This window comes from Epinephelus lanceolatus, chromosome 21, assembly GCF_041903045.1.
Source record: "Epinephelus lanceolatus isolate andai-2023 chromosome 21, ASM4190304v1, whole genome shotgun sequence".
In the NCBI taxonomy this organism is placed as follows: Eukaryota; Metazoa; Chordata; class Actinopteri; order Perciformes; family Serranidae; genus Epinephelus; species Epinephelus lanceolatus.
This window is the reverse complement of record NC_135754.1, coordinates 252,957-397,135: the sequence shown is the minus strand read 5'-3', so window position 1 is coordinate 397,135 and position 144,179 is coordinate 252,957. Positions and strand designations below refer to the sequence as shown.

General features: G+C 42.9%; 1 protein-coding gene across 1 annotated transcript; it reads left to right on the top strand.

Annotated features, from left to right (window-relative positions):
• The first annotated feature begins 46,484 nt into the window (after positions 1 to 46,484).
• On the top strand, positions 46,485 to 117,650 carry glp2r (glucagon-like peptide 2 receptor). The gene is made up of 13 exons (XM_033611450.2): positions 46,485 to 47,130; positions 49,144 to 49,252; positions 51,641 to 51,745; positions 52,707 to 52,828; positions 52,955 to 53,061; positions 61,206 to 61,362; positions 61,532 to 61,691; positions 61,827 to 61,887; positions 71,066 to 71,132; positions 71,887 to 71,975; positions 105,766 to 105,904; positions 105,993 to 106,034; positions 106,733 to 117,650. The coding sequence occupies exons 1-13, from the start codon at positions 47,035 to 47,037 to the stop codon at positions 107,099 to 107,101; spliced, it is 1,623 nt and encodes a 540-aa protein (XP_033467341.1). The 5' UTR covers positions 46,485 to 47,034; the 3' UTR covers positions 107,102 to 117,650.
• The last annotated feature ends 26,529 nt before the right edge of the window (positions 117,651 to 144,179 follow it).

Genomic DNA, 144,179 nt, shown 5'->3' with positions numbered 1-144,179 from the left:
TATGATCAATATATCCTTATTAACAGGCTATGTACCACAGTCTTTTAAGGTAGCTGTAATTAAACCTCTCCTAAAAAAGCCCACCCTGGATCCAGAGGTGTTAGCCAACTATAGACCAATATCTAATCTTCCCTTTCTTTCAAAGATCCTTGAGAAAGTAGTCACAGACCAGCTGTGTGATTTTCTCCATGATAATAATTTATTTGAGGAATTTCAGTCAGGATTTAGAATGCATCATGGCACTGAGACAGCACTAGTTAAAATTACAAATGACCGTCTGATTGCTTCAGACAAAGGACTGGCCTCTGTACTCGTTTTATTAGATCTTAGTGCGGCATTTGGCACTACCAAATGCCACTCTATGTCAATATTATCTATTTTAACTTGAACTTGTGTGTTAATCTTATGATTTTCAAATAACATAAATTTTGTTTTGGTCAGATTTAAAGACAATTTATTTATATCAAGCCAGCTTTTTAATTTTCTTATTTCTGATGTGGTGACCTCCAAGAGCTGTTGCAGATTGTCCTGAACAAAGGATGTTGGTGTCATTGGCAAATAAGACAAACCTTAAAGGAGAACTGTTATGCTTTTCCTCTTTTCTGACCTATAAATGGTGTTACAATGTTGCATACTCGTGTTAAACGATGCCAACGCGTCAAATAATGAGGTTCGTGCATTTGGAAGTGAGCCCTGCGAGCTGTTTTGGATGGCTCTGCACGCTGTGTTTTACAGTCTCTTTTTTTTAAACAGTGTAGTCCGTGTGACATTAATGCATGCTGGACTTACTTATATGGGCATGCCCAGGCATGCTGGCAGCGCTTGGCAGCCCTTCGGAAGTCCTCGGGAGTGTGACCAATCACAGCGGAGTGGGCTTGGCGGGAGGCGAGGGCCGGGGGGTGGAGTAAATTACACAGACCATTTTCGCGGGATGAAGGAAATACAAGGAAGCAGTGCAGTGAGAGGCACAGCGTCCTGAAGATCTACAAAGCTTTGTGTGCAGGTAATCGTGTGTAGCTGCTCTATAGAAGTCCAGAAATCAAATACAAAGGCCTAAAAATGAGTATAATAGGTCCCTTTTAACCTTTCTGAAACATTACATATGTCACTTAGAGTGAACAAAACAGGGCCCAACACTGACCCCTGAGGGACACCACAGGTAATGTTTGAAAAGTTGGATCTTTGTTCACCAGTTTGAACAAACTGTTGCCTGTTCCCTATGTAAGTCTTTAACCAGTTCAACACCATTCCCCTAATACCATACCTTTCTAGTTTTTTATTAATATATTATGATCAATAGTGTCAAATGCTTTCTTTAAGTCCATGAAAATTCCTACCACGTTTTTTTTATCTATACAGTTAGTGATTTCCACAGTTAACTCCATCAATGCCATTGCCGTTGATCTATTTGCCCTAAAGCCATATTGACTGTCTATTAACAGATTATGTTTATCTATAAATTTATTCAGTCATGCTATAAACAGTTTTTCTATTATCTTAGAGAATTGACAAAGTAAGGATACTGGCCTGTAATTGGTGAAATGGTGTTTCTCTCCTGATTTAAATAATGGGATGACTTTGGCAATTTTCATTTTTTGAGGAAACAAACCAGTTATGAATGATATGTTGCAGATGTATGTTAATGTTTTTACAACACTGTTAATTACACTTTTGACCAATGTCATGTCAATTCCATTCCTGTCGGTTGATGTTTTATTGTTACACTTATTGACAATGTCTATAATTTCTTTTTCATCTACCGCTTGCAGGTACATTGAGTTGAGGTTTCTGGGAACATAGTTTTCAGCCTCTCCATTGTCTGTTGGATCTATATTGTTGATTCCTGCAGCCACATTTGGCCCTATATTAGCAAAGAAGTTACTGAACCCATTAACCACATCATTTATATTATTTAAAGTCATATTATCATCAATGAAGTACTCAGGATAACTTCCATGGGTTGAAGCCTTTCTAATAATAGTATTTGATATTTTCCATATGCCTTTAGTGTTGTTCTTGCTATAGTCTAATAGTTTTTTACATGTCCTTATAACATTAATTAGTTTATTTTTATTTATTTTATTTTTATTTTTATCTCTGGAAAATTCAAGGCAATATTTGAGAATACAGGATCAGGACCTAGCACAACATTAAAACTCCTATGTCCAACAGGGTGGACAGTCCGAGGGAAAGCCGTCAACTCAGTTCTCAATCAGTACGAAACTGTTCTGGATAGCTTAGAAGAGATGGCCTGGAGTGCTTGATGGAGTACTTGAATAAGTCCCTTCAGAAAACCAGTCAAACCATCGCAGGGATGCAGTCAGCTGTCCAACATGCCAACACCACACTCATGGCAAAGAGAACTGAAGAGCAGTTCCAACAACTGTATGATAAAGCAGAAGAAATGATAACCTCTCTTGACCTTACACAGGTCAAAGTGCCACATATAAGACAGCCCCCTAAGCGACGCACTGGGCCAGCAACTCCGCATGTTATCAGCAGTGCAGTGCAGCACTACAGGGTGCAGTTCTATGGGATATTAGATGATATTGATGCACAATTCAAAGAGTGTTTCAGCCAGAATGACATCCAAACTCTCATGAACCTTGAGAATGTTCTTCTCATGGGTGACATTACCAAAGTCACTGATGACTACCCAGAACTGTACAGAGAGAGTCTGGCAGTGCAACTGCCTATGTTCCGAAGTAACTACTACAACTAGTACAACTCCAGCAATGCCAAGATACTTTCTGGCATGCATGCTGAGGTTAGAGGCCTGTTTGAGCAAGTAGAGGTGCTTGTGAGGCTTCTCATGGTCATCCCTGTGCCCTCTGCAGAGGCAGAGAGGAGCTTCAGTGCTCTCAGAAGGCTGAAAACATGGCTCAGATCTGAGATGACACAATCACGCCTTAACCATGTTGCCATTTGCAATGTGCATAAGGAGAGATTAGATCATGTAGACATCAGGGCAATATGCCTGTGTCCTGTAGTGACAGGTGGCAACACGTCTTTGGGCATTTTGGTTAAGGGCAGGTCTTTTGTGGAAGTCTAAGGGGTCTGAGGGACCAGAGAATAGTGGGCTGCTTATTATTCTACTCTGTACATCTGTTTTATTGTTAACTAATCTGTAAACTACAAAAACTTGAGAATTAAAAGATATGATTGTGGAATAATGGTGTTGTAATGTGTGGATAACATTATAAAGCATAGAGCCGCCTACAGCTATTATACTATTATAAATCATCTGTAGGCCAAATGCATCAGTTCAGGAAGCTGATTAAAGAAACAGTCATCAAGACCATCCGATCTGTAGCTCAAAACAGTATGCACGCAATGGCCGCTCGCATGGTCCCTCCCAAAGCTCAAATCGAACCTACACCCCTGCTTACAGTGCAACTTAATAAACACTTTCACCTGCTGTTCACAGGTCAGTATAACCTGACAGTTACAGGTAAAATCCAAATGCTGTACCAACAGTAAAAAAACTGCAGTATATCTTAGACCTCTGACAGTAGAGTAGCACATGCGTAAATGTCACTGATCCCAGTTTCTCCCAGTACCATGCTGCAGCACAAATTGCCCACTCAGGGGCAATGAAGTTTAACTTGAACTTGAACTTGAACATAAAGGGAATGGATCCAAATGCAGATTACAAAGCAGGAAGCAGTAGGACAAATTTAAAGATTTATTTCAAACCAGAATTACCACTTCACAGTTCTTTGCCTCTGCACACCAGTTAGGTTTCTCTTACATTTTACATCTTGTCTGTAAAAACATGCATGCTTTACACACATCTTCCCCCCAACAGCAAAGAAGATCTATACAATCAGCACATTTTCAAGGTGGACGCCCAAGATGAATGTCACCTATTCAGGGCCGTGCCGCCCATAGGGCAGGTTAGGCAAATGCTATAGGCACCAGCATGCCAGAGGGCGCCAGGGAGTGAGGTGTTTTTTTTTTCTTTCTTCCCTATTCTATTCGAAAAATTAGACAAGAATACACTACAAAACAACAACAGTACATATAGCCATACGTCTTAAATAATAATGAAATAACATTTCGAATTTAAATTTCTGCCTGCCTGGAATCCTTCTGCCTCTCTGGCAGGCAGCATCAATTTCTCCATGGTCCCTAACCGCACCCCCCTCCCCCCGCTACCTGCCGTCTTCTGTAATGTGATGCTGCTGAGTGACAAATTGACAGTCGGTTGCCATCGTCATGAAGAGGCAAAAGCCCTCTGGGGCGCAGTACAAAAAAAAGAGAAAAGAAGAGGAGGAGAAACGTGAACGAGACCGAGGTAATGATGTGATGTGATGAAACACTTCATTTAAAATGGTAGAAACACAATGTAAGTTACAGTTACTTAAGCACTTGCAAGCTAACGTCAGCTCATTAGCCACTAATGATTAGCGGTTAGGCTACTACTACGTAACGTCAATGTTACTGCGACTTCATTAGCCACTTGTTTTAGGTATACTTTCAGCATTCAGCTAGAGTTAGTTAGAGTCAGTTAATTTTGCTCCCATCTTAGAGAAAGTTGGAAAGAAAGACTCAAAGGGCTCTATTTAGATGGTCTAAAACACAAAGCGCCAGGCGTGCGGCGCATGGGCGTGTCCCAGTCACTTGCTAGTTAGACAGCGTGTTTTCAGACTGTGCGCCATGGCGGAGAGTCTAAAAGGGTTGGACTTACTCTGTGAATTAGTCATGGGTGTGTTTCAATAAGCCAATCAGAGTGTCACTTCTCATTCCCTTTAAACAAGGCGCGATTGGAGCGCATGGCGGAGAGCTAGTTAGATGGCGGACCTACCAACTGGAAAGAGTGAGCGTTTTACAGCTGAGGACAGGGGTGAAAATCCCATTTCATAGTTGGAGGGGACAATAAACAGTAAAATTTTAGAGAATAATTCCAGGGGGGGACAAGGAAAAAAAGTTGTAGCCTGTCTTTTATACAGCATCTTTTACCACACTTTGACATTTTAATCTTCTCTCTGTCTCCCCGTGCGCAGTAGTGTGAATATTTATGCTATTAAGTAAACGGAGAAAACATGTCTGTCATTGTTTAATAGCAGCAAAGCAATAAGGCTTCATTCATCAAAGACAGAAACTCAATCTCTCTCCTTCTCTCCCTCTTTTTTCTCTGGCTCAGGTGTGTGGAATTGATCCTTCGTCTCTCAGTGGATATACAGTGAATGTCTATACTTATGAGAAATGGCTTAACAACTAAACATTTCCTGCAATTAAACTGGTAAACTGGTTTATAAACAGTTTGCTGTGAGATCTGCCGCTGCGCACCTCACAACCGTGCGCAATAGTCGCCTGTAATGACCGCTTCTCGTCGGTTAAACTGCACGTCTTTCATGTCTCACTGACAGGTGGAGAGCCAGACAGGTACCCATTAGCTATGAACCGCTCCGTCACAACCGGAACTCCTGTTTAACTCGATTTTGGCTGTCAGGTGTCATGGGGAACTGAATAAATTCACTGGCATGTCGGACTAGGCCTGATGTGACTGCATGTATGGCCGAACTTATGGCAGGTTGGGATATGCCTCCAATTGAGCTCAGCAGATGCTGAAATGACCCACTTGCAAAGAAATATAGTGCAGCAGTGACTTTTACAGCAACGGGGAGGGTATAGGGAGTGTTGGCATGCGTCTCCAGATCAGCTGACAGGAGATGACATATTTCCGTCACAGCCTGGCGACAGAGACGGAGTGCACAATAATAACCTTTCACATTGTAATCATATTTTTATTTGTTATCTTTTGCATATGTGTGGCTGCTCCGTGTGTGTCTGAGGAGAGTGCATGCGCGTTGTGCACCCACCTAGAGACGCATATTACTAACTTGTTTAACAGTGAAATACTGTGCCGTTGACTTTAGACCAGGTTTTTGTTGGTCACTGGCGCATTTGCTTTTTATGTCATCTAACTAGCAACGCACCATGACTGCGCCTGACCACTCCTCATTTTTAGACCAACAGACCCAGAGACGCGACATGGATTATGTGCCCTCCGCCGACTGCTTTAGACCATCTAAATAGGGCCCAAAGTGTTTGAGGGAATGAATAAGCAACATAATTTAATATATTGGCCTATCTTTTCTTTCAGTGTTTAGTGTGCTGCTGCACAAACCACTCACTGTTTACCAACCAGGCATATATTCATATACTGTATATTTATGTTTCAGATTTGTGCAATTTCATTTCATTCATTTAATTTAATTTATTTATTTGTTCCAACCTGGACAAAATACAACAACAGTGCAATCCTCAATTTACACCCTCCTTGGACAGAAAGGAGCAGGAAGAAGAAAACTTATTATATCAGCCCCCTACTCTAAGCTAATATAATCAAATAATGGATGATTTGCCTGTTTCCATTACACATGAATTCTGTAACAAGCTACAACATGAATTAAGACAGCACTGAAACAAATAGCACAGCAAATTACAGCTCTGTGAATGTGAGTGAAGACAACAACTCAGTGAATTTGCATTATGTCATGGTGATGATGTCACCAGTACTATAACACAATTAATTATAGCAAATAAAATAAATAATGAAAAGGTGGGAAACCTTTTAAAATGCGCAATTTACCCGACAGCTTCATACTGACTGATTATTCTGTCTTTATACATTTTTTTTAAAGTGAAAAATATTTAAACAACCCTTTAAATCATTTGGTAAAGAATTCCATAATTTAATGCCGATAACTGAGACACACATCTGTTTTAAGGTGGTCTGTGTCAATTGATGTTTAAAATTATATTTTCTTCTGTGATCCTGATCCATAGAACTAAAAACAAACAACTTTTGCAAGTTTTTGGCAGCACATTGTTTTTTGCTTTGAACAAAACTATTACTGTCTGTAATTCGACAAGATCTTTGAATTTGATTAATCCTAATTTGATAAACAGTTTATTTGTATGTTCTCTTGAGTGTACATTATGAATGATCCTAATTGTTCTTTACTGTAAAATAAACAAAGGTTTTATATTAATCATATATGTGTTGCCCCACACTTCCACACCATAATTAAAATAAGGCAAAATAATAGAACAGTACAAAATATGCATTGCTTTGAGGTCCAACACATACTTTGCTTTGTTCAAAACAGAAATATTCCTAGACAACTTTGTTTTAACATATGCTGTGAGATTTCCATGTCAACTTATCATTCATAATTACACCCAAAAAACTAAATTCAGAAACTCTTTCAATATTCACACCATCTATGGACAACACAATATTTTCATCTTTTTTTCTGTTAGCAGAAAACATAAACTTATTTTTTTTTCAAAATTAATTTTAACTTATTAGCATCAAACCATCTTTTCAGTCTGACCATTTCTTTAGCAATGCTATCTACCTGCTATCTACCTATTCAGTATCTGACCAAACGCCCCCCCTCTGTTCCTAAAATATTATGAGTGATGGCCAGAAAAGTGTTTAATGCAGAACATCATGATGTCACAGTGAAGTTGACCTCTGATCTTTTGGATATAAAATGTCATAACCTAATCATTTTATCCTGTTAAACATTTGTGTGAAATCTTGTCAATATGGTCATTCTTTATGTTAGTTATGGCCAAAAACATATTTTGTAAGGTCACACTGACCTTGACCTTTGACGTCCACAAAATTCTTATCAGCTGATTCTTCAGTCCAAGTGAATGTTTGAATCCAGTTTAAAGAAATTTCCCTCAGGTGTTCTTGAGATATCACATTCATGAGAATGAGACGGACAAGGTCACGGTGACCTTGACCTTTGACTTAAAGCCTTTGGAAACACAGCTTGAAATAGTAAAAATGCATATATTATATCAAAGTCGAGTGTCTCATTAATCATCCACAAAAGTCTGAATAAAAATAACCATTCATAACCATTAGAAAACCTGGTTTAAAAACAGATCATTTTGCTGTTTAGACCACTTGCCAGGACAGAGTGGGCGTGGCAGATAATGCTCTGATTGACAGCTCCCTCGTTTTGATTGACATCTCCCTGGCAGCAATGGCTGCCACAAATTTAATCCAGCCGTACATGTTTGAGCCCTCTGATGATTCAGAGGATGAGGCAGAAGCCCTGCCAGTTGAAAATGATTCCTTTCAGGTGGTCACTGAATGGTAAGTTTCAAAATGTTTTGTGATTCATATTAATGTTACTTCGTAGAATAGCTAGCATAACTTTTACATGCAATGTTAGCTGAGATGAATGACAACAGGAGGCTAGCGCTTTGCCTTTCTTCATTGGGATATGTTTTCATTGAAAACATAAATCTGCTCCGTTTTTCTGATAATAGCCTTTTTCATTCAAACACATCCAGTCTTAATAGATTAAATATGTCTTTACTCTGACACACACACACCGACCCTCAAAGCAGGAGAGACCGGTGCCGGCCGGCTGTCTCTCTGGCGTTGTGTAGAAGTATTTGCCTGCCTCGAATAATGTTCCCCTCCGGCTAAAATTGTGTTGTTTACCGCAGCATCACCGCCGTGATTGGGGATATGTTTAAGCGTAGCAAAGCTAACTGCTTGGGGTTGGGGTTAGGGGTGAGGAAGGGTGCACATTACGTCCCCTCCTTGCGAGCCGACACCGGCACCGGGTCCCGGGGGGCAAGCCCGGCCGCTCACAAGCCGCCTCTTCCTGCAGCTCCATGAGCTGCAAAGGCTCGGATTGTCCGGGCTCTGGAGCCGGTCAACCTGATTCGAGTGCTGCTGGGAGCCCGCCGGAGGAGATAGCTAGATAGCTAGCTAGCTAGCTAGCTAGATAGATAGATAGGCTATATAAAGTTAGTTGGGTAGCTAATCGCAAAAGGCTATGTAGAGACGAGTTGGCTCAGACTCAAAGAGGCAGAATTAGCTGGAGCAGAAAGGTTTTGTTGCGCTGCCACTGGGGTGCGGGATGAGACAACTGAGGGATGATTTATGATTGGTTTGGAATTTATTGCGTAATAAATCTCAGAGATAACCACGGCCAAATCAAACCCAATTTCAAGAATGTACAAAAACTTAAAAGACAGATATTTCGAATTTGGATGGAAACTGATTTCTAATTGTTTTTACATGTTTAATACATTGTACACAAGACCCTAAATTACATAGTTAGAAGGCTATTGTGGATTTGGGTTTCCAGAGGCTTTAAGACCATCAAAAATGCATCTGTTAATCATTGAGTCTAAGTGGACAATTGGTGCCAAACTCTCTACTCTCAACTTTCTTGAGATACTGTGTTCACAAGGATGGAAGTATGTATGGATGTATGTACAGACAGATGTACGGATGGATGGATAGACAGCCCGAAAACATAGTGCCTCCAGCCATGGCTATCACCTGCACGGAGGCATAAAGGCTTACAGGTTAGGGTCCTAAAATCAGGCAGGTGATAGCAGGCAGGCACAGGAAGAGATGCAACGGAGCTCCAAATAAATGATGAAGACAAACTGACAAAGGTCAGAGGAACTGGGCAGATCTATAAGCCCTTGTCATTATGCTAATTTATGCTTCCTTGCCCCATCTCTCCTCCTGTAACCTGGAAAGCGTTCCCCTTCCGCCATCATGAAGCATCTTCTAATTCCTTTAATGCACCTTGAGGAGATGTTGTATTGAATTGTAAGTACTATTTTCGCAAATAAGCATGCAAAAATTACAAAATATGTCAGAATGTGTTATGTTTCTGCATATGCATTATCTGTAAGTGCTGAGTTAGAATATGTATATGCTTGAAAATTGTGAATTAACAATGTAGCCGACATGAATATCTAGTTCTACGTTCTACTCTGACGATACGCGTGACGTCAGTGAACACGTCTGTTATGCTAATTTGCATGAAGTGGCATCCTAATTCATAGGTAAAATTCTCTACCCCTCAACACTACCCCTTCGTTGTTGAGGGGAATCTATCTGGCGAGTGCACTTGAAATCAAGGGGTAAGGTTAAGGGAAGAGAATTGGGATTGACCCTTAGTTTCATGAACGAGCAGAGATGCTGAATTGCCATCCTCCTTCCACATGTTTTATAAACCAAAACTCATCTTCAAATAATGTTTACATTCCCCACACCACAGCTCTGATTATTCATTTAAACAAATCTGTCATGCAGTTTGGTCCTGCACGAAAAGAAGGAGGAGGTGCACAGAGCTGCAGACGCTGCATGCGTCTGTTCTCTGGGATTCTTTAAGAATATTTAAAGTGTACTTAGAAGATAATTATAATAATTAGTGCATGACTATTTAAAAAAAAAAAAAGAAAGGAGGGGAAAATGGGGAGAGGAGTAGTACCAATTGAAAAGAGGAGAGCAAAAAATAGGAGAGTAAAGTAAGGAGAGGAGAACAAAATGAGAAGGACAGGAGAGCAGAAGACAAGTAGCCTGATTGTTGTAACTTAACATAGACCTACAGTACATTGTAGTTTGGAGAGTTGATAAGTTGCTTTATCATTTTTCACAGAACAGCATTTTTCAGTTTTGTTGAGCATTGTTCCCTTTCAGTCGATTCACTCAGTACAACACATATACTATGGGATATTCCGCCCCTCATGACCTACCTGAAGACACCTCTATTTATACCTTGTAAGGCAGATGACTTTTGGTGACGTACAGTACAGGCCAAAAGTTTGGACACACCTTCTCATTCAATGCGTTTTTTTTATTTTCATGACTATTTACATTGTAGATTCTCACTGAAGGCATCAAAACTATAAATGAACACATGTGGAGTTATGTACTTAACAAAAAAAGGTGAAATAACTGGAAACATGTTTTATATTCTAGTTTCTTCAAAATAGCCACCCTTTGCTCTGATTACTGCTTTGCACACTCTTGGCATTCTCTCCATGAGCTTCAAGAGGTAGTCACCTGAAATGGTTTTTCCAACAGTCTTGAAGGAGTTCCCAGAGGTGTTTAGCACTTGTTGGCCCCTTTGCCTTCACTCTGCGGTCCAGCTCACCCCAAACCATCTCGATTGGGTTCAGGTCCGGTGACTGTGGAGGCCAGGTCATCTGCCACAGCACTCTATCACTCTCCTTCTTGGTCAAATAGCCCTTACACAGCCTGGAGGTGTGTTTGGGGTCATTGTCCTGTTGAAAAATAAATGATGGTCCAACTAAACGCAAACCGGATGGGATGGCATGTCGCTGCAGGATGCTGTGGTAGCCATGCTGGTTCAGTGTGCCTTCAATTTTGAATAAATCCCCAACAGTGTCACCAGCAAAACACCCCCACACCATCACACCTCCTCCTCCATGCTTCACAGTGGGAACCAGGCATGTGGAATCCATCCGTTCACCTTTTCTGCTTCTCACAAAGACACGGCGGTTGGAGCCAAAGATCTCAAATTTGGACTCATCAGACCAAAGCACAGATTTCCACTGGTCTAATGTCCATTCCTTGTGTTTCTTGGCCCAAACAAATCTCTTCTGCTTGTTGCCTCTCCTTAGCAGTGGTTTCCTAGCAGCTATTTGACCATGAAGGCCTGATTGGCGCAGTCTCCTCTTAACAGTTGTTCTAGAGATGGGTCTGCTGCTAGAACTCTGTGTGGCATTCATCTGGTCTCTGATCTGAGCTGCTGTTAACTTGCCATTTCTGAGGCTGGTGACTCGGATGAACGTATCCTCAGAAGCAGAGGTGACTCTTGGTCTTCCTTTCCTGGGTCGGTCCTCATGTGTGCCAGTTTGGTTGTAGCGCTTGATGGTTTTTGCGACTCCACTTGGGGACACATTTAAAGTTTTTGCAATTTTCCGGACTGACTGACCTTCATTTCTTAAAGTAATGATGGCCACTGGTTTTTCTTTAGTTAGCTGATTGGTTCTTGCCATAATATGAATTTTAACAGTTGTCCAATAGGGCTGTCGGCTGTGTATTAACCTGACTTCTGCACAACACAACTGATGGTCCCAACCCCATTGATAAAGCAAGAAATTCCACTAATTAACCCTGATAAGGCACACCTGTGAAGTGGAAACCGTTTCAGGTGACTACCTCTTGAAGCTCATGGAGAGAATGCCAAGAGTGTGCAAAGCAGTAATCAGAGCAAAGGGTGGCTATTTTGAAGAAACTAGAATATAAAACATGTTTTCAGTTATTTCACCTTTTTTGTTAAGTACATAACTCCACATGTGTTCATTCATAGTTTTGATGCCTTCAGTGAGAATCTACAATGTAAATAGTCATGAAAATAAAGAAAACGCATTGAACGAGAAGGTGTGTCCAAACTTTTGGCCTGTACTGTATGTGAGGCCTCGCCTGCACATATGTATATTTACATCCCTCACCATGGCCATCCCTCAGTTCTTTCACTCTTCACCTCGCGAAGAACACCTCTATCGGGTCAGGGTAATTAGCTACATCTACTTAGCCTGTTAGCTTTGTTGGTCGGCACTAAGAAGACGTTAGAACACTAACGTTGGGTGATTTTCACCCACTTGATTGCAGTCACGTGATTTTCATTGTGTTGCTTTGTTTCTGCTCACTGACATCATCATAGGTAGGCATGTTTCCCTGCCCCTATCCCTGTTTTTTTCAGCAGGCACATGTTCGAGTGATTTTCACCCGACATTTGTGATTTAGAGTAAAATATTTTTCGGGGGATTTTACCCAACGTTAGTGTTTGTGTATTAAATCAGGCGAGCTGCAATCATATTACTTTTAAAGGGTAACAACGTTCAGGCCTGCCATATTTATTGCCCCATGTCATGCACAGCTATCATCCTGTCACAGGCTTTGTGACTCTGGCATGCCAACAAGTGAGTAAAACATAGCTAAGGTTCCTTTATGTTGTCTAGCTAGCTACAGGTGAAGTTGCAGCAGTCATAGAGAAAAAAAAAGAAAAAAACAGTGAAATACTTGTCCCAGAAGGAAATAGAAGAGCTTCTGTTTGAGGAAAGCAGTGATGAAGATGTTGATGATGTGGAAGCAGTGATGTATGTCAGTGACAGTGATAAAAACTACATACTGGAACCGAGTGATGATGATGATGATGATGATGATGATGATGATGATGATGATGAGGAGGAGGATGATAATGATGGCATTGAGCCTAGCACTTCAAGTCATCAGAGAAAAAAAGCACGACGTCATTATTCCGGTAGGCCTAACACCAGACAAATGGTCACCCCAGGACCTGTTGCCTCTGCTGTTGACCGGTGTGCCCTCGCCACTACTACCCTGCCTGTACCGACTGTGTGTAAGGCATAAAGTTAGAGTGGTCCTGGAATTTGTATGTAATTCTTATTCAGTGTAATGGTTATTAATAAATATCACTTAGTGGTAATTTCCAAGCGAATTCATATTCATATCAACTGTTTTGTTAGTGTTCTAGGGTTAATGGCTCTTGTTACCACCACTGATTGCTATCTGAGGAAGCCACCTGCAGCAATTTTGGGTTCGTTTTTCCACAATGTCTGTGTCTCGATATGTGCACCAGCCATGTCCTGTCTGTTTGGGATTATCACTGTCAGAAGAGCGTTGTCAGTCCTGTGTGTTTTGTTGCCGGCCCTGGTGCTCCACCCTGGAGGGGTAGGTTGCATTTGTGGATAAAACACTAGGAAAGACCGTCATATGGGACCCAGCTTCATCTGAGTCTGACAACGAGGAGCGTTTTGTCAAAGTCCCCACTGGTAACTGGTTGACTGACAGCAGTAACGTTACGTTGGGTAGCCACATACTATGGACAGTATAGGCACTATGGATGGAGCCCTCTGTGAGTGCTAGCTGCTCATGGAGATGGATGGCTGCTAGCCATGACTGCGTGGTAGACAGGGAAGAGAAGAGCTCTGGCAGCATCCGTTGCTGCCCGAGAGGTGTCTTCCTTGTTCTGTTCAGGGGTCCAGTTCCAAGAGGACTGCACTCCCCTAAACAGAATCATCTAAGCCCAAACTCCCATGCACACATATGCAGCCCTAGTGGGGGTATGCTAAGTATTTCTGAGGTGACCACAACACGTGTTCCCCATGGTTTGTCACTCACACCTTTACCAAATGTGTCAAGGCTGCATTAGCTCCCTGCAGAGAAGAGGCAGTTATGTTTTAACCTACCTGTACAATTTGGCTGTGGTAGCCCATCTCCAGAGTGCAGGCAGCAGTGCAGCTGTTGTTGGTTCTGTCACAAATTCAAGTATGGGGCATTCAGGTGAATCTGCAGAAGAGTTTGCTGACTCTGAATCAACAGAGGAACATGCTCCCCTTCTAGCCAAGCATGTCTGTCAGAGCAAAGAATGGTCACATTTCATGTTACCTCATTCAGTTTCATTAAGGATGCAAACTTTCCAGACAATTTTACAGGTAATAGTAATGTTGGCATCTATGATGGCTGTAGTAGAGAGAATGAAGACTGAAGGTATTTCAACACTGGATATGCTCTCACTGACTGTGTGCTCCACGTCACCACCAGAGGAGGCTTACAATAACCCCTGCTTGCATTTCGGCTCTCTATCTGTGAAAGGAACCTGGTTTAAAACACCGGGGTTCTCCTATATGGAGGGTGTTGTTTCGCAAGGTGGTGTCCATAGATGCTTCTCTGAGGGGGTGGGGGGCTCTGTGCAGTGGTGCAGCAGTGAGAGGGGTCTGGATTTATAGGTACATCCAGCAGACACACAGCACCACTAGCATTTTTACTAGCCTTGTTTCCATCCACCAAGTCTCATTTTCACTTTTTCAGTTTTGTTTTGGTTTTCATTAAACAGTATGGGACTCTTTTAAGACACTAAATGCTCTACTATGCTCACAAGCTAGTCGCTAATGTTGTATATCTGCTGTTTGGTGCTGAGCAGGTGTAGTGAATAGTGGATTTATTAGAGCTTAAACCAACTGCCTGCTGCAGCTGAAAACAATTGATGAGGGTGGCACATCCAAAACTGTAGAGCTGTGGGCTGTAAAACCAAAATAATGACCTAAAATATGCTAAAAAAAAACTGAGCTAAGGGAAACTGCAGATTTGGGTGCTGATTATCTGTTGGTTTGTCAAAAGTGACTGCTTTCGCCGTACATATTCATTCACGCAGTCTGTCTGTTATTATTATAAAAATATTGATTAGTGTACCTTTAAAGATGAACATTCAAATGTTTTGACCTCCAATTTGCCACTGAGCTGTAGGGTTTTATGTTGAAGCTCTGGTGAGTATAGCCTTATCGTTTCCAGAAGTAAACACTGGAATGTTAAGCTGCTGCTCAGGATCTTTAATTGAATTTGGCACTGTCATTGCCTCTTCTGTATTTGTTTTGGACTGAAAATTGTGTGTTTTGAACTAGGCTTGGGCGATTGGACGAATACATCGCCAATCGCCCATCGGCTGAGTCCATCACGGTTGGTTTCATTTTGGGCGATTTTTGGGTGATTTTTGTCATTTTATTTTGCTAAATTAATGGTCTGTCTCCACAGAATTCAACTCGGTACATATAGTTCATAATTACTATGTAGAGCACAATTCAAAGTGTGCGCGTATTGGAACTGGCAGCTTCACACTGTTTCATTCACAAAACACGCCAGTGATGGCGGAGCTGAAAGTAACGTTAATTCATAAACCATATTTGAGAACTACATCAAAAAAGATGTGCAGTTGTGCACCCTCATCGTTATAGTAGGACAGGTATGTTATCCCTATCTCCCACCTGTTTGCTCATTTAGAGGCTGTGAGCAAATGCGTCCGTCTGCAGCCATCAGACTCTTTTTAAAATGGTGTCGGACAGTCGTCTTTGGCCCATCTTTACAACTTATTACTCAGCGAAGATCTCGAGGTGATTTCTTTTTTGTTAAATGAATAAGAGTATAGCCTATAGGCTTTATGTTTCAGTAAAATTTCAGTTCATTAATTTTGATATTAAAGACCACAGTCAGAGGATAAGGCGCAGAATAAACAGTTGGTCGGTCCACAAAAGTTACACAGTAACAGTAGCCTATAATAAAAAATAATCACATAAAATAGTCCCTAAAAGCGTCCCTTTGCGCTGTCTATAACTTAAAAACACAATGTTTTACATGTTTTTGGAGAGGAAAACGAGCATGTTAACCTTATCTGGCTTAAGCAAAGTGCGCATATGGTTAACAATGTTACCAGCCATGCAAAACACCCTCTCTGACGGCGTGCTTGTTGCCGGTATGCACAGATATTTCCGTGCCATGTTGGACATGAGTGGGCTCACAAAGCACGCTGCATTTTTTTGCTGCATTCATGTGGTGTCGGAAGATCCGAGTTGCCAAGTTGTTTTTCTGACATGAGGTGGCGTTCATGTGAATTATCCCATTCTGAAAGTCACTTTTCGATTTTTTCCGACATCACTTGAATGCAACATCCCCCCTCTTTTTTTTTTTCTCCGCCACACACACAACTGCCAAATATATCAGCAACTGCCGGTTGATGGGCTGACAGTGGCCGGTTGGAAATTTTTAACATATCGCCCAACCCTATTTTGAACATAAAAATTTCCAATTTCATGACTGGCTGCTCCCTAGCCTTCCCTAACGGCTACTGTTGGCACATCATCAGCAACAATGTGGATTAATAGACTGCTTGTAAAAATTATGTTCATCTGGATTATCCTGTCTTATATATTCCATCCAGTAATACCCATAGTTCAATACACAGCAGTGAAACTTTTTCAGCCACATTTCCAGCTATTTGAGTTACCACCAGCATTACATCTTTTCCTGAATATTGCTTGGTATCTTTGTCAAAAATACATTCACAGTGGATCCTGACATAACAATATGATCCTTCTGAACTTCCACTCCTCATTCCTCAAGAAAGTGTGGGTGTACTGTTGGCCACAGCACGCTAGCTAACCTAGCCAGGATGGCTGGCAACAAACTTAACCAAAACAATCTCACGTTCAGGTTATATAACATCCACTCGCTAACCAACAAGGGACATCTACTGTATGATCTTCTGTCTGATAGTAAATTTTATTTTCTGTGTCTGACTGAGACGTGGCAGCAACCCGATGACTTTTCACAGCTTAACCAAACAATTCCTCCTGGGTTTGTTTACATCTGTCAACCCCATGCCCCTCGTAGGGAGTGGATTATAACTGTGCCTGCGTATGTTTCATTAAAGTTAATCAATCAATCAATCAATCAATTTTATTTATAAAGCCCAATATCACAAATCACAATTTGCTCACAGGGCTTTACAACATATGACATCCCTCTGTCCTTAGGACCCTCACAGCAGATAAGGAAAAACTCCCCCAAAAAACCCCTTTATCAGGGAAAAAAACGGTAGAAACCTCAGGAAGAGCAACTGAGGAGGGATCCCTCTTCCAGGACGGACAGAATGCACATATGGATACAAGATGATGCATCTGAAATGCATTCAGGCTGGCTACGTGGTGACTCAAGAGAGTCGGCGACCGAAGGTGGATACAAGAGGATGCATCTGAAATGCATTCAGGCTGGCTACGTGGTGACTCAAGAGAGTTGGCGACCGAAGGCGATTCCGGATATGTGTCCAACTTATTCTTAAGGTGCCTGTGTAAAGTCGACAAACTAATGATAACACCATCTATATGACTTAAGGACAAGAGTATCTCCCAGTATCCATCCATCCATCTTCTAACCGCTTCATCCTCTTGAGGGTCGCGGGGGTGCTGAAGCCTATCCCAGCTGACATTGGGCGAGAGGCAGGGTACACCCTGGACAGGTCGCCAGACTATCACAGGGCTGACACATAGAGACAGACAACCATTCACGCTCACATTCACACCTACGGACAATTTAGAGTTATCAATTAACCTAATCCCCAATCTGCATGTCTTTGGACTGTGGGAGGAAGCCGGAGTGCCCGGAGAGAACCCACGCTGACACGGGGAGAACATGCAGACTCCGCACAGAAGGGCTCCCACACCCAGGATCGAACCGGGAACCCTCTTGCTGTGAGGCGACAGTGCTAACCACCACACCACCGTGCCGCCCCTGTCTCCCAGTGTCTCAAACCCAAAACAAAGTAAAACTGGATTAAACTAAACAAGCGGGTCATGTTTGCTTCCATTATATTGAGGTCTCAAGAAAGGAATGAAAGCATCTGTTGTTCTACTGCTCTCTTAACTCAGAAAGAAATACTCAGAAAAACAGAAAAAATTACCCCGAAAAACAAAACAAAAAATACCAGGAAAAACAGAAACAAAATTACCACGAAAACAGAAAAAAAATTACCACAAAAAACAGAAAAATAAAATAAAATACTCCAAAAAACAGAAAAAATTACTCAATAAAACAGATTTTTTTTTTATTTGTCAAGTGAATGCAATACGCTTCCGTACTAACACTATCTCTCAGGGTTTTCCCATGGTTTTTTCGAGACCAAGGTGGTAAAGGCCTGTGGTGGGGGGCATCTTGATAGCTGTACTTTTAGATACGGCCCCCCCCTCTATTACATATGAAAGGAGGCCCCCACATGCTTGAGCTTTAAACTGCTGATTTGTATAATCATAACAGACATGTCCTGTGATTTTCAGCCTTCTATGATTATATTTACCCTTTATAGCAGGCACATCCTGACAGCTGAGAATATTACTGTCAGGTATTGTCCCCCCTGTATGAAATATGAAAGGAGGCTGAAAATCACAGGACATGTCTGTTCTAATTATACAGGTCAGTGGTCCTGAAATGTGTGTTTCTCTTCTATAATACACATTCTACATCTCGGAGGCGCCGTCTTTCCACATATGGGCTTCCTTCGCTTTTCAAACGGGGCAGAGCTCCGTGGGAAACAGTAGGAGAGACACAGCCCGAGGGGGAACCGGGATCTGACACAACACCGGAGGGAGAAGCAGGTCCGTGGAGCTGTGCGCTGGACGGAAAAACAAGCGTGTCACACCGAATGCGCGCCACTACGGCATCGCTTTGGGTTCTGACCGTCCATGATGTGCGTCTACATTGAAAGTAATGGGTTTGTGCGCACAAAAGATGCTACATCTGAACGCCCCCCATGCATACACACGTCAGGGTGTGTCTACAAAAAAAAAGTGGAGGCGGCCTAGGGACAGTGGTAGCAGCATACATGATACCCAGTGCCATGACTGAACACCAGCTCAATAAAAAAAAATAACTAAACACCGGCCCTCGCGGCCTAAACGTCAGACCGGCCCACTGGGAATTGCCCCGGTCCTTCCGATTAGCCACTCCGGGCCTGTTCCCTACCCTCTTTAATAACTGAGATTATACCTTCTTCCCTTATCTTTGGTCAAACTGCTGCAATAACTCAAATTTACCATTTCTCCCCATAATACCTGAAAGAGCAGTTGCAGCTCAGGTCCACACTCACCTGAGACAACAATCTATTTAAACAATACTAGTCTGCTTTTATGCTCCTTTGACAGTACAGAGTAAGCCTCTGTAAAAATCACTAATGATCAGCAGCTGACTCCGGGCTTTTAACCATACTCGTTCTACTAGATCTGAGTGCAGCCTTCAGAACCATCAATACCATAATATCCTCCTTTGGTATCACCAACACCTCTTTTGCCTGGTGTAAATCTAAAAACTTCAATTACTCCAATTACTAGTGGTGTTCATCAAGGTTCTGTCTTGAGCCCCCATTAATTTATTATTTAACTCCTTCCTCTTGTCCACCTTTCTAGGAAATCTGGCATTCAATCATACTGCTATGTGAATGACACCCAGCTTTATTTATCTACCAAGCCTACTTCCACTCTTCCACCCATTTCCTTTTATGACTACTTATTGGATATATTTAACCTTGGCCCTTGTACAACTTCCTCAAACTCAACAGTGATAAAACGGAGGTTATCCTCGTAGATACTAAATCTACTTCAGATGGTGACATCTTATAAGTAGCTGGGTGTTCATCCTAACAATAAACTGGACTGGACTAATCACATAACAGCACTATAGAGGAAAGGCTAAAGCAGACTCTACCTGCTGAGGCGGCTCAGGTCTATTGGAGTGCGGGGAGCGCTCCTGAGGACCTTCTTTGACACTGTGGTGGCATCAGGTCTGCTGGGGCAGCAGCATCTTGGCTGCAGATAGGAAGAGACTGGACAAGCTGATCAAGAAGGCCAGCTCTGTTGTGGGATGCTCTCTGGACTCTGTGCAGGTGGTGGAAAAAAGGAGGATGACAGCCAAGCTGTCATCTCTGAGGAATAATGACTCCCATCCTCTGCAGGAGGAGATAAAAGCTCTGGGGAGCTTCTTCAGTGATAGACTGATTCACCCAAAGTGTGTGAAGGAACGCTATCGCAGGTCCAAGGACCCTATTGAAACCACGCTGTTTATTATTAGGGCCTGAGCGACGACGAAGTCGTCCGAGGACCCTATTGAAATCGTGCTGTTTATTATTATTATTCTTGCCACATTTCGTGCCCCAATTTCGCCCCTTTCCCAAATTTGAAAATGCTTCTAACTATCCACATTTGTCCGGCCACATCCAAAATTCGATATTTTTGGGCGGTTGCACATGGTCGGCGCGAAATACAGAAATAGCGCCCCCTACAAATTTTCAAAATACCCTCCCCATTGGGGTTAGTTTGTCGTAGGTAAACAAAATTTGATACACACATGTATCATACCGAGATGCACAAAAAAGTCTCTTGACATCATGGTGAAATCCCAACAGGAAGACGGCCATTTTGTTTTGAATTTTTTCATTACGGCGATTTCCACAACTTACATTTGAACGAACTCCTCCTAGGGATTTCGTCCTATCGACCTCAAAGTTGGTACAGATCATCCTGAGAACATGCTGATCAAAAGTTATTAAAACCTCTTCTCTATGTCAAGGGGCGTGGCCGCTAGGACGTGACAAATTTTGGCAACTTTTTGTTTTCTTGCCATCGAATTTCGAACGGCTCTCCCGCCCACATACTTGATCTCAGCAGCTTCAAACTTGCTGGACATGATGATGGCTCCGCCCCGAACGCCCCAATATGTTAATATCCCACCTTACTCATAGCGCCCCCCGGCCTCAGATTTTTTACAGATCATCCAGAGACCATGCTGATCAAAAGTTATTAAAAGCTTTTCTCTATGTCAAGGGGCGTGGCCACAATGGCGCCTCCCTCGCCACCAAATACGTTTGGCTTTTTGATGGCTTCAGCGACTTCATATCCTCATGAAAATTGATACACAGGTCAAGAATGGCGAGCTCTTACATCTGATAGGGGCGTTGCCCATGGGGGGGACAAAATGCCTCTGTAGCGCCCCCTTGAAATTTTCAAAAACCCCTCCCCATAGGGTTTTTTTTGGAGTAGGAACATGAAAATTGGTACACATGTGTATGTTGTCCAGACGCACATAAAAGTGTCTGGCACCAATGCTCTACTCCAAACAAGAAGTCGGCCATTTTGATTTTGACTTGTCATTTTGGCATGATTTCCAAATGTTGTATTTTAACGAACTAGTCCTAGGGATTTCGTCCAATCGACTTCAAATTTTTTACAGATCATCCAGAGACCATGCTGATCAAAAGTTATTAAAAGCTTTTCTCTATGTCAAGGGGCGTGGCCACAATGGCGCCTCCCTCGCCACCAAATACGTTTGGCTTTTTGATGGCTTCAGCAACTTCATATCCTCATGAAAATTGATACACAGGTCAAGAATGGCGAGCTCTTGCATCTGATAGGGGCGTCACCCATGAGGGGGACAAAATGCGTCTATAGCGCCCCCTCAAAATTTTCAAAAACCCTCCCCATAGGATGTTTTTTTGGAGTAGGAACATGAAAATTGGTACACATGTGTATGTTGTCCAGACGCACATAAAAGTCTCTGGCACCAATGGTCTACTCCAAACAGGAAGTTGGCCATTTTGATTTTGACTTGTCATTTTGGCATGATTTCCACATGTTGTATTTTAACGAACTAGTCCTAGGGATTTCATCCAATCGACTTCAAATTTTTTACAGATCATCCAGACACCATGCTGATCAAAAGTTGTGCTCTGCATGTCTGTAGGTCAAAGGGCGTGGCTGCTATGGCGCTGCCATTTTTGATCCATCGCCATGCATATTCAAGCAGCTCTCTCTCCCACATAATTCATCCAAACTGCTTCAAAATTTCTGTACATGATAAGAGCCCCACCCTCAACCCCTCCATATGCTCGAAGGCAATCTTGCTCATGGCGCCCCCTTGTAGAAACAGGAAATGCCATCTTTTACACTGACAAACACCAACCTCAAGCTCCTGACCTGATCAACTCCATTTTGTGGCCACATGACGATCAAGTTGATGAATCTCCACAATAACACACGTGTCCTGTCATGTTCCAGGCCGGGGCAGTGGCGACTTTTCATCCTTCGCCACGGAACATCAGCTTGATATAAATCCTTCATGTGTTGTCCAATTTGCTCGAAATTTCACGTGTGATGAGGGTCCAACCCTGAACGCACCTGTCCACATCTGGTTACGCTCATGCCGCCCCCTTGTGGAAACAGGAAATGCCCTATTATACATTGACATTGTCAGATTTGCTCGAAACTTCACATGCGTGATGACGGTCCACCCCTGAACGCACCTGCCCACATCTGGTTACGTTCGTAGCGCCACCTGGTGGATGAAAGAAACATTGTGTTTTTTCGCTCCTGCCAGGTTTTTTATCCCTTCTGGCTTCGTGCCACAGCCCCCACGTGCCTCGGGCCCCCGCGGTTACATGGGGGAGCGAGGGCCCGATCACAGCTGCTTGCAGCTTTAATTATTATTATTCTTTACCTGACTTCGTTCCCCAATTTCGCCCCTTTCCCAAATTTCAAAATGCTTAGAACTTTCCACATTCGTCGGGCCGCATCCGAAATTCGATATTTTTGGGCGGTTGCACATGGTTGACGCGAAATTCCAAAATAGCGCCCCCTACAAATTTTCAAAAACACCTCCCCATTGGGGTTAGTTTGTTGTAGGCAAACGGAATTTGTTACGGACATGTATCATACCAAGACGCACAAAAAAGTCTCTTGACGTCATGGTAAAATCCCAACAGGAAGTCGGCCATTTTGATTTGAATTTTTTCGTTAAGGCAATTTCCACAACTTACATTTGAACGAACTTGTCTTAGGGATTTCGTCCGATTGACTTCAAATTGGCTACAGATCATCCTGAGAACATGCTGATGAAAAGTTATTAAAAGCTTTTCTCTATGTCAAGGGGCGTGGCCGCTAGGACGTGACAAATTTTGGTGACTTTTTGTTTTCTTGCCATCGAATTTCGAATGGCTCTCCCGCCCACATACTTGATCTCAGCAGCTTCAAACTTGCTGGACATGATGATGGCTCCGCCCCGAACGCCCCAATATGTCAATATCCCACCTTATTCATAGCGCCCCCCGGTGGTAACAGGAAGTGACCAGTTTTTACTTTAACATGTACTGATGCCACAAACTTGACCGCATCAACTTCATTCCACTTCTAATGCATGCAGAACAAGTTGGTGAAGCTACCTTATGAACGCTGTGAAGCTACGTCTAATGGTGTCCATGTGGCGGTGTGGCGACTATCGATCCCTCGCCACTAAATACGTTTGCCATTTTGATGGCTTCAACGACCTCATCTCCTCATGAAAATTGATACACCAGTCAAGAATAGCGAGCTCTTACATCTGAAAGGGGCGTCGCCCAAGGGGGGGACAAAATGATACGTTTGGCTTTTTGATGGCTTCAGCGACTTCATATCCTCATGAAAATTGATACACAGGTCAAGAATGGCGAGCTCTTGCATCTGATAGGGGCGTCGCCCATGAGGGGGACAAAATGCCTCTATAGCGCCCCCTCGAAATTTTCAAAAAACCCTCCCCATAGGGTTTTTTTTTGGAGTAAGAACGTGAAAATTGGTACACATGTGTATGTTGTCCAGACGCACATAAAAGTCTCTGGCACCAATGGTCTACTCCAAACAGGAAGTCGGCCATTTTGATTTTGACTTGTCATGTTGGCGTGATTTCCACATGTTGTATTTTAACAAACTAGTCCTAGGGATTTCATCCAATCGACTTCAAATTTTTTACAGATCATCCAGAGACCATGCTGATCAAAAGTTATTAAAAGCTCTTCTCTATGTCAAGGGACGTGGCCGCGATGGCCCCTCCCTCGCCAACAAATACGTTTGGCTTTTTGATGGCTTCAGCAACGTCATCTCCTCATGAAAATTGATACACAGGTCAAGAATAGCGAGCTCTTGCATCTGATAGGGGCGCCGCCCACGGGGGGGACAAAATGCTTCTATAGCGCCCCCTTGAAATTTTCAAAAACCCCTCGCCATAGCGTTTTTTTTGGAGTAGGAACATGAAAATTGGTACACATGTGTATGTTGTCCAGACGCACATAAAAGTCTTTGGGACCAATGGTCTACTCCAAACAAGAAGTTGGCCATTTTGATTTTGACTTGTCATTTTGGCGTGATTTCCACATGTTGTATTTTAACGAACTAGTCCTAGGGATTTCATCCAATCGACTTCAAATTTTTTACAGATCATCCAGAGACCATGCTGATCAAAAGTTATTAAAAGCTTTTCTCTATGTCAAGGGGTGTGGCCGCTATGGCGCCTCCCTCGCCACCAAATACGTTTGGCTTTTTGATGGCTTCAGCGACTTCATATCCTCATGAAAATTGATACACAGGTCAAGAATGGCGAGCTCTTGCAACTGATAGGGGCGTCACCCATGGGGGGGACAAAATGCCTCTATAGCGCCCCCTTGAAATTTTCAAAAAAACCCTCCTCATAGGGTTTTTTTTTGGAGTTGGAACATGAAAATTGGTACACATGTGTATGTTGTCCAGACGCACATAAAAGTCTCTGGCACCAATGGTCTACTCCAAACAGGAAGTCAGCCATTTTGATTTTGACTTGTCATGTTGGCGTGATTTTCACGCTGTATTTTAACGAACTAGTCCATGGGATTTCATCCAATCGACATCGACTTCTGGATGATCTGTAAAAGATCATCCAGAAGTCGATGTCGATTGGATTGAAGTTGTGAATTGAATTTGTTGAAGTTGTGAAGTTGAAGTTGTGAAGTTGAAGTTGAAGTTGTGCTCTGCATGTCTGTAGGTCAAAGGGCGTGGCTGCTATGGCGCTGCCATTTTTGATCCATCGCCATGCATATTCAAGCAGCTCTCTCTCCCACATAATTCATCCAAACTGCTTCAAAATTTCTGTACATGATAAGAGCCCCGCCCTCAACGCCTCCATATACTCGTACACAATCTTGCTCATGGCGCCCCCTTGTGGAAACAGGAAATGCCATCTTTTACACTGAGAAACACCAACCTCCATCTCCTGACCTGATCAACTACATTTTGAGGTCCCATGACGATCAAGTTGATGAATCTCCACAGTGACACACGTGTCCTGTCATGTTGCAGACTGCCGCGGTGGCGACTTTTCATCCTTCGCCACGGAACATCAACTTGGTATAAATCCTTCATGCATTGTCCGATTTGCTCGAAATGTCATATGTGTGATGAGGTCCACCCCTGAATGAACCTGGCCACATGTGGTTACGCTCGTAGCGCCACCTGGTGGATGAAAGAAACATTGCGTTTTTTCGCTCCTGCTAGGGTTTTTCCCCCCTTCTCGCTTCGTGCCACAGCCCCCGCGTGCCTCAGACCCCCGCGGTTGGGGGGAGCGAGGGCCCGATCACAGCTGCTTGCAGCTTTAATTTTATTTATTACAGCTGACAAGACATCTAGGTGCAGGCCCTCCGACGGCAGCATGCCCCGACGCACGTGGACTGCGAGGGCCCGTTCATCGCTGCTTGCAGCTTTAATTAGGGCTCGAGCAGGAGACCTGCGAGGTCCCTACTGTTTTTCTCCCGATTATTTATATATATATATATATATATATATATATATATATATATATATATTTTTTTTTTTTTTTCTTCCGCCCATATGATCGCATTTTTCACTGCCTGAACATACCCCACAACTCACCAAACTTGGAATATGAGTCACACCTGGCGAAAAATTTTATAATCTATTGTCGTCCTGAATTTCCACCACTAGGTGGCGCTATTATTAAGGAAAGTGCGTTTTGGCTCATAACTCCCATATACTTTGTCGCACATTCAAAAACCTTATATCCACGCGTTAATTGTACTGAATCTTGTGGTATAGGCCACGCCCATTTCCGCCTACCGTTTTTTTCTGCAAGTTCGCAAAATGTCGCAAACCTATTTTTTCGAACTCCTCCCAGGCAATTTCACCGATTGGCATGAAACTTTGCACACAGCATCTGTGGACCCTCCCAACAAAAGCTTATTAAAAGAATTTCGATATTCCAAACACTACTCAAGTTATTAAATAGCAACTTCCTGCAGATTTTGTTCTAAACAGGAAGTGCTGCATATCTCCACATTGGTGTATCCGAATGACATGAAACTCAGGTTACCATTTCCCCATGAGCCCCTGAGGGTCTGTGCAAAATTTCGGGTGATGACCACAAGGTGGCGCTCTTTAAATTGAAGTATTTTATATCACATCGTTTGGACGGATTAACACGAAACTTGTTATCATTATTGTCAATGCCCTCCTGAGGATATCTGATGAAGGACTTACCGATCCGCCACTAGGTGGTGCTCTGGTGGCCGTCTAATTTAATATTTGGCACTGTGCCAATACCATAACACTCATGGAAATAAAATTGATAGGGGTGGTATAGACTGGCCCCTGTAACTCACACACCAAAAATGATTAGCAGGTGGCGCTATTTTCAATGCAAAAGCGTTTTTGGCCCACAACTCCCACATAACATGTTGCATGTTTTGAAACCTTATATCACAGTGTTCCCTGAATTCAGCGGAATTGTGTGATGTAAGGCACGCCCACTTTTGCATTAAATTTCCATTCGCAAAATTGCGAACAATGAAAAACCTACTTTTTCTAACTCCTCCTAGGCGATTTGACTAATTTGCACCAAACTATGCATGAAGCATCTGTGGACCCTCCTGACAAAAAGTTATTAAAAGAATTTTGATTGTCCAAAAAACGGCCAAAATATAAAACAACAAATTCCTGCATATTGTTTTCAAAACAGACAGTCTTTCTTATATTGACCCAAAACAGTCTGATCACCACAACACTTTTGCTAATTGTGTTCTATGGCCTGATGACGGTTTGTGCAAAATTCGGTGCAAATTGTCCAATAGGTGGCGCTCTGGTGACAGTGTAATTAGTGTGAATGGAAGTAAATCTGACTGTCTGGGGTCTGTCTGTGAGGAATACAGAACCCAGCTGCAGAGGGAAGTTGTCAGTCCAGATGTCACATTTACATATCTGAATGTTGTCATTATATACTCAGATTCAATATTTAAGTCATTTACCATCACAGTAACAGCGTGATATACATTACTACCTGTAAACACTCATAAAAATATTGGAAAAATACATACGTGGGTTGGGTGCCTACCTGTACATTGGAAATGTAAGTAAGCGATAACGTTTATTTTTTTATTTATTACAGCTGACAAGACATCTAGGTGCACGCCCCCGACGGCAGCATGCCCCGACGCGCGTGGACTGCGAGGGCCCGTTCATCGCTGCTTGTAGCTTTAATTAGGGCCTGAGAGACAACGAAGTCGTCCGTGAGGACCCGATTGTAATCGCGCTGTTCATTATTACGGCCCGAGCACCTAGTGGTGCGAGGACCCTATTGAAATGCAAGGAATTTTTATTATTAGGGCCCGAGCACCTAGCGGTGCGAGGACCCTATTGAAATGCAAGGATTTATTATTATTATTATTATTATTATTATTGTTCTTCCTCCAAATGAATTGCCTTTTTGGCAACATTTAACATACCCGAAAACTCATGAAACTTTGCACACATCTCAGAACTGGTGAAAAATATCATATTTTAAAGGTCTCGTGCGCGGGTTCCAAAAAATGGCTCAGTAGCGCCCCCTAAAAACATTTGAGGAAACAGCCCCTGAAGCTAGTTTAACCTACATGTATGAAACTCGGCAGGCTTATGTAACGCCCAGAGACGTACAAAAAAGCCTCTTGGAGGCATGCTCTAAACCCAACAGGAAGTCAGACATGGTCCAATTTTGGCCAAACTTCACAGGATTGATGACAGTCCCGCCCTGAACACATCTACATGTCAATAATTAGAGATAAACATAGCGCCCCCTACTGGCAATGGGAAATGTCATGTTTTAGACTTTAATGTACATCTCCTACAGACTTGACCAGATCCACTTCAAACTTGGTGAAAAAAGTCATAAGACGTTGATGATGCTTTATTGTGGGAACTGTGAGTTTTCGTCGAAGGGCGTGGCCACTGTTGTGGAAATTCTCTTCTGCTGGTGAATAATGAAATAGAGACTTCTGCCGGCCGACAAGGTTTTATTTTTTTCTGCAAAGAAAAGGTCAGTCATCACACGAGCGGTCAGAATGACGAAAAGACCCCGAACATAGTAAAGCCTAAACATTTATACCTGAGGAACGCCTCTCACGGTGTGTTTCACACTCTTCTGTCTGCGGCAGGGAGCAGTGCCCCTACCCATTGTTTTCAAACTCTTTCGTCTGCCGCAGCTATTGGCTCCGACCCCCTAGGGTGTGTTTCACACCTGGCGTATCCTGCAGGATTTTGTATCTAGGTGTGAGGTTAAGAGGTCTAGACATTCTGAAGTATTTGAAAACACAAAGAATACACAAAGAAAATGAAATTACAATTACACCACGGCCTGGCGGCGAACTTTGATGTTTCGCCGTGATGATAAACGTTGCTGTAACTTGACTCCATGTGGGAATATCTGGCCAAACCTTCACACATATGATGACAGTCCAGCCCTGAACACAGATACAAAGGAATTTTGAATCACCGCCATAGCGCCACCTTCTGGCAACAGAAAGGTACTTTATACATTCTTTGATGTCCCGCTTCTAGCAGGTTAATCAGACCCACCTCAAACTTGCTGGTCTAAGTCTTTAGACCTTGATGATACTTAAAAATGAAGCTTTTGAGTTTTCATCAAATGCTGTCACTGTGGCGCCACCTTGTTCGCCATCAAACATGATGTTGTTTTGAAGGGACAAGGGATGCTTGAAAACTCACCAAACGTGGCATACACATCACAGGTCACAAGTCCTGTTGTCTGATGTGATTTTTGTGCTTTGATGCACGAAGATGGCTCAACAGCGCCCCCTAGAATATTTCAATTAAGCAGCCCCCAAAGCTGCTTTGACCTGCATGTATGAAACTTGGTAGTCACCTGTAACACTCTATCATGTACAAAAAAGCCTCTTGGAGCCATGTGACAGGAAGTAGGTCTCAAACACTTATCTTTTGATTTATCTGAAAGTTAAATGCTGTGGTGTATATTTGATGTATAAAAACATGATGTATAATAATAATACTGCGCTCCTTGTAGTCCAACTCCCCCTAGTGGAAAGAGGAAGTGATACAAAATGTGAAATATGTCATTCCAGCACTGTATCAGGGATATGCCAAGTCACTCCTGCATGCGATGTCTAACTTTGACAGAAATGAATTGACACGTCAGAAGATGTCTTGCCAGCTGCCGAGTTGCGTGAAGGTGCGAGGGCCCGTTCATCGCTGCTTGCAGCTTTAATTATTATTATTATTATTCTGCGCATATAATCCCCAATTTGGCACCTTTCCCAAATTCACAAACTCACCAAATATGGCACATGCGTTAGGTCTGGCGAAAAATGTTATAATCTATTGTTGTCCTGAATTTCCACTAGGTGGCGCTATAATCAAGGACAGTGCATTTTGGGTCATAACTCCCATATACTTTGTCGCACATTCAAAAACCTTATATCCACGCGTTCAGTGAATTGTGCTGAATCTTGTGATATAGGCCACGCCCATTTCCGCTCACCGTTTTTTTCCCGCAAATTCGCAAAATGTTGCAAATCTACTTTTTCGAACTCCTCCCAGGCAATTTCACCGATTGGCATGAAACTTTGCACACAGCATCTGTGGACCCTCCTGACAAAAAGTTATTAAAATAATTTTGATATTCCAAACAATATTCAAGTTATTAAATAACAACTTCCTGCAGATTTCGTTGTAAACAGGAAGTGCTGCATATCTCCACATTGGTGTATTCGAATGACATGAAACTCAGTTTACTACTTCCCCATGAGCCCCTGAGGCTCTGTGCAAAATGTCAGGCGATGACCACCAGGCGGCGCTCTTTAAATTAAAGTATTTTATATCTCAACATCGGTTGGGCGGATTAACACGATACTTGGTATATTTATTGTCAGTGCCCTCCTGAGGATATCTGATGAAGGACTTACCGATCCGCCACTAGGTGGGGCTCTGGTGGCCATCTAATTTAATATTTGGCACTGTGCCAACACCATAACATTCAAGGACATAAAATTGATAGGGGTGGTATAGACTGGCCCCTGTAACTCACACATCAAAAATGACCAGCAGGTGGCACTATTTTCAATGCAAAAGTGTTTTTGGCTAATAACTCCCACATAACATGTCGCACATTGTTAAACCTTCTATTTACGTGTTCTCTGAATTCAGCTAAATTGTGTGGTGTACGTCACGCCCACTTTCGCGGTACCTTTCCATTTGCTGAATTGTGACAAATGAAAAACCTACTTTTTCAAACTCCTCCTAGGCGATTTGACTGATTTGCACCAAACTTTGCATGAAGCATCTGTGGACCCTCCTGACAAAAAGTTATTAAAAGAATTTTGTTTGTCCAAAAAAACGGCCAAAATATAAAACTTCCTGCACATTATTTTCAAAACAGACAGTCTTTCATATCTTGAGCAAATACAGTCAGATTACCACAACACTTTCGCTAATTGTGTTCCATGGCCCGATGAGGGTTTGTGCAAAATTCGGTGCAAATCGGCCAATACGTGGTGTTCTGGTGGCAGTCTAATTAGTGTGAATGGAAGTAAATTGGAAAATCTTCAAATCCTCTTCAAAACTCATCGACTTTCAACCTCTTCTTGTCCCTCATACTTTGAGCTAGAGACACCATGTCAACTTTTAAAGAGTCAGAAAACCTTGAACGCATTAACTGTACATAATTATCTATCTTTATCTGTATTTCGGCCATGACCAATATTCTTTTGTGTATGAACACTGGTAGATAACTATCTTGCCACCAGGTGGTCTTTGGCTGCTCCTGACGCTACCGTCATGAAAACAAGAGACCGCATATGCGCAGTTGCGCACTCTCAGCTGATTGTAAACAGATAAGATGGCGACAAGACGCAACTTCAGTGTTCATTTAAAGCTAGACGTTTTGAAATATTCCAAACAAATGTCGGGGGAATACGCTGCGGGGCATATGATGCCTGGTATGCAGAGGACGGCAACAAGACCTTCACAAAAGGAGGGAACATGAGAGCAGCTGACAAATGCAAGATAACGGCTTACCGTCTCCAGGTCCAGTAATTTCCTCTTTGGTTGGTGTCATGACTGCCCAGTACCTGGACAACCGAGCCGTGGTGGCACACAGGTATGTGGCGTGTGAGAGGAGAAACGAGGTGTTAACATTTCTCTTTGTGTTAGGTAACGTTAATGGCGTTAGGCTGACCAAACGTCCTCTTTTGCCCGGACATGTCCACTTTTCACGTCCCGTCCGGGGCGTCCGGATTTTTTTTATAAACTGATAATGTCCGGTTTTCCGTGTGTTTGTGTGTGTGTGTTAGAGTGCGGTACAGCCGCATATTTCTGTTGGAAGCCGAACCGAGCCCGACATTATTTATAACCAAAGCACTGAGTTCGTGCCACACATTTGTTACGGTTACAGGCTCTTTAACCCTATGGGCCTGAACGACGCATAGTCCGTCCAAATTCACACCTGTTCTTCTCTGTGGATTTTCTCCACGACCGTGCGTCATAGCGAGAAGCCACACATATCACGTGAAACAGTGATATCATAGCTTTCCGATAAGACCACTTGTCGGTAGTCCAATGTTTTCACAGCGAAAAAAAACATGAAGTTACACTAAAATTATGTATAACAGAGCTTTCATACAGCTCTGCACACACATTACTGTTGGATGGATTACTCGCGAATGCAGCATCGCACAGAAATACCACGCATATCACATGAAAGCGCAGGAGCAGAGCTTTCCAATGATACCACACATCATTGTGCTGTCATCCCATCATGCTATAAATACAGATTAATTGTCTACAAAATAAAAACCTGACGAATTTCTTTACAACCCATTATACAGATCTTTGTTTTTTTCATTGATATAAAAATTTATATAAAATACAGGCACATAGAAGGACATGAAAAGATGGCAAATCTGGATAGCCCACATTGTCCTGAAAAACAAGATATAGCATGTGTATGTAGCCTTTATAATGACTGTGATATGAGCTTAAAAGTAAAGGCAGTAAAAATACCCCAAAATCCCCTAGGGCCCATAGGGTTAATCACTTATTGATGCTGTTTTTGAAGTATGAATAAGTCAATAAGTAATTTATTCCATTGAAATATCAGTGATGTATTATAGAAAAGTGATTTATCTTTTTATAAATGACAAAAGGCACATCTGCCTCATTCTTACCGTGGTTTCGTGATACTACTCAGAACCGTGATACTTTGACTGGTATCGTACCGTGGGGGGTGGGGAGAGGTGGGGGGTTGGGGAGTTGGGGGGGGTGCCGAGGGATGGTTCGCCCAGGGCGTAAAACTAGCCAGGACCGCCTCTGGCACTGATATTTTTACTGTAACCATCTTTTTATCTATGGAAGCCCATTTTCTCCAGTAATGGAAAAAAAATCGCCATTCCTAATCAAAAATGTGAGATAAAAAGTCATAATTATGAATGTAGCCTAGTTTTCAAATTAATCTGTGGCATGTTGTCTTGTAAGGTGTGTGGCATCACGGTGGCTGCAGATGGGACAGAGGATGAGATGATTCACTGTTTCAAGGCAGTACAATTAGTACACTGTGCTGTAGTAAATAGTAAATAGTGGTGATTTACAAAAACACCAAAAACTATTTTTATTGTTAAAGTAAAATTTGTTACTGTAAATAATACAGTACTTTATTTGTAATACTAGAAAAAAAATTTTTTACTGTAAAGACAGGTTTACATAAATATTTCTGCTGTTTCAATTTAAAAAAAAATACAGTATTTGTATTTTCAAATTTGGCTGTGATTTCTTTTTCCTTTTATATTAAAAGCCTCCTTCAAACAGTAGCCTGCCCCTATTTGTAGCCTGGTCCCAAATTATTTTTTTGTTAATAGTGGCCCCGGCTACTATTTGAGGAAATACTGTATGTACAGTACAGGCCAAAAGTTTGGACACACCTTCTCATTCAATGCGTTTTCTTTATTTTCATGACTATTTACATTGTAGATTCTCACTGAAGGCATCAAAACTATGAATGAACACATGTGGAGTTATGTACTTAACAAAAAAAGGTGAAATAACTGAAAACATGTTTTATATTCTAGTTTCTTCAAAATAGCCACCCTTTGCTCTGATTACTGCTTTGCACACTCTTGGCATTCTCTCGATGAGCTTCAAGAGGTAGTCACCTGAAATGGTTTCCACTTCACAGGTGTGCCTTATCAGGGTTAATTAGTGGAATTTCTTGCTTTATCAATGGGGTTGGGACCATCAGTTGTGTTGTGCAGAAGTCAGGTTAATACACAGCTGACAGCCCTATTGGACAACTGTTAAAATTCATATTATGGCAAGAACCAATCAGCTAACTAAAGAAAAACCAGTGGCCATCATTACTTTAAGAAATGAAGGTCAGTCAGTCCGGAAAATTGCAAAAACTTTAAATGTGTCCCCAAGTGGAGTCGCAAAAATCATCAAGCGCTACAACGAAACTGGCACACATGAGGACTGACCCAGGAAAGGAAGACCAAGAGTCACCTCTGCTTCTGAGGATAAGTTCATCCGAGTCACCAGCCTCAGAAATCGCAAGTTAACAGAAGCTCAGATCAGAGACCAGATGAATGCCACACAGAGTTCTAGCAGCAGACCCATCTCTAGAACAACTGTTAAGAGGAGACTGCGCCAATCAGGCCTTCATGGTCAAATAGCTGCTAGGAAACCACTGCTAAGGAGAGGCAACAAGCAGAAGAAATTTGTTTGGGCCAAGAAACACAAGGAATGGACATTAGACCAGTGGAAATCTGTGCTTTGGTCTGATGAGTCCAAATTTGAGATCTTTGGTTCCAACCGCCGTGTCTTTGTGAGACGCAGAAAAGGTGAACGGATGGATTCCACATGCCTGGTTCCCACTGTGAAGCATGGAGGAGGAGGTGTGATGGTGTGGGGGTGTTTTGCTGGTGACACTGTTGGGGATTTATTCAAAATTGAAGGCACACTGAACCAGCATGGCTACCACAGCATCCTGCAGCGACATGCCATCCCATCCGGTTTGCGTTTAGTTGGACGATCATTTATTTTTCAACAGGACAATGACCCCAAACACACCTCCAGGCTGTGTAAGGGCTATTTGACCAAGAAGGAGAGTGATGGAGTGCTGCGGCAGATGACCTGGCCTCCACAGTCACCGGACCTGAACCCAATCGAGATGGTTTGGGGTGAGCTGGACCGCAGAGTGAAGGCAAAGGGGCCAACAAGTGCTAAACACCTCTGGGAACTCCTTCAGGACTGTTGGAAAACCATTTCAGGTGACTACCTCTTGAAGCTCATCGAGAGAATGCCAAGAGTGTGCAAAGCAGTAATCAGAGCAAAGGGTGGCTATTTTGAAGAAACTAGAATATAAAACATGTTTTCAGTTATTTCACCTTTTTTTGTTAAGTACATAACTCCACATGTGTTCATTCATAGTTTTGATGCCTTCAGTGAGAATCTACAATGTAAATAGTCATGAAAATAAAGAAAACGCATTGAATGAGAAGGTGTGTCCAAACTTTTGGCCTGTACTGTATGTAACATACAGTCACTGGCCACTTTGTGTACACCTGTCTAATCTAATGCAATCCAGTAGAACGACTATACCATGATTTTTTTCCCTGAAGCTTATACATTTTCGGTTATTGTTGACATCGTCTAGAAAGTGGTGATTCTACTTTGTTTATTATTGAGGTCATAGTGAATGGTGGTGGTGTACTGGGGTGGCCTCCTAATTTTGTCTAATTGAGGGGGACAAATATTAGGAACACTTTTAAATATATTGCACTCCAGTACACCAACACCACCCTCTACGACGTCAATAATAAAGTAGAATAATCACCTTTCTGACAAAAGCTGAAAAAGTAAAAGCTTTGTAAACGTAGAATGTGTGGCAGAGTTGTTGTATTGGATTGTATTAGATTGCACAGGTGTACCTAATAAAGTGGCCAGTAAGACCCACATTTACACCACCAATCCATGCCTGCTCTGGGTCTCCCCGCAGCCCCTGGTTGCTCGGCAGCCTCAGCCCCTGAGACCATGCTGATCAAAAGTTATTAAAAGCTTTTCTCTATGTCAAGGGGTGTGGCGGCTATGACGCCGCCCTCGCCACCAAATCAGTTGGCCTTTTGATGGCTTCAGCGACCTCATATCCTCACGAAATTGATACACAGGTCAAGAATGGCAAGCTCTTACATCTGATAGGGCCATTGCCCATGGGGGGGGACAAAATGCCTCTATAGTCCCCCTTGAAATTTTCAAAAAACCCTCCCCATAGGGATTTTCTTGGAGTAGGGAGATGAAACGTCACACCACGTCAAGGTTAAGTTACTCTGAGTTTTCACATAACCGCTTCAGTGATGCATGCTGCTGGCCCCCCGCAATAGCGCGGGAGAGCAAGGGCCCGGTCACAGCTGCTTGCAGCTTTAATTGTTGTTGTTATTTAATGCTGTTTCTTGTATTTTTGTATTTATTTTGCATACCTAGTTTTTTAAGTTTTAAATTTTTAAGTTTAAATTTTGAAATCTTTAATCTGACTCTTTCCCCTTGACTGCTGTAACACTGGAATTTCTCAATTATGGGATCAATAAAGGTGTATCTTATTTCTTATCTTATCTTATCTTACCTTGGTTACACTGCATAGTTTTTCTCTGACCATTCAAGGTGTCATACTGGACAGAACATTGTCCTTTGAGGCCCATGTCAATAATGTCACTTGGCCTGCATACTTTCATCTTCATAATATTAATCATCTTTGCCCACACTTACACCGCACAGCACCGTCATTCTTGTTCACACTTTGCATTGATTATTGCAATTATGTCCTCTTTGGTCTCCCTCTCAAGTGTCTTTGTAAATTCCAGTTGGTCCAGAATTCAGCTGCCCGTATCAGCATTAGAACTGCCACCATATATCATATCACTCCTATTCTTCATCAGCTTAAAGAGGCAACAGATAGGATTCGGGGTTTTTTTTAGCTTGGCGTCAGCAGTGTTGCTCGCACTGTCGCAATGACCAAATTGACCGTGGGGATCAGAGATAATCAATAAAATGTAGGCTGTAAAGCCACCAGTATACCTCTATGTAGAATGAGAAGGTGTATGTACACTGTACTAAATGAATGAGTAAAGAGACCGAGCAACAATTATTAGATTTATCTGAAGAAAAAACAAATAGTAATGCAAATAATTATACCAGAATGCACAGTACCAGTACAAACAACTCACAGTAAATTATACCAATACGTACAGTATCAGTACAAACAACAGTAGACACGTAAGGGATAATGCATAGTGAGCCGGTGACTGTTGAAAAATAACTCCCGGCAGGGGAATGGAACCCTGACGCGCAGCGGAGTTATTTTTCAACAGTCACCGGCTCAGTATACATTATCCCGCTTAGAACATGGCTTACTACTGAAACATTCCAATGTTACAACTGGCATCAATATTATTAAATTGCTGGCAGAGTGTATTGACAGAGGAGAGGCATTCACCAGACAAACGGGAGCGGAGGAGAGGATTTTACTCCACTTCTCCCGGTTGGAGATGCTGGGTGCCCAGTAGCTGCGAAGGCTGCCCTCACATTTATGGCCAGTGACCGACATGATCTCCCTGCTCTCCAGGACAGCTTAGAAGAGCTGTGTGGACTAACGTTAACTGATTTTGATGCTCCTCAGTCTAAGGCTGTTGCAGTGAAAAGTCCAGTGTTCACTTAGCTGGGCGATGTCCATCGATAGCTGAAGAGAACAGAAGGAAGGGAGGGCAGTATCACTGTTCGAGGGCTGCCGTAGAATGGCAGCGAGGATGTCAGCCGACCAGCACTCGCTACCTGGTCCCTGGTTGCGGCGATTTGCGATGCTGGCCAGCTAGGATTTAACTAGCAGCCAGTACAGTACAGTCCTCTCTCGTCTAGCTATCATTTAGCCATGTTACTTACTGATCCATTAGAAAGAAAGCTAGCTGGACATTGGTTTTGAAGCCTCTTTGGTCACGGAGCTCCCTCCATCTCTTGAACGCCTGACTGAGGTTTACTCTTGTTTTTCCTCTTCTTTTATCACACACATTCTTCCAAGAATATAATCCCCAATTTGGCCCCTTTCCCAAATTCAAAAACTCACCAAATTTGGCACACGCGTTTGGTCTGGCAAAAAATTTGATATTTTGGCAGTGTTGTATGTGGACTAGGCCAAATGGCGACATAGCGCCCCCTAGAAAATTTCGTGCCTCGAGCCCCGCCTATGAGTTTCACCTACACACATGAAAGTTGGTGGGCTCATAAAACATGCCAAGACGCACAAAAAATCCTCTTGGACCCATGCCGTAAACCCAACAGGAAGTCAGCCATTTTGATTTGAATTTTTGACATGTTTGAACGAACTCCTTCTAGGTATTTCGTCCAATCGACTTCAAATTTGGTACAGATCATCCTGAGAACATGCTGATCAAAAGTTATTAAAAGCTTTTCTCTATGTCAAGGGACGTGGCCGCTAGGGCGTGACAAACTTTGGTGACTTTTCGTTTTCTCGCCATTGAATTTCGAACGGACCTCACGCCCACATACTTGATCTCAGCAGCTTAAAACTTGCTGGACATGATGATGGCTCCACCCCAAACGCCCCAATATGTTAATATCCCACCTTACTCATAGCGCCCCCCGGTGGTAACAGGAAGTGACCAGTTTTTACTTTAACATGTACTAATGACACAAACTTGACCGCATCAACTTCATTCCACTTCTAATGCATGCAGAACAAGTTGGCGAAGCTACCTTATGAACGCTGTGAAGCTACGTCTAATGGTGTCCGTGTGGCGGCGTGGTGACTATCGATCCCTCGCCACTAAATACGTTTGGCTTTTTGATGGCTTCAGTGATCTCATATCCTCATGAAAATTGATACACAGGTCAAGAATGGCGAGCTCTCTCATCTGATAGGGGTGCCGCCCATGGGGGGGACAAAATGCCTCTATAGTGCCCTCTTGAAATTTTCAAAAACCCCTCCCCATAGGGGTTTTTTTGGATTAGGAAAATGAAAATTGGTACATATGTGTATGTCACCCAGACGCACAAAAAAGTCTCTGCCACCAATGGTCTACTCCAAACAGGAAGTCGGCCATTTTGAGTTAAACTTTTCATTTTGGTGGCAATTTTGTGATTTCGACACCTTGTATTTTGATGAACTCCTCCTACAGATTTTGTCCACTCAACTTCAGATTTGGTACAGATCAACCTGAGACCATGCTGATCAAAAGCTATTAAAAGCTTTTCTCTATGTCAAGGGGCGTGGCTGCTATAGCGCCGTCCTTGCCATCAAATACGTTTGGCTTTTTGATGGCTTCAGTGGCCTCATATCCTAATGAAAATTGACACACAGGTCAAGAATGGCGAGCTCTTACATCTGATAGGGGCGTCGCCCATGGGGGGGACAAAATGCCTCTATAGCGCCCCCTTGAAATTTTCAAAAAACCCTCCCCATAGGGTTTTTTTTTGGAGTAGGAAGATGAAAATGTGTACATATGTGTAAGTTGCCCAGATGCACAAAAAAGTCTGCCACCAATGCTCTACTCCAAACAGGAAGTTGGCCATTTTGATTCAAACTTTTCATTTTGGCATTGATTTTGTGATTTCCGCACCTTGTAATTTAACAAACTCTACAGATACAAAAACAACAATCAGTAGTCATTTATTTTTTTAGTTTTGTCAACAACTCCCTTTCCATGTCTGTGTTTCTAATTTGCTGCAACATTATGGGTAACATTAATAGCTTCTAATGTAGGCCCTGGGGACCTGACCTGAGGCTCTGGTCATCCAGCGACCTGACTCAGGACCAGTTTCTCTGCCTTTTGTTAGACGTGGTGGAGGTGGAGGTGACTACCACCTGTGCTTTTTTCCACATGTACATCTACTCAACAGGATGTTAGGAGACTAGATGTGTGGTAATCAGCATCTGTTCGTGGTGAAAGTTACTCAAGCTGAAATAGCGACTGAGTAAACTTTTACTTTGTTTAATATGTGGAATATGAATAAAACCAAAGTGAGGAGCAATCATAGGTCTGTTTTTACATTTCGTTTTCACCCAATTATTAAAAACATTGAACAACATTTAATGACTTTCTCAAAGGCTAATATGAAAAGAAAGTGATGTTACATTTAATATGAGTTACGCATTAACTCTGTCAGTGATTCTTTTTATGACCGTAGCTGTGTATTTTTTCCCGGAAGTTTTCTCCCCTGTTGTCGTGGTGAATCATAGTATCGGAGCTCCATTGATGATGGCTTTATCACTAAGATGCTCAAGTCAAAAATGTCTTACCTTTTGACTGCTTGTCTCTGATATCTCCGAACCATTTTCCAAGAAAATACTGATATTTACTTTGAAACCGATGCTATGTTGCTGCATACTCTGTAGTTCTTATGCATAGAGCATGGCTGGCAGTGAATGCCTGAAAGACATAGCAACAGTAACCAAGGGGAGCGGGGCTTAGCCATTTGGAGCTTCCACCTTGTTCCCCACTGCATTGTGATTGGTTGTCCTTCTTCACTGAAGGACACGCCAGTCATTATGGTAAGTTGTAGGAGCTTGCTTGTAGCGTAGTCATTTTGTGAATGTTGCTCGTGCTTCTGACATTATATGTGGGTCTGTATGCTATATAAACTATGTGTGTACGTACATTATATCAATTGGAATGTATTGTCACTAGCTCAGCTCAGTAAGATAGCGTAGCAGTTTGTTAGCGTAGCCGTTCGTTAGCAAAGCGGCTAGTTAGCGTAGCGGCTAGGTAGCGTAGGACCTACTTAAACCCCAGCATCCTTCGACTCAGCAGGAGAGTGCAGTATTTTAGGTGTTGCGTCAGCTCACACTGGTTGTTTTTAAACTGTGGAATATTCAGTGATTAAATTGCAATGTTTTGCAATTAGCTTAGCTTAGTAAGCTAGCGTAACTTAGCGGGTAGTTAACGTAGCAGCTAGTTAGCTGCCATTGTTCTCTGACTCCGCCAGAGAGTCATGTGTTGTAACCTAGGGGAGAGGAGTGTCGAGCGGAGCATTTTTTCATATTTCCCTCTCTGCACAGACATGCATTTATTTATAGTAACCACATTTTATAGTGAACAACATACATATGTCCTCTACAAATCCCGAGCATGTTTGCAAAGTTTGGATGAATGAGTCGCACTCAATGTAGCAGGAAACGAAACATGCTCATCTGCCTGTTTGCCCCCGCATGCAGGGATGAACAGATCAACGGTATAATTAACCGTAAAACACATAAATAACCTTATATTACTGGCGTGTAACACTCATTAATGCTTCAGCTGAGTCCTCTAGGAAATGAGAATGTCCAATTGAAATAATCTTCTCATGTTTAATGTCTGAAAATGAATTACATTTGTCCAGTGCTCTGTGATATAGCCTACTGTGTTTAACAAAGCATGTTCCAATGCAGTTAAAGCTTTATGTGTTTGTGGACATAATTGATTTAATAATACAAGACAGTATTTGAAGAAGAAGTTAGAATGCAGTGTGGTCGTGAAACGGTTTGGCCTTGTCAATCAAAAAAGTGTATCAGTGTGTGTGTGTGTGTGTGTTTTTGTCAGCTGCTGTCAATGTCAAATCATTAGTAAATTATCAGTTTGATTTTAATATGCTCAATAACTGGGTCTTTATACTTTTTGATACCCCGTGGCAAGTCCTACTGTCGCTCTGAGGTGGCTAAGTGGAGGATAGCGGAGCGACAGTTGACCCCCAGTGACGCTGGTGCATGTATGTGGCGTGCCTTCTTGAAATCAACTTTTCATGTATATCCTTGCTGTATGACTGAGTTAAACTCCTAACTTTGTGTATTTTTATAGTCTTGAAAAGTTCACAGATTTGTGTTGAAGTGCTTGAAGTTTGAATTTGGTCCTTTTTTTAAAAAAAAAACATTTTATGTTCATCAACAGCTTGTGGCACACAGAGGCGCCACAAAGTGCACAAACGGTCAATTTCTGAGCACACTGGGCGCCAGCATAAATTGGTCATTCCAGTTGAGGTCCCGGGCAAGACGGTATGTACAATTCATAAAGATTTCACTGATGATTAGAAGTTTTAGTTGTGTGTTTTCAGCCTAAAAGAAATCCTGTCTTTTGTTCCAGCTTGTTCTTCTTGTAGGGGCATCCCATCTGCGCTCCCTTGCAGATGGGATTGTGCTGATGCCAGAGGATTGCCACACCTTTGGAGTCATGTCCACTCCAGGGGCGTGCGCTGACCAGCCCAGGACTGAGGTTGAACATGCTGTTCTTCTTCGGATCTCTGTTGCTGTCTGTGTCATGGCCCCTAGAAACAACCTGACGGCCAGCAAAACGCAAGGAGGCATAGCTTTTGGCCGATACCTGGCCACTGTCTGCAGCGTCTGGCCGACTGCACAGGTAGGTTATTCATGTATTCTTTTTAATGAGGCTGATGTGTACAGGTCAATATGATTTTGTCATTAACCATTATTATTTTGTTTAGGTCTTCGCTGGGACCTTGTCCCACGCTTGACAGTCCCGGGGGATATCCAAGAGTTTTGCTGGCAGGAATTTCACCGCGTCAGCACGTCTCGGTATGTTTGAAAATGATGATACATGGTTCTAAACAGTTTTATGAAGGCTTATGAGAATTATATATTTTACATATAATTTCTAATATTATACCCATTATGGTTTTCTAATAAGAAAGTTGACATTGCCTTTTTAAAATGTGTTTTTCAAAAACTATGTTTCTTTTCTTGTTCCTTTTTTTTTTAAGGTGTGAAATATTTTCACCATACTGACCGCTTCCCCCTGAACAACCGCAAGCTGTGGTGCTGTGATGGTGTAAGTAGAATAAATTATTTTCATATCATAAATAGAAAATTATTCAACACAGTATGTTTGACAGTAAAAGTCACATTTTACAAAATAATATTAAAATTTTTTTTGTCATTGTTTTGTGTTTGTAGGTGCACCCCAGTGACGACATGGGGATGCCTAACCTTGTGGAGTCGCTGTTGACTGCCACCAAACAGCACCTGGAGATACCAGCACCCAAGCCACAGGTGTCGTGCCCTGTGTCTCCCAAGCCTCTGCCAAAGGTGGTTCCACGTGTGATTGTGGTGGGGGAGGTTGTAGTTCCACGGCCCCCCCCTCCTGAGTGGACGTCTGTACAGTCGGGCAGGAAAGTAAGAGACTGAACTTTGTATATATGTTTCATGAAATAAAAATAAAGTTGTGAATTGATCCACATTTTTTTTTGCTTTTTGTCATTACAGAGGAACCACTCTGAACATGAGCATGGCTCTGGTTCATCACAGAGAGGAGTGGTTCATTATGTGGTATGTGATCTTTCATTTAACCATGATATTTACATAACAGTGATAGTTTGTGTGCTTTATCTACGAAAATGATAAGTGTTAGAAATAATCTACATGTCTGTCAGGTGGATGGAGCTCCAGTGGCCTTGCGAGAGTGTTTCATTCCACTGAATGTGTGCTGCTGACCCCCCGCAGTGGCGCGGGAGAGCGAGGGCCCGATCACAGCTGCTTGCAGCTTTAATTTATTTTGTGACTGAAACAATGTGGGCCCTATTTAGATGGTCTAAAACGCAAAGCGCCAGGCGTGCGGCGCATGGGCGTGTCCCAGTCACTTGCTAGTTAGACAGTGCGTTTTCAGACTGTGCGCCATGGCGGAGAGTCTAAAAGGGTTGGACTTACTCTGTGAATTAGTCATGGGTGTGTTTTGGGTGTATCATTCAATAAGCCAATCAGAGTGTCACCTCTCATTCCCTTTAAAAGAGGCGCGATTGGAGCGCACGGCGGAGAGCTAGTTAGATGGCGGACCTACCAACTGGAAAGAGTGAGCGTTTTACAGCTGAGGAGACGATAAATGTATCTCTATATCGACTGTCCCGTCACATCTGATGTCAGATCAAAGGGGATTGGCACCGTTTGGCACGTTTGGCACGCGTAATGGAAACCCAACCTGATTTGATTAACACAGCTGCAAACTAATAAGTTCACATCCCTCTCAGCCAGCCACAAAAGCCACAGCATCAGATAGGGAGTATATATTCAGCATCTGTCATCTTAGAAAAGCCAAAAGAAAAGAAACAGAGTGAGACTGCGAGAGAGGAAGAGAGAGCGCGCGCGCACGAGAGAAACGTTGTCAACAAATTGTAAGTTATTCAATTTTATTTTAACCCGGGAGGTTAGAGAACCCAGCTCCCTTTTCAGCATCCTGAACCCCTCGCCTGAAGGTGCAGGAAGGGCTGGTCCCGTGGCTGCACCCGGGCCGTCTGGTCTGGCTGCACATGGGCTGCGGAGCATCCCCCGGGTGCCCCCGGCTGTGCTGCGGGCTGTGCAGCTGCTGTGCATCCTCCTCCTCCTCCTCCTCCTGACAAGATGATCTTCAGTTTTATGTTCTAATAGCTTTTTTTTTAAATATACATTTTTACTTGTAGGGCCATAAGTTTACGTTTTTAGTTCATAGAAGCTGGTTATTGTTGTGTTTATGTCAAAATAAAGTTTATCAAACGTTTTCACATCTTTGATTTTGTGATTTACATGCCAAAATGATCACAATTCATTTGGGAAAGACAAGTTCCTTTTACAGGCTATGCATCATCAGCCTGTGGAGGTCTGCTCGCAGTTCCGTATATTCGGACACTGCGAGCTTGGACCTCCCGAATTATGATGATCATTATTACTGCGATTAGATCATTCTGATTAATGACTGACCATTAAGACGTGTTTCTGATAAATATTTTAATGTGCACAATATTAACCTTTAACACTGTAATCATATTTTTATTTGTTATCTTTTGCATATGTGTGGCTGCTCCGTGTGTGTCTGAGCAGAGTGCACGCGCGTTGTGCACCCGCCTAGAGACGCATATTACTAACTTGTTTAACAGCGAAATACTGCGCCGTTGACTTTAGACCAGGTTTTTGTTGGTGACTGGCGCATTTTCTTTTTACGTCATCTAACTAGCAACGCGCCATGACTGCGCCTGACCACTCCTCATTTTTAGACCAACACACCCAGAGAAGCGCAAGTTCATTTGCTAGTTAGATGACGGGGGCGCAAGGCGTGAAAATGACAACTGCGCTTACATCTAAATAGCAATGGCACTTGCGACATGGATTATGCGCTCTCCGCCATCCGCTTTAGACCATCTAAATAGGGCCCTGTGTCTTCAATATGATTTTGCGTGGCTTAACATAATTAGCCGTTAATGAGACGTAAATTTCGTTTGATAATAATGTTTGGAATCTAGAAAGTGATTTCAATCATCTTTTTTTCAATAAATGTTGATTTGCTTAACTTTGCAATGCTCTGCAGTCTATTGGATCACACTAGCACTCATATTCTAATCTACAGCATATGATCAAGGTGTAATTCTGCATTACATACTATTGAATGAAAATAGAAAAATAAATGCATATAGAAGTGACTTTGAATGAGACTGCTACATGTCTGCATCCCTGCAGCATTGGATTATTGCTCCATACGGGGGAGCAGGTCGGCGTTCTCCTCTGGCATGGCATTATGCTCCAGTCCATGTTGCTTGGCAATGTTATGTAGCATGCAGCAGGTCACTACAATCTGGGCCACTTTTTCTGGCCTGTACAGCAGTGCTCCTCCAGTGCATTCCAAACAATGGAACCTGCTCATCAGGATGCCAAAGGTGCGCTCATTTTTTAGTTTTCACCATAATTTTTTTTTTTTTAAAAAATCATGTACTGACCCAGGATATTTTGCCATTTTGCCGTTGGTAATGATGCCTTTGGCATCACAAACGCACTGCACATTCAATGAATGTGTGTGTGCGATTTCTGTACACATGCTCAGTGTCTGCGGGGGGTACAAGCTGCACATGGGTGCAGTCAATCGCTCCTATAATTTTGGGAAATCCTCCTTCTCGTGGCTGGCTCCAAATCCACTCTGAGTTCCTCCAACAGCTCCAAAATGGCAATGCTGGATAGGGTGAAAGGGTGAAAAATGCGTTCCCTGCGTCGTCTTTCATCGTTTCGATGTCTCCTCCTTGCAACAATAACCGCAGCCATGTGTGCACAATTACACATACAAACTGTTTGCACCTCTCTTTGAGACGTGTTAAATATGGACGCAGTTTCTATTAGCAAAATTGCTTTCAGGTTTGATAAATCACTTTGCGTGTGCTAAATTAATATATTTACATTTTCTCCTCCCAGCACACGCACAATTGCAGGTAAATGCCCCATATTGCATATTCATTGCAGCAAATGTACTAACTGGATGCAGACACGCTATTTTGCACCTTTGAAAGATGCAACCCTTAGTGCGCACTGTTAGTAAATCAGTTTGTACATTTTTTTGCATGTGCAATGAGTTTGCACACGTTTTTATACACACAAACCTTTAGTAGATCCGGCCCTTAAAGTACTAAAAGTACAGTAAATACTGGACTTACATTCAATGTACTTGTGCATGTTCATGTTGCTAATGTGTGCTGGACATGTTCACACGTTGCCAGCACATTAGCTATATTAACGTCTACAACCACATGGTTATCAGAAGTCAGATGCACATTTTTTTAGCACTGCAGTTCGACCAAAACATTATTCTACTTTAAAAACAAATTAAAAAAAGCAGCCAACTAATAGCTGTGAGTATTGTCACACTACCATTCACTGTGAACAAACTGTTCAATGACATTGTCTGGCCAGAAATATATAGAGACAGGCATTATGCAGGGTGCAAGGCTTTTGCAGGCAGCTTTGGCTTCCTGCTCTCCCATTTACTTTGTGTTTGTGTTTGGCCTCTGTGCTGATTGTTTACATTAGGTCCCCATTAGTGTCAGAAATGCTGGGTGATGCTCAGTTACTGTGTGAGTTAGCTAAACAGAAGGGAGGGGTCAGTGTCTTCCATTTCTGTCTACTGTCCAGGTGGTAGTTGCTAGTTTGTGTGTGTGTGTGTGTGTGTGTGTGTGTGTGTGTGTGTGTGTGTGCGTGCGTGCGCGTGCGTGCGTGTGTGTGTGTGTGTGTGCGTGCGTGTGTGTGTGTGTGTGTGTGTGTGTGTGTGTGTGTGTGAGTGCATGTGAATGGAGCCTATGAGGCATTTTGATGTAGTATTTAAGTGTATATGATCATAATGACTATTGGTACGTTAGACCTAGCCAGTGTGGCTATTTGTGTTATCAGTTTCCCGATACAACAAAGTTAGTCCAGTTATGTAGCTGGCTCTCCTCAGGCCTTATCTTGATTGGCTGGGGGAGAGGCAATCTCTCTGTGAGGATCCACAGGCGCTCTCAGTTGTGCTGTGTCCATAAGTACAGACCACTCCCACCTCCTTTACAGCCTGAGAGGTCTTCATGGACAGAAGGACTGGAACTGCAGCCATCTATCAACAGGAGGTAACTGTTCGGCAAAACACAGTCAGTTTATTGGAAGGACCATAAAGTAACTTGGAAAATTGTCGAAAAGATGAAGATTTTGAGGAATTAAAGGAAACTTAGGGAAATTGTGGGAAACCATCTACAGCAAGCGTCCCGGGCTGGAGAACAATTTCTCTTCTTGCAAACCATCCTCGAAATTCATCCAACAAATTCTGAATACTATGGAGCTACCTGGTGTGGCCAGGCAAGGAGAGCCATGCTAAGTGGACTTAAAAACGAGGATAAAACGAGGATGAGTGAAAGGCCTTGTGAGTGCATGGCTAAGGCATGAGGAAGCAAATCACCAAAAAAAACAGAAACCTGCTGCTTTTAATGTAAACACGCAGCACCATGCCGACCTTGCTGCCAACCTGGTACAAGAGGACCCAAACCACAGCAGGACACACACCCCTGCTCTTACTCTTCTTTGTTATCTTAAACCACCAGGTAAATTAATACTTAACATTCACATGCATGCACACACACAGACCTTTCAATGAATGCTCATTCAAGTCTTATGTAGCTTGGATTTTACAGTGAGTCACAGTTAAACTTGGTGCTGTCTAACAGAGAATGCCACATGGTCTAAAGTCCCTAAATCTTAAACATTTAATTTGAATTCAGTATTTTTTTTCATCAAAACTCACCAGAGCATTCTCCATCTGACTGGCTGTATGAGGTAATATAGGGCAATATATTTCTCATGAAAGGAAGCAAAGACCCAGATGACAGATAACTATTGAGAAATAAACAAACAAATTTTTCTTGAGTTTTTTTTTCCATATGGAATTTGGGCCGCAAGAGGTCCCATTGCTTATAAGCATGTTCTGCAATGTCTGCTTCTTAAATTATTGTCTTAAAGAGGCAGCTCAGTGATTTGCTTGAGTGACAACTCAAAATTGTGTTTTTTTTACATGGAATAAAGGAAAGTAGCAGAGAAAGGAACACATAAAAGACAATTAAATCACAGTACTTAGAAATTGTATGCACATTCGCTTTCTCTTTATTATATACAGTGAATTATCGATTGAATTAAGAGTCTGTGGCTGGATTTGAAGCAGGTCTAGTCTCATGAGAGACAGCAGCTATTGTCTTCTTTCCGTCACTGAAAGTACCACTCTGGACATGAACCTGAGCCTTAGTGAATTAAAGCATCCTCTGTCAGCCCACTCATACAAGAAATCTACGTGACAGGTGGCGGATGAGCCCCCAGGCAGCCAAACATATACACACAGAGGTTGCAGAGTTCAGCTGCTTCCTCACTGGGATGTGAACCTCGGGAGTGTTGAGCAGACAAAGGAAAGCCACTGTTTGTGGTCCTCACACTGAATTAAAAATGACAGAGATGGTAGCTGTGGTCTGAAGTTTTCTTTCTAAATAAAGAAAATGCTAACTTGTTTCACAAATGACAGCAAATTAAGGAAGACCCATTAGTCATGGCTGAGCATTAGTTAATAATATAAAAAGATGTTAACAACAGTAGGGACACACCCACAGGCTGACATATACAGTAGAATGAAGACAGAAGTGTGTTTGCATCGGGCAGGCATGACACTAAAGAAAAAAACAACAGGATGATAACTTGCTTGTAATTTCAGATTACACACAGTTGAAAATGTCCCCTCTGAGCGTGAAGGTGGTGCTTATTAAATACTCCCACCAAGTGGGTGAATACAAATACTGCAACATCCACTGCTCACCACATCCACCCAGAGGCTGCACATACAGTGTAATGGGCTGCATCGTAAAATGTTTTTATTAGTTTGAGTAAACCAGATCAAATATATCATTAAACTAATTTTATAAAGTTTAAACTGTCATCCTCAATTTGTACATTATGTTATCAGAATCATTATTAAGTTATGGCCGTGGCTATAATCTCATTACTTCAAATATGACTTGACTGATCTTAAAATTATGATTATTATTACCTGTTAGCATACTTCCCAGCATGCATTGTGCTGGGGCTGAAAGTCCCCTTTCTTTCAATGAAGGCTTTTTCAGAATCTTTGTATACACAAGTCTCAAATGACTCACATATATCTGAATGAAACCAATATAAACATGTATTAAGTATTGCACAATATTCCTTTCCAAGGAACTAAACAAGTAAAAGGAGAGTGAATACTGGACAGATATTTGTGTAGTGGTTGCTGTGCGTCTGCTGGATATGAAAATAGACAACTGTTTGTTAACTTGTTGATTGTAACAGCTCTGTAAGTTGATAATATGCCGGTGTGTTTTTGAAGAAAGTGTAAAAATTGTGAGGTATGATACAGCTGGTACAGCGTGGAAGGCTGTATTCCAGTAGCTACATATTCATCTTTAGGCCGGATTGGAAAATGAAATTATTAATACAATGATCGCTGTTTTGTAGGATTAATTTAATCTTTCATGATCAATTTAATGCCAGCATTCTTTTCAGGTTAATGAAATAATAACCTTTCTGTCATTTTTTAGATTCACATGCAGGTAACAGGCTCAGTGCTTGAGAGTCTGATAGCTAAACGGACTGAATACTGGGAGAGCTGCAATACAACACTGGCAACGAGCACACTCTCAGACACTGGTGAGCCTCTAGTGTTGTAAAGGAACTGTAAAACTTCAATTAAAAGCCTTGTCCCAATTAAACACCTAGGGCCCTATTTAGATGGTCTAAAGCAGATGGCAGAGGGTGCATAATCCATGTCGCAAGTGTCATTGCTATTTAGATGCAGGGGCAGTTGTCATTTTCACGCCCTGCGCCCTCATCGTCTAACTAGCAAATGAACTTGCGCTTCCCTGGGTGTGTTGGTCTCAAAATGAGGAGTGGTCAGGCGCAGTCATGGCGCGTTGCTAGATGGCGTAAAAAGCAAATGTGCCAGTGACCAACAAAAACCTGGTCTAAAGTCAACGGCGCAGTATTTCGCTGTTAAACAAGTTAGTAATATGCGTCTCTAGGTGGGTGCACAACGCGCGTGCACTCTGCTCAGACACAAACGGAGCAGCCACACATGCAAAAGATAACAAATAAAAATTCGATTACAATGTGAAAGGTTATTATTGTGCACATTAAAATATTTATCAAAAACACGTCTTAATGGTCAGTCATTAATCAGAATGATCTAATTGCAGTAATAATGATCATCATAATCCGGGAGGTCCAAACTCGCAGTGTCCCAATATACGGAACTGCGAGCAGACCTCCACGGGCTGATGATGCATAGCCTGTAAAATGACCTTGTCTTTCCCAATTGAATTTTGATCATTTTGGCATGTCAATCACAAAATCCAAGATGTGAAAACGTTTGATAAACTTTATTTCGACATAAACACAACAATAACCAGCTTCTGTGAACTAAAAACGTAAACTTATGGTCCTACAAGTACAAATGTATATGTAAAAAAAAAAAGCTTTTAGAACATAAAACTGAAGATCATCTTGTCAGGATGAGGAGGAGGAGGAGGAGGAGGAGGATGACCCCAGCTCCACAGCCAGCACGCAGCCAGACCAGACGGGCCCGGGTGCAGCCACGGGACGAGCCGTTCCTGCACCTTCAGGCGGGGGGGTTCAGGATGCTGGAGAGGGAGCTGGGCTCTCTGACCTCCCGGGTTGTTTCTCTCGTGCGCGTGCGCTCTCTCTTTCTCTCTTGCAGTCTCACTGTTTCTTTTCTTTTGGCTTTTCTAAGATGACAGATGCTGAATATATACTCCTTATCTGATGCTGTGGCTGTTTGTGGTTGGTTGAGAGGGATGTGAACTTATTAGTTTGTTGCTGTGTTAATCAAATCAGGTTGGGTTTCCATTACGCGTGCCAAACGTGCCAAACGGTGCCAATCCCCTTTGATCTGACATCAGATGTGACGGGACAGTCGATATAGAGATACATTTATCGTCTCCTCAGCTGTAAAACGCTCACTCTTTCCAGTTGGTAGGTCCGCCATCTAACTAGCTCTCCGCTGTGCGCTCCAATCGCGCCTCTTTTAAAGGGAATGAGAGGTGACATTCTGATTGGCTTATTGAATGATACGCCCAAAACACACCCATGACTAATTCACAGAGTAAGTCCAACCCTTTTAGACTCTCCGCCATGGCACACAGTCTGAAAACGCGCTGTCTAACTAGCAAGTGACTGGGACACGCCCATGCGCTGCACGCCTGGCGCCTTGCGTTTTAGACCATCTAAATAGGGCCCCCAGTCTCATTTACTAGCCCGGTATGGCTACACATTTTGACAAATAAAGGCCTGTCTCAATTAGAAGCCTGGTCTGGTTGCCAAGTAGTTCATTTTTATATAAGTTCTTTGGATGTATAAATCTGGATTGTTGGCATGCCACCACCTAACATTAGTTAGCTGTTTAGATCGCACATACAAATATAAACATTAAACTTTTGTCAATATGGACATGCTACATATAATTTTCTTGGTTCAGTTCATTTTACTGAAACCATGAGTACCAGAGAAGCCTGTAATTCATATAGAATTCCCAGCATGATGAAGGCAACTCCCTTACTCTGAAGCTGTCAGAATGTCAGAGTATGTATCCATTCCTCGATCACCCGGTAAGTTACTGGCAGTCCTTTAGACCGTAAGGGTCCACTGATCAAAAGAACTAAAAGTGTTTTTCAAAAAAAAATAATCCAAGTTAGGAATATTGTTTTAATATTATAATAATATGTTTGTCAGTATGATGTATGCTGTGAAACAAATGTCATAATATAACATATACTTGATATGTTATTTGAGGCCTAATTTAAAATTAATATTCATACTGGTTTCAAATACACAAATTAATCATATTTCTCATCTTTCCTGAGCAACAGTTTTGTGCAAAAGGAATTAAAAGCCTGTCCCAAAGAAGCCTATTGAGTTTAGTGATTTAAGCAAATAATAGCCTGGGTTTCTAATTAAAGTTTTACGCTAATTATCTTGATTATTATTACCTTTGTGAAAACTTTGATTGTTCTTGCTTTACAGGAATCTACTGTAAAGGAATGTTTGACATGTTTGTGTGTTGGCCCCATTCATCTCCTGGGAATGTGTCAGTCCCCTGTCCTTCTTACTTACCATGGATCAGCAAGGGTAATGTTATGTTCTACCACTTCACCTCAGAAACAACTAATGTATGAGGTCTCAAATTTGAAGAAAAAAAAAAAAAAAAACATCATTGAAGCTTTGACTTTTTACATGAATGGCTCCTTGTAGGAGTCAGTCATAAGACATACTGATGTATGAACCTGCTAAATGAACCAGTGTTTAACAGAGCTGTTTAAACATTTAATTGCACAGTTATTCTTCAAATGTGAAACAGTAGTCTGCCATTGGCCATGGTAACAGCAACTATTGAGCAGAGCTCAATTCAGTCTGCTTCCTCTTACTGATTTTGAACCCCAATGGGGGGCAATGTTGATCAGTAAGGCAACCAATAGGTTGACATTTGTTGAAAGGCACAGGCAATTATGTTCCCCAGGGTGAATTAGAATCACTGTGGTAATCATTATTTAAATCTAGTGCCATCGTCTAGCGAGGATTTTAATTTGCCTGATACCATGGTTAATGACCAAATACCTGCAAATACATGTAACTGTAAGTAAATTGACATAATGACATTAGCATTTAGCTCAGAATAGCAGACACTCCAAATGGAACAGACTGATTACTTGAAATTCTTGAATAACTTCAATAAATCAAAACTACCAAGAGTTAGCAGCCAATGACGGTAGAAACAATCAGTAAATGAGGTTTTTCAACAATTGTGAATATTCGCAAGCACAAGAGGTCCTTGGGCATACAAACACAATTGTGCACAAAACATATGAGGCTGGTTCAGTAGTTTAGGAGGTTAGCTGCATTGAATCTCCGCTAAGGCCTGGCGGAGAGAATGAAGTTTTAATCACCCTACAAGAAATGGCTATACTCATCCAATTTGTGATTAAGCTGCATTATAATGTAAGAGACAACAAGAATGATATCTTTCCTCTCATCTGACTGCAGTGACAGAAGAAACCATGCAAATAACAATGTGTCTTTCACTTACCTGCAGAGGTCTCCAGGAGGGCACACCGTGAATGCTTGGAAAATGGAAGGTGGCGACAGAGGGAGAATTCTACTGAGCCCTGGAGGGATGACTCAGAATGTAAAGAGGACCATTACTTCAAAGACAAGGTACGGAGAAGAGTGCAAAATACAATCTCTGCTCCCCCTAAGTGTTGGAGCTGAAAACACCTCCTTTTATTAGAAACATCTGAAGAGGTGTTGTTATTTCCTCCATCATACTTTATGTGTGCGCAGGAGAAGGAATTGCTTCGCCAGACAGCCCTCAGAGTCATCTCTGTCATTGGCTATTCCCTGTCCCTGTTCTCTCTCACACTGGCTACTCTTCTGATGGGCATGTTAAGGTCAGTGGAAGTTGGTGATGATTGTTATACAATCAAATAATATATTTTGTGTGGAGAAACAGCAGATAAAGGATAGTTCTGCTGTATTAAAAGTTCAATATTATTTGCAAATTTTTGGTCCTCATTTCTCTCAATTATGATAGCATTGCTCAGCAAAGTAATTACTGAGATCTGAAAAATGGTGGCAACAACATCTGACAACAGATTAGAGCTGTTAGGTGACTGGAGGTGGCTGATGTAGTGTGAGCGTGAAGTTTTACTTCCAGTTCACACATTATCATCATCTTGCTATCATGTTTGATTTATATAGTAATACCACCCAAACACACCAACTAAGTCCATGGGTTCATGTTGACAATGATCCCTCACTGCGTAAGAAACAGTTTGTGCGCATATACTAGGGCAAGAACATTGGGTCAAACAGGAAGTCGGTCTGTAAACTGTGGGAATAATGTTATGGTTTGTCTTAATAATCTCAACAGAGATTTATTTAAATCCTGTCTTATGTCTTATGACTGCTTCCTTACCCCTACTTGGTTTTAGTAATATAACCATGCTCCCAGATTTTTGGAATTAATTTGATGAGTAAAATGTAGCAATAAAACTTATGGTCAAAACTACTGAGACCTACGTTGTGATAACTGGAATGAGCCCTTGGGATTTGTACCTGTTTTCAAGGTGTTACATTGGATGCTTATTGACCAAATCAAATATGGTATTGGTAGCTAAAAATTGTTCAATTTGCCACTGTAATGAAAAAGAACAAAAATACTCATTTCATATTGGCAACTTAAAGGTGCCTATATGCACCTTTCTTTTAAAATAAAATTGGCAGTATTTGTAAATGTATTTAATTATTTTGAAAAGTTCTGTATATAACTTCATACATGTATTATTCTTTGTTTTATTACCAATGGGTGAACAGGTTGCCAACAGACAGCAAACACCAACCACAACACAGACTACATGTGTTGTGGTTACATACATGTTATAGTGGCAGGGGGTCTGAACCTGGACTGCCTTCTCCATAACCCCAAGCAAAGAGGTTATAATGCCAAGAGGCAACACTAACATTCTTTTTGCACAACAGCCACAAGAGGGTGCACTTACAGCATTGCTGCCATTTTGGATGAAATGGTGCTCCTGTTAAAGCTACTCTTACCTTTCTTGCATTTCACACAGGGGCGAAAATCCCATTTCATACTTGGGGGGACAATAAACAGTAAAATTTTAGAGAATAATTCCAGGGGGGGACAAGGAAAAAAAGTTGTAGCCTGTCTTTTATACAGCATCTTTTACCGCAATTTGACGCTTTAATCTTCTCTTCTCTATCTCTCCAACACGCAGAGTGAATGTCTATACTAACTAAACTAAAACTACAACTAAACATTTTCTGCAATTAAACTGGTAAAGTGGTTTATAAACAGTGTGCTGTGAGATCTGCCGCTGCGCACCTCACAACCGTGCGTAATAGTCGCGCGTAATGGCCGCTCCTCGTCTGCACGTCTTTGATGTTTGTCTCACTGACAGGAGGAGAGCCTACAGACAGGTACCCATACGAGCCGCTCCGCCACAACCGTGCGTAATAGTCGTGCGTAATGACCGCTCCTTGTCAGTTAGACTGCACGTCATTCATGTTTGTCTCACTGACAGGTGGAGAGCCTACAGACCATTGCTCCGCCACTGACTGCTCTTGTCCTGTCCTCTCCCTCTTCTTTCTCTCCTGTCCTCTCTGACTATCACTAAACTCTGAGCTTAATCATTAGCTTTTAGCTTAGCAGCACTCGTAATTGAGTAGGCTTTTGAACAATGCAGGAGAAATGTTGCAGACAGTTTATATTATCAGCCTGGGCCTGGGGCTTGTTGTAACAGTAAATGGGATGTGTTGTAACTTGTGTAAGTTAAACTGTGTCTGTGTGAGTGAACATCTTACCTTGCGATGCACGATGTGGACAGCGGTTCCAGCCACACGCTGCTACTGCTGCCAAGCAGCCCCGCCCATTGGAAAGAGTGTGGGATATAACACTACTAAGATTTAAATAGCACATTATTGCGCGATTATAATGAGCACTGCTTACATTGTGCTTTTAATAAATACTACTGCATTGTTCAAAAATTATTAATTGTGTCTCAAATGATTCTAGGGGGGTACAGCTTTACTGAAGGGGGAGTCATGTCCCTCCTGTCCCCCCCGGGATTTCCGCCCCTGATTTCACACAGCACTTTGAAAAAATTATACAACTCCCACCTCCCTCCAAACTCCCATCCCCCTCCTCCTGCAACTCCACCTGTCCAGAGTGATTTCATTTACCTATGTGCTCCACCACCAATTCAATATGTTGATTCAGCCAAAAAAAAAAAAAGCCAACAAGGGTCGACTAGTGCAGACAGTGCCTGAGTGGGGCAGACAGACACTTAACCAACAGCCCGACATTGACTATCGGCCAACTGTTGGCGTGCTGTGTCAGGGCCATAAGAAATGAGCTGTTTGTTTTGGTGTTAACTCTCACTCCTGTGTTGTTTGCTTGTTGCATTGGATCATGGTGTGAATATATATAGAAAAAATGTTATTTATGGTGGAGGAAGAGTTATACATTTTCCCCCAGTCAATCAGGAGGCTCATGAAAAAGTATTTGTAACTTCCCTGACAAATGGCTTATGAGGAATAATGCAATGCAGTGTATGTTAGATAACTAAACTTAGCACAAAAAGTAAGGGAATTTGTGTTTGGTGGATTATTTCTTTGTTGTAACAATGCTTCTTGGCAATAAATCTTTTAAACAAAAAATAAATCTGCGACACAGCCTTGATCTTATAGCGCTCTTCCTCCATCCTTTACGGTTGGCCTTAGACCAGAACCGTGGCACCTCTCCCCATCCTAGCCCTGCTCTCCCTGCCTGGACTCTGTCAACGATCTCATGGTGTTGCAGCCTACTGACAGCATGGTCGACCTCAGTTTGAGCGTTCCACCTCCGGCTGGTAAGAACCTTGGCATTTGCATTCCTCACCGACTGGTCAGTGGACTCTCTTAGCTCAAGAACCAGCCTGGTCTTCTCTTGCATGTAGCCCAACCTGATGGACTGCAGTGGCAGCTGCAGAATGTTCTTCCCGAAGAGGCCCATTTCGGAGAGACACTGTGGCAGCCCCAGCCACTTTCAGATGAATGAGTTGGCTTTTCCATCCATCTTACTGGTAGTGGATGAGGGGATCTCACTCATTTTCAGCGGGCACAAAACTCAGTTGTTTATTTAGCTTAACGATATCTCAGGACTATAGTAGCTGCAATGGACGACTTTGAACGCGATTTTGAAGAGTTTCTTGTAGCGGACACAGATCCAAAGCCATACCTGTTTGAGCCAGAGTATACAGATGAGGAACTCCAGGTGATGGATGGTGAGCGGGCGAGAAGAGAGGCTGAATCCTCTGAAGCGGTGGAACAGCAAGGGGCCGAGGGGAGACGGAGGTCAGGGGAGGATTGGTGGTGTAGTTGCGGGGCTTGCCAACCTATGCCTAAGGAGGTGGAATCATTTTGCACAGAATGGGATTTGGGATTTGGGAGTGAGTAATATCACTTTATAATGCACATTTACAGTCCCTTTTCATCTAGCCTTTAGGTTTGCCTTGAATGTTTTTGTAAGTTGCAATAATACATTTTCGAGGCATGATCGTCCGTGTCGTCTCTTTGTTTGCTTTTACTGAGTGACCTAGCGTACCTGTCCCAGAGCCAGCTGCAGCTGTTGCTCACCGGTGTATCCCTCTGCGCAGGACGCAAACCCATTCTTGTTCTGTGTATCAAAATTCTTCAAAAATGACTAAAAAGGACTCTCGTTTTTCGAATTAATGTTTAAAACATGTTTATTTTAAATGCACGTGCAGAAATGCCAGTTTCAGGGTTTCTGTAACATTTATTTGTTCACTTTTACCGAGCAGGGCACTGACCCCCTATAGACTTCAATTGTATTTGCTAAGCTAAGCTGCAATACTAACTGCTGAGACCCAGCCACTGGACGTATAGACATAAAAAAGATATCGATCATGTTGTCTCAATATGAAAATGATAGAGAAAGGGCATAACTCCCAAATCGTCAGAGTATTCCTTTGAGTAACCTGCTACCAGGTTCTTGATACAGAAGGGCATGTAGAAGAACGTCTTTTGGAGTTTGTTTCCTTTGGGATGAAGACCGCCAGGCAGTTCTTATTAGGTACCACAGCAGCTCTAGTACCTTGGGACAGTTCTTATAGAGCTTGTAGAGGACTCCATTGGGGCCTGGTGCTGATAAGGACCTTTCCTTCTTCACGACTTGCCTGACTTCACTGAGCTTGGGGGGCTTGATGTTGAACTCGGCTGTCGGTGGTGCAGGCTGAGGCATGTACTCCTGTTGTTCCTAAAGGGACGTTCCTTAACGGATCACTGTACTGCCTCTTGGCGTGCTGTTCCAGTTGCTCCCTGATGGTTTCGAGCTTGCGTTTTTGCTTCCTTTTGCTGTGCTTACGGATGCGTTCAGCTCTGCAAAACCTGGATAGCCTTTGCCTGACCTCCTGCCACAGGGCTTTCAGACCCTCTTTCTCTGCCTGCGTTGCCTTCCTCCAGTTCTTTGCACTAGTTGGAGGATTTCCTTCTCCCTCCTTCCCTTCTCTCTTAGGGTGGTCCTCTGTTTGGGGGTAACTTCCCCAAACCTGTCCTTGCAGGTCTGGTATATGATGTCTCCAATCAGGTTAAGCTTGGATTCAACCCCTCCATGCAATGATCCCTCAAGTGTTTGGTCCCAGACTGTGGAGATATGGGATTGCCACTGGTTGCAGAATTTCATCTCGATATCTCTCTGCATTGAGATTGCCTCCAATGTTTTTCCAGTGAGGGAGATGCCACCCCACACCATTACACTGCTTCAACCAAAAGATGTTACTCTATCGGTGCAGCAATCAGCAAAGCGTTCTCTGTATCTTCTCCACATTTTGACCCTACGATCCAACTGCCGTAAGCAGAATCTGGACTCATCGCTGTGCATAACTTTCCTCCACATGTTCAGGTTCCAGTGCACTTGTTGCCAACACCAGCGCAAACAGCCCTGACAGTGAAGGGCAGTCATGGCAGGCCTCCTGTGCCCTATGAGACCGGAGATTGCATGCAGTCTGAGCAGAGAGCCATTGGCCATATTGTCCTGTAAACCTTGACTGCAAATCTGTAGAAAACAGCCTACAGTTCCCAAGTGCTGACAGGATTAGGAAACAGCCTTCTTGGGGTGCCGTCTTTATGGGACGCCCACTTCGCGGCCTGTCTCTGACATCCCTCATTATATGGAACTTGGCCTTCAGTTTGCAGATGGTACTAGGGCTCACTCCAAATAATGCTGCAACTTGGTTTTGCGGAACACCAGCTTGAAGTTGCCCTACCGTACAGGTCCTATCCAGATCAGTCAAACGTGGCATGCCGATTCTTGGAGCAGACACCAACTGACCACTGTAGCAGGGCCCATGCTCACAGGTGCTGGGGGTACCAGAAGCTCAAAACAAGAGTCAGTAGCAACAGCAAAAAAAAAGCTGTTTGGCATTGGCAGAGGAGATTTGACAAATTTTTCATGGGTTGCAACCCACATTCTCAGCTCTGCTGCTCATCCCACAAATGCATGTTCCTTACAAATGTGGCACCATTTGAAGGGGAAATAAACAGGCTTTCCAACAGTGTAAGATTTATTGCCAAGAAGCATTGTTACAACAAAGAAATAATCTACCAAACACAAATTTCCTTACTTTTTGTGCTTAGTTTATATTGCTTATCTAAATAAATTAAAATTGACTTACAAATATAGCATAGCACAAGGTTAGATGAGCCTACCCATTTACAGAATCATATTAGCATGGTGCCATCATGATATGAGCTATCAATCAATCATAATCAAAGTACTCATATTGCACATCAAACTTAGTAATGATAATCAACAGAAATGTAAGAGTAGTATCGAAGTGGACATTTTATGTACCAAAAATGCTAGAGGGAGCTAGCCTAAGAGAAGACAAAAAACCACAAGGCTGTCCTGCTCAAAATAAACATCCAGCCTAAGTCAAATATATGCATACACTGATGCTGTACAAACTACTTCCAGCAGGGGGAGAAAAAACCAAACTAAAGGAAAATAAGTCCTGAGTAGGCAAAATGTAGCGCACCAGGCTTTGGGGCTAACTTTCATAGTGGCCAAACAGTGGAATTAAAACTTCCCGTTCACTCTTGATGCCCAAAGAAACTAGTCGAGATTGGAGTGAATCAATAAAGCAGTGAATCACACAATGTTTAATCTGTCACACAGTGTTCTTAGGGCTAATAAGGTTGGTAATAATAACGATAGAGTCAATGAATGACTTGGCTGAGGTGAGGATGCATGTGAAGAAGGAAATTAGACAACTCAACAAATACCACAGGAATATTCAACATACAAACATGCAGTATACCTTCATCCTGTGATTGATTTTTGGATAGCCTGATCTTCCAGACCTTTCATAACTCCATAACAATACAACTAGTTAAAACAATGAACACATTGCTTGACAAATAAATCAAACATAATTTACTAAAGGATAAGCCATTTTGTTTTTTATGAATTAAAATACACGTACACAGCTTTAAAAAATGCTAATATTGGTGTAAAATGATATGATGCATACCGTCATATAATGAATAACTTGGGGGCTGTCAGAAATCACTCTAGGCTAATATGCAATTATTTAAAAGGTATTTAAAGGTAAGTTTTATGTTTATTAATGTGAGCAATCACTTGTAGCATCCCTGTACATTTTGTTCCTGGTGCTGATTTAAATGTCCACTTCCTCTTCTTTAAGTTACCCTTCAAAGATATTAGTCTAGATGATTTTAGTTCAGTGATCTCTATCTTTATATCTAAGGTTTAAAAACATTTTGGCAAATACTCACAGTGGTTCTACGCTTATGATTAGGCTAATGTCAGATGACACTCACATCAAGATAAGTCAAATCCATGTAAACAAAGATGGCACACTCCCATTTTTCACTGTGTCCAAACCAGTAAGCAATCTCCCTAAGCAGTCCTTGGGAAAGAGTTTTGAGCACACTCTCATGTCGGATCTGAGATAATCTGAGAAAGTTTGGATGTTATTATTGGGGTAAGGTAACATTATGTTGCAAACTTAGAAGCTAGCTTAGCTATCTTGTTACATTGCCTGAAAATAAGGTACTTACCTTAGCAATCAGGTGTGTGGGTTACTCAGAAATTGATGGAAAGAAACACCTTGATCACACTCCCACCATTTGCTTTATAAAATAATGGACGTAAGTGTCATGATGTCACCCACTGGTTTGTGGACTCTCATTCTGAAGTTCTGATTTTTTTTTCACCATCTTGGTTTTTTGGAGTCTATAGTGTTTATATTTAGGCAAGAGGATGGAGCTGTGGAGGAGCGAGGGGTGGCTCTGACTCAGACTGTAGAAACGCCTCGTTTGAAATTAGCCATAGAGACTAAAACTGTTTTTTTGTACCAGATTTTATATATATTTATCTCTGCAGTAAAGCTGGGCATGGTAACATGGGGTTCTGTGGGGACTGAATAAGTTGGAGGAAGTAAATGGGGGAAAACGCAAAGTGAAAATGATAAATACATAAATACATTTGAAAATTAATAAATATATTTAAAGAAAAGAATCAAAATAAACTAAGGTAAATTAAAAAAAAAAAACATTATATAAGAATAATAGAAATTAATAAAAAATAAAAAAGGAAAACTAAATACCAAAGTTAATAAATAGGAAAATCAGTACAAAGATAAATAAATAAAGACACAAATTAAAACATGATATGTTTCATGGCATATTAATACATTTATCAAATCATTTATTTATTTTTGATTATGGCAGCTTCCATCCTCCACATGGGACAGATTCACTAGCTTAACCGCTACCAATGATGTGCATTGTCTCACAGTAATGTGAGATAACCCACTACAAGACTATTATAATCAGCATTACTTACAAATGCCATTATAAAAATCCAGGAAACATGTATGGACCTTAAACATTTTGCATTATATCTTATGTCATGCCATAGTGACTATTTAACAGTTACAAAGGAAGTATGAATCAATGCCTTCTTCAAACTGCTCCTGTATCTGCTCACCAGGAAGCTCCACTGTACCAGGAACTACATTCACATGAATCTATTTGTGTCATTCATCCTGAGAGCCATGGCTGTCATCTCGAAGGAAATCATATTATACATCATGTACTCTAAGCTACCCAAAGATGACCCAGGATGGAACTCCTACTCAAGCTCTCCGGTACAAAAAAGTACTGTCTTAGTATTCACACATCAGCAGATCTTTGAGAATGGGGCCTTTCTGATTCTATTCTAGGTGAAACCTGGGTAGATAATAAAGCACTGCTTAACCAAAGCAGTTTATATCAACTAAACTACTTGTAACATTAATTTAACATATCTCTCAACAGATAGCGTTGTTGTGTAAACTCTCCAAAGTGTGCATGGAATACTTTGTGGCTTGTAACTACTTCTGGCTCTTGGTGGAGGCCATTTTCCTCCACATGCTGCTCTTCACAGCTGTGCTAACCAAGAGATGTTTGCTGAAGAAATACATGCTTCTAGGATGGGGTAAACCATGAATTAATGTTCTATGTGTGTGTGTATGTGTGTGTGTGTGTAATTACACACAATTTATAAATTAATCATTGATTAATTTGAGTTTGATGATAAATTGTTCCATCTTATGTTCTGGTTATTTTTCAGGAACACCTATTTTGTTTGTAACACCATGGACAGTGGTCAAGATTTTATATGAAAACACAGAGTGAGTGTTTAATTGCATATCTCTGAAGGAAGGACGCACAACTCCAATGTTTCCAGTCATGATGGGTGCAAGTTGCAGAGATATTCCAAAGAAACTAGTAGGCAACAGTACTCACAAAAGACTAGAGTCAAAATCTATGTTTTAATAGGGCAACACACGGCCAAACAAAATGACAGACGCGTTTCGGCCTAAGCCTTCTTCAGTGTATCAAACAGAGGCAAAGACACTGAATACTATATATACATAGGTAAAGTTCTGGCACCAATGACAGTGCAAGGTGTAATGAGAGGCAATGGAAACATATGTGTAGCAGCTGCAGCCAATGACAGGCTGACACAAGACAATTGCCAAGACGGATGCACAAGAATCAATACATGCAAACAGAAATATTCAAATACATTGAAACATATAAGAACACCAAAATTATTAAGCTTCAGACTAGTTGAATGAGAAAAATGTTAGACAAGAAGGGGAGAATTAAAGTAACAGAAAAGAGCCTGAAAAGAGGTTTTTAAGTCACTGGATCTAACTCTACTAGAGACTAAAAGAACCCCAGAAAAACAGTCTGAACCTATTACAAAGAACCTACACATCAATACTAAAAATATGGAGTAAGAAAAAGTTTTAAAATGATTACAGGGTTCTACTAATCAATTGTATAATACTGAATAGTCTTAATAGTGGAGGGAACAGTAAACGCATTAATTAAGGTGAAAAAAGTCTCTGAAAAAGAGAGACATTTACATTCAAATACATACACCCCCAACTGATTTCTTGGTAGATCTCACAAAGCTTGTTCTTACCAAAAATTATTTTAAATTTGAGGACTCTTTCTACCTGCAGTGTCAGGGCGTCAGTATGGGGAGTTTATGTTCTCCCAACTATGCCAGTTTATTCATGGGCAAATCTGAGGATGACTATGTCTACAGGTGCAACCCTTATTTTTCTGCTGGTTCAGATTCATCGATGATATTTTTTGTATATTTTCAGGGACGGTGGAGGAGTTAACAGCCTTTCACACATAGCGCAATTCCTTTATGCCAACCATAAAATTCACACTTGAATATTGTCAAGATTCTGTTTCTTTTCTCTATGTTCTTGTGAAAAAAAACAGATCCTCTCAGCACCAGTGTTTTCAGAAAACCTACAGATAGAAATACTCTTATTATTATTATACTAGTTATCATCCTCCAGGTTTGAAGAAAAGTCTTCCTTACAGTCAACTGCTGAGAGCAAAGAGAATCTGCAGCTCTGACAATACTTTTAATGAACAAGCGCATGAGATATGTGATCGTTTCAACAGTAGGGGTAATCACGATTCGGTGGTCCAAACCTGCTTTGATAAAGCTAAAGATGTTGATAGGAGTGGTTTATTGGCCTCTAAACCTCCCTCTAGAAGGGACTCAGAATTGGTTCTAGCCACCACCTTTTCTCCATTATCTTATGATATTAAGCAGGTTGTTTTGAAACCTCTCATAGGACATTATTTCCAAGCCCCGCCTATCTTTGCACATAAACGCGCCAAAAATATAAGAGACATTTTAGTCAAATCTGACCTCGACATTTTCTTTCTCCTTCTAACCTTCCTGGGGGTAATTTTCCTTGCTTTAATTGTGCCCAATGTAGTGCCATGGTTAAAGGGGACATTTTTCAATCAATCAATCAATCAATCAATCAATCAATTCATCAATCAATTTTATTTATAAAGCCCAGTATCACAAATCACAATTTGCCTCAGAGGGCATACGACATCCCTCTGTCCTTAGGACCCTCTCAGTGGATAAAGAAAAACTCCCCAAAAAAACCCTTTTTAAAAAAAATGGTAGAAACCTCAGGAAGAGCAACTGAGGAGGGATCCCTCTTCCAGGACGGACAGACGTGTAATAGGTGTCATACAGAACAGATCAACATGATAAATAAACAGTAATCCGTATGACAAAATGAGACAGACAGAGAGACAAAGACAGAGAGATGCAGGACAGATGGTAATGACAGTAGCTTACAACAACATTAATTAAAGTAATAATATTATAATTCTAATTACGGCTATTGTATTAAACAGTGTTCTGGTGGGATAATATGGCACTATGAGCTCTCTAAGATATGAAGGAGCCTGACCATTTAAAGCTTTGTACGTTAGGAGAAGGATTTTAAACTTAAATTCTGGATTTTACAGGGAGCCAGTGCAGAGAACCTAAAACAGGAGAAATATGATCTCATTTCTTAGTTCCTGTTACTACATGTGCCGCTACGTTCTGAATTAGCTGGAGAGTTTTAAAGACTTATTAGAGCTACCTGATAATAGGGAGTTACAGTAATCCAGCCTAGAGGTAAGAAAAGCATGGACTAATTTTTCTGCATCTTTTTGGGTCAGGATAGGCCTATTAAGATAAGATAATATAAGATATACTTCACTGATCCCCCAGGGGGGAAATTCAAGTATCACAGCAGCACAAGACAAAATCAAAGGACATTAAATAGAATAAGATTAAAGAGAAAAAATAAAAATTAAAGATAATAAAAGATAAATAAAAGATAAAATAAAATTGCTACATCAATAAAATTGCTACATCAGATGAATAAAGTGACTAAAAAATGGCAGACAAAGTGAGAAATTAAATAAAGTGACAGGTGGCAGATAAAGTGTCATTATTGGACAAATGCAAGACAGGTCCGTTCAGAGTTAGATATAGCTTAAGCCAGACCGCTGTTGTACAGTCTGATGGCGGTGGGCACAAAGGAGCGTCTGAATCGTTCAGTTCTGCACCTGGGTGGGATAATCCGCTGGCTGAATGAGCTGCCCATCAGTCACAGCTTGTCGTGTAGGGGGTGAGAAGGATTGTCCAGGATTGCACAGATTTTGTCCTTCACCCTCCTCTCAGCCACTGTTTCTAGACTGTCCAGGTCCAGTCCCACAACAGAGCGGGCTTTCCTCACAAGCTTGTTGAGCCTGTTGACCTCACCAGTCTTAACTCCACCCCACCAGCACACTACAGCAAAGAAGAGTACACTGGCAACCATAGATTGAAGGTCCTGAGGAGCCCACTACAGACGCCAAACAATCTGAGTCTCCTCAGGAAGAACATCCTGCTCTGTCCTTTCCTATAGAGGGCATCTGTGTTATGAGTTCAGTCCAGTTTATTGTTGATGTGGACCCCAAGGTACTTGTACGAGTCCACCATCTCCACCTCCTCGCCCTGGATGGTTACTGGGGCAGGTTGCCTCCGGTTCCTACGGTAGTCCACCACCACCTCCTTAGTCTTGCTGATGTCGAGTTGAAGGTGGTTTCGGTTGCTCCACGCGACAAAGCCCTCAATCAGTTCTCTGTACTCCTCCTCGTCATCATTGATGACTGATGCATCCGACTATAGAGGAGTCATTGGAAAACTTTTGGAGGTGGAAGGAACCAGAATTGAACCGGAAATCAGAGGTGTAGAGGGTGAAGAAGAATGGTGCCAGAACAGTTCCTTAGGGCACCCCGGTGTACTTGAAACCACCTCAGATACGCAGCCATCCACCCTGACATACTGCGGCCGGCCCGTGAAGTAATCCAAAATCCAGGCAGTAATGTCCAGGTGAAGTTGCATATCCAGCAGCTTGTCTCTCAGGAGGCTGGGTTGAATGCTGTTGAAGGCACTGGAGAAGTCAAAGAATATGACTCTCACAGTGCTTCCAGCACTCTCCAAGTGAGACAGAGCCTTGTGAGTGAGGAAGATGATGGCATTCTCCACACCAATGTGCTGATGGTAAGCAAACTGCAGGGGGTCTAGGAAGGCAGAGAGCAGTGCTGGAGAACAAGCCTCACAAATGTCTTCATGATGTGACGTTAGCGGCACCAGCCTGTAGTCATTGAGAGTGCTGGGACATCCTTTCTTAGGTACTGATACGATGCAAGAGGTCTTCCATAGGTCAGGCACCTTCTTCAACCTCAAGGAGAGGTTAAAGAGGTGCTGAAAGACTCCAGCAAGTTGCCCAGCACACACCCTGGGGCTGATGTTGTCCGGCCCGCTGGCTTTATTCCACCTCAGGCTGGAGAACTCCATCTGTACCTCAGATGATGAGAGCAGCATCTCTGACAATTTTCGCAATATTATGCAGATGAAAAAATGCAGTCCGTGAGATTTGTTTTAAAGGAGAATTAAAAGACAAATCTTGGTCAAATATTACCCCGACGTTTCTTACAGTAGTGCTAGAGGCCAGAGCAATGCCATCCAGAGAAAGTATATCATCAGATAAAGAGTCTCTGAGTTGTTTGGGTCCAAGAACAATAACTTCACTTTTGTCTGACTTTAACATAAGAAAATTGGTGCTCATCCAGGTTTTTATGTCTTTAATGCATTTTTGAAGTTTAGTTAATTGATCAGTTTCTTCTGGCTTTATCGATAAATACAATTGTGTATCATCCACATAACAATGGAAATTTACAGAATGATTTCTAATGATGTTACCTAAGGGAAGCATATATAGAGTGAATAGGATTAGGCCGATCACAGAACCTTGTGGAACTCCAAAACAAACTTTAGTACATAGAGATGATTCACCATTAACATGAACGAACTGAAAATGCGAAGATAAATAACATTTAAACCAGCTTAGTGCAGAACCTTTTAGGCCAATTAAATGTTCCAGTCTTTGTAGCAGAATTTGATGGTCAGTTGTGTCAAATGCTGCACTAAGATCTAATAAAACAAGTACAGAGATTAATCCTTTGTCTGAAGCAATCAGAACATCATTTGTAATTTTAACTAGTGCTGTCTCAGTGCTATGATGCACTCTAAATCCTGACTGAAATTCCTCAAATAAATTATTATCAAGGAGAAAATCACACAGCTGGTCTGCAACTACTTTCCCAAGGATCTTTGAAAGAAAGGGAAGATTAGATATTTGTCTATAGTTGGCTAACACCTCTGGACCCAAGATGGGCTTTTTTAGGAGAGGTTTAATTACAGCTACCTTAAAAGACTGTGGTACATAGCCTGTTAATAAAGATATATTGATCATGTCTAATAAGTGAGTGTTAACTAAAGTTAAGACTTCCCTAAATAACCTAGTTGGGATGGGGTCTAAGAGACACGTTGATGATTTAGATGAAGAAATAATTGCAGTCAATTGTTGAAGAGAAATCGGGGAGAAGCTATCTAAATATATATTAGGTCTTACAGCTGTGTTTGAGGGCAGATTGGTTCCATTTGACGGCAGGAGGTCATGAATTTTGCCTCTAATAGTTAGAATATTGTCATTAAAAAGCTCATAAAATCATTACTGCTAAGGGCTATAGGAATACAAGGCTCAATAGAGCTGTGAATCTCAGTCAGCCTGGCTACAGTGCTGAAAAGAAACCTGGGGTTGTTCTTATTTTCTTCTATTAAAGCTGAGTAATACTTTGCTCTGGCATTGCGGAGGCCCCTCCTACAGTTTGAGACTTTGTTCCCAGACTAAGCGAGATTCTTCCAGTTTGGTTAATCTGCAATTCCTTTCAAATTTTCGCGATATTTGTTTTAATTTTCAGGTTTGAGCGTTGTACCAAGGAGCGAGCTTTCTTTGCTTTGTTAACTCCTTTTTAAGAGGTGCTACAGAGTCGAGTGTTGTTTGCAGCACGCCTACAGGGCTATCGACAAGATGGTCAATTCGGAAAAGTTTAAAGTCGGTACGGAAAACCTCTGTTACAGAAGGATATGGTTTTAAATTCAACGTCGATGGAATCTTTGCCTTAAATTTTGCGACAGCGATAAACATCTAGTATAGTAGCTGTTGCTGAGTGGCATGTAATTGAGTAGAAAGAAATCAAAAGTAATCAAATAATGATCTGATAGAGAGGGATTCTGTGGAAAGACTGTTAGGTTATCAATTTCAATTCCATACGTCAGAACTAGATCGAGGGTATGGTTAAAACAATGAGTGGGTGTTATGCCCAGTCTAGGGGTGTCTGGGACACAACATGAAAGGCCCCCATCTTCCCCAAGTCCCAAGTAGCCACAATGAAAAAGACGTATGGAACGATCAATAGTGCGAATTTATTTACAATATTTAAATAACAGAATTAACTGAAATAGTAACTTCAGGGTGGACTAAGGCCAAAATAACAAACAAAAACAATCCTGCCCAGGGGGTAAGTAAATAACCTAACCAAACAATAAAAAAAACAAATGACAAAAAGCTTACCTCCCTAACTAAATAAACAGGAGAAAAAGGGTTGGTAACACAACTGGCGGTCCACCCCTACGATTTAACAGTCTTTAACAATAATGATTTACTGCAACAACAATATGTGTGGCCGGTTGGGAGAGGAGGAAGGTGAGGTCTGCCTGCTAGCTCGCAGCAACTGCCATCTTTGTCCTTTAAAAACCTGACCCCCCTTGGCGGCAGCCAATCAGGAATGAGCACCGATCAAATTCACCAATCCTCGCCGGGCTATGGCACACACCTATTTGCATACAGAAAAACACAGAGAACACGCACAGAGAAGACATGCAGCAAAACACACGCAAACAAAATAAATTACGACAACAGTCGTAACAGTGGGTTTATGTGCACCCTGACTGAAGCCAATGGAGTCTAATAATGAGATAAACGCAGTAGCCATTACCATCATCATTATCATCATCAACATGAATGTTAAAATCACCTACAATAATAACTTTATCTGATTTAAGAACTAAACTGGATAAAAACTCTGAGAATTCGGATACAAATTCAGAATACGGGCCAGGAGCACAGTACACTATAACAAATAAAAGTGGCTGAGAGGTTTTCCAGGTCGGATGTAAAAGACTAAGAACAAGGCTTTCAAAGGAATTTTAATCTAGTTTAGGTTAAGGGCTGATTAACAGACTAGAGTTAAAAATGGCTGCAACTCCCCCACCTCGGCCGCTGCCTTGAGGAATGTGGGTATTATTATGACTGGGAGGAGTGGATTCATTTAGACTGACATATTCATCTTGACACAGCCAGGTTTCAGTGAGGCTGAGTAAATCAATATGATTATCTGATATTAATTTGTTTACTAACACTGCTCTAGATGTTAGAGACCTGATATTTAACAGTCCACATTTAATCCTCCCTCCTGATTTGTCTTTCTGACACAGAAGAGGTTTTAATTTTTATTAGGTTGTTATGAACAACTCCTCTTTGTTTAATTTTAGATTTAGATAATTTAGGTGGTCGGACATGTGGCTAAACATGTCATCAGTGGTCTGATTTGGGAGGGGTCCAGAGAAAACTACTGAGTCCGACATAGTTTTAGCATATTCACACACCGCGGCATTAATTTTAGTGACCTCCGATTGGCATAACCAGATGTCATTGCTGCCGACGTGAATAACAATCTTATTAAATCTACATTTAGCCTTAGCCAGCAGTTTTAAATTTGACTCAGTGTCGCCCACTCTGGCCCCAGGGATACATTTGACTATGGCTGCTGGTGTTGCTAACTAAACGTTTCTCAAAATAGAGCTGCCAGTGACCAGAGTTTTCTCCTCAGCGGGTGTGTCGCTGAGTGGGGAAAATGGTTGGAAACATGAACAGGCTGGTGGTTAACAGTGGGCTTCGGCTTGGTACTATGCTTCTCCTGGACAGTTACCCAGCCTCCCGGCTGCACAGGGGTTACCGGGGGACCGCTAGCAGAGGCTATGCAAAGTGGCTCTGCACAGGCTACAGGGGGCTGGCTAACTACCGCAGCTACAAAATGATTTTCCATGGTGCAGAGCCATGCTTCCAATTCACTAAGCCTCGCCTCCAATGCAACAAATAAACTACAGTTTTTACTTTTACCACAGTCGCTAAAGGAGGCAGAGGCATAACTGAACATCTAGTACACCGAGCAAGAAAGAGCAGGAGAAGGAGAAGCCATTGCTAAGTGTTAAGCTAATGTAGCTAACAAGGCTAATAACGTGCAAACAACAGCTAAGATTAGCAAGAAAGTCGTTAAAAAGAGGAGAGTTCTAAGTGCTTATACAGAACTAGTGTGGGTTAAGACGTGAAGTACGTGTTAACAGAAAACAAGCTGGTAGGAGTTTGCTAGAGCAGCACAGAGACGTCATCACAGAAACACAGGAAATGACACAACACGCTTACCGCAGTACTCCAGCATCCCCATACGGACAAAAAGTTCCGCATAACAAACAGAATTACCTGCAAAAGCAATTATGTAATGTATCTTCTTAAATGTCCATGTGGATTGGGTTATGTTGGTAAAACTAAGCGAGAATTGAAAACAAGGATTTCTGAGCACAAATGCAGTATCAGAAACAGAGATGAGAAATCCCCAGTGGCCAGGCATTTTAATTCTGTTGGCCATGATGTCTGCACACTCAAATTTAAGAGGACTGATATGATCCAGCCCCTTAGAAGAGGTGGGAAAAGAAACAAGCTGTTACCTCAAAGAGAAGCTAAATGGATACATATCTTACAGAGAGCCCTAGAGGTTTAAATGAAGAACTTCTTTTGAGTTGTTTCCTTTGACTGGTCCCTGTAAAATTGTCTTTCATGCAAGGATGAGATCTCCTGTTGTCTTTTTTGACCATTAGACTACTTTATGATATATTGTCCCTTTTTATTAGGACTTATTTTTTGATACATTTATATATCCTTGAAGCACCTGTATTCCCCTTTTGAATGTAAATGTCTCTCTTTTTCAGAGACTTTTTTTCACCTCAGTTAATGCATTTAGTGTCCCCTCCACTATTAAGGTTAGTCAGTACTATACAGTTGATTAGTAGAGCCCTGTAATCATTTTTAAACTTTTTCTAACTCTATATTTTTAGTATTGATATTGGTGTAGATTCTTTGTAATAGGTTCAGACTATTTTTCTGTGGTTCTTTTAGTCTCTAGTAGAGTTATATCCAGTGACTTAAAAGCCTCTTTTCAGTCTCTTTTCTGTCACCTTAATTCTCCCCTTCTTACTGTCTGACATTTTTCTCATTCAACTAGTCTAAAGCTTAATAATTTTGATGTTCTTATATGTTTCAATGTATTTGAATATTTCTGTTTGCATGTATTGATTCTTGTGCATCAGTCTTGGCAGTTGTCTTGTGTCAGCCTGTCATTGGCTGCAGCTGCTACACATATGGTTTCTATTGCCTCTCATTACACCTTGCACTGTAAGGTTCACAATAAGTGAACTAAATGAATGAAAACAGTCTCCACTGTCTGACTTTTTAAACCCCTTTTATTCCTTAGATGCTGGTCAATTGTGAACAGATGGTTTTGGTGGATAATAAGAGGCCCGATCACTTTTTCAGTGCTGGTAAGTGAAGTGTCTGAACTACAGTACAGATTTTTTCTACGTGATGTTCATGTTACAGATACATTGTGTTGCTCCCATTAGTCTTGTTCCTCTGGTGTAGCCTTTAAGTAAAAGTCACTCTGATTTCATACTGCATTTCACGTGTCCTGTCTTGTGAAGGCATGTGATATAGAAGCTGTTGTACAGTGTGGTAGTCACAAGAATGACTGATTACTAATTTCTTGGTGAACAAATAACAGGTCATTAGGTAGTCATGCTTCTGCTCCTCATAGTTTCTCTCATCTAATTAGTGGCACCAGCTGATTGATTTATCACACCTGGTAGGAATTTATCTGTATGCCTATTTGTTGTTCAAAGCACTCATGTCAGAAGCACTGATGATAGTCAAGGACTGAAATGTTTGCTGCTGTTTTTATTCACTCTTTTTTTTGCACTTTGAACACCTTTTTGTGCACAGATGTCTTTAAAAAAAACAGACTATTTTTGCATTGATTTCAGCCAGTGGACCTTTTTGTGACTTTCTAAGTCCAGTTACATTGGTGTGTGAGTGTCTCCTCCACTGTCCTTTCTCATTTGTCTATTGCACCGACACACCTGAGACAAACTTTTTTGTTGCCTGAAGTAGGCACAGTTCCACAGCAGCCCTATGACTTTGTCAGTGTACAAATGCACATTGACAAGAGTGTTCCCAAATGTACATTTTCATATATATTTATTGAGTCACTAAGTCTCTAAGTCTGGATGTGTGTTGCAGGTCATTTTCTTCTTATTCGTCAAGATTCTCATGCTGCTGCTGTCAAAGCTGAAAGCAGATCAGGTGAAATTTACAGACTACAGATACAGGTATTTTCCCCTGCCTTCTATCTTTGCTCTTCCCCGAGCTCTTTCCCAAGTGGTCTCTTTAAACAGTACAGTGGGTTCTCGGTTAAACATTAAAATGTCAGCCACTCCCACGTACAACAGACATTCCAATGTTAAACCTTTAAGCTCTGGCCTCTTTGTTCTACCATAAATGTCACCACAGGATGGAAGCTCATGTATATATTTACAGAGCTTCTCTTTGTTCTCTATTTTGTCCTTTATTATTTTATAGTTGTTATAGTTTATTTTTTTGCACAATTAAAACACAGAAAAGGCAATGAAAAAAGAATAATGTAATACAGTGCAGGGAGAGGCAAAAAACGCAGAGGGCTTATTTGAAGCCTCCACCTAATAAAATTAAAAAAAAATTATTAAAAAAAAACAGCAATAATAGTAATCAATATTTGTGTAATTAGGCGTGCATGTATGTGTGTATGCATGAGGGGAATAAAAGTTTATACCGTATTATTCTTGGAACCCATCGGCCGTGTTCGGCGTCTGACTTCCGGCAGACTGCGATACAGCCTCTGGGGGCAGACCCCCGATTTTTTGGCATTCCGGTTTGATTTGGCCGGAGGAGGTGAATTTTAGTTTCCGACTTCCGTTTATATAGTAAATATGCTGAACCATTCCGCCTCGTTAGTTCAGCAAATGGACCGTTTAACCTGGCAACGACTGCAGCCGGCTCAAACGTGATTGGTCAATATCACGTGGACCACAAACAGCCTACAACCGGAAACCAGGGCTCTTCCGCTCTTCTTCCGGAGGCAAGATCTACGGGGTTTGCCTACAGACTCTACATTCACTGAATGTAGAGTCTGTATATAGAGACTAATACCGTATTGACCCTTGAGCAATCATAGAAATGTATCATAGTGAATAAAACAAGCTAAAACATGAACAATAATACAAAAAGGAGGAAAACCCTTTACAAGAGAGCAGTAAAATGTTTTTAAGGCATCTTTTGCAACACTTTATAGACCCACAAGTTTTTACCAGGTGGAAAAAAGCATTCCATAATTTAGTTCCCCTAAATCTTATTTAAAATTGACCTCTACAAGTCTGGAATTTAGGAAGGTGAAGTTCTGCTGGGCCCAGTATTTCAAAGTGATCTGATAGGATTATCCTGGCCAGATTGGATTAAATCCTGATCTGATCTGAAAACTGGGTATTTCAACACGGATCAAGCAGATCTGGTAATCCAGTCCACCCTTTAATCCAGATAAAGGCTGCATTTGGGTATTTCAAAAGTTAAGGCAGAGATCTGGATCAATTTGATACGAAATTTCAGGATTATTTGGATCCCACCTCAGAGGTGGATTTGACAAAGCCTCAGCTCCACTTCTCCTAGATATTGTTACTCAAGATGTTCATTGCACTTAATCCAAATTAGTGTTTTAGTTGTAAGTAATTTCAAGCATAGAAAAATATTGTTTGGCCATACGTCTAGTTTCACCTAACATTGTAACTTGTTTGTATCGAAACATCCAATGTTTGTGGTCAGACGACGGCAAGGAAATGCAAAGCAAATTTATTTGTATAGCACATTCTTTTCTTTACATAGAGTGCAAGAAACCACACAGGGATAAACATAATAAGCACATGGCAATTCAAACAAAGTATTCAAAAAGCAATTAGAAACAAAATGCAAATCAAAATAGTGTCACAGAACCTAAAGACTGCTCACAGGTCTGAGGTGAGCTTCTTTTCCAGAAGTTTTATCTTCAATTCTGTCTCTCTGCTGAAGCAGCATCAGCTTGAGCTGCTCGTCAGCCAATTCAATTTGTCTCACTGCCCTCTCAGTCTCCATTGTCTGTCAGGAATCCACAATAGTCAGAAATTGTAGAAAGTACAGAAAAGCATATCACCAGCATTACTGTAGCATACCCAAACTCAATCCTCTGACACTTCTGAATGAACCGCATAATTCATACTAGTACTGTGTATTTTTCCTATACAGTCTGCTCTGCACACATGTAAAAAAAAAATATATTTTTTTTTTAAAGGTCTGCTGTGTTGGCAATAACATAACGTTAAACTCTGAACAGGTTGGAGTTTAAAGAGTTAATGTATGACGTACTTCAGATAAATTCCCTTTTAAACTAGAAAAGCACTCAGAGAGTGCAGACCTCCGCCAAGTAGGTGATTTTCCCTCCTCCTCTGCATCAGATTTTGCACCCTGCATCACAATCAGGTTATTTGCATCACTATCATTATTAGTTAGGTTATATATGCCTTCACCATGGAGACACTGTGGTGTATTTATTTTGTTTTTATTTTGTACCAACACAGGCCCAATTAGGCCTACTCGCCACTGCCAACCAGTGGCGCACGTCTGGTCATAGCCTACTAGCTACTTAACATGCAAGTCAATGGAGCCGCGTTAGCTACCGTTAGCATGACTTCGGCTCAATTAGAGATCGGTACGCCCACGTTTTAAGTACATGACAATTCAAATAGCTGGCTCACATGAGATGGTGGGTGGCCTTCGTATGGTCTTAAAAACGCTACACATTAGATAATGGTAAACTTACATTTTGATGTGAAAGCTGTGCTACCAACTGCTCCTGTTGTGAAGTAGTCCGCCATGTCCGGGGGCGGAGTCGTGAGATGTGGAAATCCGCATCCGGTCAGATTGGGATCAAAGTGATCCACTCTGCCAATGTTTTGAAATACCCAGATAAAGTCAGCAGGATCACCTTGATCCCTGACTGAGAAAAGGAGGATTTCATTATCCAGATTATTCTGATCCAGATTACAAGTTTTGAAATACTGGGCCCCAGGGGTGGGCTGGGGTTGAAATTCAGCCCGGGAGCTTGATTTGGAGAGGCCGTTTTTCCGATTGCACGACGGACGCAAGTGGAACCGTAATTTTAACATTAATACTTTATTTGCAGTATAAAAATTTAATGATATTAAACACAACACACACAGATTAGTCAGTCAGTAGAGTGTATTGAATATAATATAATTCTATGCAAAGACCTATTGCCAACCCAGTCCTGCACACTGCACCTGAACTTGGCACTGTTTTTTTGGTGGTTCCTGCTCCACTTTCCTCCTTCTCCTCCTCTTCTTCCTCCTTCTTCTCCTCCACCTCCTCTTCCATCTCCTCCTCCTCCTTCTCCTGTCCCTCCTCATCTGTCTCTTCCTCCTCCTCACTCCTATGACTGGCATTATCCTGTCCCTCTGCATCAACTCCACAACTGACACTGGCCTTGTCAGCTAACAATAACCCTAACAGTAACAATGATAAACGTTATAGCACTTTTGCAAAGAATTCACAGTGTTAGAACAAAAATACAATATAAAAATCAACATAACAAAAGTGCCACACATACGCACACACACACACACACACACACGCACACACACACACACACACACACACACACACACACTGTAAATGAATTACTCACTTTAATGTATTTTTCTGGTAAAAATGGCTATATATTAATGTAGAAACAGAACAGGAAAACAGGATGTATAGGCTAGCCTATATATTCTAATATTATCTTTTTAACTTTGAACACAGACTCTCTCCTGAAATAGGCTACGTTTTATTTTGCAATAAAGAAATTTGTGCATTTTTCTGGTCAGCCAGTATGGATTTTATTTTTAATTGATAGAGCAGATTAATGATTAATGCACATATGGTGTAACATTGCTGATAGGCTACCTTTAATGTTCTGTGTGCCCTGAACACATCCAAAAACACAAGCTAGAGTTCTCAATGGACCTGAAAATTACAACCCAGACCCAATTACAACCCAGACCCGACGCAGCCGACACACTAGCATTAGCCTAATTGTCTGCCTGAAAAAAAGGAAGCCCGAGGCCCAGCCCGGCCCAAGTCATTTGCATATTTTTTCGGCCCGAACTCGACCGAACCCACGGGTCCAGTCGCAGTGCTTGCTAACCGCTTGTATCCCCCCTTAATATGCAAAATATTAGATTGACCCAGTCTGACATTCCACTCTGTGCCACTGCCACCTGCGGCTGCGAGGGCAGGCTGCTGCGGTCAACCGCGGCTGCGTTTTATGGGGTAAAAAAAAAGTTCCGACCACCGGCTGGTTTGGCCTGGAACAGACCGGCCGTTCTGGAATACTCCCGAACCTCCCTATGGCCAGCCCGCCCCTGCTGGGCCCTGATGATTTAGTGAGTATGAATGTAGTTGTGGGTTAGCTGTAAAATAAGTTGTGAAGTGCTCAGGAATATTCCCTTCACTTAAAGGTATTTTGTAACGTTACATAAAAACACATATTGTAAAAAATATTTATGTCATAAATAGTGAGAATCTGAAGTCACTGAAATAAAGGTGCAGATGACATGTGTGACTCTGATCGGGTTGCGATCCTAACAAAACGTTTCTGGAGGACCAAAATTTTATGTAGAGTAGTCAGAAAAGTACTTGCCCAAACTATATTAGAATATGAAAGATAGGGATAAATCAGACTATAATAAAGGGTTAGGAGACAGTTTATGGTAACAAGATGACTGACCCTCATTATTATACCAAGAGATTTATGGATTTTTTTTTACTAACCCACTCAGTTTGTTCTCTCCAGTTCAAACTCATCAACAAAAATGCCCCAAAATTTTTTACTGGACACTTGAGGCATCTCAATAGACTCAATTATAATTTTAGATCATTTTTTAGAGTAAGCCTTTTTGCCACTGAAAATAATAAAGTTAGATTTTCTTATATTCAAAGAAAATTGATTTAATCTGAACCACATAGCCTAGGCAGTTAAATCAGCATTCACGTCTTTCACCAGTGGATCAAAATTTGAATTGGAAAGAACGAGGGTTGTGTCATCAGCAAAAATTATTGGGGAAAGGATATTTGAGACAGATATAGATGAGGAATAATACTGGTCCAAGAATGGACTCCTGTGGAACCCTACAGGGTAATCTAGACTTGTTGGAATAGCAACCCTTAACACAAACAAACTGACTTATATCAGTGACATAATTATTAAGCCATATGTGTGTAGCACCATGAAAACCATATTCATACAATTTTTCTAATAAAATATGATGGCTTACTGTATCAAAAGCCTTTAAAATGTCAATGAAAATACTACAAGTATAGTCATTGTTCTCAAGTGCAGAATTAACTTTGTCAGTCAGGTGAAGCAGAGCCATGTAAGTGGAGTGATGTTTTCGAAAGCCATACTGGTGTTTGCAAAGAATTGAATTTGAATCTAAATGAAAAAGAATTTGTTTATATATAGCTTTTTCTAAAAAAAAAAAAAATTGAAAAACATGGCAAAATAGATATGGGTCTACAGTTATTAAAGTGAAATGGATCATCTGCTTTAAACAGAAGTATAACTTTGGCAACTTTAAAATCCTTGGGTACAATACCTGTTTTCAAAGACAATGAAAAGATGTGAGCCAATGGCTGCAGTATGGACTGTTTTACCTGTTTGACAAGATATACAGAAATATTGTCATGACCAGCTGATGATAATTTTAATTCATCAATTATGTCACTTATTTCCTGGATATCGGGGCTTAAAAGAAGAAATGATGGGAAAATTAATTGGCATAAAAACCATTGGATTACCATGATAAGGAGGAACTTTATTTGTTAATTCATAACAAATGTTAAAAACAAAAAAATCACTCAATTTTTGAGCTATATCAAATGGATTGTTAAAGGAATACTCCGATGATTTCGGAGTTATGCCCTTCCTCTATCATTTTCATATTGAGACAACCTCATTGATATCTTTTTTGTGTCTGTACGTCCAGTGGCTGGGTCTCAGCGGTTAGCATTGCGGCTTAGCTTAGCGAATACAATAGAAGTCTATAGGGGGTCAGTAGCCTACATGGTAAAAGTGAACAAATAAACGTTACAGAAACCCTGAAGCTGGTATTTCTACATGTGCATTTAAAATAAACATATTTTAAACATTAATTCGAAAAACGAGAGTCTTTTTTAGTAATTTTAGAAGAAGTTTGATACACGGAACAAGAGTGTGTTTACGCCCTGCGCGGAGGGATACACTGGTGAGCAACAGCTGCAGCTGGCTCTGGGACAGGTACGCTAGGTCACTCGGTAAAAGCAAACAAAGAGACGACATGGACGATCATGCCTCGAAAATGTATTATTGCAACTTGCAAAAACATTCAAGGCAAACCTACAGGCTAGATGAAAAGGCACTGTAAATGTGCATTATAAAGCAATGTTACTCACGGACTGAAAGCTGTCCATCAGCTCCTGCAGGCCTGGGGTGTTTTTTCCAGTTTATCTTAGGAACATGAAAAAATGTTTCAATCACGCCAGGATTAGTGATTGCTGCAAAGTTTTCACTCCTTGTGATGCACTCTCTGCAGCAGTTTCCCTCCTGATTATATATCTCTAGCCTCCCCAACGATGGTAGCACTGAATCCCATTCTGTGCAGCAAAATGATTCTACCTCCGCAGGCATAGGTTGGCAAGCCCCGCAGCTACACCACCAATCCTCCCCTGATCTCCGTCTCCCCTCGGCCCCTTGCTGTTCCGCTGCCTCAGAGGATTCAGCCTCTCTTCTCGCCTGCTCACCATCCAACACCTGGAGTTCCTCATCTGAATACTCCAGCTCAAACAGGTATGGTTCTGGATCTGTGTCCGCTACAAGAAACTCTTCAAAATCGCGTTCAAAGTCGTCCATTGCAGCTACTATAGTCCGGAGATATTGTTAGGCTAAATAAACAATTGAGTTTTGTTTACAGGCTACGTCTGTGCCTGTGCCTGCTCACTGGTGTATCCCTCCCCGGATCACAGCGCAGGATGTAAACACACTATACTTCCATGTATCAAACTTCTTCTAAAACGACTAAAAAGGACTCTTGTTTTTCGAATTAATGTTTATACACGGTTATTTCAAATGCACGCACAGAATTGCCAGCTTCAGGGTTTCTGTAACGTTTATTTGTTCACTTTTACCGAGTAGGCTACTGACCCCCTATAGACTTCAATTGTATTCGCTAAGCTAAGCCGCAGTGCTAACCGCTGAGTCCCAGCCACTGGACATACAGACACAAAAAAGATATGGATCATGTTGTCTCGCTATGAAAATGATAGGAAAGGGCATAACTCCCAGATCGTCTGAGTATTCCTTTAAAGGAATTTTCACCACCCAAAAAGACTGGAGGTAACTGGTTTATTCTTTTCCCTTTATAGCAACTGATTTATTATAGAGGAACGGAACTGCCAAAATGAAAAATAAATACATAAATAAATAAATGAGTCAATAAATAAATTCATATTCCATTCAATTGCCCCAAAAATGCATAGAAAATAAATGTAGACATTAATCAACTGATAAAATGCATCTTTTCTTTGTACATTTACATTCCTTCAGACATTTAATACAATTTATACATTTACATTCCTTCCTGAATTCTTTTCACATTTACATTCATGCAGAAATGCATGAAGAAATGTAAATGCTTCCATGAACCGGAGTTGTCACTCCGACCAGTACAAGAATCCAGAGGAGAACTAATTACATTTACTCACGTTACTGTAATTGAGTAGTTTTTTTGTGTAATTTGTCATTTTTTCAGTAGTTTTTGAAATTTGTAATTTTACTTTTACTTAAGTAAATTTTGACTGAAGTATTGTACTTTGCTACATTTGAAATCACATCCGTTACTAAGTAAAAAAAAAAAAAAAAAAAAGTTTTCTGCTAAATAGAAACCAACCACTCGGAAATCTCACGTGGAATTGACCCAGAATAAGCGGCCGGTGCCGGCGAGTTACTGGAGAGAGAGATGGAGGAGGGTGGGAGTGCTTCAGCAGAAGCACAAGCAGATGCAGCAGTTGAAATGAAAGAAGAAACGAACGAAACGAAAGAAAACCCCATGTGCACAGTGCCGTTTATAATTGTCGGTCAGAAAAATGCGCTCTTGTGTGCTCACCTGTGTGTGTGTGTGTGTGTGTGTGTGTGTGTGTGTGCGCATCGGGGCCGAACTCGTGATGTGCGCGATACAGAGAGCAGAGGAGGATTGTAAAGGTGCGACCATGTAGAGATGGAAATGACATGCCGTCATGTAAACAATATAACGCCGGAATTCCACTGGATGCATGTCCGTTGCAGAATGGCTGCGCTGGTTCTCCGCTGCGTGCTCCGCTGCGTGCTCCGCCGTCTGTCAACACCCATCAGCTGCGTTTGCTGTGCGGAGCGGTGCAGCTCCGCAGGACAGCGGGAGTCACGAGGACCCATGAGATCTCGCAAATTCACGCATGATCGCGCTATATAACAAGATATAGTTTCTATAAACAGAACCACAAAACCAGAGGAGTAGTACTAGGAAGACATCTCGGTGCACCTCCATGTTTAACGTCTCCTCGTCCATGGTGTCAACGGGGTGAAATGATGACCTGTTGACTTAAGTATATTTTATTTTGTAAATTAACCGGATGTTTTATATTTTTTCTGTGCACGACTTCCTGCCCCGCATGATCTGCTCTGTGCTGAATTGCTGCATTGTGCTTTGGCGTCCGGCAAAAATAGAAGTTTTGCACGTCTGTCCGTCCTGGAAGAGGGATCCCTCCTCAGTTGCTCTTCCTGAGGTTTCTACCGTCCCAAACTCTGACTCTTCTAGCGTAACAGACACACTTCATACACACATACTCGTTTACCATTCTAAGTGGGGACCCCCTCCCCTCTCTGCTCCGCCAATCTCCAGCCCGCACACTGACTGACAGCGTAGCCGGTAAACAGAGCTCAGCTGTTTATTTAGCCTAGCAATATCTCCGGACTATAGTAGCTGCAATGGACGACTTTGAACGCGATTTTGAAGAGTTTCTTGTAGCAGACACAGACCCAGAGCCATGCCTGTTTGAGCCGGAGCATACAGATGAGGAACTCCATATGTTTGATTCTGAGGGGGCAAGAAGAGAGGCTGAATGCACAGAATGGGATTCGGTGCTACTGCTGCCATCGTTGGGGAGGTATATCATCAGGAGGAAAAGCATCCCAGAGAGTGCATCACAAGGAGTGAAGTTGCGTCTTCTTTTCCTCGCAGATGATGGTTCGGGTTCATTCTCTCCTGTTGCGTGGTAAGTGTGGTCCATTCGCAAACTTTATAACTAAAAAAACTTTTCACTACTCTCTATCGACGAACTACTAACACTCTCTGCTGTTTCCTCCTCCTTCTTCCTTGCTTCCGCTGTCTTCGTTGGTTTATTCATACACGTGAAACGCGTTCTCTGGCTGGCTGGATTGGCCGCTCGCTCTGCCGTACATACATGGTGGCGCAAAATGGCGACCTCTCTAAAGCAAGGCCCTTGCTATATATATATATATATATATATATATATATATATATATATAAAAGCATAATTATACAGCTAAGAAAACCAAACAAATTTTATTTTATAGCGATTATACACTTGTATAAACATATTAATGGGTAGAATATTCAGATTCAGATTCAGATTGACAATAAACCATGCCAAATATTACACACTGGCCCTTTAAATGTGCCGCGCGAAGGCGTAATGAGAGTTTACTCAATTCGCCATGGCAGAAGAGAGCAGCAGCTTCAGACAGCCAAACTTCTCCCAGGAGGAAACTGATGTTTTGGTCCGGGAGGTCTGCTCACAGTGTCCGAATATACGGAACTGTGAGCAGACCTCCACGGGCTGATGATACAAAGGTAGCCTGGGAAGAGGTCACCACAATTGTAAATCAATGTTGTGTTTCTCTCGTGTGCGCGCACGCGCTCTCTCTTTCTCTCTCGCAATCTCACTCTGTTTCTTTTCTTTTGACTTTTCTAAAATGACAGATGCTGAATATATATTCCCTATCTGATGCTGTGGCTGTTTGTGGTTGGCTGAGAGGGATGTGAACTCTTAGTTTGCAGCTGTGTTAATCAAATCAAGTTGGGTTTCCATTACGCATGCCAAATGTGCCAAACGGTGCCCATCCCCTTTGATCTGACATCAGATGTGACGGGACAGTCGATTTAGAGATAGATTTATGTGCTGATTGCAGATAGTTGCATTGAATAGTGTTTTTTTGGGTATTTATTGCATTGTTAATGTGCCTGATATTCTGGAAACCTGCCTGTGAGGTTTTGGTGACGTGTGTGCACTGTCCGCCGGTCAGCCAAACTTCGGCTTACACCGGCTGCGCTCCGCCTGCGCTGACACTAGACCTGGTTTCAGCTGGCAAGCTTTTAGCACACCTTCGGTGAAGCCTTTTGGCACGAAACTGTCACTGCGCCAAGCTGGATCTGTCAACACCTCCCCCTGCTGCGCCACCACATCCATCTCAGCGCACCTCGGTCTGCCAAACTAGCAAACTGAGCACGCCTCGGGTTGTGCTGCTCGAAACTAGCTCTGTGCGGGGTTCGCCACCCTGCGCCGCGCCAGGAAACTAGAGCCCAGAGACTAGAATTGAAACATATTGGCTCTGCTGCCATTCCAGAGCACAGACGCAACCCACACACATCTGGTGGAATTCGTTATAAGGTGAAACGTTTCACCGTATAACACGATAAATAGTATATTGATATGTTATTATATGATGCGTCTGTCGCACAAAATAATATAACTTTAGTTTATGAAGAGATAAGACAGATCTCTCTCCTCTCATCTTATATGCTTTACACACAAGTGTGTGAATTGACCTGGATATGAAGCATCCGTAGCACCAAATAATAAAATGGTGGTTTCTAAAGAGCAAAAAAAAAACTTAAAATAAATCAGCAGCAGCGGTCATATTTCAGCAGCGGAGCACCACCGCTGCTAGTTGCATATAGGGGAAACACTGTTGCTCAATGGATTTGTTCTGTTTTGGAATACATAGTATTCTTCCAAACTAGTGTTACTGTATTTTAATATTCAGAATTTCGCTTCAACAAGCTCTCTCTTGTTTTGATCTTACATCTGTTTGCATCCCTGAGAATAATGCCCAACAATATTGCTCAAAAAGTTGCTCTGTGTATCATCAGTCTAACAGTTGTGTTGGTTAGTCAAAATGAATGAGGGCTGCACAATATTAGACAAAACTGACAATGCGACGATTTTGTATACTGCGATATGTATTGCAATATACAGTGTATTGCAATAACTTGAATAGCTCTATTTGGAAAGAAGTTATCATTTTGGATTTGGAAAGGCTGTATTTGCGTGAAATATACATTTTACAATCAAACTGTCATGGAAATTGAGAACTTCACAACCTAAAGTATTAACCAGCAAAATAAGTATGGCATATTGCCTTTTTTTTTTAAATTTTATATACTTCATTAATCCCCCTGAGGGGAAATTCAATTTTATAACACACAGGTCCGAAAGACACACACATGCACAAACAGGACCTATACATGCACAAAGTGGAGAGATGTCAGAGTGAGGGGGCTGCCTTGGTCAGGCACCCCGAGCAGTTGGGGGGCTCGGTGCCTTGCTCAAGGGCACCTCGGCAGTGCCCAGGAGGTGAACTGTGAAGTGTCAAAAATCGGTGCCTGGAAGTGGGCCTGTAGGCTCCCGACCTTGAACCTCTTGTCTCTTGTCAGTTGTTCTCAGATGTCAAATTGGTTCCTTAGGCTCAGCTGGCAAATACTTAAAGAAACACTGGAAACAGGCAAAGTCCGATGCAATCAAGTTTAATGTGTCAACAGGCTTTAACACATACAACTTAGCGAGTCAGACTCCGGAGTGTGACTGAAAACCTGCTCTCAGAACCCTGGCTTATATGCTGGTGGAGATTCAAATGAGTCTCCACCTCTTTTTGCTAATCTTTCCCTCTTAAGACCAATTCTATTGGTGGAAAACCTTTCTTTGTGTCCAATTCTGATTGGGCCCATTTTTAATGGTGTAATGCAGCCTGGAATTTCCCAAGTTTTCTTCCCTTAGATCTGGTCTCACTTTCACTCTATTTTTAAAAAACATGTGTTTTTTGGGGACTTTCTATACAGTCCTCAGTGCTCTCAGTCTTATGCAAGGTGAACCTTTAGAGTGCAATCTGTGAATGTGTGTATGTATTACAGCATTTGAGTATGTGTTTCATCGTTTAACAAGACACAGTGTGTTCTTTCAGTAGGTGCATACAACATGATTACATAGTCTGGTGCTATGGTGCTATGAGTACTTTGACACATACAGCAATGTTTTATCATATTTAAATGTAGATCAAAGAACTTTATAATGCCTTATACATAAAAACATGATTATATGAGTTTCTTAATCAATTTATACATCTTAACCTTACTGTTTGATTTGTTGGCACAAACTTTTACACTACATTCCCCCCTTTGGGGCTATAATAGTCCCATATAATACTTTAATCACAGAGGGAGAGAAAAATATATATTCCCCCCTTTGGGACTTTATAGTCCCATAACTACTGATTAAGATTAAGTATTACCATACTTGAATCATCTTCAGTGATTAACAATAAGGTTAACACATAAATCAGATTTCATCAACTATCATTTTGTCACACATATCTGTATTAGTGAATAACACACGTCATATATCTTCTTATGAAAGAGCAAGCATAATCATCAGTACCTTTAGGTTTCATCATCAGTCATTATTACTTATTATCCAATCATTATGACATTAACATGCATAAATCTTCATTTTGTCAATTCATCATGTCCATATCAGTCCTTGTGACTTAAGAAGTGTTGAACCGCCACCTTCCCTCTCAGCATAGAGACCTCCGCCATGAGGGTGTCTCGGGACTCAGTCATTTCTTTAAGCTGGGCCCGCAGCTTCAGCAGCTCCTTGGCGGTGTGCTGCTGCTGCTGTCGGCTCAACACATGTTTCTCACCCTTTCTGATTGCATAGGTGTCACGGCGAATCCTGCGCATTTTTTCACGCAATACTGGGGGAAGACTGCGCATCAACATGCAATAAGGTCCTTGGCCAACTGCGTGAAACTGGTTACGCAGTACAGCCTCAATTTCACGATCTTGCTTAGTTTTGGCCTTCCCCTCAGGCAATAGCCACAGATTGGCCTCAACGAGTTCTGGGACTATGTCATACTCATCTTGCAGCCTGTTGCGCATATAGGTGTGCAGTGGTTGTACTGGCGCGGGGCCTAGCAGTCTGCCCCGTGCACTCCTTTGTTGCTTAGCTGGCTCTGGGGGGGGTCAGGAGTAGTAGGTGAGTAACTTAGTGACTCGGTATCCTCGTCCGTTACTGATGAGGTGTCATCACACCCACGGTATTGGCAAGGAAGACATCCACTCTGACATGGCATTTGTGGGGAGGTAGGAGTTTGGACCTCTCTAGCACCTGCTCGTGAGGTGGAAGGCCCTTGGGCCCCCGCGACATTCTGCATGAACTCTAACTGGGAGTATGGCGGGTTTGGGTTCTTTGGAATGGGATCAACTGGGGCCTGGCCTCCCCAAGTGGAGGATTCTGCTTCTGGATTGGCACCTTCTTGGGGATTGTCGGCATGACTGGGGACTATTGGTGACATCAGCAGCTGACGAATGGTACGTGCAGGTGCAGGGTCGCCCAAGACTGCAGTGAAGACCTGTTGCGGCGTCATCATGTAGGGGTTGGAACTGCGTCGTCCGCCCGTCTGGACACCTTCACCGGGGTTACAAAGGGGCACCAGGCGACTGCCCACGGGGTAGGGTGGCGGAGGTGGACGAGGAGGTCCCATCACGCCTGGCGCCTGCTGTTGATACTGGAATACGGGCTGGTCCTCTGGGTTCTGCTGGTATGGATGTGGGGTTCTCCAAGGCTCAGCCATGGTTTATATCTATCTTAAAAGTTTGTAAAGGACATCTTTAATGTGCTATCCCTTCTTTGTTAGTACGGTGTCTGTCCCTACAGCATTTGATATTGTGTACAAGCCATGCAAGCAAAATTACTGCGTCTAATGGTTAAATATTAGTGGGGTTGGTGACAGCAAGACTCCTAGGTGCTCTTACATTATCTCCTCGTACTCTCCCTCGACTGACCCCCATTTCTGATCATCAGGGCCTAGTATCTCGTCTGACGTCATCATTTCATATTGGTTTCCCTCATTCAACCCTGTGCTCTGGTGGAAATCGTTAAGCTCTTTCCCTTCAGGGCCACCCATGTCTTTATATAATTCTGTGATTGTCTTGGGATGGGAGCCTTGATCTATTATAATAAATTGTCCGGCAACACTTGCCATCGTTCTTCTGATGAGGAGTTGTACCAAGGGAAGAATACAACAGGCTAGTACAAAAAGGGCCAGTACTACAAATCCCAACAACATCCCCATCATGTGTAAAATCTTTTCAGGGGATAACTTTGATAACCAGTCCCAAATTGAGGAGATTTTAGTGTTCCAATTTGAGTGCTGTACGTGTTGTTCTCGCAGGGTACGTATGCTATTTAGAGCTTTGGTTAAATTGCCATCCTCCCCGGTGTGCATGGGGATGATGGTACAACAATGTTCTCCAACTACATCACAGACCCCTTGGTCTTGAGCAAGCATAGTCTCGATGATGAACCTGTTTTGCAGTGTCATCAGGGATGTAGCATATAACTGCTCGCTCACCCCTTGTAAGGCTTCTATAGTCCAATTCACAAATCTTTGCTGGTTATACCATAAGTAATTTATCCAACGGCTAATACGAGCTATATACTGGGCATTAGCTATGGCTCCCCAGATCGGCCAGGAGCCTAACACTCTACCTGTCTCTATCCATTCATCTGATATAGCCTGTGTGTCCCTGGGAACCCCTTGTGGCACCTGATCCCATGTGATGTACACACTAGCATCCTCCTCCCAGGATAGAGTTGGAGAATTGGTAGACCTGCGAGACCGTGAGTGATTATTGTTATTTTGGCTATTATTCAAACTCATGATTGTGATTTGTCCTGTTAACATTACTGGGGTACAGATTCCTGTCCAATTCACTGGCAGCACAGTTTTCACCTGAAGATCATTTTCACACATCCAAAATATATCTGCCAGTGGCACTGTACCATTAGTTAAGTTAAGTGTCAAAATCCAGGTGGTATCGTTATAATTTCGTCCCATAACCATTGAATCGTTCCCACCATCGACCATCTGATGGCATTGAATTTTAGCCTCTTGAGTTGTGTTACATACTTTCTGTACCCCCGTGAGCTGCATGCTACCCGCTGATGAAGATACGTTTCCCACAATCTCCTCATACCGACATTGGATCAGTCTCTCTGCCTCCTGGGAAGAGTTAGTAGAAGTGCCATTATTTAACCAATGTTCTATATTTTCTCCCCGTGCCACACAAAAGGGGAACACAAGATCTGGTGCCAAATGTACTACTGGGGGCACGTGAAACTCCTGCTGGAATTTGTCAGAGGCATTTTTAAGATTTCCCGGACAAATAGCAGTTGTGTTGGCCCACCTGTCTCGTCCTGCCGCCATCCATGTATGTCCATGTACTATGCTCCCAGCACTTATCTATGTTTGGGAGAGGCTTAACTGTGGGTATGCCCCTCCTTCTATGGCATGCTACGCACGTGATGTTAGTTACCTGTTTTGCGGAGTATTCTAACCACTGGTAGAACATGTTAGACGTCCAAGTAGTTGTTCTGATTATCTCAACCTTTTGCATCACCACGTCTCTTGGCTTTCTTTGGGACCTTGAGTTCAATTTTAGCCATTTACGGGCCACTTTCACAGATAAGGTAAGCCCTGTTTCTATATTGGTACAACCTCTCATGTTACACCAAACTCTTGCTGTCATCATTCCCTCTGCAGTACAGTGTGGACTTATGGACTGACCATGCAACCTGATGTTTCCTGGACCCTCCACCAAGATGTCATCATAAGCATGTGATTTATAGTAGGTTAGTTGTATCATTTCCCTGTGTGGTATCTGTCCCTGTTTTGCAGCCATAGTTCCTAATGCCACTAAGCAGTCACTTGTCTGCATCTGATGTCGATTGCCCAGTTCTGCTCCTGCACTCTGCCTCACTGTCAGAATAAGTAAGAGGGTTAGTAGCACTGCACCTATCACTCCCACATTAGCTCCTCCTTGCCTGATCTTCAGACCCTCCTGCTTGCCGGGGGGCTGTTCCTTCTTCAGGGTCTGATTCTCTTGTGTCTGTGTCTCTCGAGTCTGAGTCTGAGCCTGAGTCTGAGCCTGTGCCTGTGTCTGGTGCTGGGCCTGTGTCTGAGCCTGATGCTGGGCCTGTGCCTGAGCCTGATGCTGGGCCTGTGCCTGAGCCTGATGCTGAGCTCTCTTCTCCTTCTTCTCCCTCCGTCTCTGTTCCCTCTCTCTCCTGTCCTTTTGCCTCTGCAGCCACCTCTCTCTCTGCACTTGTCCTCTCATGATCTTCCCTATCTCTAGCAGATGATGACTCATGAGGTTGAGATTGGCTGCCAGTCCTGGAGGCTGAGGAGCTCCCCTCTGATGAGCTCCCTGCCACTGTTGATACCCTCTCTGGTAGCGACCCGCTGCTCTCACTCTGGGTTGAACTGCTGCCATCACCCTGGGTTGCCTCTGCCCTGTGTCTCTGTGCAACGCGTGCTGACCTTCTTGTCCCCTGTTCCTGTGGGGAGGCGTCGCCATCCCCTTCTGGTTGATCTCTCTCTGCCCTTGGGGCGGCCTCGCCGTCCCCTTGTGGATCTGGGGGAACTGCTCTCTGCCTGCGTCTGGGCCGGGGTATGGGTGGTCTCTCTGGGACTTGTGGGTTAGCTCTGCAGCAGTGGTTAAGGTGGAACCAAACGTCCTTACCTTCAACTTTCAAGGCAGTTGGTGTGGCAAGTATCACCTTGTATGGACCTTCCCTTCGTGGCTGGTCCCACTTTCTTTTGAACACCTTGACGTATACCAGCTCTCCTGGACATATTCTTTGGAGGTCTCTTGGGATGTCGACCCCTCTGTTCTCAGTGGCACCCTTCACCTGCTGGAACACAGCCCTGTGGATACGAGTTAGACTTCGTAAGTATTCAAACATTTCACCTTGTAGTTGTTCCAGGGACGGCCCCTCATGGGGACCTCTTAAGTATGGTAGCGGCATGGGCCGGCCCGTAAGCATTTCATGCGGTGTTAGATGCGTGACTCGGCTGGCTTGTGAACGCATAGACATTAGTGCAAGCGGTAAAGCATCCACCCAATTAAGCTTATTTCCACTGTCTGCTACTATTTTAGCTATTTTAGTTTTCAAAATACCATTCACCCTTTCTACAGCTCCCTGTGATTGGGGATGGTATACGCAGCCAAATTTTTGTTTGATCCCTAATTGTTTCAGTGTCTCCTGTATGACGTTAGACACAAAATGGCTACCGTTGTCTGATGATATGGTATCTGGCATTCCAAATCTTGGGAATACTTCTTGACACAAAAATTTTGCAACTGTTCTGTGGTCTGATTTTGCTGTAGCTTTTGCCTCCACCCATCTACTGAATCTACATATGACCACCAAAACGTATCTCATTCCCCTAGCTCTTGACTGTGGTCCCATGTCTATGTAGTCTAACATGATGTGTCTAAAGGGACCGTCTGGGGGTGGTATGTGTGCCAATGGAGCTGAAAAAACTTTCCTGATGTTGTGTTGTGCACAGATGTCACATTCATTTAGTACCCTATCCACTGTAGCTGCCATAAATGGTGACCACCATACTGCTTGTAGTTTCCTTAGTATCTCCCCCCTTGCGCAATGGTCACTACCATGCGCCCAAATTATGGCATGTCTCAATAATAAGGTTGGTAGTACAAAGCGGCCATGGGCATCTAGCCAAACTCTGTGCAATGGCCCTGGTCTCATGTTTTTTACAGCACCCCTTTTTATCCATAAACGTTTTTCAGCCTCCTCCACTCTATCCTGAGCGGCTTTAAGCGAGGGCAAGGAAGTGAGGGATTCACAATCTTGTATGGTAAGTATAGGTGCCATTACTGCACCTATTGCTGCCTGTTTAGCCGCCTCATCTGCCAGATTATTACCTTTTGCTATCAATGTATCAGTTTTTTGGTGTGCTGGACATTTAATTACAGCTAGAGCTTTGGGAAGCAACATGGCTTCTAAAAGGTCAAGAATGGCAGCTCCATGGGTTACCGGAGTGCCGTCTGCTCTACGAAACCCTCTTTGTTTCCAGATGTTAGCATGAACATGGCATACACCATAGGCATATGCTGAGTCTGTGTAAACATTCAATGATTTTCCCTTTGCCAATTGACATGCCGCTGTTAAGGCTTTTATTTCTGCGAGTTGGGCCGAGCAAGGCTGAGCAAGGCTACAGGATTGCAGAGTGACAAAACTTTGATCAGTGTTATTGAGCTGAACAATACCATATCCTGCGTGGCTGCCAGTGCCATCTCGAAAACAAGAACCATCAACAAACAGCGTGAGATCTGCAGGAATTGGTTGGTTATGTAAGTCTTCCCTAGCACGCATAAAATTGTCTGTCTCATGAATGCAATTATGTGGTGCACCTTCTGTTGGCAACATCAGTTTTGTGGCGGGATTAACGATGGTGCAACGCTGTATATTAAGTTCAGGGGCTGACAAAACAACTTCATAGCCCGTACGTCTGGCTTGCGTCAGAACGAACCGTGGACTTGTTAGCAACGCATGGATTTGATGAGAAGTGTACAGTGTCACAGGATGTCCCATGGTCAGCGATGATGCTTTCTGAAAGGCAAAAGCAGCTGCCGCCAATCCCTGGTAGCAGGGTGACAAACCAGCCTCTATGTTGTCAAGTTTGGTGCTGTAATAGGCTAGTGGTTGTTTACCTGTAGGCGTGTCTTGCATCAGGACAGCACACGCAAAGCCAGATTTTTCTGCAACATAGAGGTGAAAAGGTTTAGCATAATTAGGAGTCCCTAACGCAGGGGCAGATTGCATGTCACTCTTTAAGGCTTGGAACGCTCCCTCCGCCTCATCTGTCCACTGCAACTGTGCTGCGTTGTTCGTTTGTCCTGCTGCCCTAATCAGAGCCCTGAGGGGAGCAGTTTTTATGGCATAGTCACAAATCCAAGGTCTGCTGTAACCTGTCATACCTAGAAAAGACAGCATCTGGCCAACCGTTTGCGGTTGAGGGGCCTTGATTACTGCTTCCAATTGCGAGGGTGCAATAAACCTTTTGTCCCCACATAATTGTCTCCCCAAATACTCTACTGACTGCTGGCAGAATTGCAGTTTGTTTTTACTGACTTTATGTCCTCCTTCTGCCAAAGCTGTGAGTACAGCAATGGAGTCTTTTTCACACTGTTCTTTGGTTGCACTACAGATAAGCAAATCATCCACATACTGTAACACAGTGCTTGGCACATTCAAACTTGCCAAGTCCTGTGTCAGTGCACGGTTAAAGAGCGAAGGTGACTCGGATAGGCCCTGCGGGAGGCGCTTATATGTAAATTGCCGACCTTCATACGTGAAGGCAAATAAATACTGAGAATCTGGATGTAGTGGTACACTGAAAAAAGCTGAACACAGATCAATGACTGTGTACCACTGGGTGTCTGGTGGAATATTTGAGAGCAACGTATGTGGGTCTGGAACGTGTGGTATTTCCCCGTCTATTACTGCGTTTACAGCTCGTAAGTCGTGGACCAAACGGTAGTCTGTTGAATTTGGTTTTCTTATGGGGAAGATAGGTGTGTTACAGGGGCTTCTAGTCTCAACCAATACCCCTGCCTCTACCAACCCCTTAATTGTTGGTCTGATACCATCAATGGCATGTTGCTTGAGAGGATACTGTTTTTGATATGGTAAGTTAACGTGTGGTTTTAGCTTACTGTGAACTGGCTGAGCTGATTTAATTAAACCCACGTCTGTTTTGTGAGCTGTCCATAGTTGTGATGGGACTTGATTTAACATCTCCTCATGTTCTGTTGCAATTGCCATTTGGGTGGATGTGACTGCATCTACCACTACCTTGTCTGCTAGTGCCTCATCACCTACTTTAAGTGAGATTCTGATGAACTGTTTGTCCTTAGAAATATGAATGTATTTGCTTTGTGTAGGTATCCACTCTTGCACCTGCATGGCACGCTTGACCATGGGACCAAGATGATGAGACTCATAATTTTCTGCCACCAACAATGTGACATGTGGCGTGGAACTTGGTACTTGAAACCACCCTGATAATTCATCTGGAAGGTGAACTGCAGCTGCTACACCCTCTGCTCCCAGAAATATGTCTTCACTTGTGATCAAACATGGTTTTTTGTTAACTATTGCATCCCAGCATTCTTGGTAATCTACATGAGTCTGATCTTTGTCATACATGAGCGTGCAATGCAGTGGGAGAGTGGGGGTGTGTGCTGTGTCGTAGTGCATGCGAATCCACGCCCCCCATTCAGCCCATTTCTGTTGGAGATGTGACTCCTCAGGTGTCAACTGAAGCCAATAAACCAGGGCCTGCTGTTTTTCTGGTGTAGTTTGGGGAAGCTGGGACATCATGCCTTGTGGGGGATCATCAGGGAAATCCAAATACAACCCATCTTGGGTGCACATGATCTTAGCCTTCAAGGGACATAAAATGTCTCTTCCTAACAAATTTACTGGGGTGTAGGCTGAATATAGCAAAGGAGCACAAATGACTCTTCCTGCAATGAGCATTGGAACGGGCTCTGTCAACGGTATGACTTGTGATTTCCCAGAGAAGCCTATTGTTTTTATTGATGATGTAGAGAGGGGGAGCCTTGAGCCTTCTTTTCCAATGCATGAATATGTGGCTCCTGTGTCTACCATGAAAGGATACTCACGGTCCTGGATGACAACAGGTATGATGGGTTCGTCATGTGACTGGAGTGATATAGCTGGTAACATTGCTTCCCCCTCAGGCTCCTCTGGGCACCCCTACCAGGGGCGTGGCTGTTCTGTACAGGGCCAATTCTGTGCCGGACCTTCCCATGGATTGCTAGGGCACTGAGCTCGTATGTGACCTGGCTGTCCACACCCCCAACAGAGGTTATCAGGTGGAGCCTGATTGGTTCCTGGTTGTTGATTGAACTGCTCCTGATAACCCTGCTGGTTGCTTGGTGTGTAATTTCTGCCTCCTCTCCATCCCCGGTTTCCTCCTCGGCCCCGCCCTCTGGGGGGTCGTTGGCCACCACCACCTCTTGGTGTTTGTGACTGATAATAATGATGGTGATGTGTGGCATTGACTGCAGTGTCTTTGCTTGCTGCGTTGGAATCAGCAAGGGCTGGCTGTGGAGGAGCTTGGGGTTGGCCGCCCTGTGGTACTGCTTGGGTGGCCATTACCATGGGGGCTTGAACCTTGGCTTTCTCTTTTTCTTTTTTCACCTGTTTGCTCAACTCACCCAGCTGTAGCTGAGTCAGTTTGCTGGCCAATTGTTTATCATCTTCCTCCTTTTTCCTTTTGTCCTTCTTATAGAGTTCTACATGGTGAACGATGTGCTCTGTAAACAGTGGCCATTCCATCTTCATCAATCCTACCACACCCTCTAGGCGTCGCTGTACCTCCTCAGGCATGGCCTTTTTTACCATCATCTTAAAGAGGCTCTGGGTGGTCTTGTTTGCATTCCATGCCTCTCCCGTTTCTTCCTTCCATCTTTTTTGGAAATTGTGCAAGAATTTTGAGGGACACTCATCCTCCCCCATGGTTTCTCCTTCCAGTTTGGATGGGTCTCTTTTTGCTGGGTAATGTTTTCTTAGCTGTTCCCACACGCGAGAGCAATGGCGTCCAAATTCCACTCCATCATTGATATTGGTCCCAAACGCTGCATTCAGTCCAGCGTCTGTAAATATCTCCTTGGTGGTCTGCTTTCCTGCCACATACATGAGGATGGCTTTGATGTCTCCTATCGCCAACCGTATGCCAGCTGTGGTCTCTTCCAGGGCCAATATCCACTTATCAGCGCCATCTGTGAGTGTTGGTAGACGTTCTGCCAGGCCTATCATGTCCATGAATGGCCAAGGTTCGTACTGCAATCTTCCACTGGTTTTTGTTATGATAGGACACATGGGGGATTCCTCGCCGTCGTCACTCTCTTCTTCCGCCATTTTGAGTACTTTTAGGACTCTCCCATTTCTTAGTGTCATACCTGCTGGACTCAGACCGCTGCTGTGTGTTGCGCCGTTGTATGACGTCAACTCGTTGTCTGTATCCTGTATGTCCTCTGTTCGTGCCTTGTCAGTTTCCAGAGTGCCCTGAAGTCGTATAGTGACATGTTCTTTGGTGGATTTGGCGCTAGGCTCTTTGTGTCCTTGCCTGGGGCCTTGGGGTTGTCTAATTCCTTCCTCTAAGGCCTCTATTTCTTTGGACATGTGGTCCAGTTTTTCGTTAGTTTTGTCAATTAATCCTTGCATTTGTTGAACCATATCCCCATAGCCACTCTCCACATTGGGACTCTGGCTGCTCCTGTTGGCCTGCATGGTACTCACCCCGTTATTTAGGTCAGGTGGTGGGCTAAAGGCAGCCTGTCGCCTGCGCCACTCCTCTTCGAGGTGTTCCATCTCTTGTTTCATTAATATCTCTATTTCCGGGGTGCTCCGGTGTCTCAGCAGCCGCTCCTGCTTTGCTTTTTGTGGGTGTCTAATCTCTCCAGTAAGGAGATCATAGCAGCTTGAGTGGTGGGGCTTGGTGTCTCTCACCTTTGGTTGTCTGCGTCTCTGCTCTTCATGTCGTCTCATGGGTGGGACTTGTTCTTCACTGGGAGGAGCCTCCCCTTGGCTGACAAGTCCTGTCAGTTCCATATCTGTGGTCCAGGCGCCATCACTGTTTCCCCTGTTGTGAGGTGCTTGTCGGCGCAGATCTGTCTCTGGGACCCCAGCTTCTTCTTCCTCTTCGTCAGCTATTGACCCATCAGTACTTTCTGTGTCTGAGAGGAGAGCTTTCTCCATTGGTAGCCGTTTTCTCGGAGTTAATGGTTTTCTCCGTTTGGGTTCTTTCTTAGCATTCTTGGTTAAAGTTACTGTAAAAGTCCCTTCCATTTGACCTCCCAGTTCTGTGGTTTCTAACAATGCATACTGTCCCATTGTTGGTTGCGTCGGCTCTTGTGGGTATGGGGGTGGTGGTGGTGTGGGTAGGGGCGGGGCTGTAGGCATTGTAGGGGTTGTGGGCGTCACCTGTTCTTTTGTCTGCTCTTTGTCTTTTTCTTCCAATTGCACCATCATTCTTGACCCTGTGTGTTTGAACCATCCCAAAACCTCTCTCTCCTTTGCACGCTTGTTTTTTAGTGTGTAACTTGCCTTAATGTCGCGAGCCTCAATGTGTCTTAATTCTGACTCCACCTCATCGCAGCATGCCAGGTTGAATGTACCCTCCATAGGCCAACGATGCCTGCCTGATGTTCTTTTGTGCCATTTGGCTACACACCGTCGGATTCTTTTAGCTCGAGTTGGATGTTGCCTTATTACTACCTCTATGGGGGTTAAAGCCCCTTTCTCCATTTTATCCTGTCTGGCTCCCATGAAGCCCTGCTTGGCTTCACTGTTTCTTGAGATCTCTGGTTGTTCGTCTGTTTCTGTAGTGCGTATCAGCACCACTATCTTGCCTACTGTTATAGCAGGTTTGTATCGTGTTCCCCCAACTGGGTTATATTCTAATTTATGCGACCCGTCCCCCTGTGGAATTTGTACTATGCACCCAAATTTTCCTGTCTCCCACTCAACTTTTCTGGGTACTACAGTAATCTGCAGCCGTGGATGATATATCTCTCCAGTTCTACTCTGTATTCTTATCTGTTGTAGAGGCAGTGAGGCTACTGGCGCACCTTCATAGTTTTCACACAAGTATTGCAACAGTGTTTGTAATGAAAAAGGATTCCACAGTCTGCGCAAAATCGCTTCCCACGGGGCACCTGGAAACAGTTCTTTTACTCTTTTCAAATTTACAAATTTAGTGATTTGCCAAAGCTTCTGCTTAATTTCTTGCTCGTCTTGCCAGTGCTCGACCCCCTCGCTGTCATAGTATGATCTCTCTATCCAAAAATGTGTTCGTATTCCCCTATATTCTATCGGGCCCTCGTTTAAACAGTGTTCTTCTCCCCAAATCTCGTCTTCAACAATTTCTCCCCCATCCATCTATTTTTAGCTGCTTAATGTTTTGTCCTTCAGAGCTCACCTCCCTACTGCAACAGGTTGATTTATCAGTTTAATTTCTTTTCTGTTGGCTCCACTCCACCCAGCTCTCAAAAGCTTGATTTCAACCTCTCTTTTCTTTATTTACTTTATTTTATCATAAACTAAGACTCTTTATCATCTATAATGTATAATTTTCTTATTCTAAACTATACCTGTCACTTATTTTTGTTTTTCTCACAATAACAAGTATCTTTTTAATCTCCCCTTAACAGCCAACCAGTTTGTATGGAGTTCACCCGAGTAACTGGTCCAATCAGTGAAACATGTGAACTTTTGTTGGCACCGTTAGGTTACCCTTGTCTGGTTTTGTTTCACTGAGACACTGTTAACAATTACCTCATATAACAAAACTTTGATGAAACAAATCACATAAAACAAACACACATATATCCAAAATGTCCACTTTCCTCTGTGATGACTTTTAGCCCAACTTACTCTAACTTACTGCTAAATATATATACAGCAACTTTATAGCTTACAGTTAGATTTTTACAGTTTTTACACTTTTGATCGATCTGTTAACTGTTTTGACTTGTTTTTTGTCTTTTTTACTTTTCCTTTATCTCTTTGGTTGCAACTTTTTAAGCGTTCTGCCCGTGTCAGACCTGTTCTGTCTACGGTGACTCCCCTCCTTCTTGGCCGGGAGGTCACTTTCCTCAAAACAGCGGTATCCACAGAAGCTTTTTACTTTAGGCCTTTCCTTAATCTCTATTTTCTAAGCTCTCCGTCTAAGCTGTCCCAACGGTTGACTCACACACACCTGCCCCTACAGGCTTAAAGGTGTGCGTGGCAAGTCGCTGGCGGTATCCACGGATTCGCTTTTGAGTACCTCTGACTCTTTTATTTTTGCATTCCGCCCGAGCAGCCTATTGGTTGGCTCAACGCCCCTGCCTTTACAGATTTAAAGGGTACGTTGGTCAAGTCAATAGCGGTAACCACGGATATGCTCTTACATCTCTTTACTCTTTTACCGGTTTTACTTCTTATTTTCTCAATACTTTAAATACTTTAACTATCTTACCTACTTTTGTTACTTCTTACATTCACACACACATACACTCTTCCCGCACCAAGATCACATATGTTGCATCAAACTTAGCCATCTCCCAGTGATGTTAGTTGTGACTCAGTAATGTTCTTGATAATTCAACCAATTCAGTGACACTTTTAGCAATTCAATTAATTAAATCGTTATAACTAGGTTCTTTAGAGGAGGAACAATGCCAAATACCTTCGACCTGGGCGGCTCCAGCACTGCACCCCAGACACACCCGGTTTAGGCAGAAAAAGACTCTGCTTACCTTAGTTTGGTGGCCACCTGTGTGTCTGGCGTACAGCCCAGTGCTCCTGGTCTCCGGCCCCGACACGTCCTTCTCTCCTGGCTGGCAAATCGCCACTTGAAGTGTCAAAAATCGGTGCCTGGAAGTGGGCCTGTAGGCTCCCGACCTTGAACCTCTTGTCTCTTGTCAGTTGTTCTCAGATGTCAAATTGGTTCCTTAGGCTCAGCTGGCAAATACTTAAAGAAACACTGGAAACAGGCAAAGTCCGATGCAATCAAGTTTAATGTGTCAACAGGCTTTAACACATACAACTTAGCGAGTCAGACTCCGGAGTGTGACTGAAAACCTGCTCTCAGAACCCTGGCTTATATGCTGGTGGAGATTCAAATGAGTCTCCACCTCTTTTTGCTAATCTTTCCCTCTTAAGACCAATTCTATTGGTGGAAAACCTTTCTTTGTGTCCAATTCTGATTGGGCCCATTTTTAATGGTGTAATGCAGCCTGGAATTTCCCAAGTTTTCTTCCCTTAGATCTGGTCTCACTTTCACTCTATTTTTAAAAAACATGTGTTTTTTGGGGACTTTCTATACAGTCCTCAGTGCTCTCAGTCTTATGCAAGGTGAACCTTTAGAGTGCAATCTGTGAATGTGTGTATGTATTACAGCATTTGAGTATGTGTTTCATCGTTTAACAAGACACAGTGTGTTCTTTCAGTAGGTGCATACAACATGATTACATAGTCTGGTGCTATGGTGCTATGAGTACTTTGACACATACAGCAATGTTTTATCATATTTAAATGTAGATCAAAGAACTTTATAATTCCTTATACATAAAAACATGATTATATGAGTTTCTTAATCAATTTATACATCTTAACCTTACTGTTTGATTTGTTGGCACAAACTTTTACACTACAACTGGCACCTCTCCAGCCACCAGTCCATGCTCCATATTTGGTCTGGACAGGGACTTGAACAGGTGACCCTCCAGTTCCCAACCCAGGTCCCTATGGACTGAGCTACTGCCGCCCTTGGCTAATATTACATTGATATGATAAACTTATACTGTGAGTCTCACAATGTGACTATTGCACAAGAACACATTGCGATGGTGATACTCTAATGATATTGTGCGACCCTAAATTGAATTGAATTCTATGGTTCATCATAGAAAAATAACCAGTTTTCGGATTGGATTTATGACCCTTGGACCATTTTTTCACTGCATAGGAGTGACCCCCATCAAGTTGTTGGAAGTAACTTCTACTTTAAAGAAGCAACAGACAGCATTTCCTCCTAAATATATCATTATGAAAACAAGGTGGGTTGCACAGGGTAGTATACACAGTAAAATCAGACTATCAGCATTTATATAGCTTACTGAATGGCTTTGCAATCTTTGTAATAAGCTTCTGCCACCGGTGCCGACATTTCGCGGAAAAAATCTGCTTTATGGCAGGAACTCCGTCATGTATTGCGAAACTGGTCGGTCAGCCAATCAGGGACTGGAGCTGGTCCTTATGTGGAACTGACCGGGGCATGAGATAGTTGAGTCAAGAGCGCAATGGCAGACGGACAAAGTTTGGAGACAAGTGAAAACGGCCTAGCAAAAGAAAAGGAGCTCCTCTGTCTGAGGAGGCGAGGATGCACAAAAAGGAGAGTGATAAAACAAGAGGAAAAACAAGAGTAAACCTCAGTCAGGCGTTCAAGAGATGGAGGGAGCTCCGTGACCAAAGAGGCTTCAACACCGGTGTCCAGCTAGCTTTCTTTCTAATGGATCAGTAAGTAACACAGCTAAATGTTAGCTAGACGAGAGAGGACTGTACTGTACTGGCTGCTAGTTAATTCCTAGCTGGCCAGCATCGCAAATCGCCGCAACAAGGGACCGGGTAGCGACTGTTGGTCGGCTGACATCCTCGTTGCCATTCTACGGCAGCCTTCGGACGGTTCTTCAGATAAATCTGATAATTGTTGCTCGGTCTCTTTACTCATTTATTTAGTAGAGTGTCCACACACCTTCTCATTCTGCATATACATAGAGGTATACTGGTGGCTTTACAGCCTACATTTTATTGATTATCTCTGATCCCCACGGTCAATTTGGTCTTTGCGACAGTGCAAGCAACACTGCTGACGCTAGGTGGCGCCAAGCTAAAAAAACAACCTGCCTCTTTAAGTACATTTTAAACTAACTACTTTTTACTTTTACTTGAGTAGATTTTTAGATGGGTAGCTTTACTTGTACTTAAGTAGAATTTCATCAAAGTAAAGGTATTTTTACTTAAATAGAATTTTTCAGTACTTTTTCCACCTCTGCAAGAAACCAGTGCTTGCAAAAGGTTCCTAGGTACGTACTGAATATGCACAAACTGGTATTGGGGGAATACATATGCTATCTTGGCTGCAGTCTGAATGGAAGCGGTATGATGTGAATTCGCGACAATCGGCGTCATTACAAAAGTCGTAAAGAAAGCAAGAGAAGAACATTTAATAAAGCCCTGGAGGGTGGGAGTGGATGAACCTGGTTATAGAGTACCCGCCCGGATGGGACGCTCTAAAACTAAAGCGAGCACGCCCGCAAGGAGGCAGGGATCATTTCATTGGTCAACTGTGAACCTTCTGTTGGTTGGGGGATTTTGACAGGGTTGGTATCTGAGTGCGAGCACACAGTTTGAGCAGAAACAGAGTAGATCTAAGCACAAGCAGAGGCTATTTGAGTGCAAGGGCAGGGTTTTGAGGGACAGTTTTACAAAAATCTGAACGTGAAATCAATAAATAATGCTCTCAAACTGATATACCACTTTCTTGAATAAAGATGGGGATAAAGCTCCAAGCTCTATATGGCCCCAGCTATCACAGTCCTCTGAGGTTTCCTCTAAGCTGGCTGTGACTGTGGGGAGCAAGGCATGTATAGTCGATCCATGCACTCAGGTGTCGATCAACCAATAGGCGAAAAGTTCACCCCATGACACACTTTGGACAGCCCCCTCATTTGCCTTTACATTTCTTCATGTGGCAGGGTAAGAAAAGTAAATGAAAATGAGGTGGCTGTCCAAAGTGTATCATCCTCATGACACACTTTGGACAGCCACCATTTGCATTTACTTTTCTTCATGCCTTTCTGCATTCTGAAGAAATGTAAATGTGAAAAGAATTCAGGAAGGAATGTAATTGTATAAATTGTATTAAATGTCTGAAGGAATGTAAATGTACAAAAATATTTGAAGGAGTGTAAATGTATGAAGAAGTGTAAATGTATAAAGAATGAGTGAAGGAATGTAAATGTTAAAATGTATATAGAAATGTAAATGTACAAAGAATGTGTGAGGGAATTTAAATGTAAAAAGAAAAGGTGCATTTCATCAGTTAATCAATGCCCACATTTATTTTTTATGCATTTTTGGTGCAATTTAATGGCATATGAATTTATTTATTGACTCATTTATTTATTTATGTATTTATTTTTACTTTTGGCAGTTCCGGTCCTCCATAATTTATGAGTTTCTACGTGATTTTAATATCCTTTGAAGACCTCTTAAATTCTTCACTGAAATATTTCTTTTTTGCAGTTCTACCTGAATGAGTATATTTATTTCTGTAAGATTTGTAAATATGAGACATATTTTCTATAGACAGCTTAAATAAATCAACTATGAACCAAGACTTATTAAAGCCATGACTGTATTTCTTGGTAGAGCTGCCAATTGGAAAACATTCATTGAAACTAAAGCTTATAACTTTCATAGACTTTATAATTTATAATTATAATTACGGCTATTGTGGTACAATAAGTTGAAAGTATATATTAATATCTGATAGTATACATATGTGCCAATAATCATGTAACAGTAGAAGTATGACTAATGATAACAGCAGCAGCAGGAGGCATCAGGCAGGACCACAGCAGCAGCACAACCACACGTCACACTATTCAGGCATCGCTTTGATATAAGTTAACCTGCGAGACAGTGGAGAGACAGTAGAGAAGATGCCGAGTTAGTGACATGCAGTATGGCCGAGTTAGCAAGATGCAATAACAGGACATGAGTGTTAGCAAAGGGGAGAGAGAGAGAGAGAGAGAGAGAGAGAGAAGGAGGGAAGGTGCTTGGTGTATTATAGGAGGTCCCCCGGCAGACTAGGCCTAAGTCAGCCTAACTAGGGGCTAGTACAGGGCAAGCCTGAGCCAGCCCTAACTATAAGCTTTATCAAAGAGGAAAGTCTTAAGTCTAGTCTTGAATGTGGAGACGGTGTCTGCCTCCCGGACCATAACAGAATGATGATTCCACAGGAGAGGAGCCTGATAGCTGAAGGCTCTGGCTCCTGATCTACTTTTGGTAACTTTCGGGACCACGAGTAACCCTGCATTCTCAGAGCGCAGTGTTCTGGTGGGATAATAGGGCACTATGAGCTCTCTAAGATATGACGGAGCCTGACCATTTAGAGCTTTATAAATTAATTGTAGGATTTTAAATTCAATTCTGGATTTTACAGGGAGCCAGTGCAGAGAAGCTAAAACAGGAGAAATATGATCTTGTTTCTTGGTTCCTGTAAGTACACATGTCCACTGCATTCTGAATTAGCTGGAGAGTTTTTAAAGACTTATTAGAACTACCTGATAATAGAGAGTTACAGTAATCCAGCCTAGAGGTAACAAAAGTGTAGACCAATTTTTCTGCATTTTTTCGGGTCAGGATAGGCCCAATTTTCGCAATATTATGCAGATGAAAAAATGCAGTCCGTGAGATTTGTTTTAAAGGAGAATTTAAAGACAAATCTTGGTCAGATATTAGGTTTTTTATGGTAGTGCTAGAGCCCAGAGCAATGCCAGCTAGAGAAACTGTGTCATCAGATAAAGAGTCTCTGAGTTGTTCATGGCCAAAAACAATAACTTCAGTTTTGTCTGAATTTAACATAAGGAAATTGATTCTCATCCAGGATTTTAATGTCTTTAAGGCAATTATGAAGTTTAGTTAATTGATTAGTTTCTTCTGGCTTCATCGATAAATACAATTGTGTATCATCCGCATAACAATGGAAATTTACAGAGTGACTTCTAATGATGTTACCTAAGAGAAGCATATATAGAGTGAATAGGATTGGTCCGAGCAGAGAACCTTGTGGAACTCCAAAACAAACTTTAGTACATAGAGATGATTCATCGTGAACATGAACAAACTGTAAATGATCAGATAAATAAGATTTAAACCAGCTTAGTGCAGAACCTTTAAAGCCAAATAAATGTTCTAGTCTCTGTAGCAGAATTTGATGGTCAATTGTGTCAAATGCCGCACTAAGATTTAATAAAACAAGTACAGAGATTAATCCTTTGTCTGAAGCAATCAGAACATCATTTGTAATTTTAACTAGTGCTGTCTCAGTGCTATGATGCACTCTAAATCCTGACTGAAATTCCTCAAATAAATTATTATCATGGAGAAAATCACACAGCTGGTCTGCAACTACTTTCCCAAGGATCTTTGAAAGAAAGGGAAGATTAGATATTTGTCTATAGTTGGCTAACACCTCTGGTTCTGGGTGGGCTTTTTTTAGAGGTTTAATTACAGCTACCTTAAAAGACTGTGGTACATAGCCTGTTAATAAAGATATATTGATCATGTCTAATAAGTGAGTGTTAACTGAAGTTAAGACTTCCCTAAGTAGCCTAGTTGGGATGGGGTCTAAGAGACACGTTGATGATTTAGATGAAGAAATCATTGCGGTCAATTGTTGAGGAGAAATCGGGGAGAAGCTATCTAAATATATATTAGGTCTTACAGCTGTGTTTGAGGTTAGATAGGTACTATCTGAGGACAGGAGGTCATGAATTTTGCCACTAATAATTAGAATTTTGCCATTAAAAAAGCTCATAAAATCATTACTGCTAAGGGCTAAAGGAATACAAGGCTCAATAGAGCAGAGACTCTCAGTCAGCCTGGCAACAGTGCTGAAAAGAAACCTGGGTTTTTTCTTATTTTCTTCTATTAAAGCTGAGTAATAGTTTGCTCTGGCATTGCGGAAGCCCCTCTTATACGTTTTGAGACCGTCTGCCCAGATTCTTCCAGTTTGGTCAATTGCCAATTCCTTTCAAATTTTCGTGATATTTGTTTTAATTTACGGGTTTGAGAGTTATACCAAGGAGCGAACTTTCTTTGCTTTGTTGACTTCTTTTTAAGAGGTGCTACAGAGTCGAGTGCTATTTGCAGCAAGCCTACGGTGCTATCGACAAGATGATCAATTCGGGAGAGTTTAAAGTCAGTACGGGAAACCTCTGTTACTGAAGGACATGGTATTAAATTTAACGACGAATGAATGATTTCCTTAAATTTTGCGACAGCACTATCTGATAAACATCTAGTATTGTAACTGTTGCTGAGTGGCGTGTAATCGAGTAAAAATAAATCAAAAGTAATCAAATAATGATACGATAGCAAGGGATTCTGTGGAAAGACTGTTAGGTTATCAATTTCAATTCCATACGTCCGCACTAGATTGAGGGCATGGTTAAAACAGTGAGTGGGTTTATGTACACCCTGACTGAAGCCAATGGAGTCTAATAATGAGATAAACACAGTAGCCAGGGAGTCATTATCAACATTAACATGAATGTTAAAATCACCTACAATAATAACTTTATTTAAGAACTAAACTGGATAAAAACTCTGAGAATTCAGATACAAATTCAGAATACAGGCCAGGAGCACGGTACACTACAACAAATAAAAGTGGCTGAGAGGTTTTCCAGGTCGGATGTAAAAGACTAAGATAAAAGGCTTTCAAAGGAATTATAATCTAGTTTAGGTTTAGGGCTGATTAATAGACAGACCAGCGTTAAAAATGGCTGCAACTCCCCCACCTCGGCCGCTGCCTTTAGGAATGTGGGTATTATTTTGACTGGGAGGAGTGGATTCATTTAGATTGACATATTCATCTTGACACAGTTTCAGGTTTCAGTGAGGCTGAGTAAATCAATATGATTATCTGATATTAATTTGTTTACTAACACTGCTTTAGATGTTAGAGACCTGATATTTAACAGTCCGCATTTAATTCTTCTGTTTTGTCTTTCTATCACAGAGGAGGTTTTAATTTTTATTAGGTTGTCATGCACAACTCCTCTTTGTTTAATTTTAGATTTAGATAATTTAGGTGGTCGGGGGACAGACACCGTTTGTATAAAACTATGGATGGGTAACTGCACTAGAAGCTCAGAGAAGTGTGTAAGACTTCAACTCTGAGTCCTGGTCTCAACTCTGGGTTGTCAGGGTTTTGAATTACTAATAAACTTGGCCAGGTTCCTAGAGATGAGAGCAGCTCCATCCAAAGTGGGATGAATGCCATCTCTCCTAATCAGATCAGGTTTTCCCCAGAAAGTTTGCCAATGATTAACGAAACCCACATTGTTTGCTGGACACCACCTGGACAGCCAGCGATTAAATGATGACATGTTGCTAAACATGTCATCAGTGGTCAGATTTGGGAGGGGTCCAAAGAAAACTATTTAGTCCGACATAGTTTTAGCGTATTCACACACTGAGGCAACATTAATTTTAGTGACCTCCGATTGGCGTAACCAGATGTCATTGCTGCCGATGTGAATAACGATCTTACTAAATCTACATTTAGCCTTAGCCAGCAGTTTTAAATTTGACTCAAGGTCGCCCGCTCTGGCCCCAGGGATACATTTGACTATGGCCGCTGGTATTGCTAACTTCATGTTTCTCAAAAAAGAACTGCCAATAACCAGAGTTTTCTCCTCAGTGGGTGTGCCGCTGAGTGGGGAAAAGCGTTTGGAAACATGAACAGGCTGGTGGCGAACCGTGGGCTTCAGCTTGAACTACATTATTTATCTTTGAGTGAAGATAAATAATGAATGAATTTGTCATAGTTTCTGGACTTAGACTTCTTATACTCAGATGAAATGTAGAGAATGCTCGATAATAACTACAAAGGTTAGGTCCTATGAGCCCAGTCCAGCTGTATTTTCAGGATGATCCAGTTGCAGTTTCTCACTGAATAGTTCTCTCAATTTTTCTTCAGATTCAGAAACCTTTTGCTGGTCAAATAATTCGCGTACTTGAGCCATGGTGACATATTCCTCAGTGGTGTTGTTTGAGGCTTAGGAGGCATGGTTGGTCATCAAGGCCTACTGGGCCTAGAGTTCAGCAGAATAGATTCAAAATAGAGCCAAAAACCTCCAAAGATACCAGCAAAGTCCACAATTTTTCAGTATTGAGATGGTTTTAATCTTCTTAGTTGAAACAGCAGCAGAAATTTTGAGTTTAATGCAGGATTCCTCATATTTTTGTGAGACAGAAAATCAGCCACAGATTCAGAGAAAAACAGAAGCAGCCATCTTGAACACATTCCAAGTGAAGTGCATCTTGAAAAGTAGTGTATAGTGTAAAAGTAAAAAGTAGTAGTGTAGTGTATTCTTTTAATTCTGTTTTTGCCTTGTCCTAAAAGTCTCAGTTTATTCACCACATTATGTTTTTGTTAATAACCTTCAGCTTGGCCAGAGCAACACTGGTACTGATTCCTTTGCTGGGAATCCATGAAGTGGTTTTCATTGTGCTGATAGATGAATGTGTGGAGGGCAGCAGTCGCTATGCCAGGAACTTCATCAACCTCACCCTCAGCTCATTTCAGGTAACACCTGTGAAAAAGAAAAACATGGCAAGTCATTTTTGTTATAAACCCACATTAACCATAATTTGTAATGTGTAACCTTTTTCAGGGATTCTTGGTTGCTGTGCTGTACTGTTTTGCTAATGGAGAGGTACATTTCTTTAAATTCGACTTTAAAGCTGCACTAATTGATATTCTTAATATTAAAAATGGTAAATGACTGTGTAATGTGAAGCTGTCATTCATAGTGACAAATTTACAGATATTTATTATCCAACTTTGTAGATAGCGGCCAAGCTTTTTTAGCCTGGTTTAGCTCATTGTTTTGTTTTGGACCACAAACTCGAACAAATGAACCTAATTTCCAGCAGTTATCTTAGGCAGAATCAGTTATATAAACCAACTGTATGATATCTGCCCAGCACCAGTTGGTAAACAGACAGAACAAGTAAATTGTTACATGTAATTAAATTACAGTGAGAAAGAAAAAAATAGAAAAGAAAAATGTGATTAAATTTAGTTACTATTTAAAATGTAGATTACAGAGGTGTTACATCTGAATATGTTGTTTTTTGGTAAGAAGTTAAGATGTAGAATAAAACATTCTGTTACATTACATTTTTTTGGCCATGCAGGAATGTCTTGTTTTGGCACAGCCTCTTTGCTAAAAGTTTTAAAGTTAAAGTATGTGTTAGAAAAGTAATTAAAAAGTAATCAAATGTAAGAAGTCATATTACTCTTAATAACGTAATTAAAATAGTTACATCACTTATTACATTTTTAAAAAGGTAACCAGTAATCTGTAACACGCTACATTTCAATGACACTTCTCTTTATATTGAAAATTAGGTCCAAGCTGAACTGAAGAAGCGCTGGCAGCTCTTCCTGTTCACCAACCATTTTCAGATCAGGAGCTGTTTTCGGAGTGTCCCCCTCAAGCACCTGTGGAAGTTCACTGGAGGGCGCCACCCACAATGCTCCCAGCAGAGTGACTGCTACGATGAGGATGGCACCTCTGCATCACACCCGCACCTGTTTCAGGTGGCTGTACATGGAATAGATGAGGGGCTTGGAATAGGAGAGGTTAAAGGTCAGAGGTTGAAGGTCTGTGGCACAACAGAGCTTGACTTTCTCACCAGGAAAAGCTTGTCCATTAGTGATGGAGAGATGACACTTGGGGAGACAATGGAGGAGATTCTGGAGGAGAGTGAGTTCTAAACAAGCTCATTAGCTTGGTCACCAGTGGGATAATGTCACATTGGCAATATTGTTACTTATTCAACCCTCTGAGACCCACCATAGAACCATTTTTAAGGGGAGAAAGCAGGTCATAGCAAGTCAAAGTTTTTCTAGTCATAAATTTGTAATAAACATTGTGTTTTGGTTAAGCACCCATTCAAACATACAAAATTTTATAGCGTAGAAGGCCTTAGAACATTATGATCAAGTATATGATGGCCATTCTCACGTTCAGTTGTGTCTTATAAGTTGTTGCAGCAATTTTTGGGTTGATACCATTTGTCACACAGATATTATGCCAAATTCAGCCATGACCAAAAAGTCCCACCAAAAAACACATGAAGACACCAAGGCCTTGAACACCATGTGGGAGCAAATGTTTTTGACATTTGGATATTTTGGCATTTGGATGTTGAACACCTCTGGATATTGCTAAGAAACTCTCTTATTGTCAATATACCTAGGATAGCCATACCTCTTTTGAATGTGCTAGGTCTCTTATCTGTGACTGTAAAATTTTACAAGGCTGTGATTATCCTAGGGGTCACAATAGGTTAGTTAATACAGTAAGGTCAAGTAGGTCAAGGTCAAGCAAGTTCCAAAAAATTGTCTCACTCCAGTTAATCGCTATGTACAGATATCTGCATATATATGCAAAATCTGTTGGTGACAGGATGTGTATGATAGTTTTTAAAAGATTAGCGCAAATAAACTCCTACGCAAGTAAATTCAGTGATTACAGTAATTTAAGTAGAATATATTTATTTTGCTGTGAAAATTGAATACTGGTGTCACCAGGAGTATACTGGTTGTCCCTTTGCAAATATGGAAGTTGCCATGTGTGGACTTACGTGTGCACTGTACTTAAAGGAATAGTTTGAATTGTTTGAAGTGAGGATGCATGAGGTTCTTATCCACAGTCAATTACAGTAGAAGGGCATGCCCCCAGTTTGGAAAAGCAGACAGCAAGAAGCTAATAATGTACTGCTGTGTATCGGGGACAGCAGCAAAATGTATTTTAGTCACCTAAAAAACAGCGTACCTGGGCTAAAATTGGAATATTTTCACATTTTCTGGAGCTGTTAAATCCATCTTTGCTCCCTTCAAAGCCATAAGTATATTTTGAAGAAAACAGTTATTATATCTAAAGTTCAGTTCAGACCATTGATTTGCAATGAGACAAAACCGTTTTAGAATGTTTCACAGAAAATTTGTAGCAGTGTAAACTTTGTGGTCTGAGCTTGACTCAAGCCAGGTGATGGTGTCACCTGCAACTTAGCTGGTGAAATCACCAGTGGCTGGTTTTAGAAAGTAAAGCACATCACCTGTTTTTTCAGCCAGTCAACTTGTAGTGAAGTCTGCTGGTTAAATCAAAATGAATGCAGAGGGCATGTTCACTTGCTGAGGCAGGTGCTCTGTCCCCTCTGAGCCCACCGTTTCTGTCCTCATGGTGTGCCGGTATGGGACGGTGGGTTGCTGCTGCTGCTGCTCACTGTATGTGCTTATGCCCCCCCAAACACACACATTCTCACTGACTGATTAATTGGTGCTGATTATTTATATTTTGTGGCGTATTTATTATAAATACAGTCCAACTGATGCTCGTTTCGTTTCTGTTTTTCCCCATTTTAACACTAAAAATACAACTGTAGCTCACTGTCATCATTTATAATTTAAGAAGCTGCAAATTATAATCAGCCACAAAATAAGCCTGAAAAGCTGGAAATCAGAATGGAAGAGAGTTGTTGCATAAAGATGATAGACCGTCCCATCTAGTTGCATTGCTGTAAACCGGCAGGTTTGAACAACATTTCAGAATGGCACATTGCAAGTAGTTGCCTGTTTCAACTAATCTTTTCGCAAATCCTTGGTCTCAACTGGGCTAAACAGGCCTCTACTGCTGCCTTGATTGAGCCAGTTGTGGCTAAAGTGATGTGTGTAAGTGTGAGTGTGTGACTGGATTCAAGAGGTATTAAACAGTCTTTTTGCCAGGGGGATGAAGGATCTCCTGAAACACTCTGTTTCTAAGCCGACTGCTGCAGCTGCTCCTCTGTTGCTCCAGGAGGCTGTGGAGAGGGTGTCTGCTATTGTCCATTATAGCTTTCAGTTTGTTCAATGTGCCCCTCTCCACCACAGTTCTTAGTGGGTCCAGTCTCCTGCTAAGCACTCAGCCAGCTTTTTAACCAGCTTGTCCAAACATTTGGTGCTTTTGTCTGTCAAGCTTCTTCCCCAGTACACTGCAGCATACAAAAATGCACTGGCCACCACTGTATAATAGAACATGGTCAACATCTCCACACACACATCAAAGGACCTCAGTGTTCGCAGTAAGAACAGGTGGCTCTGCCCCCTCCTATTTGTAGGTGTGCACCACCTCAATGTCCTCCCCCTGTATGGAGACTGGTTGATGGTGTGACTTCTTTCTTCTGAAATCCACCATCCTTGTTTTGCTGTGTTCAGGTGGAAACACCACTCTTGATTGCTCTTGATACAAGCCACAATAGCTGTATCGTCAGAGTATTTTTGTATGAGGTAGAACTCTGAGTTGTACTTAAAGTCCGCTGTGTAGAGTGGGAAAAGGAAGGGTGCTAAAACAGTTCCCTGTGGAGCACCAGTCCTGCTCCTGACCATACCCGCGACACAGCTTCCAAATCTGACATACTGAGGCCGCCCTGTCAGGTAGTCTGTTATCCAGGAGGTCAGGAAGCGATCTACTCCCATCCCCTCCAACCGGTCTCTCAGTATGGGGGGCTGAATAGTATTAAAAGCACTTGAAAAGTCATGAAAAAGGATCCTCACACAACATCCTGGCTCCTCCAAGTAGGTGTAGTCCTGATGCAGCATGTAAAGAACCGCATCTTCCACTCCCATGTGCTCCTGACAGGTGCTTCTGGGACTTCATAATGTATGATGTTAAGGCCACCAGTCGATAGTCATTTAACTTGGCCGGGCACTCGACTTTGGGTACCGTTACGAGACAAGATATTTTCTACTACACCGGGACTTTGCCTGTTTGAAGACTCCTGTTAAAGAGCCACTGAAGGGGTTCCACTAGCTGGGCTGCACAGTCTTTCAGGAGCCTTGGACACACTCCATCCAGGCCCGCAGCTTTCCCTGTACACAGTCTCCTGAGCTCCGCCCTCATGTTGTCTGCTCTAAAGGACTGTGTTAGTTGGCTGTGGTTGGTAGATGTTGTAGCTGTAGCTGCAGTAGTGGGGGAGGGGCTACTAGCAAGTGACACTGTGGAAGAGAGGATGGATGCAAGGGTAGGGTGAACACTGCCCCCTCCATCAAACCTATTAAGAAACAGGTTGAAGTGGTTGGCTTTGTCCACATCACCATCCATAACCTGGCTATTCTTCTTTGAATAGCTTGTGATGTCCCTCATTCCCTTCCACACCTCTCTGACGTTGTTCTGCTGCAGCTTACTCTCCACCTTTCTTTTGTAGTCCAGCTTTGCCTGTCTCAGTCTCCCCTTCAGCTCAAGCTGAACCTCCTGGAGTCTCTCCTTGTCCCCTTTCTTGAACGCCAGATTTTTCTGGTTGAGGAGCTGCTTGCTATTATTGTAAACTGAGGGTTTATTATTGGGGAAGCAGTGTACAGTCTTTACTGGCATCACAGTGTCTCTACAGAAGTTTATATATTCTGTTATATATCCACCCTCCTGTCCATGTTCATGTTGTCCTGTGGCTCCAGTAGTACAGTCCAGTCTGTACATTCAACACAGTCCCTGAGAGACTCACTGCTCTCCGGGAACCACTTCCTCACTGAGCGGGTGGTAACAGGCAACTTTCATACAAAGGGTTTTTATGTAGGCTGGAGAGAGACCAGATTATGATCTAATCTGCCAAGTGGTAGGGCAGAGGCACTGCAGGTGTCCTTGGCATTTCCATAAAACAAATCTAGTGTCTTATTCTCCCTGGTGGGGCAGTCCACATAATGAACAAACCCAGTCAGATGGGAGGAGAGAGCAGTGTTGTTAAAATCCCCCATTACTGCAATGAATGCACTAGGATGCTGAGTCTGAATCCTAGCAACAGTTTCATGGATGTCGTCACACGCCACTGCTGTCGCTGCCTGTGGTGGAATGTAGACAATAATGGCGACAATGTGTGAAAACTAAGACTGACTTCCAACAGTTCAATATCCTGTGAGCAGATCTTGTCCTTCACCGTGATATGTCCAGGATGACACCATTTATTGTTCACAAGCAGGATCATTCCCCCACCTCTTTTTTGCCGTTTGGCTTCGCGACCCTGTCTGCTCGCACAGTAGAGAAGCCAGGTTGGTTTACACAGGAGTCAGGCACGTTGTCATTCAGCCACGTCTCCATGAAGCACATGAGACTACACTCCCTGTAGAGTCGTCGGCTCCTCACCAGTGCCGGCAGCTCTTCACATGGATAGTGTGTTTACATCCCCCATAAGGACCAATGGTGGGAAAGGCTTATATCTCCAACTCCTAGCCTTTAGCTTAGCTCCTGCTTTGCAGCCTCTGAACGGCTTCCTCAGCTCAGTCGATATCGGGTGTCTGACTCCGCAAGTGATTCCTCTCAGAGCCAGAAGGTCATCCCTCATCACATTGGAAAAATTAACAAACAAAAAAACACACTCAAACATGGCTTAAAAACAGGAGTTACTCAGACTTGCTGCCACTTTAACCGGCATATACCATAAATATATTATTATTATTATTCATGTGACTTTGTTGAAACTGAACTAACCCTTTAAAACACCAATGTCACACAATAACATATCAGTAACACACACAACTAACTGATTGAGGTAACATTAAACGCAACCACTCCCACACTCTGCCAGGTGAAATGACTGTTTTTATTAGAGAGGTCTAGATTCAGATTCAGATTCAGCTTTATTTGTGTCCCCGTAGGGCAATTAGTGTTGCGGCAAATAAAAAAAAGACATAAAAAATGTACAAGACATACAATTAAAAGTCTAAGAGGGGGGAGGGATAATACATTGTGCTGAAACAACATCAGTAGCAGCGACTCAAATAGCCCATACAAGATAGGGAAAGTGCAAACAGTGCGTAATTATCAATTTCTGCCAACATCAGTAACACCACATGGAGACAAAAGCAAAAATCAGCCTGCCTATAAGAAGCTCCATGAATATCAACCAGTCAGGTACGACTCCTCCTACCCTGTCCTGAATTCAAAAGGGAAATGGCTGTAGGGACGAAGGAGTGCTTGTACCTGTTACTTTTCATACGAGGAAGTCTGAGACGGGGGCCGGAAGGCAGAAACTGGAACTCAGAGTGTAAAGGATGGGAGCTGTCAGAAAGAATGGCATTAGCCTTCCTGATTATCTGTCTATTGAACAGATTTGTAAGTGTGCACTGTTGAACTCCCAGAATCGTATTACTTGTCTTTATCACTCTGCTTAGTGCATTTTTTGACCTGGTGTTAAGGTTGCCAAACCAGCAGAGGAGACAAATGGTCAGCACAGATTCAATATATGATCTATAAAATAAGATCATCAGGGACTTATCGATCTGAAACTTGGAGAGTTTTCTCAGACAGGACAGTCGTTCCTGGCCTTTTTTTTGCAGGTTCTCTGAATGGCAGGTAAAATTTAACTTATTATCCAGAATAGTCCCAAGATATTTGTAATTTTCGACAATGTCTACTGTCTGGCCTTTGATTACTGTTTTCTGATTGGTGTTATTGGGCTTCTGTCTAAAATCAATGCACATGTCCTTAGTTTTCCGTACATTTAATTGGAGAAAAGCATTTTCACACCAGTCTGCAAATTCATCAACCACAGGACCATGGGCATATTCATCATCATGAAGGAGGCTGACTATTACCGAATCATTAGCAAATTTTAAAATGAATCTGTTAGCCTGAGTGTCAGACTGAAGCTCCCAGAACTTTCAGTCTGGCATCGCCTCCATTGAAGGCGATTTACAAGGGGGAGGGAATTTGATTTTTCCCTAACCAATCAGTAGAGATCAACTACTCACCCAGAATCTGACGTCATTAGTATCCATGCCTCGGGGTTGCCGAAAACAAGTGAGCATTGCCCATTTAAAATGTCTCCATCATTGTGCATGCCCAGCTGCATCGCCGTTAAATCCAGTTTAGCAGCTTCCTTAATTTGGTCCTCCATTAACGCGAGTAGTGGCGAAATACCTCGATAGCATCGTTAATGTGGTCTGTAGGATCTATAGCGGTCGCCATTGTTGCTATCCTCACCAGTTACCCACCGGCGCACAGCTTGACATCAGCGTGGCGCTGATTGGCTAATCGCTAGACCCTCCCCCACCCCCGGCATTCATTGGTCCTTCCATCGTTTGGACGAGATAAATCGCAAATTCATTGCAGTATGCCAGACCAGAGATGCAAGCCTACTCAGTTGAGTGGGCGGGGTCTATGGTCTGGAATCAGGCTAAGGTCTAGTGGCTTTGAAACAGAATAGATCATACCGTCAGTTCCCCTTCGGAAACAGCTATTTGATGGCAAGGTGAAACAGAGTGAGAGAGTCTGAATCTAGTGTAAACTTAAACTGATATTTTTTTAAGTGAACCATTTTTAGGTGGCTAATATGTTTTGCTGCTGGCCCTGTCCACAGCAGAACATTGCTTAGCTTCTGCAGCTGTACTCCTGCCTGCTTCTCCAAACTTGGGGCGTGTCAACCACCATCTTCTGTAGCTAATGCAGTGACTATGGATAAGTACCTCATACAACCCCACTTTGAGAAATTCATTAAAAAGAATATAAATTTTTAAAAAAAACATCTTTTTATTATATTTGCCAAAACTGTTACTATATCGTACATGAGATTGAAAATCTGTGAAAAAAACAAAAAAAAAACAAACATGTTCCAATTGCTCCTCCAAGTTCTCCTAATGGCTTTTACACAAATTAACCTCTCCTGAACCAAAATAACCAATCAGATCCACAAGGTTTCTAAAGCCCTTTTTTCCACTGCACAAAATTTCAATTCAATTTTACTTTACAGCATACGACATCCCTCTGTCCTTAGGACCCTCACAGTGGATAATGAAAAACTCCCCAAAAAAAACCCTTTAACTGGGGGAAAAAACGGTAGAAACCTCAGGAAGAGCAACTGAGGAGGGATCCCTCTTCCAGGACAGACGTGCAATAGATGTCGTACAAAATACAACAGCTTCTATAAGGCAGTGAATATTGCCGAGGGCGTGGTCATATGCCTACAAAGTTGCGTGCTGATCGGTGAACCCTTGAGATGTTATACACCTTTATGTGATCAGCCACGCCCTCCGCAATATTCATTGCCTTATTGAAGCTCAGTTTTAGTAAGTTTTTTCCAACTTTTGCCAAGGGGGAACTTTAGATATTGGTCCCTAGATTATGTTCACTGAGTTTCATGCAGATCGGTCAAACTTCCTAGGAAGAGATCAATGATTTTTCAAAAAAATTCAAAATGGTGGAAAATCTATATGACCGGAAGTTATGGGTTCTTATGGTAAATTCGTTCCTCATGAGGAGAGGCATCTCTGTGCAAAGTTTCATGTCTCTACGACATATGAGGCATGAGATATGCCTATTCAAAGTTTGCAATTTCAATCGGTTGCTATAGCAACCCCCTTTGGCCAATTGATGTAATATTCCTTCATTCGCATTCTCCCATGACCCTCTACCACTGAGCCAAATTTCACATGAATTGACCAAATCAGTCAGGAGAAAAACGTGAAACAGAGACACAGACAGACACACCCACAGACAGAGTTTTCGTCATTATATAGTAAGATATTTACCTCTTTCAGAATATAACAACAGTTTCAGTAAAGAACTGATTTTGGGCATAAACTTAAGCTTTTAGTCACAGAGATTTATATTAAATAAAACGGGCAGAGAGTTGCAAAATGAGATTGTTGACAAGCTAGTGAATATTTTATTAATTTACACACACCAACTAGCAGCATGGGGTTGCCACTGTGAATGCACTGCTCCAAACTGGTAATGTTGATAATTTGAATAATTCTCTGGCAAGGGAGTTTCAGGAAAATTTGGCCACTGGGTCACTCGAATTAAATTAAAACAATTAGATTTTACAACTTGTAGTTGTAACCAGCTCAGTGGCCTTGTGGTAGAGTGTCCGCCCTGAGACTGGGAGGTCGTGGGTTCGATCCCCGGCCGGGTCATACCAAAGACTATAAAAATGGGACCCATTGCCTCCCTGCTTGGCACTCAGCATCAGGGGTTGGAATTGGGGGGTTAGATCACCATATGATTCCCGAGTGCGGCACCGCTGCTGCTCACCGCTCCCTCAGGGGATGGGTCAAATGCGGAGAACAAATTTCACACACTCAGGTGTGTGACAATCAGTGGAACTTTACCTTTACTTTAGTACATATGAATTGCATTCAACCAGTTGTATAAATCAGACTGAGTACTGAAATGAAGAATGGACCAATATGTTTACTGTAGATTTAACAATGAATGAGGCTTATAGATGTAATGTTTTTTTCATCATCACCTTCATCATCTAAAGGCCGTATTCAGATGTTATAAACACTTCTCTTTTGTTAGTGCTCTACACTTATAGCATAAACATATAATTAATTAGATACAGTTGTAGGCATTATAATGTCACTTTTCTTATTTATACCCACAGTAAACCTTACAGTGAACCTTGTACTATACAAACACAACAGCTCTGTTAAGTATTTTTTACAAATCTGTGTTCAATTAACCACGTAAAACATAACATGTTACAATGTCAGGCCACTTGGAAATATCTATATGACACAGCATCTGAACTAAAATGTGTGTATGTAAAAACCATGTATTTGTTCTCTGAATGTAGTGCAAAGACTCTTTGTGCAGCAAGCTTTACAGTTTTCTATTCATAAGAGGCTTAAAATGTATCAAATGCATTGTTGTACCGATAAAACTATCACCATTTGTACATGTAGAATCACAACAATGAATGTGCACAAATTAAACGACAGTTCAACTGTTAGTACTGTCTTCTTTTTTTCATTGTATATGGACATGAGAGAATTTAATTTAACTTATTTATTTATACAGGAAAGAATTAAAAGTAACATTAGATGTGATACAGTTAAACTGGCCCGACTTAGTTAAAACTGGTTTTCAGCAGGTTCCTGTTCTGCAGCACATAAAAAACAAAATCACATTACAATACAAAACAAAAACAATCACAGAGACAACAAAACAAAAACAGCTACACAGACATTACAGAGTAGAGGACTTTTGTGGAGTGAGCAGGGTGCTGTATGACATAAAATAAGTGGCTGGAGGAGAGTCTTGTTGGGGTCCTGCTCACCAGTATTCCCCCCATCTACTGGTGAGCTCTGCCTTTTGCTTGGCGGTACAGGCAGGGCTCACCAGGCATTGGTACTCTCGCTCCTATGGAGTCAGACTGGTCTGTCCTAACTGCATTGGTTCAGGCCCCCTGGGCTGTGGCCCTGCTGCCGCAGCCAGACTGGAAGCTGCTGCTGGACCTTGAGGTTGGGGTGACAGCTGGCTTCTCTGGGTCCCCTGGCGTCATTCACGTTTCTGCGCCCAGATACAGAGATCAACTCTGAAGGCCAGCTCAACCAACCCATCCAAGGTGGATGGGGGATCATGGGACACCAGTTCATCTCTAATGTAATCTCCCAACCCATGGAGAAAGGTGTCACACAGGGCTGTAGAGGTCTACTCACTCTGGTGGGCCTGAGTACGTCGTTAGAGTTGTCAACCACAGTCTGATGCTCCAAAAGCCCCCGTACTGAAGGCCTTGTGAAGCTCAGCAGAAAAAGGCCTGCAAAGACGAGCAGGCCAAAGTCCTCTACTCACCTTCTGCAGTTCCCCATAGACGAGCTCTCCTCATCAGGTGGTTGATGGTGAAAGCCACCTTAGCCTCCTCAGTGGCGAAGGTGTAGGGCTGCATTGCAAACAGGACAGAGCGGTTTATCAGGAACATATTGCACCCCTCAGGCTCTCCCCACCAGGGGTTCAGGTGTGGCTCCAGGACGTGGCACAGGTGGTGTAGGCAGGGTGGAGCAGTTGGCGGTGCCATGACTGGAGCATGGGTTAATTCCATGGCTAACTGCTGCACCTGGGTGGCTAATGCTGCTAGCATCTGCTCGTTAGCAGTCGGAGACTGGCCTCTGCTGCAGCGGTCGCCATTAGAGTCTCATGGTGCTGGAGGATACTCTTAATCCTCTCAAAGTGGTTCTGCAGTGAGGAAGCGTGCACTGAGTCCATTACTGGTCAGATTGTACTGGGACAAAAGCAGCACCACTGACAGAAAGGACAATTTATAATGAGCTCTGATGCACGCTGTTGGGAATAGAATGATTTTATGTGTTTTACTATAAGTTGTGTTTCACTATATAAGTTTTAGATGTGTGAACAATGAGAATACTGAGATGATTTCAGCTGATCTGAATGTGTTTGCTTTGCAGAAGTGGAGAAGTACAGGAGAGGAAGAGACATGAAGTCTGAGGAGCACATACCGCAATGCTTAGATAATTAGTTTCATATATGGTAAAAAGAATAGAAAGTGATGAACAGATAGTAAGGTACAGCACGTGTAGAGAGTTGTGTTGTTCTCTTGTCTTTCAAAACAGGAACCACGCCCCCACCGCCAGCGGGAAGGAGTCAGATTAACACGAGGCAGGGGCGTGGTGTGGTGAAGGAGGAAGTGGAACTGCCAATGAGAAGAGGACAACACCTTGCGTGCACAATGACACTCTGTTACGCTCAAATATACTGGGTCAGGGGAAGGACAGGAGGTCAGACTTCGTGAACTGACACACCTTTGTTGTTCGCCAGGGACGTGAAGTTGAGACCCAGAGCTCTGTAATTTTATTCCTTTACTGCTTAATAAACTACATTAACTGAGACCGAATATCTTCTCCTATTGCTTCATTAAAGAACACGCAGGACTGAGCTCACACATAGCACATTGGAGAGTAGGATGAGACTCTTAGTCCAACAACGCCTTTGATAAAGACAAAATAAGCGGGCTGGTGAAACACCTGGGAGAGTCAATAGCTTGGCACGGAGCTGTCTGAGGAACAGATTCAGCTCTTGCCGTGACTTGCCAAAGCTAAAAGCAGGTGAGTCACTGGTGTCTGCTGGATGCACACAACAAGCAGTCAATAGTGTGCAGCGGTACCGTGAGAGAGCAGAGAAGAAGTCCAAGTGTGTTGTGGGTGCACCATTTAAAACAGCTGATACCTTAAATACAGTTAAAACAAATGTTTTAATGTTTATGTCTGCACACAATCTTACACACTCTTCTCTCGCTGAATACAGGTAATAACAGTCCTTATACATCTCAAACAAAATGACAATAATAATACTAACATTACTTTCACATATTACCCCGCATATGTATCTATGTATTTATCTGGTTACAGTAGCATCAATAGGTTAGCCTGCGATGCTAATGCTAACGGCAGCATCATCTAATATACAGTTCTGTAATAAACACGCGCCTGAAAGCATATCCCCAGCCCCTGCTAACAGAGTAGCAAACTAATATGAGCTTCAGTACTGCCAAACTCACATTAAAGCTGCAGTAGGTAGAAAGCCTGAAAACGGTTGATTTTTGACTCTCATTTGAGTTAGGTTTCATTCGTCTCCGCCCTGAGCCCCTCCTACCAGACGAACACACGAGTATTTTATCCTACTTGGTTCTATTTCTCCCTCTCTGGGAGCCTCGGCTCTCCCTCACCGCGCAGCAGCCCTCCCCATCCCTCCCTCGCGGCCCCGCACATACTCCTGAGCCTCGGCTCTCCCTCTCCGCGCAGCAGCCCTCCCCATCCCTCCCCCGCGGCCCTGCACATATACCTCCGAGGCTCGGCTCTCCCTCTCCGCGCCACAGCCCTCCCCGTCCCTCCCTTGCGGCCCCGCACATATACCCCCGAGGCTCAGCTCTCCCTCTCCGCGCAGCAGCCCTCCCCATCCCCCCCTCGCGGCCCCGCACATATACCCCCAAGGCTCAGCTCTCTCTCTACGCGGAGAGCCCTCGGCTCCGCTCCCACGGCTCCTCTCCCACGGCCGACCCTCGCGCTCTCCGGCCGGGCCCGACCCCACCTCACCCTTCCCCTCCCTCCAGGGTTCCAGGAAACCGAGTTCTGTCTTCCTTTTTTGGGTTGTTTAGCCGTGCTGCTAAATGCTGGAATAGCTATTTTACCTGGTGCACTGTTTGCCATTGCCGCTTGCTCTCCCCTTCTGCCAGCGGCACGGGAACGCACATATGCAGTAGAAAAAGCCAATAGGAACGCAGTGGTCTGAGCTGACCTTTGATTGGTTGATGCACATCGGCACGATACTGATTCTTTAGAGGCTGAACACAGAGCCATGGTGAGGTGCAGAAACCTATTGTTTGCTCAGACCACTTGATTTACATTATACTTAGAGGATATTATAAAATTTTTACTCAATTATACCAAAACAATGTTGCCTACTGGAGCTTTAAGTACAATTAAAACAAATGTTTTAATGTTTATGTCTGCACACAATCTTACACACCCTTCTCTCACTAAATACAAGTAATAACAATCAAGAAGAAGACGTTGATGGGCAGACAATGCTCCTGGTGAGGTGGCGACACCTACTGTCTGTTTCTAGTATTACACCCTAATTCAAGTATGAAATCATTTAACCAAGAAAAATAAATAAAAACAAGGAAAAACCAAAAACAAAATGGGTATCCGACTGTTTTACAACTGTTTTTGAGTTTCAATTGCTAATTAACTCAGATTAACTCTTATTCAACTGTTTTTAATCTTAAATGTTAATGAACTCAGATGAACTTCTTATTTTGACTATAAATTCAGATTAGCTGTTTTTCCATATATCTCACACTCTCCCCCACTTGAAAAATGTCGTCTCGACATTTAACTACACTGGTAAATTGTTTTTACCTCTAAATCCAGAAAGACATTGCAATAAATGGGGAACATGTACTTATTAAACATAAAGGATATGACTTTTGTTTTTCTCTTTTAGCCCCATAATCACTGTGCACTGTGATTATGATTGCCTGTGACATTGTCACTTCACATACCCATTACCCCCTTTTTCACATCACTACCAAACTATCAGTCCTTGTACTTGGTTGGGTTTCCTTCTCTAGCAGTCCTTATGCCCAATACTTTATAATCCATGACACACACAGATTGTGTGTCCAGCTCTCTTCCCAAGCCAAAAACTACAGTGTATATTTTTTTAAAGGGTAAGATTGTCTTTATTTTCTAACCACCTTATCTAAGGCCCAGATGTTAGTAATTTTAGGGTAAAAGACCATATGTTTAGTATGTTTAAAAGCTCTGCTTTTCTCAGTCTTTTACTTAAATAGTCCCTGAGCTATATCAGTCTCTTACATTACCAAGGCCACCAGTAGCCGTTAACAGCCAATTCTCTGGTGGACACTGTGTCTCTGGTGGACACTGTGTGAAGCTGGGCTGGCCAAGTTGATCATATGTGAAAGTCTGTGGTTTTCTCCTTTCTCTTTTTGGATATCCTGCTCTCTGTTCTGTTTCCTCCTGTATCTCATTGTCAGAGTCCACACATTCCTCTGGATTCCCAGTGTCATCCTTGTTGTCTGCGTCCCCCAGTTCTCTCTTGTCAGCAGTCAGGTTTTCATCCTGTTCCTCCTCATTTCCATGAGGCACGTGAGGTGTGTCTGAAACATCAGATGTGTTCTGCGGACAGAATTCCTGTACTGTGGGATTCAGTGCAGATGGGTCTCGCTGTTCTGAGGATGACCAAGACAGTACTCCTGTGGGAAACTCCTCATCTGATTCCTCATCAGTGTCTGTTTGCTGGATGTGTTGTGTTGTGAGTCTCTGTTTGGTTTCACGATTGTCTCTTGTCCTTACTTGCTCTGTGCTCTGAAGTGGTTTTGTGTTTTCTGCTACAGGAAGAAAATCACATGGCAGTAACAGATTTCTGTGGAGGACTTTTGTCCTACCTTTTCCACTTTCAGGTTGGACCTCAAACACTGGGCTGTCATCTCCTTTACATCCTCTGATGATGTAGATCTCATCCTCCCAGTATGAGCAGAGTTTGCCTGGCCCTCCTCTCTCCGTCAGATTCCTCACCAGGACATGGCTGCCCACATGCAACTCTGGACCATAGATTTTTTTGTCATATTGTCTCTTTCCCCTGTTGGCTGATTTGCCTGCATGTTTAGATGCTATCTCATAGGCTTCTGCCATCCTCTTTTTCCACTTCTCCACATAGGCCTGATATGAGCCTGGTTGGTTTTCCCTCTCAATGCCAAACAGGATGTCCACGGGAAGCCGAGGTGATCTGCCAAACAACAAGTAGAATGGAGAGTAGCCTGTTGCATCACTAGAGGTGTAATTGTATGCGTGGAGAACTTTGGGGAGGAAGCGTTTCCAGTCAGTTTTCTGTTCTTCTGTCAGTGTTCTTAGCATGGAAAGAATTGTTTTGTTAAATCTTTCAGTCTGCCCATTCCCCTGAGGGTGATAGGGAGTGGTGTGTGATCCTTTTATACCACAGAGTTCTTTTAGATGGTGCAGCAACTGATTTTCAAACTCCCTGCCCATGTCATGATGTATTTTTTTGGGAAAACCAAACCTCATAGCAAAATCATTAAATAGTTACAGCTACTGTTTTTGCTGACTTGTTTGTGGTCGCATAAGCTTGGGCAAAGCGGGTATAATGATCAATAACCACAAGAATATATTCATAGCCCCCTTTGGACTTTTCAAGATGCCGGAAGTCCACTGAGACTAACTCGAATGGGTGAGTGGTCTTGATACTCATCATGGGAGCTGTGGAAAAGGCTCAAGGAGTTAACCTGTTGCACCCTGCTTGCCTTTTGCACACAGTCCGCTCTCTCTCTCCTACACCCACTTGCCTTTTGCACACGGCCCGCTCTCTCTCTCCCACACACGGCTCGGCTCTCTACACATGTAACTTGTATGGCCTTTCGTGAAGAGCAGCAGATGGACTGAAGCAGTTCCAGTCAATTGAGACAGTTTAAGTGGGTTTTTTCTTGTTGTGTGCATCCATGACCACCAGTAAGTATTGATTTGATTGTTATATAATATGTTACGTCGCTGTTAGCAATTTCTACAGTGTTGTTGGAACTCTAGTAGTGGTTATTTCCTACAAACTTGCATTGAGTGCATATTTTCAGTTATCTGTCCTGGTTATTTAGTCTGTTAATCTGTATTTCTGTTGTGAGACTACAGTTTAGTTCTTATTTGCACTGTTTAATTTGTGTAACTGTAGCGATAGTTTATTTGAATAATCTGATGTCGATTTCTTTGTTTCTCACTTAGAACCACACACTTCCATGAGTAGCCTACAGTGCCTGTGCATCTGTTCTATGCCTTGAGTTCATAATAAATCTTTAAAGGGACATTCCTGCTTTCTGTGTCCTGACTAGACACCCCATATCATTGACTACTTTCCTGAACCACCAAGAGCTTCAATACAATTTATGGTCCTTCGAGCCGGATTTGAGTCAATGATATGGCAACCAGGAACGCTGCTTCATCATCCGTGCGGCCCAAACACACAATGCAGCGCCCAAATTACCTCGAAGATTATATAGTTGACTATACAGGCCAGCATAGTACAGAGCAGATGCATAGGCATGAAGAGGAGAAAGGACAGCTCAATCCAGCTAGAAGCACTTCCTCCATGTCACCTATCCAGACTGTGCACGAAGCCATTATCCACCAAGCTTTGGAGTCTGCATGACAGACAGCGGAGACAGCACGACAACAGAGTGAAACGGCTAAGAAGCAAACAGAGCTCTTGGAGACCATTCTGCAGCAACATACCCCTCGGTCTTCAGCTCAGTCGTCAAGGAGGTCATCACGGCATCAGACACCTGTCAACTCCACCCAGACAGAGTAGGTGAACCACAGTTTCCTACTGCACGTGACCTCCACCATACCCAAATTGAAGATCAGTTAAATGTAGCTGCAGAACTAACTCACCAGCTAGGAGATTTGAAGGTCCATGAGCAACAGTGGACATTACCCCCGCCTCTTAGCAGAGTCACTCACCCCCCACAGCAAGCACTTGATCCACACCATGACCTCCAAGCTATCAAGCAAGAGAATGTACAGGATCCAGTTTTGTATCCTCAGCCCAGCCATCCCAATGGGCCACCCCCAGGCCTCCAGAAGCTAGTAGGCTTGTCAAGAACTGGATCAGCAGGCTGTTTACTGTCATCCTACCCTATCCCACATAGCCCTGATGATGCAGCTTCATTTAGCAAGTATGAACAAAGTAAGGAGTCTCAACTGAGGTACCCACCTCCAGTTGCTCCGCCTGTGCTACAACCTGCATACCCACCACCAGACTGGGTGATGCACACACCTGCACCTCAGCCTGCACCGCATCCTTCTCCTCACCATATGCCACAGCCTGTGCACCAGTCAATACATCAGCCCCCTTATGTGGCCCCCCACCTTTACCAAGGGCATCCTTTATCCTTATCTCCCTACCGCATATCAGCATGCACCTCCTAATGTAGAAGGCCCAACATTTCCGGATTTCAATAAAGAAGATAGAGCTCAATACGTAGAGCTACGACTTTCACTCAGCACCCTTCTGCATCCTTCGCAGTCTGAGCATTATAAGTATGCCATCCTGTTGAAGCATATCAAGCTGCCACACACCCATTGCCTAGTGCTAGCTCATGTAGAGTTGCGCATGCCCTACTCTTAAGCCCTAAAGGCGCTGGATGAGCGCTGTGGATGTCCATATCAGTTTGCGCTGAAGGAGATTGAGGATATAGAACTTCTACCACCCATCAGAGATGATAAGGCTTTTAATGAGTTTGCCATCAGAGTGCAGTCGCTGGTCGGGATGCTGAAGTCTCTCCAAGGTGAAGGCCACAAGGAGCTCTACTGTGGCTCAGCAGGCTCCCCAAGCATCAGCAAGAGAGGTTCCATCGTCAACAATACAGGAAGGATCCTGACAAGATGAAGCTGTCCCTCATTGACTTCTCTGAGTGGCTGAAGGCAGAAGTCAGATGCCTGGATATTGAGCCCTCCCTTCAAGCTCACAATGAGAAGGACAGGAAAGACTCCAAGCAGTCCAAGTCTAAGGTAAAGGTCACTACAGTAATGCATGGGACAGACAGCCCCAAAGACCCTCCTTCTGACATGCCCGTCAAAGTATCTCCTCCTGTCCCGCCAAGGTAAAGGTAAAATATACTGCCCCTACTGTGAGTAAGAACACTACCTCAGCCAATGTGAGCGCTTCACTAAGCTGACCAAAGGGGAGATAGTGGACTGGATCAAAGCCAAGAGAAGGTGTTGGAGATGTGGTCGTTCTCACCTAGCTTCCGCCTGCGACCTGAAGAAGCCGTGTCGACTTTTTAAGTCCAAACACCTCTCCGTCCTGCATGAGGTCAACCAGAGGAGTGAGAATGAACCAACTCTCAAATTGACAGCCGAGACTGACTACCTGGATCAGCCAAACGGATATAGCCAAGTGCTTCTTAAGATCGTTCGAGTTAACCTGCATTACCAGGATAGAGTGTTCAACACATATGCAGTGCTGGAAGATGGTTCGGAGAGAACCATCCTGCTCTCCTCAGCAGCACGACGCCTGGGAATAAAGGGTCAAGCGGAAGACCTTGCTCTCTGTACTATCCGCCAGGATTTCAAGACACTGCCAGGCTCAAGAGTCTCCTTCACCATTTCCCCAGCGTCCCAGCCAAGTAAGAGGTTCCCCATACAAGGTGCCTTCACAGGTGAACACCTTGGCCTGTCTCAGTACAGCTACCCAATTTCTCAGCTCCAGAAGAAGTACCGTCACCTACAAGGCTTGGCAATCCCACCCATAGATGGAGCTCAGCCAACCCTCCTAATTGGTTCCGACCATGCCAATCTGATCGTTCCAACTGAGCCAGTGCACCTGGGCCCCCCTGGTGGCCCAGCAGCAGTTAAGATTAACCTGGGCTGGACACTCCAAGGTCCAATGAAGTACTTGCAGCAACAGCTTCTGACCACACAGTGCTTGTTCACTACCGTTTCCTCTCCTTCTGCTGAACTATTTCATCAAGTTGAACGGTTGTGGCAGTTGGATACACTGCCTTTCACCAGCGAGAGGTTAGTGACCAGATCCAGACAGGGCAAGTACGCAGTGGACCTGTTGAGGCCGAGACCACCCGTGCAGAGGTCAATGGAGTGGATCGATACGCTACTCCCCTCCTGTGAGTCCAAACTATGCCCAAACTGTGAGTTCCCAGGGAAGTCATGATGAAAAACCTAAGGAACACAGAGAAGAGGTTAGCTCGAGACCCGCAGCATGCATCTACTTACGATTTCAGGGTACGTCACCAAGATGGACTCCTGTGAAGCTGACACATCCGAAGAGTCGTGGTTCCTGCCCCATCACATGGTCAGGCACAATGGAAAAGACCAGATAGTATTCAACTGCAGCTTCCAGCTGTAACGACCTTAGACATGAAACTGGTGGACTCAAATGCACGACTCGCAGTAGGTTTAACAAAAGTACTTTACTTGGCAAAATCAATTTAACCCTATGGGCCCTAGGTGTTTTTGGGGTATTTTTACTGCCTTTACTTTTAAGCTCATATCACAGTCATTATAAAGGCTAGATACACATGCTATGTCTTGTTTTTTTTCAGGTCAATCGGGGCTATCCAGATTTGCCATCATTTCATGTCCTTCTATGTGCCTGTATTTTATATTAATTTTTATATCAATGAAAAAAACAAATCCGTGTGACTAAATTCTTACATTTTTACATATATCTCAGCATAGCAAGTTGGAAGAAGACATATTCTGCCATATATGAAGAGGGGAGGCTCTCTGGAATCTGACAATATAAGAACCATGATGGTGGGACATTCTGTCACTTCACAGCTGTCCAAAACATGTGGTTTGTGCCAGGAGGAAAATGATTGCCAGTATTTTTTCATTATTGCAAGAAATTCCATTGACTCATTCACAAGTCAAAAATGTGTTTTATCTGAAAGAAACGTGCAATATTTACATCTAACATAATAGAAAAATAGTCAACCAAGTGCAGTGATGTCCTCCAAGATAATATTTGCCACTTTGTTTGCAGTAAACAAAGTTTGTTGTTGTTTTTCAGTTTCAGTTATATATTGGGGGGGCATTTTGGGCATTGGGGGACACACATGTCCCCCTCAATGTATATGGTGACTACGGCCCTGTCATGCATGCATAATTAGGCTGCAGTTGTCCAGGTGCGCAAAGGTGAAGTGCGCTGGTCTTGTCATACAAAGTTTGATGGAGTGTCAGCTGGACAATATGGACATATTTGCATCTTGAAAGCCAGACTACAAATGTGGATAGACAGAGAGAAACACACGCAAGCCTAAGACGTGGTAAGATACGATATTCCTCACTATATGAAGTTACTGATAACAAGATCTGTATAATGCATTGTAAAGAAATTCATCAGGTTTTTATTTTGTAGACAATAAATCTGGATTTATAGCATGATGGGATGACAGCACAATGATGTGTGTGGCATCACTGGAAAACTCTGCTCCTGCGCTTTCATGTGATATGTGTGGCATTTCGTTGCGAGCCTGCATTCACGAGTAATCCATCCAACAGTAATGTGTGTGCAAAGCTGTATGAAAGCTCTGTTATTCGTCATTTTAGTGTAACTTTATCATTTTTTTCGCTGTGAAAACATTGGACTACCGACAAGTGCTTGGTCTTGTCAGAAAGCTACAATTTCGTTGTTTCACGTGATATGGTGAATATCAGGTGTGAATTTGGACGCACAATGCGTCGTTCGGGCCCATAGGGTTAAACAAAAGGCGCTCTCAAGGAGGATATTCAAAGTTCAAAACAAAACACTCACAATGAGGATCAAAAAATATCACAACTTAGAATCAAACCTTATAACATGAAAACCTGGCATCACACAGACTGAACAGGACGAACTGGCAACAAGACAAAGGGAGACAAGGACTATTTATACATGAGGTAGGGGAACACAGGTGAAACCAATCAGGGGCGGGGTAGACAATCACAATGGCGGGAAAATCACACAAAAGGAGGAAGTCAGGGTCTGAAACGAGACACCAGAGCGCTTTCCTTGACCGGCTTGATCTTGCTGACATGGAATGTGGAGTGGACCTTTAATGACCTGGGAAGGTGTAGACGCACAGCAATAGGGTTAATGACTTTTGCTATGGGAAATGGACCCACAAACCTTGGAGCCAACTTCCTGGAATGGACTTGAAGGGGCAAGTCTTTGGCCTGTAGGGAGGAGCCGGTCGTCGGCGTCGGTCTGCTGCCGCTTTCATCAGGGCCAAACTCCGGAGGAGTACCCGCCGAGCACCGGCCCAAATCCAGTGACAGCGTCTGACCATGGCGTGAGCCGAGGGGACCATGACCTCCTTCTCATTGGCCGGGAACAGGGGAGGCTGGTAGCCGTTGGTGCACTGGAAGGATGAGAGGGCTGTGGCAGCCAAGGGAAGAGTATTGTGGGCGTATTCCACCCAGGTGAGGTGGTCACTCCAGGTGGCCTTGTTCTGGGAGACGAGGCATCGGAGGCAGGTCTCGAGCTCCTGGTTGAGGCGTTCAGTCTGACCATTGGACCGCGGGTGGTAGCCGGAGGACATGCTGACGGTGGCGCCGAGGAGCTGGCAAAACTCCTTCCAAAAACGCGAGACAAACTGTGGTCCTCTGTCTGAAACGATATCACTGGGGAAACCATGGATCCTGAAGACATGATTCATCATGACCTCTGCTGTCTCCTTAGCAGAGGGTAACTTGGCAAGGGGAATGAAATGCACCATTTTAGAGAAGCGGTCAACCACCGTCAGGATGGTCGTGTTACCTCTTGAAAGTGGCAGTCCGGTCACAAAGTCCACGGAGATGTGGGACCATGGCCGTTGAGGAACAGGCAGCGGGTGAAGCAGGCCCATTTGGGCCCGGGGCGAGGTCTTATTTCGGGCACATACTGGACAGGCCGACACGTACTTGGAGACCGCCTTCTCCTTGGCCGGCCACCAGAACCGCTGCTTGATCACGTGCATGGTTCGCTTGACACCTGGATGGTATGTGAGCATGGACGTGTGATTACCTTGGAGCGTAATGACACAGGGACAAACAAACGGTTATGTGGACACCCACTAGGTGCAGGAGTCACAACATTTGCCTGCTTCACATCAGATTCTATCTGCCATGAAACTGCTCCAACCACACAGTTCAGTGGAAGGATTGTTTCAGGTTCTTTGGCAATAGGTTCAGGGTCATAAATGCGGGATAGAACATCTGGTTTAGTATTTTGTGAGCCTGGTCGAAAAGATAGTGTGAAGTTGAACCTGTTAAAGAACAGGGTCCATCCTGACATGAATTGAGTCTCTTAGCTTTCCTGATGTATTCCAGGTTCTTATGGTCTGTCCACACTAAAAAAGGTTGCTCTGCCCCCTCCAACCAGTGCCTCCACTCTTCAAGCGCTGCCTTGACAGCCAACAGTTCTTTGTTCCCCACATCATAATTTCTTTCTGCAGGAGTCAACTTACACGACAGATAGGCGCAGGGGTGCATCCTGTTGTCCTTAGCGGACCTCTGGGACAAGACCGCCCCAATGCCCTCGTTGGATGCGTCAACCTCAACCACAAACTGTCAGGAACAGTGAGTACCGGTGTTGTGGTGAACCTTTCCTTGAGGCATTGGAAAGCTGTCTCGGCCTGGGGGGTCCACTGAAAAGGTACCTTGGAAGAGGTGAGTGCATGCAGGGGTGCGGCAACAGAACTGAAGTTACGAATAAACTTTCTGTAAAAGTTGGCAAACCCCAGGAACTGCTGTACTTTTTCCTGCTGTCCAGAGTTGGCCAATTGGCCACAGCACTGACCTTAGCTGGGTCCATTTGTACCTGGTTGGCAGTGACGATGTAGCCCAGGAAAGAGACAGTAGCTGCATGAAAGTCACATTTTTCAGCTTTGACGTAAAGTTGGTTCTCCAACAGCTTCTGAAGGATTTGGCGAACATGAACTGTATGAGTCTCAGTATCTGGTGAGAAAATTAGAATATCGTCAAGGTACACAAACACAAAAACATTCAAAAACTCTCTCAAAACATCATTCACAAATGTCTGAAAAACAGCTGGAGCATTGCAAAGTCCAAAAGGCATGACAAGGTACTCATAATGTCCACTAGGAGTGTTAAAACCTGTCTTCCATTCATCTCCTTCTCTGATCCTGATGAGGTGATAAGCATTTCTGAGATCTAGCTTGGTGAAGACTGTGGCTGTTTGGAACAGTTCAAAAGCAGAGGAGATCAACGGGATTGGGTAACGGTTCTTTACCATGATGTCATTTAAGGGGCTATAGTCAATGCATGGCCTGAGAGAGCCATCCTTCTTACCCACAAAAAAGAAGCCTCCACCAGCTGAAGAGGAGGACGGACGGATTATTCCAGCCTTCAGTGATAAGGTGATGTACTCGCCCATGGCCGCTCTCTCCGGCCCAGAGATGGAGTAGAGGCGCCCCTTGGGGATGGGCGCACCAGGTAGCAGGTCAATGGCACAGTCGAAAGGTCGATGAGGAGGGAGTGACATGGCTTTCGTCTTGTTAAAGACTTCTTTTAAGTCATGATAACATGAGGGTACATTTGATAAGTCTGGGTAGTCAGAGTCATTGCCTGAGCTTAGTTCAGTCACTGGAGCCTCAGGGATGTCTGTCCGTGTCACATGATTAGTTTTACATGAGTGTTCACACTCTTCTCCCCACCCTTTAATTTTGCCTTAGGGCCAATCAATGTGAGGGTTGTGTCTTTTCAGCCATGGAAACCCCAAAATCAGCGGATGCTCCGCTGAGTCAAACAAATGAAACTGCATGATCTCTGTGTGGTTGTCATTTAATGTTACCTGAATAGGTTCAGTACAGTGAGTCACTTTAAACAATAAACGACCATCCAAGGCACTCGCATTAACAGGATGGGTTAGTGGAACAGTCTTAACCTGGTTTTGTCGGGCTAGATTCCAGTCCATGAGACTTTTGTCTGCCCCAGAGTCAATTAACACCCCCTGAGTTACAGTCTGGTTATTTATGGAAAGTTTTACCTGGGTCAGTGATCGAGGAGGAAAGGCAGAGGCAAAGCTGCTCGCCAGCGCCCTCCTCATGGCTGGTGAGCTCGATCTTTTCCCGGACAGGTGGCAAATTGGTGGCCCAGCTGTCCGCAGTAGAAGCAGCACCCCTCCTGCAGACGGCGCTGTCTCTCCTCTGGAGAGATCTTGGTCCTCCCCAGCTGCATTGGCTCCTTCGATGCACGTGGTGGTGCTGTCTTCCCGGAACCTGCTGACATGGGGAATGGAGAAGTCCTTGAAAGTTGGATCCCCGGAGTGTACCCCTGGTGACTGGGAGGAGGAACTGCAGTCCGATGCCGCTCTCTCTCCCTCTCTCGGAGCCTGTTGTCCACACGAATTGACGTGGCTATGATGGCTTCTAGATCCTGGAAGAGCTCTAAGGGCGCTAAATGATCTTTAATGGGTTCTGAGAGTCCATTCATAAAAGCGTCTATTAAAGCTGGTGTGTTCCACCCGCTATCTGTGGCTACAGTGCGGAACTCAATGGCATAATCGACTACTTGACGTTGGTGCTGCTTGAGCTGCATGAGGGCCCAAGAGGCTTCTCTGGCAGGTGAGGTGTGATCAAATATTTTGCTCATGGTATCTTGGAAAACTGTGAGTGACTGGCAGATGTTAGAGTCTCTGGACCATTCAGCAGTGGCCCAAGCGGCGGCTCTGCCAGTTAAATGGGACACAATAAACGCCACTTTAGCCTGGTCTGACACAAAAGCTGCCAGGTTGTGCCTGAAGTACAGGTCACACTGGACTAAGAAAGTTCTACAGTCACCTGAGTCCCCGGTCCCCTTTTCCGGTGAGGCCAAACGCAGAGACAATGGAGCAACATGATTCATGGTCAGTGCAGCAGCAGGAATCTCAGCAGGTGGTGTCGCTGAAGGTGCAGTCCCTAGGTGAGTGAGGACTTGGTGTAGTTGCACTGCCAGGTGGTTTACTTGAGAGGTGACTGAGGCTTGAAACTCCTCCTGACGCTCTGTGAGGTCCTTCACGCCACGGCTGATAGTGCTCAGCTGTGTCTCGTGTTGATGGATCTTGGAGCCCTGTGCAGAGAGGGCGGTTTGGAGTTTCTTCGGGTCGGCTGAGTCCATACTTGGCCAGTTCGTTCTGTAACGACCTTAGACACAAAACTGGTGGACTCAAATGCACGACTCGCAGTAGGTTTAACAAAAGTATTTTACTTGGTAAAATCAATTTAAACAAAAGGCGCTCTCAAGGAGGATATTCAAAGTTCAAAACAAAACACTCACAATGAGGATCAAAAAATATCACAACTTAGAATCAAACCTGATAACATGAAAACCTGGCATCACACAGACTGAACAAGACGAACTGGCAACAAGACAAAGGGAGACAAGGACTATTTATACATGAGGTAGGGGAACACAGGTGAAACCAATCAGGGGCGGGGTAGACAATCACAGTGGCGGGAAAATCACACAAAGGGAGGAAGTCAGGGTCTGAAACGAGAGGGAAAAGGTGAGTACAAAATAAAACAGGAAGTGCACGACGAGACTGGACATGAGTGACTTTAACTTAACATAAAGTGCTCATGACAGCAAAGGACTAAACATGAAACTAAACTAAGGCATGACATAAAATATGAAACACTAAATATGAACATGAATAAAATTAACATACTTGACGAGACACAACACCAGCTTGGCGGACAGAGTCTGAACAGCTATCTCCTACCTGGCCCAGCATTGGGACCTTCACTTCTTGGAGTCCTGCTATGCTTCAGAGAGCATCGAGTCGCAATAAGTGGAGACATCAAAGGGATGTTTCATCAGGTTCGCCTTTTGGACAGAGACAAGCCCTTGCTGAGGTTCCTTTGGAGGGACCTGAAGACTGACGAACCACCATCAGTGTACCAGTGCGAGGTCCTTCTATTTGGCACAACTTGCAGCCCTTGTTGCGCGATCTTTGCTCTCCAGAAGCACGTCATCAAATCCAGTCAACCAGGAGAAGACGTCCACCACAGTGTAGAACAGTGTTTCTATGTGGATAACTGTTTACAGAGTCTGCCCACAGAAGAAGAAGCGAGTAACCTCGTGACCAAACTGAGAGCCCTCCTAGCCACAGGCAGCTTCGAAATCCGTCAGTGGGCCAGTAACCGTCCAGAGGTGGTCAGCAACTTGCCCAAGGAGGCCAAGTCTGACAGTAGTGAAAGATGGGTCTCCCAGACCCATGGGGAAGCTCAAGAGAGACAAGAGACAGTTGTTCTCAGTTGGCACTTCATGGAAGACACGCTCCACTACAGGCATCGCCCGGTTGCCCCAAGCCAGACGACCATGCCAAGTATCTATAACATACTAGCAAGCCAGTATGATCCCCTAGGTCATATCTTGCCCTTCACCACAAGGGCCAAAGTTCTGGTCCAGAGACTGTGGGCTAAAGAGCACGACTGGGACGACCCACACTTACCTGCTGATCTCCTGGAAGCCTGGACCACAGAGGAAGAAGAGCTCCCCCAGCTCCCAAGAGTTAGCCTTCCTCGCAGCTACTTCCCACCAGATGCTGATGTAAGGGCCCTTACCCTTGAGCTTCACATCTTCTGTGACGCTTCGGAGTCAGCCTATGGGTCAGTCGCTTACCTACGTGGTGAAGATCCTCAAGGTCAAGTCTATGTGGCTTTTGTGCTTGCTCGCTCTAGGGTAGCACCGAAGAAACAGCAGTCGATGCCACACCTTGAGCTCTGTGCCGCACTGACCGGAGCTCAGCTCACCCAGCTGATCCAGAGAGAGTTCACTCTCCAGTTGAAAGAGACCGTACTGTGGTCTGACTCCACCACGGTTCTTACCTGGGTCCAGTCTGAGTCCTGCAGATACAAGGTGTTTGTCGGTACCCGTGCATCTGAGATCCAGGAGCTGACAGACACCCAATCATGGAGATATGTGGACACACAGAATAACCCTGCAGACGCCATCACTAGAGGAATGATGCTGGCCGATCTAGCCCAGCCAAACTAGTTCAGTCATGGGCCTGCCTTCCACAGCAACCACATAACAGTTGGCCATCCTCACCTGCTGTTATGGAGGCTCCAGACGAGACAGAAATGAAGAAGACAGCATTCTGTGGCCTCACAGCAACCATCTCTGCTCCAGATATTCCAGCCATTGAAAACCACTCCACCTTCAAAGATCTCCTTGAGGCCACAAGTAGGTCACTGCACGGGGCGGCCTCACTGTCAAGAGTTTCCAGTGCGGATGACTATGCAGAAGCAGAACTCCGGAGCACCTAGCGGTGCGAGGACCCTATTGAAATGCAAGGATTTTTTATTATTATTATTATTAGGGCCTGAGCACCTAGCGGTGCGAGGACCATATTGAAATGCAAGGATATTTTATTATTGTTATTATTAGGGCCCAGGCACCTAGCGGTGCGAGGACCCTATTGAAATGCAAGGATTTTTTATTATTATTATTATTATTCTTCCTCCAAATGAATTGCCTTTTTGGGAGGCTTAACATACCCGAAAACTCATGAAACTTTGCACACATCTCAGAACTGGTGAAAAATTTGATATTTTAAGGGTCTCGTGTGCGGGTTCCAAAAAATGGCTCAGTAGCGCCCCCTACAAAAGTTTGAGGAAACAGCCCCTGAAGCTAGTTTAACCTACATGTATGAAACTTGGCAGGCTTATGTAACGCTCAGAGACGTACAAAAAAGCCTCTTGGAGGCATCCTCTAAACCCAACAGGAAGTCAGCCATTTTGAATTTACTGTGCAATTTTGATGCATTTTTAGCCATTTCCAGGGGTCCTAAATGAACGAACTAGTCCTAGAGATTTCATCCGATCGACTTCAAACCTTGGTCTGTCCCACCCCAAGACATTGAAGATGAAAAGTTATCAAAAGCTTGAGTTTTCGTCAATGCGTGTGACCGTGAGATGGCGTCAAAGTTAGGGGTCTCGCCACTAAACAGGAAGTAGTTTATAACTCCAGCATACATGATCCAATCTTGCCCAAACTTCACAGAATTGATGACAGTCCCGCCCTGAACACATAATCTGAGATAAACATAGCGCCCCCTACTGGCAACGGGCAATGTCATGTTCTAGACTTTAATGTACATCTCCTACAGACTCGACCAGATCCACTTCAAACTTGGTGAAAAAAGTCATAAGACAATGATTATGCTTTATTGTGGAAACTGTGAGTTTTTGTCAAAGGGCGTGCCACGGCCTGGCGGCGAACTTTGATGTTTCGCCGTGATGATAAACGTTACTGTAACTTGACTCCATGTGGGAATATCTTGCCAAAACTTCACACATATGATGACAGTCCAGCCCTGAACACATCTACAGAGGAATTTTGAATCACCGCCATAGCGCCACCTTCTGGCAACAGAAAGCTACTTTATACATTCTTTGATGTCCCGCTTCTAGCAGGTTAATCAGGCCCACCTCAAACTTGCTGGTCTAAGTCCTTAGACCTTGATGATGCTTAAAAATTAAGCTTTTGAGTTTTCATCAAACGCTGTCACCGTGGCGCCACCTTGTTCGCCATCAAACACGATGTTGTTTTGAAGGAACAAGGGATGCTTGAAAACTCACCAAACGTGGCATACACATCACAGGTCACAAGTCCTGTTGTCTGATGTGATTTTTGTGCTTTGATGCACCAAGATGGCTCAACAGCGCCCCCTAGAATATTTCAATTAAGCAGCCCCCAAAGCTGCTTTGACCTGCATGTATGAAACTTGGTGGGCACCTGTAACACTGTATTATGTACAAAAAAGCCTCTTGGACCCATGCTCCAAACCCAACAGGAAGTCCGCCATTTTGAATTTACTTGTGCCACTTTTGTGCATTTTTGCCCATTTCCAGGGCTTGTAAATTAATGAACTTGTCCTACAGATTTAATCAGATTGGCTCCAAACTTGGTGTATGTAAGCGTGACTATGTTGTGACCAAAAGTTATCACAGGATTTGCCCAATGTTGAATGGCGCACCCGCTGCCGAGCGTTGAATCTTGAGGTCTCGCCATGAAAAACAAAATTGCTGTAGCTCTGGCATAAATGGTCCAATCTCCACCAAACTTCACATGATTCATATTAGTCCCACCCTGAACACATTTTCATTACCATATTGCTTGATAATGATAGCCCACCTAGTGTCGAAAGAAAGTACTTCTTATCAGACACTTATCTTTGGATTAACCTGAAATTTCAATGCTGTGATCTATATTTGATGTTCACAAACATGACATATCATTAGTGTCTATGTGTGCTGCAGAGGGTTTAATTTTGATGTCTCGCCATGAAACAGGAAATTGCTTTAAATTTGGAGTAAATGGTCCGTTGTCCACCAAACTTGACATGATTCATATTTGTCCCACCCTGAACAAATTTATATGACAATATTCCGTGATAGTCATAGCGCCACCTAGTGGTGAAAGGAAGTACTTCTTATCAGACACTTATCTTTGGATTTACCTGAAATTTCATAGCTGTGGTGTGTATTTGATGTACACAAACATGACATATCATTAGTGTCTATACGTGCTGCAGAGGGTTTAATTTTGAGGTATCGCCATGAAACAGGAAATTGCTATATTGTTGCCATAAATGTTCTGATCTCAATCAAACTTCAGATGATTCATATTAATTCTGCCCTGAAAACATTTATATGGCCATATTTCTTGATACTCATAGTGCTACCTAGTGGTGACAGGAAGTAGGTCTCAAACACTTATCTTTTGATTTATCTGAAAGTTAAATGCTGTGGTGTATATTTGATGTACAAAAACATGATGTATAATTACTGCACTCTCCAACTCCCTCTAGTGGAAAGAGGAAGTGATACAAAATGTGAAATATGTCATTCCAGCACTGTACACCCCCCCCCCCCCGAGTTGCGTGAAGGTGCGAGGGCCCGTTCATCGCTGAACGCTTTAATTATTATTAATTATTATTATTATTCTTTACCCAACTTCGTGCCCCAATTTCACCCCTTTCCCAAACTTGAAAATGCTTCTAACTTTCCTCGTTTGTCCGGCCACATCCGAAATTCGATATTTTTGTGCGGTTGCGCATGGTCGGTGCGAAATGCCTAAACAGAGCCCCCTACAAATTTTCAAAATACCCTCCCCATTGGGGTTAGTTTGTCGTAGGCAAACGAAATTTGGTACGCACATGTATCATACCGAAACGCACAAAAAAGTCTCTTGACGTCATGGTAAAATCCCAACAGGAAGTCGGCCATTTTGTTTTGAATTTTTTCTTTACGGCGATTTCCACAACTTACATTTGAACGAACTTGTCCTAGGGATTGCGTCCTATCGACTTCAAAGTTGGTATAGTTCATCCTGAGCACATGCTGATCAACAGTTATTAAAAGCTTTTCTCTATGTAAAGGGGCGTGGCCGCTAGGGCGTGATAAATTTTAGCGACTTTTCGTTTTCTCACCATCGAATTTCGAGTGGCTCTCCCACCCACATACTTGATCTCAGCAGCTTCAAACTTGCTGGACATGATGATAGCTCCGCCCCGAATGCTCCGATATGTTAATATCCCACCTTACTCACAGAGCCCCCCAGTGGTGACAGGAAGTGACCAGTTTTTACTTTAAGATGTATTAATGCCACAAATTTGACCGCATCAACTTCATTCCACTTCTAATGCATGCAGAACAAGTTGGTGAAGCTACCTTATGAACGCTGTGAAGCTACGTCTAATGGTGTCCATGTGGCGGCGTCGTGACTATTGATCCCTCGCCACTAAATACATTTGGCATTTTGATGGCTTTAGTGACCTCATCTCCTCATGAAAATTGATGCACAGGTCAAGAACTGCGAGCTCTTGCATCTGATAGGGGCGTCGCCCATGGGGGGGGACAAAATGCCTCTATAGCGCCCCTTGAAATTTTCAAAAACCCCTCCCCATAGGGGTTTTTTTGGAGTTTGAACATGAAAATTGGTACACATGTGTATGTTGTCCTGACGCACATAAAAGTCTCTTGCACCAATGGTCTACTCCAAACAGGAAGTCAGCCATTTTGATTTTGACTTGTCATTTTGGCGTGATTTCCACATGTTGTATTTTAACGAACTAGTACTAGGAATTTCATCCAATCGACTTCAAATTTTTTTACAGATCATCCAGAGATCAAAAGTTATTAAAAGCTTTTCTCTATGTCAAGGGGCGTGGCCGCTATGGCGCCTCTCTCACCACCAAATACGTTTGGCTGTTTGATGGCTTCAGCGACCTCATATCCTCATGAAAATTGTTACACAGGTCAAGAATGGTGAGCTCTTGCATCTGATAGAGGCGTCGCCCATGGGGGGGACAAAATGCCTCTATAGTGCCCCCTTGTGGACGGGGCCAAATGTCGTCATTTGGCCCCGTCCACATAGAACCCCCTAGAAAATTTCGTGCCTCGAGCCCCGCCTGTGAGTTTCACCTACACGCATGACAATTGGTGGGCTCATAGAACATGCCAAGACACACAAAAAATCCTCTTGGAGCCATGCCGTAAACCCAACAGGAAGTCAGCCATTTTGATTTGAATTTTTTACATGTTTGAACGAACTCTTCCTAGGGATTTCATCCGATCGACTTCAAATTTGGTACAGATCATCCTGAGAAAATGCTGATCAAAAGTTATTAAAAGCTTATCTTTATGTCAAGGGGCATGGCCGCTAGGGCATGACAAATTTTGGCGATTTTCCGTTTTCTCGCCATCGATTTTCGAACAGCTCTCAAGCCCACATACTTGGAGGCCGTTTACACATTGCCGGCTATTTTCATAAACGGACATTTCACCGTCTCCGTTTTCAAAAAGATCTTCGTTTACACTTACCCGTATATATACACAAGAGCATGCCAAACTTGTAGGTGGCAGTGCAACAAGAAGCTCAAGCCTTCCATGTATCCATTGTCACCATAGCAACATAGATCGCATTTTTGACACAGGTGCAAGTTCCGGCGCATACTGTGACGTCAGCTGCCTATAACTCCGTTTATCTCTGTTTATCTCAGTTTACATGCAAACACGCAACCGGAGTTTTCCAAAATCTCCACTCTGGCTGGAGTTTTTAGGAGAAATCTCCGTTTGCGCGTAAACGAAGGGCACAAACGAAGGAAGATGTCTCCGTTTATCAAAATCACCGTGTACGTGTAAACAGCCTCTTGATCTCAGCAGCTTCAAACTTGCTGGACATGATGATGGCTCCACACCGAACGACCTGATATGTTAATATCCCACCTTACTCATAGCACCCCCCGGTGGTAAAAGGACGTGACCAGTTTTTACTTTAACACGTACTGATGCCACAAACTTGACCGCATCAACGTCATTCCACTTCTAATGCATGCAGAACAAGTTGGTGAAACTACCTTATGAACACTGTGAAACTATGTCGAATGGTGTCCGTGTGGCAGCGTGGCGACTATCGATCCCTCGCCACCAAATACGTTTGGCTTTTTGATGGCTTCATCGGCCTCATTTCCTCATGAAAATTGATACACAGGTCAAGAATGGTGAGCTCTTGCATCTGATAGGGGCGTCACCCATGGGGTGGATAAAATGCCTCTATAGCGCCCCCTTGAAATTTTCAAAAACACCTCGCCATAGGGGTTTTTTTGTAGTTGGAACATGAAAATTGGTACACATGTGTATGTTGTCCAGACGCACATAAAAGTCTCTGGCACCAATGGTCTACTCCAAACAGGAAGTCAGCCATTTTGATTCCGGATTAATCCTTTTTGTCACATTAGTGGTGTCAAGGGAGGGTTGTAGTTGAATATTCCAGTATCCACCACAGATGAGGACCCCAGAGGTCTCTTCAGCAATCAGATCAAATATTTTCCTTATAAATGATTTATCATTTCCTGGGGGTCTATACACATTTAACAGTGTTACCTGTTTGTGATCAATATAACCTTTAACTAGAATGTATCTTCCCTCTGTATCCATTATCTGTTTTGAGAGCTGGAATGTAACTTTGTTAGATATTAATATTATAACTCCTCTCCTCTGTCCATGCTTGTAAGATGAATAATAAGCATTTTTAAAACCCAGACGCTTAAACTTTTCATGCTCTTTATCATTAAGGTGAGTCTCCGTCTGCCAGAAAATGATTTGTTGTTTCTCTCTTTTCATTTTTGTAATTAATTTGCTCCTTTTGATAGGATTTTGCAGACCGTTAACATTTAAAGTAATTACTTTGTACTCCTGGTTCATCATTCTACCTTTTAATGCACATATTTCCCACCTCCCTTGGCTTAGACATGTCAATAAACAACATCTGTGCTACACGGAACAACAAAACAGAAAAAACCTCCAACAGTGAAGTGAAATAACTTCTGAACTGGGAGGGGAAGCCTCCACTAGGAGGGCCCCTTCTGATGCATCCTAACATCGTCCTATAACCGATTATGGTGCATACAGTTAGTGGCTTGAGTGCAGCTTCAGTCACCCAAAAACGGTCCTATCAGTGTTTTAACAACATTGTAAGCTAAGAACTCTTACACATATAACCATGTTAATAATACTGAGGGATCTGTAATATTCAACCAACATTCAGTCCAAAAACACCCTGACCAGATCCCGTCTGTTCTGAAAACAGGATAGTCCAAAAAAAAAAGACAAGTATGGTAGTTATCACCTTTATCATTATCATATTTCCTCCCTTATCACTCACGGGTGCATCTCAGGTCGTATTCTCCTGGTGTGCGATGGTTCGTTGGAATCTCCGGAGCTTCTCTCTGGCTCGCTCGATGTCCATAGCTCGGTTAAGATGTTTTGCAGGCCCACTCATCTCCCACATGTTTTCTCACAGTTTTTTGTGGGGTGTCGTGGCTGTCTGGTGTGTGTTGGTGGGTGTCATACTCTCCTCGATTCCCTCTCCATCCTTAAGGATCCCTTTCCTCTGCATGTCCTCCGCGGCCTCTCTTGCGTCGTTGTATGTGGTGGGTCCATCTTCATAAAAGACTCGTAATTTTGCAGGTGGGGGTGTTTGGAATCTGATTCCACGTTCTTTTAACACCTTCCTCAGTGGCGCATATTCCTTTCTCTTTTTTATAACGTCTGCGGGGTAATCGTGGTCGAAGAACACTCTTTTTCCTTTGAAGTACATCTCTCTCTTTTTCCATGCGCTGCTCAGCACCAGCTCTTTGGTTCTGTACACGAGGAAATATGCAATCATAGATCTAGAAGCGGCTTGTGGTGGAGGTTTTGGTCCGAGTGACCGGTGGCAACGTTGTATTTTAAGGTCAATGCACTCACATGCATCGCTCCCCTCCTCTCCCTCGGGAATCCCAAAGATGCGGAGATTATTTCTGCGGGAGCGTGTTTCTAAGTCCGTTAACTTGGACTGAATACGCTCTTGTTCTTTCAAAGCCTGTAGAAGCACGTCTTTAGTGTTAACAGTCCACTCTTCCACCTCTGCCACTCGGTTCTCCACTTCATCCATCTTAGACTCTGTGTTCTTGAGTTCTGCACCGATCTCACTCAGTTTCTTGTTAACTTCTTCTTTGAAGTTTCCGAGCTCTTCCTTCATGTCTCTCTTGATTGTCTCACAAAATCCGCTCAGTTCTCTTTTCATGTCCAGATGACCCGCTTTAATGTCAGCGCAGATAGCTCATATGCTAGCATGCAGGGAGTCCACAGTAGCATTAGCTTCACCTGTGTCAAGTTCGTCTGTGTCTTTTGTCGCCATTTTCTCGTTTGTCTCACTATCCTGACTCGTTGTGGTCTTAGCTTTTCTTAGTTGATATTTCCCCATAAGAAAATCTCGGCTGTAAACACGTTAATCACTCTGACAAAGGGGAAATAATGAACCACTTTGGGAGCTCTCCAGCTACACTACCAGCCTAGTCGCCGCCATACCAGAAGTCCATAATAAATCTTTAAAGGGACATTCCTGCTTTCTGTGTCCTGACTAGACACCCCATATCGTTGACTACTGTCCTGAACCACCAAGAGCTTCAATACAGGAGCTCTTGTGGTTCAGTTTGTTTTTTTTTCTTCTAGAGGCATTGACATACATTTGTCACAAAGTGCTCGACGTCACACTGCATTTTTGGCCAAAAGAAACGCTCTCTGATCAGCTTCATTGTCCTGTCTGTGCCCAAATGTCCCAAATCATGGTGGAGTTCTTTGAGGACAAGAGGATGGTAGGTTTTGGGGAGCACAAGCTGACACCTAGGGCCCTATTTAGATGGTCTAAAGCAGACGGCGGAGGGCGCATAATCCATGTCGCAAGTCTCATTGCTATTTAGATGCAGGCGCAGTTGTCATTTTCACACCCTGCGCCCTCGTCGTCTAACTAGCAAATGAACTTGCGCTTCTCTGGGTGTGTTGGTCTTAAAATGAGGAGTGGTCAGGCGCAGTCATGACATGTTGCTAGTTAGATGGCGTAAAAAGCAAATGCACCAGTGACCAACAAAAACCTGGTCTAAAGTCAACGGCGCAGTATTTCACTGTTAAACAAGTTAGTAATATGCGTCTCTAGGCGGGTGCACAACGCGGGTGCACTCTGCTCAGACACACACGGAGCAGCGACACATATGCAAAAGATAACAAATAAAAATATGATTACAATGTGAAAGGTTATTATTGTGCACATTAAAATATTTATCAGAAACACGTCTTAATGGTCAGTCATTAATCAGAATGATCTAATCGCAGTAATAATGATCATCATAATTTGTAATAAATTGATAACTCTAAATTGTCTGTAAGTGTGAATGTGAGCGTGAATGGTTGTCTGTCTCTATGTGTCAGCCCTGCAATAGTCTGGCGACCTGTCCAGGGTGTACCCTGCCTCCCGCCCAATGTCAGCTAGGATAGGCTCCAGCCCCCCCGCGACCCTCAAGAGGATGAAGCGGTTAGAAGATGGATGGATGGATGGATGGATGATTTGTAATAATGACAAATGAAATTGTGAAATTCTGACCAATCAATCAAAAACCAAAGCCCAGACATTGCATTTATTTTAACATGTTATACTAGGCTACATTATATACTAGGCTACATTATATGATATTATTATATTGTTATCTGAGTGTAGAGAGGACACGCATGCAAATAAGAGGCAGAACACAGCTCTAGGAAACATGTAAAAACAATTAACAAATGTGGGTGGGGGAGAAAACGCTGAACAGGTCCTAGCTGCAGGATCAGCACCTTGGGGAGCTCCGCGGCAGTCCTGACAGCTGTGCTCCATTATATGATGAAAACAGGTTTGAATAATATTCCACAGATATTTAGTAAGATCTTTCTTGTATTAGTGATCCCACACCTGCTTTACCTCAGGGAGCTTGGGTGCCTGTCTGCTGTCCCCGTAGATCTGGTTCTGACGGCCTTTCACCTCCCGCACGAGGAGATTCGTCTCCTCAGCTGTAAAACGCTCACTCTTTCCAGTTGGTAGGTCCGCCATCTAACTAGCTCTCTGCCATGCGCTCCAATCGCACCTCTTTTAAAGGGAGTGAGAGGTGACACTCTGATTGGCTTATTGAATGATACGCCCAAAACACACCCATGACTAATTCACAGAGTAAGTCCAACCCTTTTAGACTCTCCGCCATGGCACACAGTCTAAAACGCGCTGTCTAATTAGCAAGTGACTGGGACATGCCCATGTGCCGCATGCCTGGCGCTTCGCGTTTTAGACCATCTAAATAGGGCCCCTAGACTGACTCCTCCTATGCAGAATTCCATCTGCCTTGATCTCCAGTTTATGCCATTCTCCAACCAGATTCCTCAGGTCCGGGCTTTCCTTCCTCAGGACACTTGCACTAGGTCTCTCATTTTTCCTTTTGTAGTCCAACAATTTGCCTACTACAGAGTCTTTCTGCTGTGCATCCCGGATTTCTTGTCTGGATATTGGCTGTACTGTACTGACCATCCTGTCTGCATCTGTCTGTTCCAGAAGTGTGCTGAATGAAACAGAGCTCAACAACGGTGTGGGTTCCTCTTGCTGTGCCAGGATACCCTGTTTAGTGGCACTCACTGTTTCCTGACTGACTGTCTCTGTGCACAGATTTAGGTACTTTTCAAAATCCATGGGCATTCTGGACAAGCCATCTGCATTTGCTTTGCCTGGTCTGTACTTTATAGTAAAGTTAATATCCACTAACTCAGCTACCCTGTGGCATTTAACTTTGCAGTTGTCAGTATGTATGTGAGCGGATTATTGTCACCGGGAGGGGCTGCTAGTAGGTCATACAACGGCTTGGCCAGGCGTGAAAAGTCCTGTATATAGGACCTGTAGTAGGAGAGGAACCTTAACAGCTGTCTCACCTCTCCAACAGTAGCAGGAAGTCTCCCCTTTAAGGCCTGCACAGGGGCTGTCTCTGCTGGGTCCACTGTGTATCCCTTCTTAGACACAATTTTCCCCAGAAATCTCAGACGATCTCTGAACAGTTCACATTTCTCAGCTGTGTTTTTGATGCCGTGTTGCTGGTACTGCTTCAGAATCATCTGTATATGCTTGACATGATCCTGGAAGGATTTACTGTGGACTAAGTTATCATCGAGATATGGCTGGCAGATCTCATCCCGTAGTCCCCATAGACACTCCTCCATACTTCGCTGGAATTCAGCAGGCGCTGAACTTAATCCGAGCGGGATCCTTATCCACTGATACAAGCCCCATGGAGTTATAAAGGCTGTGAGAGGCTGGCTCTCCTCGTCGAGGAAACCTTGATGATATGCCTTGCCTTGATCTAACACTGAAAACCAGGAGCTCCCGCTGAGGCTATCAAGCATATCGTGTATTCTCGGGATAGGATGTCTATCTGGCACTGACTTGCGATTTAGTTCTCTGTAATTGCAACATAATCTCAAGCTGCCATCTTTTTTGCGGACACAGACGATAGGTGAAGAGTAGGGTGACTTTGATTTTGTGATCCACCCCCTGTTGATAAGATCTTGCAGGTACTCTCACTTCCTGATATGCTGGTTTTGGAACACTGATGTAAGTCTTTTGGACAGGTATCTGATCCTTAAGGGTGATGTGCATTTTGAGTGTTGGAATGCAGCCG

Bases quoted from the DNA above. Each gene is read 5' to 3' on its own strand.
- glp2r (XM_033611450.2), top strand. From the start codon at position 47,035: ATGCCGACCTTGCTGCCAACCTGGTACAAGAGGACCCAAACCACAGCA. The intron at 51,746-52,706 runs GTAATGTTATGT...ACTTACCTGCAG, and splicing joins CTTACCATGGATCAGCAAGG to AGGTCTCCAGGAGGGCACAC. The intron at 53,062-61,205 runs GTCAGTGGAAGT...TCTGCTCACCAG, and splicing joins CTTCTGATGGGCATGTTAAG to GAAGCTCCACTGTACCAGGA.